The sequence below is a fragment of the Gallinula chloropus genome, assembly GCF_964237585.1.
Source record: "Gallinula chloropus genome assembly, chromosome: 17".
Classification (NCBI taxonomy): Eukaryota; Metazoa; Chordata; class Aves; order Gruiformes; family Rallidae; genus Gallinula; species Gallinula chloropus.
Genome location: NC_140102.1, coordinates 11,994,145 through 12,116,040, shown reverse-complemented (window position 1 = coordinate 12,116,040; position 121,896 = coordinate 11,994,145). Strand labels below are relative to the sequence as shown.

General features: G+C 42.6%; 3 protein-coding genes across 3 annotated transcripts; 2 read left to right on the top strand and 1 right to left on the bottom strand.

The window, feature by feature from the left end:
- Positions 1 to 12,624: 12,624 nt before the first annotated feature.
- Positions 12,625 to 27,601, top strand: TMEM233 (transmembrane protein 233; the record flags this gene model as incomplete). The annotated part of the gene is made up of 3 exons (XM_084272207.1): positions 12,625 to 12,813; positions 20,164 to 20,298; positions 27,321 to 27,601. The coding sequence occupies 3 exons, from the start codon at positions 12,625 to 12,627 to the stop codon at positions 27,330 to 27,332; spliced, it is 336 nt and encodes a 111-aa protein (XP_084128333.1). The 3' UTR covers positions 27,333 to 27,601.
- Positions 27,602 to 37,445: 9,844 nt separating this feature from the next.
- On the top strand, positions 37,446 to 42,912 carry PRKAB1 (protein kinase AMP-activated non-catalytic subunit beta 1; the record flags this gene model as incomplete). The annotated part of the gene is made up of 7 exons (XM_084272225.1): positions 37,446 to 37,610; positions 38,457 to 38,623; positions 40,394 to 40,487; positions 41,390 to 41,504; positions 41,800 to 41,933; positions 42,428 to 42,496; positions 42,578 to 42,912. 7 exons carry the CDS (start codon positions 37,446 to 37,448, stop codon positions 42,653 to 42,655), a joined length of 822 nt encoding a protein of 273 aa, XP_084128351.1. The 3' UTR covers positions 42,656 to 42,912.
- A 5,030-nt stretch (positions 42,913 to 47,942) lies between these two features.
- CIT (citron rho-interacting serine/threonine kinase) lies at positions 47,943 to 119,884 on the bottom strand (the record flags this gene model as incomplete). Its single annotated transcript, XM_084272064.1, has 47 exons — positions 47,943 to 48,005; positions 50,688 to 50,991; positions 51,867 to 52,049; positions 52,165 to 52,243; positions 52,852 to 52,932; positions 53,784 to 53,912; positions 54,038 to 54,146; positions 56,363 to 56,455; positions 57,318 to 57,457; positions 58,676 to 58,811; positions 59,003 to 59,083; positions 60,035 to 60,204; positions 61,061 to 61,165; positions 61,418 to 61,509; positions 61,721 to 61,901; positions 62,157 to 62,294; positions 63,058 to 63,222; positions 63,465 to 63,627; positions 64,309 to 64,416; positions 64,616 to 64,756; positions 66,115 to 66,219; positions 66,646 to 66,781; positions 67,278 to 67,471; positions 67,955 to 68,152; positions 75,739 to 75,792; positions 77,980 to 78,177; positions 79,588 to 79,762; positions 82,691 to 82,800; positions 83,250 to 83,366; positions 85,501 to 85,596; positions 88,557 to 88,682; positions 89,047 to 89,187; positions 90,231 to 90,284; positions 90,789 to 90,842; positions 91,098 to 91,268; positions 94,629 to 94,748; positions 96,053 to 96,196; positions 97,071 to 97,176; positions 104,467 to 104,647; positions 111,910 to 112,063; positions 113,296 to 113,499; positions 114,210 to 114,303; positions 115,760 to 115,902; positions 116,080 to 116,181; positions 117,515 to 117,690; positions 118,913 to 119,054; positions 119,789 to 119,884. The coding sequence occupies 47 exons, from the start codon at positions 119,882 to 119,884 to the stop codon at positions 47,943 to 47,945; spliced, it is 6,252 nt and encodes a 2,083-aa protein (XP_084128190.1).
- Positions 119,885 to 121,896: the final 2,012 nt, after the last annotated feature.

Here is a 121,896-nt window from a genome sequence, read left to right as displayed (position 1 = left end):
AGTGCTGGCAGGGGCTTGCTCCAACGTGGGTCACAGCATCTCCTGTATTTCTCCCCCTGCTCCAGTGTGGGGTCTCTCCAGGGGCTGCAGGTGGGGTCTGGGCCTTTTCATGGGCTGTGCGGGGGTACCCGCTCCACCATGGGTTTCTCCAGGGGCTGCTGGGGCATGTTTCTCTCTGGCACCTGGGGTTCCTCCTCCCCCTCCTTCCCTGGCCCTGGTGTCTGCACAGCTCATTCCATTTTCTGACTCCCTTCTCTGGGGCAAAAAGCAGCTACTTGCATTTTTTTACTTCTGAAATGTGATTCCCAGAGGCGCTGTGACCACGTTACTCGTTCTATATGTGGCTGTGGTAAGCTAGCATTTGTACAGGTAGTAAAGCTGTATTATCCCCTGTCCATGCTTTTCTTTCCCTTGATCTCAAAATCGAGTAGCACACTTCCCTCCAAAACTCTACAGGACTTGTGTAGTGCCCAATGAAAGGGGTAGCAGTGCTTCTGTCAGATGAGCGGGATGAGGTCTCGTTCTGACCCATGAGACCTCAACTCCTCTGTTCACTGTATTCTTCCATTTCTTTTAACTTCCTTACAGCCCTCCACAGGTTTTGAGATCATTTCACCATACTCTGAGTCACGTTTCACTGTCAGTGCTGTTGTGTTTACCCTGTGGCACACAAAACAAACTCTTGATTCAGCAGCTTGGGAGCTCCTGGCTAAACTGTGGTTACATGAGGAAAACCTTCATCTTGGTCCTTCCTCATTCTATGGAACTACAGGTATAAGCTGCAAGCAAAGAAATGGCCTTATTCTCTGTTGAAGTTTGTCAGCCTTGCTGCCAAAGTCAAAACTATACCAGCTGAGCACAGGACTGGATGTGTCTGCCTATAGGATAACAGGCATGAGTTGAAGTGTTGGAAGTTCCATGGGAATAGAAGGAGAAACTTTTTCACTGTAAGGGTGACTGAGCACTAGAACAGGCTGTCCAGGAAGTTGTGGAGTCCCCTCCTCTGGACACATTCAAAACCCACCTGGTGTGTTCTTGTGTTGGACTAGATGATCTTTGAAGAGCCCTTCTGACTCCTAACGTTCTGTGATTCTGTGTGATTCTGTGATAAGATGATTGTGCCACATGTAATTATCTAGTGTCTGAGCAGCTCTTGGAGTGCCCAGTGCAGGATACCAATGGTGAATGCTAGGAATCTCTGATTTTTTTGTGGGATTATGAAATATATAGATATGTTTGAATTTGACAATGGCTCTTATCTCTTATATTGCCTCTAGGTAACAAAAGGGACTCCTCTAAGAAGAAAATAGACTGTCTTTCCTCCTCCAGCACCAGTCTAACAAAGAACTTTCTGCTTCTTTGAGGTCAAGAGGGGCTCTGAAGCAAAACAGTAACTTCCCTGTTCCTGCTTCTTGATAAATTTACTTTCCTCAGGCAAGATCCTCAACCCTACTCAAGCCTTTGCTGATTTAAAGCACTGAAACAATACAAAGAGGTTGGAGGCACATTCCCAGATAAAAGAAGACTTTTTCAGCTTTTGGGCTGTTTTCCTGCAGGTATCTTCAATTGTCCAAAATACTTTTGTGAACAATCTCACAATCTGCTTCAGTAGATCCTTGCAAAGCAGGTTCAGAGTAACTCAGGTAACATGTTGGAGATGGATGCCCCAAGAGCCTAAGCAATTCGCTAAAGGGCAACAGAATGTGCAGTAGAGCTGCTTGTGCCAATGTTCTGACCACTCAATCTTCCTCCCAGTCTGTTCTGGCCCTTTATAATTTCAGCTAGTGGGCCAGTCATTCCAGTAGCCAAAACAAGCGAGCTTGGGTTGGCCACTTGCTTTGTGCAATGGGATGTTTGGAGGATTCAGACACTGAACTCACAGGGAATCTTGATCCTGGTTCCTGCTGCCAGATGTGTTCCCAGTGTCATCCAAACCCCACCCTCCTCAAATTATACCTCTGTGAAACTGAAGTAAGAACATTTTTCCTGGGTGTCACTAGCAGCATGGTGGAAAATTATTGTTGCATGAGACATTCATTAATGTCCATTGTTGCCTGAACATTTGGCTGACAAGTGTTACAGGAAAACTCCTCAATTAAAATAGTAAGGAACGTGTTTTTCACCATTCACCCCTATTTCATCTTAACAATGGTTCTGAAATTGTCATCTCTCCCCTCCTTTCATAGGAAAGATTTCACTATGACAGAAAAGAAACCAACTGTCCTATTATATCAACTAAGTTACCTTCCCTGTGTTTTTTATTGGGCATAAAAAGCAGCATGTAAAAATAGGTATTTGAAAATAAACATCTCTATCTTTCTTGGAGACAGACTTTTATTGTACATAAATATCATAATCATTGTGGGGGTATTCAGAAATCAAGGTAGGTCTTTCTAATTGGAGTTTCAGCTTTATGTATCACCACTCTATTCTGCTGTCTTGTAAATGAATGGTACCGTGCCAGCATGCTAAAGAGATGCAACTATATTTGGCCTCACACATTAATAACAGCATTTTTGCTAAGTTTTAATAAATATCACTGTTGTAGCATTGCAGATGCAAAAACCTCAGGCTAACAAATCCCAGGTTATTTGGATCCAGCTCCTGGTAAGGTGAATGGAAAAGTTCTTCCTGACCCTGTAAAGTGTTGATTGCTGTAAAATCAGAATCAGTTGTTATGACAAGTGTAACCTGCAGTTCAGTCTTTCATCCAAGGCACTAACTAGCCATAACTAGTAGCCATATTTTCACAATGCAGCAAGCCTACACAAAGTGAAATAAAAATCTACATCCTGGTAGGAAAGCTGACCAACCACCAAAAGAAAGTGGTCAAAGAGGAAGAAGGTAGGACAGAAGGAATGAAGCTGAGAAGAACTCTCAAATACCCCAACCTTCATTTCCTATTTCTGGTGAGATTTCTTCTCATGTACCTAAAAGCACCTTCCAAAGAAGGATGAGTGATAGACTAGTAGCAAAGACATTAGGTTATTGATCATCAGCAGCAAGGTTTCTGTACTGGCCTGAAACACCCAGAAATTGCCCTTTTTCTTGTACTCTCTTTAATCATCTATTATTGGCCAATGTCAAGGATGGGATGTAGCTGCATTTTGGTCGACTTGAGATTTGTGGTTTAGGACAAAATCGGAGAGGGAGACGAAAGTTGAGACTGTTGGGTACCATACCAGTGTCACTGTGGCATGTTTGAAGTTGTATTTATCTGTTCATCAGGGTAATAGGAAGCAGGAAGTTTATCCATTCAGGAGCCCTTTCAGCAATAAGACCCCCGGGGAGAATGCTCGTTTGCTGCTATGCAGAAGGCCAGGGAAGCAGCAGCATTCACCCTATTGACCCAGCCACTGAGTTCCACGTTTTGACAGATCCACCACAGCTGACTGTGCAACTCTTCCTCTTTGTAGTAGGTGGCTGTTTCCATACTGAAATATGGTCTTAAGGAATAAAAGGCAGATCCTAGATTATTCTGCAGTCAAGAAGGGAAATAAATGACATATTCCACTGGAAGAGAAAGAATTTGCTCTTGTACAAAGCAGAGTAAACTCAAAGCTAACTCTTTCCCACCAGAATATGCCTTCTAAAGGAGCTGGCCATGCTACACAAATCTGCAGGTTTAGACTGATTACTGCATCACCCTCAAATTATTACTGTATTTTCATTTGTATCAGTCCTGATTAACTATCAGTTTTCAAGATTCTGCAGTAGACTTCACAGGAGCAGGAGAGGGAAAGGCTGAAAAAGAATGCCTTTTTTCTTTGTTGTCTTTTTCTGGCAAATGGTTAATTGTTTTTTATGTGATTAATATAGCATTTTATTAGGGTGGCTGTATTTCAGTCCATTAGATTGTAAATAGCACCCAACTACATATGATGGATTTAGTCGTCGTGCTATAAATTAACAGTGGATTTTTAAAATAACCCATCGTGGTTGACAACTGGGGCATCTAATTTATTTCTAGTGCCAGGTTATTGTAGCAGTCATCAAAACGTTGTCTTGCACAGATAGTTTATTAAAACATTTCTCAGAATTTTCTAACAAATACTTGCCTTTAAGAGGCTGTCTCCTACCTATGGTTCTTCATGTTTACAAAGTAGGGCAGGATGCAGCTAAAGGACATACGTATGGTCTATAATGAAAGCTTCACAGAAAAAGTGTGGAGGGAAGAATATGATGTCTAACTGTTTCTATTGGTTGTAGGAAAAGAGGAAGGACTGTGACCCATATCATCTAAGAGGCTGAGAAGAAAATGACAGTAATGCTCTTGGGGGAAAAAAATAGACTGAAGGCTTGTGAAAAGAATCCAGGACATGAGCAAGGAGTGAATGTTTTTCATTTTTTAAAAAAGCTTTCTTCAAATTCCCCAACAGAATTACCAAATTTTCTCAGGCATGAAGTGGAAAAATAAAATACTGCAACTATTAAACAAAGCAGTCATTTAGTATGGAAACTGTGTGGGGATGAGACTTCTCAGTCATAGGCAAGGAACATTAGCCAGCTAGGCTTTCTCTACAGTTATGGCCCCCTCTGTAGCTAAAGGGGACAGATAAAGGGGAGCTGAAGCTCTTCACCCACACAGAAAATCCAGAATTCCAAAGTACCTATCTACATGCAAGTTAGTGTAGGTACTCGGGATTCTGGCCATTTCTGGAGGAGCAGTTCTCTTGCTGTTAGCTATAGAGGGAGCTAAGAGAAATCACTTATGCAGAGGTATATGGCTACAGTCTCTGTTTTCTGAGCAGCCCTCCAAGGAGCACTCTCTTCTGAGATAGTATTGCATCTGGATTTTCAACTGCCATGGAGTATAGCATAGAAATCCTGTCCCAAAATAGAATATATGTATATTTACCAGGGTGATGCACTGGTGTCTACCCAATCAGTATCTGTACTGCAGTCTGACTTGACATCACAGGACAAAAATGAGCACAGAATTTATAGATGTGAAAAGGTTTTTTGGAATAAACATAATAAATCAGGGAAAAGAATTGTGTCCTGTTATGTCTCCATCCAGGTTATTTCCTGGTGGGTTTCTTATCCAGAAACAGGGTTTTCTCCCACGCAGTGATCTTCCAGTGTTGTAGTGAAATGAGCTCAGGGCCACGTTCACCAGTGTGCTCTAGGCCACTGCAGCTGCACTGAAATACAGCTGGAGGGGCACTGGTCACTCAGATCCACATTTGATGACTCTTCTAATTACTGTATTTGGGAATCCTTAATGAAATAGAGTACATGTGTATATGTTTGAGAGGAGAGATGGTTCCTGTGGGAAGCTACACAATGGAAAACTGCTAAGTATATTAATTATTTATAGAAGAATTAGTATTCACCTTCTGCCACGAGTTCACATCTAAGTCCAGATCAGCACTTTCCCTAATGAATGCCTTTTGGTTCAAGCCCTCCCCTACTTGTAAGAAACAAAACTGACCTTTTCCAAGAGGCAGAGCCATGCCTGTGTTTTGCTCTTGTTTGTATTGTGTGAAGCTGGAGCTGATCCAGAGAAGTCTATGAAGAGATTCCAGACTGACTGTGGGGTGAGTGAGAACTAATTAAATGTATTGCTTTTATTAACAGAATGAGATTAAATCATATTAATCCTGAAATTTTTTCATAAACATTTGAGTTCATGAAAATTACCCAAGACTGCAATTTTCAGTTACTTGCTGCTAAGTAACTTCTAGTTTTGCTAGAAACTGCTAGTTTGCAATTTCTTTGATAATACAAATACTGTCAAGTTGGCAAAATTGTTCAAATTCTTAAACTAACAGGTCTGTTACAAATGTTTTCAGGAACTCCTAGAAAATTAATGTTCCTTAATACTTCCAAAAGGTTGAATTTACAGCACTGCATTGCCCAGCCTTGTCTGAAGTGAATTCTCATAGCAGGGAATCTGGAAAATCAGGTACTTACTTTAATAGACAGATAGGTACAATGGAGAAGGTGTCTGCTATTAAAACCCCTTGTAGATATGATCCCTGGAAGAAAAGAGGGAAAATTAGACTGAGTGTAGTGTAGGCAAGAAATATGTTTTCTTCATAATATCTTTTAAATAGGCGCATAGTAACCAGGGACAAGCCCACCTGTCCCAAGAAGAAAGGTAGTGAGGACATGTAGGACACATGCCGAACTCCTTTGTTAGAGGAGAGGCTTGAATGTTCTTTTTCAAGGGCTCTTAGCCTCTACAACTGCTTCTATTCAGCACAGCCTAAATTTTCTAGCTTTGCAGGCATGCTGCAGAAGGCAGCTGCTAAGAACGCTTCTTACCATGGTAATGGACTCAAAATGTGTTTTAGAAGTGACTCAAGCAAAATTTCTGCCTGGGATTCATGTCCCTTAACTTTAATCCTAAAGCATATAGGTTCACTTGGGGTGTTTTCTTCTCCACACATATTATAAAGGAAATATGACTTAGCTGAGCTTCAATGCTTTGTTTTCAGATGGTTAAAGTGAGGTAGGATAAATCCTGCCACTTCAGTGCTACAAAAGGTCTGCTACAACAGACTGTCTTGTCAGTCACAAAGAGAAAAGCTTCCAAGAACATGAACTCATTTTCAGAGAAATGGAACGCTGAGATAAAACAAGGGCTCCTCACAGCACAATAGAGGTCACCCACAGTGCTGAGCAGATGCCCATTGCTGGCTGCACTGGCATAACAGATCTTTAATGTTGATATGTGACTAAATCAGATGGGTCAGAAGCCAGGAGATAGGATGGAAAAGGAAAGATCATAGAAAAACATACAGACAACTTCATATGTGTTTAAGTGCTAGCAGGTTTGCACAGCCAAGTTATTTATTGGCTTCAAACTATAGTAGTACTTCAGAAAGTCAGACTGTGAAGGAGATTTCTGTGCTCTGCAGAGATATTCTTACTTATTTCTTAGGAAAAAGAAATAATTTTCAGGCAAGGTATCACTGTCTTTTTTTTGTAAATCCACCCACTCCTGTGCTCTCCATGAGAAATCACCATCAAAATTATTCTTCTAACTCCTTGAATACAGTACTTGGTTAAATAATACAGCAGCTCCCTGTCTTAGGAAAATATAACTATGTGAATATTTAATATGTATGAAAACCAGTAAACTACCTATGTGCTTCAATCTGATATATTAATGACACCTTTGCTAAGTTTCCCACTGTGTTGGGGTCAACACAATGAATTATGATAGAGTTCTTGAAACTGTAATATTCCTGATTCCTTAGTACTACTTGGTATTGCTATACCTGGTTTGGTTGTGAATATAATCTCAATTAATCCAAATTTTCTGTTGGTTAACAATAGTATATTCACTGCTATCACACTGAGACAGCTTCTTTATTTTTTATTCTGAGTGCAGGATGAAATGTCACACTCAAATAAGTGTTCTGTATTTGTAACAAGTTTCCAAGGGGCCAATCAAATAAGATTTTAATGGATTATGTGAAGATCAAAACCAACCAGGGTAGCCCTTCTCTTATATGTCAACCCTTTCAGTATTCTCTTAATTTCTCTTCAACTCTAACTGTAGCATTGAGAAACAATAAGCCCCAGGCCCAGAACTCTGGCCCAAAACTTTAAAACTACAAACTGTTGGGAGGTATTTGGCTTTAAAACCTAAAATAAACAAATAAATAAATTTAAAAATAGGCAATGAAATGTAGAAAATGTACAGAAGAAAGAAGTGATCTAGCAGTAAGGCTGCAAAGGAGAACAGCTGGAGACGCTGGTTCATTTGGCATTGCTGAGTAGGAACAGACAGGGGGTCATGTCCCTTCAATAGCTGTTTGGTTCACATAGATTTCTTTAGAACTTACTACCAACAAGAGCCAATCTGTCTCTGTTCCTTCATAGCCACAGTCTCTGAGTTTGTGAGCTGTTGCTAGATGGACTGACAACCATGAGGGTGAACAGTAAGCAAAGAAGGGATGTTCTCACACCAAGACCAGAATGACCAGGTACAGAACTGTCTTTAAAATCAAAAGGGTGGATTACTTTTCCCCTGTAGAAGACTACTTTTGCACAAGCAATTATTAAAACAAGCTGAAATACTACCTTTTGGAATATGGGATGCCTCCATCCGATCTCATGTGTTCCATCTCCTGGTGATCCCCATTTTAGAGGAGAGGGAGAGTCAGAGCAGTGAGGTACCTGACAGGAGTACCAGTCCTGCTGTGTATACAGACCTGTAATCCTCCTGAGCTTGCTTGTTCCATTTGTAAAACACAAATAGTTTTTTACTATTATTAATTTTAAATTACTGTGCAGTGGGTATAGAATAAGAATTTCAGACACTGAATTAATTTGCAGTTTATAGTTTTCTCTTCCCTTGGGATTACAAGATAATTAGGTTTACTTTTCTTTCAGGAAGGATAAAGTATGGCTAAATATTGAAAGACGATTGGGAGGATTTTTTTCTTCAGATAAGTAGAAGTCAGCTTGGAGCCACTGACTGTTCCTGTGACCTCCTTTCCTGAAAGTGATGTTTAAGTCTGGGGGGCAGAAAGGCTCCTGCAGACATCTTGTCTGCTGTGTTCAGAAAGGCTTGAGTCCATGATCTAGCCAGAGAACAATAGTTCCTTGGGAAAGTATAAAAGTGTTGCTCATAGGTCTCCTTTGTTATTTCTATGTTCCTTTTTTCTGCTTAATAACCCTGTTGGAAACAGAGGCAGTGATAGGCAGCTGTGAGACCATACTGAGAAATAAGATAGTTTTAGAAAGACACTGTTTGCATTACTGTCAGGTTACTGTTCCTTTGTTCAGGACACTGAGCAAAATTTTCAGTTGCTCTCTTTTTTCTTTTTCTAAAAGTCATTGTGAAAGAGCAGCTTCCTCATTTCTGCCCTAGGAGAGCAGAGAGCATGATCAGAAAATGGATTTGTTGAGTCTCAGCAGCCCTGCTGCCTGGGGATTGACTGTGCTAATCAAACGGGCTCATGTCAGGCAAGTTTGGTGACACATCACCACATTGTTCCAGCAAGAACTATGATCTGGAAATGCAGCCCTTGCCAAGCTAGGGAAGCATAGCCCATCTGACCAGTCTGTCAGGCCAGTGTCAGGTCCCACCAGCTCCCTGTGGCATGACTACCCTTGAGAAGAGTTCATAGTGCTCAGATCTTCAGATTCTTCTCTCACTGCTGTGGAAAGCCAGTGAGCAAGCTTCTTGTATCATGTTTTCTGGACATATATATTAGGCCCAAAACACCTCTGAGCATTAAAATACCATCTTTATGTGGACTTTGACTTGTGTGTGCAGACACTGGAGCTTCTTTCCAGAACCACTGTGAGCCATGAAACGTGCCTTTGAGGAGAGTCCTGCCAGCCAGCAACACAGCGACGTGCCCTGGAGAGACCATATTCTGCTTTACAACAGATCCTGCTGTCAAGCTGTAACACACTCTGAAATCAGGGGAAGATGACCTTTAAAAAAATACCTTGAAACTGTCATGTCTCTAGCCCATCTGCTTTGCCCATCATAATCAATTTATCCAGCATCTTGCCTTCCTTACATCACTGGGAAAATCTCTGCTCTCTGCAGAGTGATCAGTATCTTTCTCAAGACTCAGCCTGAAGTGTAAGGCTGTAAGGAAGAATATTGGGTTCTCTGACTCATTCTCTTGGAGGGTTATTTTTATGATTGTTCTCCATGGCACTACATCTTAAAACTCACAGTTAATGTTCTTAAATTATTTTCACAGCATTCTGCTGAGCCATCTCTGCACAGTGGTTATTCCCTCTGAGGTAAGAACCTTTTCCCAGGTTCTCAGGAATAGGACTACCCTCTATCACTGCAATCCATGAAACCAAACTATTGGCTGAATACCTCCTCCTTTTTCTTTGCCTCAGTAAGTGGCTACAAGTCAGTGCTATTTAAAATTTAATCAATCTTGTCCTAACAGGATATACTTCTTGGATTTTTAACCCATCTTCTACATAAAACAAATCACTAAATTCAGCTGCAATAACTGCCTCATGACAGAACCTTTGTCTCAAGTACCTCTTAATGAGCTCTCATTATCACAAATTGCCCCTGAATATCTATAATTTTCTCTGTAGCTCCACACATCTCACCACTTCCTGTCTCCTGCTTTCGTTACAATCCATTAGCATCCCTTAGCAGCCTCATTTGGAACAATTGAACTTCAGTGTTTCTAGAAATGCACAGGGAACCCCAAGAACTGTTAGGTCTGAATCTTTGAGAGACCTGGGAAGGGATTTACATGGTCCAGCTTAACAGAGCCCAGGTTCCCCCTCCAGTTCATGGTACTCAGAGAAAGATTTAGTGCAGGTTGGTGGCTGGATGTGACTGGTAGCTTCACCAGTCAGAGATCCCCATAAAGGTGCTTAAACTTATATGCCTGATGTTGGGCAGTGAGAATCTACATCCTTTCCTCATAGACTGGTTTCAAGCCTCCCTGACTAGTCACTTGCACACAACTTTGCCTTCTCTAGAGCTGATGTGCCAGCAGCCTTTTGTTGAGCTTATTTATGTTGAACATTAAGGGCTCAGTCTCCCTGTGTGAGCTGGATGTTCTCCTTCACATGCCCAGTAATAGGCTTTTTCTTACCTGTGAGCGTTTCAACAACAAGCTCAGACTCATTAAGCCATTACAATGTTTCCCCAAAGATTTCTCATGGATTAAAGGCAGGAATGACTCTGGAATATGCTCATCCCTCACAAAGGGTAAATCCATAGCCTCTGTCCCAGCTGTAATCAGTTTTAAAAGTATTTGCATGGTGTGATGTGAACTGTTTTCTGAGCTTGTCTGGTGACTCTGTTTAAAGTCCCCTGAGAACAACCGTATCGAAGAGTTTACAGCTACAAAGAGCTTGTGCCTGAGCACTAATGGGTGCCTTGGCAAGCAGATGTGACTCTGGTAATTCATACTCTTCCCAAAAGATAATCTTTTCTTGTGACATCTTGGTAGATCAGCAAATTCTCAATTCCATGTTATATATTCCAGTTGAGAGATGATTAATGCCTATGAAAGTAAAAACACTGCACCTGTATTTCTTACATCTTTGCTGTGTTGACTGCATTTTATCCTGCAGAATGACATCCAGAAATGGGAAACGTGGCTCCATTCCAGTGAATTGCAAAACTCCCAGTGACAAAATCAGCTTGTTCATAAAGCTCTATACACACCTTACAGTTTTGTGTAACTTTAATTAATGACATGGTCTCAGGAGGAGCCAGACAGGGTAAAACCTCAACTCCAACCTTCATCTGATCAGAAGTGTCTCCATTTTGCTGAAGCTCTGTGCAGGTATAATGTTCTATTTTCCTATCTATCGCATGGCAGAAACAGACCCTTGTTTCCCCTCTGGGTGCAGGTTGTCAGAATTGCCTCACCAGTTTAGAAACTGTTTTGTGATTTGTCTGTTTTAATTTTTCTCCCTATACAGTAGATATTGGAAATAATAATTTCCTTGCTCCCCTTCCTGCATCCCTCAAAGTGGGTTTCAGCTTAAAGGTGTTATCTTCAAAATGCTAAAAACTGGACAAAATACTCTGGGCCTGAGCATTAAGTTAGTTATTCTCTGCTAATCTTTCAGGGGTTTGCTAAATTTAACAAACCACTGGCATTAGGAGATGACATATTCAAGCCTGGAGCATCTCCCCTATGAGGAAAGGCTGAGTGAGCTGGGGCTGTTCAGCCTGGGGAAAAGAAGACTAAGGGGGGACCTTATGAATGTTTATAAATATCTTAAGTATGGGATGCAGGGGGAAATGGCCAGCCCCTTTTCAGTGTCTGTGGGGACAGGACAAGGGGCAATGGCTGCAAGTTGGAGCACAGGAAGTTCCACACCAACATGGGGAAGAACTTTTCCCCTGGGAGGGTGAGGGAGCCCTGGGACAGGCTGCCCAGGGGGTGTGGAGTCTCCATCTCTGGAGAGATTCCAGCCCCGTCTGGACGCTGCCCTGTGCAATATGAGCTGGGGAGCTGCTTTGGCAGGGGGGTTGGACCCGATGGGCTCTCGAGGTCCCTTCCAACCCCTGTGATTCCGTGATTCTATGATTCTATGACCAAAGGACATGTTTTAGTGGTGGTTTGGGCAGGTTAGGGCGATGGTTGGACGTGCTGATCTAAAGGGACTTGTCCAACTGCGGTGGTTCTCTGGAATGCCCCTGCAGCCTGTGCCCCTTGCTGACGGAGCTCAGGGACACGAGGAACTGAAGAGTTTCAGAGCCCAGTGACGTTCTCCCCAGGGATAATGCAAACTCAGTTGAAGTTGTTGAACTGCAAACAGTTAAAAACTTTTGGCAAAGAGCAGCCGAAGGCCAGCTGGCTCCGGACCCCGCGGTGACAGCGGTGACAGCAGCGGGTGGCCGCACGGGGATAGCCCGGGGAGCCCCCGCCCGTCTCCGGCCGGGCGCAGCCGTGTCCCGGTGCTGGAACCCCCCGACGGCATTCGTTCGGTTGCCGTTGTTCCGATTCCTCCCGTGGACTACTCGCGGGTTAAAAGATCCCGCGCTGTCGGCGGGCAGCCCCCGCCCCCGCCCCGCAGCGCTGCCGGGCGCCCGTCCCGGGGAGGCGCCGCGCCGGGCGGCTCCCTTGGCTCGGCGCCGCGGCGGGGTCCCGCCTGCCCGGTGCGCGGCGCTGGGCTGTCAGAGCCGCCCGCCCGCCGCACCGCAGCCCCATGTCCGCGCTCCCCGCCGGTGTCGACATCAAGAGGGCTCTGGAGAACAGCCCCGAGACCAACATCGAGGATGAGCTGCCCGACGGGCCGCCGCAGCCGCGGCCCAAGAACTACCTGCTCCTCAGCATCCTCGCCTGCTTCTGTCCCGCCTATCCCGTCAACATCGTCGCCTTCGTCTTCGCCGTCATGGTGAGTAGTACCCCGCCGGGTGCCCAAGCCACCTGCGCCTTGGGGCTGTTTGGCGGGGAGACCTCTCGCTCTCCGGAGCCGCCCGGGAGCGGCGGGAGCGAAGCCCCTTAGGGTAACGAGCCCCTGTTTATCCAGTGGTCAGTAGTGTGCGTGGACACAGTTCGGCGCGGCAGTGCGGCTGGGAGCATCAGCGGCTGTCCCAGCAGCAGATAGAGAACGTGGAGCAGCAGGCAGTTCAAACCAAGTTTTCAGTGTCGGGCTCTGTAAGGGAGGGAGGCTTAGCCCAGTGAACGGGACTGGGGACATGAACTAACTTCCAGGCTGAATTACCCGTAGTGTCTGTGTGTGCAACTGGCACCCGGGGGGCAGAAACCAGGTTGCCAAAGGAACAGATGTGGTTTCGACTTCAGCTAATAAAATAAAAGTGCTATTTCTCCTGTGAACAGGTTCTTTAGCCTTGGTGCTGTGTGCTAGAATAACGAACACAGCAATGACCATCGTAGGTTATTGGGAAAAACCCCTTAAAATTATCGAGTATATTGAGAGAACAGCCTTACTCCTGCAAGCCCTAATTGGTTTACATAGTCTTTAACAACCCAGCAATCCTATTAACTTCAAAGGGATTGTTAGAACAGGATCTTCTTTGAGTTAAAAGTTGCAGAGTCAGACCCAGATTTTTCTAATAGGATACCTGATCAGTGTAATCAGTAATACTGCAATGTATTTCTGTTGTTTAGGAGCTGAAAAGGGTTTAAAACATGTTATGTATTTTCATCCTTTTCTCTGACAGCCAAGCTGGGAAGGTAAGTGAAAATACAGTTGTTTCTTGTTTGCATTTAAGTATAATTATCTATGTTTAAAATATGCTAAAGCATACTCTTAAAATGAGGATTGATCAGAAATTACACCTAAATATTGGGATACATGCTTAAGCTTGAAAATTATTTGAAGGAGCTATTCTAAAGCCATCCTCACAACCTTTTTTTGTCCAGATAAGTATTAGCCATTGTTTTATTTTTTCTATATGGCTTTTTTTTTTGTTATTGTTAACTTCACTATACAATACCCTCCTTTCCTTGATATGAGATTTGTTTCTGCTAGTACCTAGCATCCTTTCTGTCTGTGGACAGTTAGGGTGCTATATAAAGTAATGGGAGCTGATGATCTGGGGCTGGGAGCATCTGTTCACTGTGACAGTACTTTCACCAAAGCACTAGGGCTGCACAGAAGTTAACTGTCAAGGACAGAATTTGGCCTCCAAAGATTTTTGCACCCCATATGGAGAAATCTCCACCCACACCCTAGTTGAAGTTCATGCAGGCTTTTGGAGTCAGGCTTAAGTAACTGTCACCAGGGGATATGTGGAAACCAGGGTGGGAAGAGCACTTCCTGAATGCTAAACAGTCTGTGCAGGTCTCAGCTGCCCACTCCCTTAAAGGGGAGAAACAAAAGTCAAGCCAGTAACCTCTACTGTATGTAAGTGTCTTCTGTTTCAGCATCACTCTTACTTAAAACCCATCTTTTTCCATGAGGAGAACATGTCCAACTTCTTTGTCACAGCCTGATTTCCCTGCCTTTTAGAGCTGCAACCTTGACTGCTCCATTAATCTCAATTCCCAAGTTCTGTGTTTGGATCTATACTGGGTTTATTTCCACTTCTGCTGGGATCTACATCCTCCCTCTCTTTCCCATCCTAGAGATGTTAAGGGTTAATCCTGAGATACCAGAGTGGGCTATTCTATTTTCTTACAGAAGTTACCTTTATAGTCTGCAGAGCCTGCCTGAGGTCTTGTATCAGAAGAGATAAAGACCCATGAAAGTAGAGTTCTTTATAAGTTTCTTCTTCTTAGAATGGGCCTGGAAGGAAAAGTCCTGTTGGCTTCTAGAGTGGCATGGTTCAGCACCCTGTTTGTCTCTTTCATGTCCTCCTTAAGTGTTCTCAATTCAGGCAATGTTTTCACTCTACTTTTAGAGTCTGGGCTCTAACAGCCCCCTGAATAAATGACAGCTTTGTCTTCAGTCTCTTCAGCTGCCCCATTTACAGCTCCAACACTGGTTTCCTCACTTTTTTCTCACCTTTGAGGGCACAAACCTTACCATTTCAGATCTTACCTCCTTGACTATATTTTTAGAATCAACCTCTCCCAAGTTCTCCCTTTTGTGATAATAACCTTTCCTTGTTCTTTACCTCCTTTCTGAAAGAAATCTGTTTCTTCTACCAGGGGTGAGAGGAGGGCCTGTAGAACAGACACTTGACATCATCAATGTGTTGATACATTGGCATTACAGCAACAACCCTCCTCAAACTGGTTGCTGGTCACTTGCAGGTGTGAGGGCTGCTTGGCAGCTTTAGCAAATGGACATCTGTTTTCCCCAGGGTCCTGGCCAGGACTCCTGGCTGTAGGATTCCTGTTCTCCTCAATACTCTTCTGCAGTCCCAGCTGGATGCCATCAGTTCTCCTGCTTCCCATGGCTTCCAGCAGCTACGTTGTGTTGCTCTACAGTTAGTTGGGTCACTCAACCCCAGACATGCCTCATTCAGGCTTTCCTTATTCTTTCTCATACAGGTGAGACCACTGGCATCAGGGCAGGAGTGTGGGGTGCAGGTACCAAGTCAGGAGGCTCATGTGACAGCAGAGGCTTCTCTGGCACAAGGCTGTAGCCAGGCAGTGTATCACTGAGCTCTTTGACTCCTCATCTGCAGTCATGTCTTCCCCCTGTTGTGACCCCAAAGAACACTTAGCTGGCAGTGAACTGGCAGTTGTATTTGAGAGATGGCTCAGGTGGTCTGATTTATCTGACTCATGGAGACAGGAGACAGGCTATGGGACAACACTGAAAAATTAATCAGTGAGATATTTCTAATACCAGCACTGAGGTCTGATAGTTGAACGAACTTTGTTGGCCTTTCTCAGTGCAGCACCTTCAGTTGTCTGTATGTCAGACTAGTCATCTAATTCCACAGGGCCAGAGATTTGTAACCATTTCAAAACTGTCTCTCAAAACCTATTTCTTCCCTGATTGTTTGCTCCTAACTCCTTCTTTATGTTGATACATTTCTGTTTAATCATTTGCATCTTTCAAACACCATATGTGGTCAAGCTGTGACAATCTTGTCTCATCTGTCTCTGGTAGTAACAAGTGTTTTGACTGCACCTCTTCTATGAAGAGAAGCTTGGAGAAGAGGAGGCTCTGGGGAGACCTTACAGAGCCTTACAGCACCTAAAGGGCCTGCAGGAAAGCTGGAGAGGGGCTAGTTACAAGGGAAGGGAGTGACAGGAGAAGGAGTGGTGTCTTTAAGATGAAGGAGGGAAGATTTAGATTGGATATTAAGGAGAAATCCAATAAATTGGATATTAAGAAGAAGAAGATTTAGATTGGATATTAAGAAGAACCTGACAGAACCTGGCCAGGTTGGATGGGGCTTTGGGCAGGTGGCAGGGCTGGCACTGGATGATCTTTAAGGTCCCTTCTGACCCAAGCCATTCTATGATTTGTTTCCCTTGGATTCAGATGCCTTGTGTGTGTATTAGTTTCCCTAAGCAGAGACAACAAGCAGGAGGGTGGTAAAAGTCATGGGACAGCAAAGGGTGGATCTTGCTTTCTGAGGGTCTGGCCTCTTCTAATTGGGATCCTAACAAGCCACATACAGTGTGTTGGCTTTGTTCAGGTCAATGACCAGTGTACTGACCAGTATTCCTGTAGAGCCATACTTCTCTTCACTTAGAAGGTTTATATTTATACAGTTGTTTTTTTTAAAGTGGCTTGTAGGTATCTGGACTTCTAATAGCATACAGGACAGCCTGTACCTACCTCAGGAATATTAATCAACAAGGCTCAGTAGCTGTTGTTCAGCATTTTTGCATGGCCCTTACCTTTGCAAGTAGGTACACGTTTCTTCTGCAACACCATTTTCAACCTGTCCCCAGAGACATGGAAGTCCAGCATTTGTTTGCATGCTGCTATACAGCCTGCAGAGCAGAATCCCCTTTCATTGTGTCCTGCTCATCATCTGCCCAAAATGCAGAGATCAAGCCTGGTTCTGAATAGTTCCCAAAGTCCCCCCCTCTTCTCTCTCCCTCCCTGTAAAGTTGTTCACAGAGAGGAGCTGTACTGGCTCGTTCTCCCTTTGCTCTGAACTAGAGAGTGTCTCATTTCCAGGCACAGCCAAATAAGGTTTGCTACAGCCTGGCTCCTGGAAAGCCTAGAAAATGTTGATCAGAGAACATTAGTTTGGTCTGCCCAGATCTGTAAGAGATGTAGAGGAAGATTTCTGAAGTAATTCAGTATTCTTTCTGCTGTTGCAGAGTGGTGCTCTGGGAATGTGGAACGTTACAAGTGATTCATAGTTTGTAACTAACTCAGCAAATTTCTGTTCATATGAGGTTAGGCTGCTTCATTGTTTAACTGAGAATATCTTTTATAAATAGATGTGTGTGAACCTGGTGAACTCACCAAGATTGCTCAAGTAAATAAGCAGCTGCAGGACGGTGGCTTTAATTTAGTTTATTACTTCATAGTGAGAGACACAGCAGAAACCTGAGAAATCATGTGATATTAGGTTGAAAAGGGCCGAAATTTGTGTATAAAGTTGGACAGACCACATGCCACAAGCAGATGCTGTATTCTGTATATATTGCCTAGTGCTTGGAAATAATCAGATGTAACATTTAAGGCTTTAAAGTTAATGTTCTCTGTGTCTAACATTGGAAACTGGAAGCTTGATCCAAGGGCCCTTTGAAACAGACAGAAGTAAATACATTTCAGAGAGCTTTGCACCAGACTCCCAAACACTCCACCAAACCTCTTACCTTTTTCTTGAATGCTAAATTATGCCATTTAATTAAGCCTCTTAATAAAAAAAAAACTTTTGTCTCCTCCCTGTCTCTCCCAAATCCGCCTCTTTACCATTAATGCTGCTTTCTTCCTCTTCATCGTGAATTTGCATTAAAATGACATTATTTATTGAAGTGCACAGGCTGAATTATTTATGCTGTATCTGCATAAATTACATGGATGTTCTCCAGGCTTCCTAAGTAAATAGTAAGAATACACAGAACTGCAAGCTGGTGCTTCCATGTCTCGCTTACAACCCTCTCAGACTTAAGACCACATGTAGGGGGAACTGAGTTTAGAGCATCTCTGGGTGTCATGGAAAGTGAATCCTTTGGGTGGAGAGAACAAAGTCAGGACTGGGGTGTCGGTGATGCCTCTCTCAGTTTCTCCATGTAGCCACAGCCCCATTCATTGTTGCTGATGGAGGCAGGAGAAGTCAGCCTGCTCAAGACCAAGCCAAACTATGTTTCTCCTGATACTCCTTTTATTGACCTTCCCAAGTGTATTTTGAGAAGAGCTAGGAAAGCTCTTCTGTAGACAGGACTGCTGAAAACAGTAGAGTAACTTAGGTGAGAGGAGCTGTGCCAGCCACCCTTTGTAACAGGACTATCAGAGGTGACATCATCCTATTTGACTGTGTGTTTGTGTCCGCCTTGCGTTTCCACCTCTTCCTTCTTTTCCCATTATATCCTTTCTGTCCACTAGCCAACCTCAATGAAATTTGACAGCAGAACAGAGGTATTAGCAATATTCTTTAGGGGAATAAAATAGAGAAATGTTTAGGCACGTAGGCTGCCAGGAAGAGAAGAAATGTATCAGTGCTCCCTTTAAGGGCAAGAGTGCATCAGCAGCTCAGCCTTTCTTAGACACCAGAGAATAAGCACTTGCACTTATCCTTGAGATGCAATTCTAGGAATACAGGCTTCATTGCTTTGGGACTGTCTTGGCACAACTGATTTTACTGCAGCACTAACACCAGGGATAGCTGTAGCCCATTAACTTCTCCGTGCTCACTAATCGACAGAACATGTGCAGGAAATGCCCCTCATTATTTCTCCGCTCGGGGAAAAGAGGCTCTGCAACAACGCTCAGCATCATCTGAAGTGGATTCCTTTCCTGCTCTCCACAGTCCCAGGTCTTTGTTGAATTAGCTGTTATTGGATCGTTGCTGCAAAGAGCAACTTACACCTAAGGCACTTTCCTGATAGCCCTTGGTGATACCTCATGCAGTCATTTTCAGAAGACAGACTCACTCATTTAGTCCACAGAACAGTTCATTTGATCAGGTCCCTGTATTTCTCCCCCTGCATCTCCCATTTCTGGGATACTTCCTGGAATACTAAAGATACTAAAGAACAGTTTATGACTAACCAGACTCCCTGAGGAAGTGTGCTGAGATAGTTCCATAGTGCACTCTGATAAAGAAATCTGGACTCAGTGTCACAGTTTAGGAACTCAAGGTCTCCCAATCTTTCAAAATAATTCCCAGTAACAACATTGTTTTTAAAAATTCTTTGATAGCATCTTATTTTTGGGGAAAAAAGTTACTAAAAACTATCTTAGACTCATGTACTAGAAATACTTCTTTGTCCTTCACTGAATCTTTTAAAACCATAGCAGTCTTAAACCAAAAATTAATTCAGAAAATCCTACAGTCTGTCTCACAAAAGACTAGAAGATCAGTGGTCCCAACACCTTGCAATCTCTGCATGCGTGAATATAAAGTATCTACTAAATCATGGATGGATGGAGATGAACTCAGGTCTGTTGAGATAATACCTATGGATCTGATGCATACCTCAGCATGTCTATGGTAATGCTTTCCAGGGCGTTCCAAAGATGCAAAGGGACAGAATTTCTGTACCCTGAAGATGGCACTCAGGTGTTTTGTTCAGTTGATCCACGCATTGCTTTGGTTTGTTTTGCTTCTTCCACCACCAGAAAACTCCCTATTAATTCTTCAAACTTGTTGAAAAGCAAAACATTGGAAAAAAATAGGAAATGAGTAAGCTTTTTTTAAAAAAATACGTTTTCCTGGGGCTTTCTGTAAAAAATGCAGCCTATTTGTGTTCCTTTTCATGCTTATGGTCTTAGAAAGCCTAAGAGTTTATTTTACTGCTAGTGAAGTGGCTAACTAACAGTTCATATGTACTGCAAAAATATTTCCAGATATAAAAGCCACTGATATATGCAAGTGGGTGGATTAGAGTTGATTTGACAGCTCCCATGCTGGTGTGTACAAGAAAACACATCACATGAATGTAGCCTCACCGCTGATGGTAAGAGCTGTAGTTGCAATGAAATATGCTGAAAACAAGTGGAACAGGGAACAGGGTTCCCTGCCTACCTTGGACTGTTGGCAATGGAGGTTTATTTTCCCCAAGCAAATCACCCTTTTCTGAAGCCCTTTCTACAGGACCCCATGTGCAGAGAACTTAGTTCGAAGCCGTCACGCTGGGTTGTGTATGGGTGTCTGTTCAAAAGAGTCACAAACTCTCTGTTTCTCTTCTACAGGCTCTAAACAGTTATAACCAAGGAGATATAGAAGGGTCAAAAAGGCTGGGTCGCAATGCGCTCTGGGTTGCTGTTGCATCGATTATCATTGGCCTTGTCATCATTGGGATCTATTGCGTAGTTCATTTCACAACGGTAAGCAACAAGCTACGGGTTCCAGTGCAAGCAGTTCTCCCTGCACATGCTCTAGAATAAGAAATTAAAGAAAGATTGCCAGAACTATCTAATAATGTTAAAATTGAGAGGCATGCATGGCTTCTGAAGAGCAATTTTTACCATTTCTTACTTTGCAATGTAGAAAATCCTGTTGTCTGTGGGTAAATCAAACAACTGTGCCCTAGCAGCAGTGGGTTTTCTAGGAACTCTTGCAGCTTCCATAGATTTTTCCACTTTAGGACAGCTGCTTTTATAACCTCTTTTCTGCCCCTCTGTTTCACCATCTGCATGGCAAATGCCTAGAGCTCCTTAGCTTTCAGGTAATAGAGTCCCCAGATGCTAATTCTCAGTCTCATAATCTGCCCAATGTGTCTTTTAACTTTGCAAGGAGATGACAGTTACTATTTTACTGTTTGATATTAAGGGGATCATAACTATATCAAAGGTGACCACAAATGTAGTTTTGCCTTGGCTTGCTGTGGGAGGAGATTGTTCACTCTCAGCACAGTGTAACAGACCTGCCTTTGTACACCAAGAATGATAGCAAAGAAGCTCCACAAATAAATCTCTATGTACACAGTGGTTACCCAGGTGGATTATAGGTTTATTTGGAAAAAAAGGACAAAAGTATTTAGGCTGTTTGTATCCTTTCTTCAGATTATGCAAGTTCTTTTCTCCATAGTATTGTGCCCTTGCCATTAAAATACCTAATTTAAGTCAATTTATTATTGGCTGTTTTGGCCGGAGACCCTTTCAGTGCACTAGAAAAACTGATGTATAAGCTATAAACAGAGATCACCTCATCCCCTACTGAAATGCAGATGTCTGTGGGGAAGTGGAATGGTTGGTTAAACATGTACAACATTTTTAGACAAAAACTTGAAGTAAGCTGTATTGAACTGCAGGGAAGTTGGTGGAGGTTGGGTCTCTTTCCACAGGCTGTTAGTGGGTGGTGCCACAGAATCAAAAGCTAACTGTATATTTATTAATTTCCCATGCATTTTGCAGGCTTGAATCTCTCTTTGCTTCAGCTTGTGTTCAGTTTGTTCAGCCCTCAGATTTAAAACCAAGTCAGTTCAGGCTGGGCGTGCCAAGTTTTGTAATTGACAGCAGCAGTACATTCGCTTCTACCACCTTACTCATCATTTCTCAGACCACCATAGCAGCTCAGTAGGTTTTTTTAAGGAGGAGGAGAGGAGGGCAGCATGAGGAGTGGCAGACAGCACTGACCTGAAGCATTGACATTAATCAGGGCACACGACCCCCTTGTATTCTCCTTCCATATCATAGCTCTCCCTAGAGCTTGTTGTTTTACCATCCTGTGATTTCAGATCTGTGGTAATACTTCATCTGTTCTCCCATGGCTGCTAGAGCTTCTCACAGACACAGTTACTGAGTATTCCTAAACTCTCTGATACAAATTTTGTAGCTCATTCTGATCTACCCATGGTTCTGCTGACAGTATCAAAGATGCAGGGTGTAGTGAGTCTGAGGGCTGGATGAGCCTCAGGAGTTCTTCCACAATATCCAGGTCTGCACTTCAGAAAGCAACAAACATGAGACATCCAAGTCAGGTTGGCAGGAAGGAATCTGTATCAATTGTTACACAACTTTTCCTCTTTATGCAGAAACTTGGTTCAGGCTCAGTTGGCTCTGAAGTCTCCTTTAAAACAACTCCTCACCTTCTCCCAGGGCTTGGCTACACACATCCTGGAAATACAGATCTGCAGGTCAAGAATCTTCTGTCAGAAATCACGAACTTCAGCCCTTCCCTATCATCTCCCTTCTGTTCTTGTTCAAGTGTAGCCTTTAGTTGTTCATTCTTTTCTTTGTAGAGCTCAGACATTTCCCTCTCCAAAGTCTCTGTGAAGATCCTGTGTGTCTCCTGTTTGTACACCCTGATGCTCTGCAGTCTGCTCACCTCCTTCTGACACCCTTTTCCCTGGAGACTAAGAATTTCAGTCAGAGTACAGCTCCCAGAGAATGGCCATGAGTACCCCAGCCCTGGGGTGAGCCAACTCCCTGCAGCTGCAACCTGGACAGCCAAACATCCTCCTTCTGAAGCTTCATCTGGGTCAAGGCATCTGGTACACCAGGCATCTGCACCAGCATTTTTGGGGATAGTGCCTTGTGGCTTATCCCCACCACTGTTGCACAGTCCCTTGCTGTCTTCAACAGTTTCTGGGTCTCCTTCTGTGAAAACTCACAACTTGATTGCTAAAAAGCTTTGGCACTCTGAAGTATCTGTCATTGAAACCACCGTGATTTGAACACTCCTGTCTGGACCTAGATTCCTTCAGCATCTATTGGAAAGTGATTTCATCTCTATAAGTGGTATTTCTAGAAGACCAGCTCAATGGAGTCAGTGTCTAACTTGCTGAATTTCCGTAGCCCCTGAGCATCCAAACCCATGTGGGTTATTAAAATTTCCATCCAAATTTATCCATTGGTTCCTACATGTCCTCTTCTGGCTTTTCAGTACTTAAACATACCATGTGTTCCTTCTTAGGAAGGAGGTTAAGTCCTGTGCTTTAAGCAGAGCTGAGGAGGGTTCCCTTGGTACTCCACATACCTCATCTAGGAGAAAACATCTAGTCGAGGGTATTGAGGGTAGAAATGGTAGAAGCAACAGAGAGAAGTGGTGCAAGAAATTCCTGCTTTGCACAGTAATGTTATATTCCAGTTATATCTCCCAAAATACTGGTAGACTCAGGAAGATGAAGACCCTTTCACTGTTCAGAAAAAGGGGGTCTGAAGCCTGGGCTTCCTTGCACACCTCCATTGGTTTATTCAGTTGCAGAGTAATGGTAGCACAGGAACAGCAGGAGCCAACACCTACATCTGCAAGGAAGAAACAGCTTTGACTTGTTATGTTGAAGATTTCCTTGGTGCTAAGCCAAGTGAGGGCTACAGCTGCCTTGGAGAGCATCATTTGTCTTTAACACTGGCGTGTTATCTTTAGGAAACATACATTAAGCTATACAGTGATATGTGTGTATATATGTATTTACACACAGAGCCCACCCAACACTTGGGATCTTCCTTCTGTAGTTGTGACCCTGAATGTAGGCAAGGGGAAGCCACCACTGCATTGCTGGAGTTACAGCCCAGCAATAAAACTAATTGGTCTTGATCAATGTAAACTGTTGTGGGCCTTGTTATGCTGGGGAATCACTGACTCTGAAGCTGTGGCATATGCTGAATCAGGGCTGTTGCCCATTCCACACTTGGCCAGAATGATCCTTACTCCAGTCTGTAGCTCTTACTGCCAGCTCCTGCCTTGCCAGTCCTGCATGCTGAATTACACTTCCACTGCTTGCTCAGATGTACCTTAAACCAGTATTAGTGTCACCACTGAGTCCAGCCCTGCATATGTGCTCTCAGGGGCATATTGTTCATCACAAACTGCAGTGAGAAAAGGGAAACACTTGTCTTCCATAAAGAGAGATCACAGAGAGACCACTATGAACTGAAACAGCGTGGAGCTGTGTGCCATAGCAGGCATGTGGCCTTAACCTGCTGTCATGTGCCTGGTTAGAGTCAGTGCAGATACCTAATGACAGGTGACACTATGCTGTGAGCCACATCCTGAATCCTGCCTCTACATCTGATGTCCTTGTCTTAAGAAAGATGTGGTACACACACAAACAAAACAAATAAACCAAAGAGAAGGGCTGTGAGGTATAAAAAGACTTGATATGTGGAAAGAGATAATAGGCACAGTCTCTTTGGCTTGGGAAAGAAAGATATAAGTAGTTAAAGACAGTGAAATAAAGAGTGATTATTTGTTGTCTCTTATGAATGAGATGAAGGGACATCAGATGAAAGCACCTTTCAACAAGGAGGTGATGATGCAGCTGTGGGAATTGCTCTTCCTGGTTGCTGTAGATACAAAAATACAAATTTGAAACAGCAACAAGTGAAGTTACAAAATAAAAACTTAAATGCAAAGGTGGAGGTATAATCTTGGGCTCAAAGTTTGTAGACTGCCAGAGATGGAAGGCAGTAAGGGTTGAAATACCACCATGGACCTAGCTTTATCTTGCACAGTCTCTTCAGGCATTTGTCATGTGTCACTGGCAGAGATGGGATGCTGCAAAGATGGCTGTTTGCTCTAGCCCACTACCACTATTCATATGCTCCATCCTGAAGTCTGTTAGGCTTTCCACTGGTGTGAATGGATGTGGAGTCAGCCTTCCTGTCTCATCCTAAGGATTTTGATTAGCAAATGCTAATACTGTGCCAGTGAAGGAGGGTTCTCCAGTGGTTCATGATCTGTGTTTTAAGAGCAGCCTCCAGATTTTTTGAGTAGATTCCAAATTCTGTTATATTTTGCTTTTTGATAACACAAGGTATTTGGTGTCTTCGGATTTCATTTGAGTCCCACTGGCAGATTCAGAGAGACACAATCCTGGGCTGGAAGGCCCTTTATTAAGTGGAGACCCCAGGTATCCCAAACCCTGTTCTTAACTGGGTTAACATCCCATATTCTACCATGGGAATGATGCATTCTTGTTCCATTTCTGGGTTTGCTGCATAGCCTGTTATTAGGCTGAACAATATGCAGCTTTGTACAGCACACACTGTATCTGTATCACTGTGTCTGAGTGACACTTGACAATGCTGCTTAGGGCAAGGCTAGAGCTCACAGGAGTTTTGCTTCCCAGTTGAACTACAAAGTATGTCATATAAAGCCTGTGTCTTTTGTGCACCTCTCTAGTAGCTCTCTGCAGTCTAGGCAGGCAGGAGCAAGTCAGGTAGAACTGTAGAGACCTAGTGAGAGGTGTTAGAAGGAAGTAAAGACACAAGCTTTTCTGTACAGCTCTGACTGAGCAGCAGTGTTGGTATGGCAGTAGCCAAAATACTGAAGGAGAGGAACACCAGAAACTCCTGCCAACTGACCAGTGTCCAAGACTGTTTTTCCATTCACATCAGAAGGTGGTTGTTTTTATCTTGAACCTCAGGGCCACAGGCAGGATAGGATTAACTTCTGGTAGTAACTGATGTGGGAAGGGTAGTCATGTTCAGTGACTCTGGAATTTCATGTAAACCATTACAACATTTTCATGCTTCCATAGAGGAGTGTGAACTTCTGACCCCTCTTTTAATCTCACTTGATCTAGAAATTCACCCCAAGGAAGTCACAAAAATACCACCTGTCAGCATGGCTTCAAAGGAAGACAAGAGGCACAGCCAGGCTGTGCAGAAAGTACTAGCTTATACTGTTTCATAATCAGCAGGGTCTTAAATCAAGCATATGTGCAGTAACACAACGTTGGTAACTGTGAGTAGAAGGAAAAGGAGTAAACATTTAGTCTGTGCACCAGGGATAGACAGATGCATACAGTTAATTTTTCTTTTTTTAATGGGGGAAAGGCATGCAAGATTATTCTTAATATCTCTGCTGTCTCCTTCCTGAGGCTCACAAATGCCTTTGCAGCCAATGATTTCCCCTTGATACCCTTCCCCTTTACTGGGTTTGTAAAAATGTTGAGAGTTTAAAGTCTATCAAACTAGTCTGAGTACTAGGCAGACCCATGCAGATGCACAGAGGCAGTGTGATTATGGATGAGAAACTTAACATGAGCCAGCAGTGTGCTCCTGCAGCTCAGAAGGGCAATGGTATCCTGGGCTCCATCAGGAGAGGGGTGGCAGCAGGGACAGGGAGGGAATTGTCCCTCTCTGCTCTGCCCTCGTGAGGCCCCATCTGGAGTCCTGTGTCCAGAGCTGGGCCCCAATAGAAGAAAGATGTGGAACAGTTGGAGAGGGTTCAGAGGAGTCAGGAGGATGATCAGAGGGCTGGAGCACCTCCCCTATGAAGAGAGGCTGAAGGAGCTGGGCTGGGTCAGCCTGGAGAAGAGAAGGCTGTGGGGGGATCTCATTACAGCCTTCCAGTCCCTGAAGACAGCAGAGAAACAGGAGGGGAATCGGCTTGTTAAAGGGCAGAGACTGGCAGGACAAGGGGGATGGAGTGAAGCTGAAGGAGGGAAGGGTTAGATTAGATATTAGGGGGAAGTTCTTTCCAGAGAGAGTGGTGAGGGGCTGGAACAGGCTGCCCAGAGAGGGGGTGGGTTCCCCATCCCTTGGCGTGTTCAAGGCCAGGTTGGAGGGGGCCCTGGGCAACCTTGTGTAGATCCAGCCCTGGAGGTTGGTGTCCCTGCCTGTGACAGGGGGGTTGGAGCTCTGTGATCCTTGGTGTCCCTTCCAACCCAGACCAGTTTGTGATTCTATGATTCTGTGATTATATCAGCCTCCTTTCCTTACCAAACCACATTAAAAGTTCTGGTCTAGTTGTTTAATCTGTGCATGGAGGAAATGTCCCCACAACAGATTCTGCCTATTGGAGTCCTGAGTAGCATCCAAGAGACAGTTAACAAAAGAGTTAATGCTGCCTGCAGGATATATTTATTTAGTGCCTCATGTCTTAGATCTCTCTGTAAGAAGACTCCAGCATCAAGCCACTGAGATCAGTAGATCCATGGGTAATGTCTGAGACTTACCCCCAGCACAAGAATTTGAGGGAACTTCCCAGGTGTTTCCTCTCCTAATGCAAATGCACAAGAGAGGTTACCCAGTCCTTTTAAAACATCTGTCATCCATTGCTGTCATCATATTTACCAAGTTGTCTGGCGCTGTGAGTGTTGTTCTTGCCTCACTGTTTTATGTACCACCTCAAGGAGAAGCAGTGGTGCTGTTGACCTCATGAAACTTTTTCAAATAAGAGCCCATTTCCCAGCAATGGAAGATCCTAACTTGCATTGATTCAGGTAACCCAGTTTAAAAATTCAATTCAGATTGACAGATGACCAGTGCCATTAGAAACTTAGCTCTTTGATTCCGAGCTCTATTGAACAGCTAATCTAGAGGGATGTCTAAGAGAACAAGTGCCACTAATGTGGCGTAATGTATCCATTAGATCTGTAGAATTAATAATTCAAACTCACAAGGCAAACTCTCTGTCTTTTCCTCCTTTAAAAATACATATTTCTGTGTCCTTGCAGCATGCTATCTGAAGACCCGGCCTGCACTTGGGAGGATATCATCATGTAAATCTCAGGAGGGGAAAAAGAAGAGGAGAAGGAGAAACCCTTCATTCCAGGCTGTTAGGTCTGACCCTACAGCCTGCAGAGGCATGCAGCTGGCGAATGAACTGATAGCCCAGTTAGTTAATCAGCATGGCGTGACCAGGTTTTCAACATTATTTATTTATAAGGAATCTCAGTGTAAAGCAGCATTTTCTCTTTTACCCTGATGTATAATAAGACCTTGCCCTAACAACTCCCTTTTCTTTCTCAATTACATGGAATGTATGCTGGATCCATGATGTTCCCTGGCTGACCCCAGCCAGGCAAAGCCAACATGTCTAGACTGTTTATAGTGCCCAATGTAAGATCTGAAGCTAGTAGAAGAACTCCTGTTGCCTCCAGTGGGGTTTGGATCAGGCCATTAAGGTTTTTGTATTACTTTATAATAGTCTCAACATAACTCAATGATGGGTTTGTGATTTTTATCCTGCTGTGTGATTTTGTAATGTCATGGGTACACTCTGACTCAGTAGCTGCTTGCTTCTGTCATCCTCAGCTCTTAGGTCTTTACCTTGGGTTTTTAACCACTGGGACCGATACCAATCACTTGATTATTTTTTTTTAAGAGACACTATTCTTCCATAGCATCCATATTTTTCTTAATGATTTGTTTTTCTTTTGTTATCCTTCATTGTTGAACTCTCTTGACTTAGCTTCAGCCCTGTGTTACAGTTGCACTGGTCATATTTTCCTCTTGAAACTTCACATGTGTAAAAAGCTCCTATTTTTTTAACTGACAAAAGATCTTCTTTAAAATTATGTTCTTCATCCCTTTGTTACTGTTCTCCTAGCAAGTCACAGAGTTTCATTGTGTTCTGCATTGTTTGTGTCTCTCTTTGTTTAGTTCATCTCCTCATCTTGCAATGAGTAGTCTATATATCAATGCAGTTACAGACTTTTGTACCCTTACAGACTTGCAGACACTCTTGCTGATCCTAAGATTTTACTCAGTGTAACAGCCATAGATTAGAGAATTCCTGGCTTCTAAATTACTGCAGTTTCTTGCTACCCCATGAAAATTTAGGGTGGGACAGCTGGTTTTTATTAGCTGAAAACTGCTTGAAAGAATATTTACGTTGTCACTCAACTATTCCATGTTAAAAGGAGGAAGCTCTGGTGAGCATTAAGACAGATGGCTGCAGCTTCAGTGATCGTTGCTCCATTTGCTTTAATTGTTCCTACATCTTCAAGCAAGTGATGCCAACTTAAACTTACTCTCCTTGCACCAACATCAGACTGGACCAACCACCCAGAAATGCATGGGAGTTTTGCAGGTGCAAGTGAGAAAGGAATCATGCCTGGCAGGAGTACAGCTACCTATTAAAAAGTAATAATCTCCCAGAAACCTTTACCTCTTACAACATATGCCTGGAAGTAGCATGTATTTTCTGTGCCTTCATATTATACTTTTAATGTGCTTTTTTGCTTTTCTTTCTGCCAAATTCTGGTTTTCATTGAAGTCAGTGATGTATCACCTATCCTTAATTACACCACTATAAAACTTCATGAACACTGGTGAAATCAGTTGGTTCCTTCAGTGTTTACACTGCTGAAATTTGTCCACGTGGGAATCTTGCCACTGATTTTGGTGATTCTAAGAATTGGCTGTTCTGTGAACTCCTCCTTGGTTTTTGAATACTATTTCAATGGTCTGATATGTCTTGTGGGACTTTTAGTAGCTTGCCTTATTATCAGGTATGATAGAACTGTCGTTGAGAAGTGGAATAAAATGACTTTTCATTCACGTCCATGCTGGTATATGGGAAGTGTCTTTCCTAAGCTTTGCTGCTTCTTCAGTTTTAAAGGATGAGCTCCCTTTTTCTAATTCCTTGGACAGTTTCAGAATAAAGTGGATCAAAGCAAAACCAGTATTTCTGACCTATACAACACTATACAGCCAGTCCATACTGTAGCTAGCACATTCAGAAGCTGCAAGAGATCAATGCTCAAAATATCAACAAAGTACAGGCTCTTTGCTTCATGTTCAAAATAGCATCCAGAAAGAGTGTTGAGACCTCTTCAAAATGGTCCCTTCACAGTCTCTTCAGGGCTTTCCTATCATGAGGGAGGGGACAACAGCCAAATGAGGTCCCCAGAACTCTCTCATCAGGTGTCAGAGGTCAGATTTCCACCACCTTGAACTGCTGGTGTCAAACCCCATTGCATTGCTGCAGTAATAGTTCTCTACACCAGCATACTGCAAAGCAAAGTGTGTACAGAAAGCTTCATCCTTCTGCAAACTAATAAACTCCAGCACTGTGAACTAAACCACAGCTAGGGCTGTGAGAGGGGAGGAAGATTTCCAGAGTCACCTGGGTACTAGAGGATGGGGATAGGCAACTGGAAGTATGTTTCTGAAAGTGCCTAACAAGAACTTGGATCGATAGGAGCTAGACACCTGCCTTGTTCAGATGCTTTTGAAAACCATACTGGAAATCTAACCTGCATCTGCCTCATAAATATCTTTGAAGTCTTGCTCTTAATATAATTGAGAATTGAGCCATTCTGTCTTCAGTGCTTCTGAAGATAAATGTTGCTACCTTACAGTGCTATTGATTGGTATAAAAATAAAGGCTTTATATTAAACCACTTAATGTGACAGAGGGAGGAAAATGCAGCAATTCTTCTAATGTCCTTTAGTGCTTCTATGTCATAGGTAATCTTATTTTTGCTTTACTAATGTACTGATATCAGTTCTCCTCATTTATTTATGTTTACATAAATTTTCAACTATGTTTGAGAAATGCAGTCAAACACAGCTTGTGCTGGGGATTAATATGGTCTTTGTACAACCAACTCATTTGTTGTAGGTGTGACAGACCCATATAAAGTGAGATGTCAAACACAGAGAAGTGAAATGACATTAGGAAGAGGCTCTTTACTGAGAGGAGGGTTGGGCACTGTGGCACAGGCTCCCTAGGGAAGTGTTCACAACACCAAGCTGGGCTGAGGTCAAGAAGCATCTGGACTCAGTCCCATGCTCTGCCTGGCTGGCCCAGTGTGGAGCTGGGAGTTGGACTTGCTGCTCTCTATGGGTCCCTTCTGACTCAGGACATTTGATGATTCTATGACATTTTACTGCCCGAATCAGAAAGGCTCCTGGTGACAGGAATGGGTGTGAAAGGCAGAATGCAGTTGTCTGACTGAGGAATTAGTGCCTGCTTTATATTTTGAGGGGCATATAAATAAATTTAATTATCTACTACAGTCTCCAGTTATTACCTGCTCTTCATTGTCATTCATCTAGATTTGGATTTGGCCCATTACTGTTCTGTGTATACAATTTCTTAGTGGAAAAAAAGAAGGCATTTGTATGCCCTGAATGATGTCACTGCATGAAAAGGAAAGCAGTGAAACATATTTCAACTCAACATCTGTGTCCTAGCCAGGTGACCAGAGCCTGCTTTCCTTTTCCTTCCACAAAGCTGCTCAAGACTTCTGTTTTTTGAGGCAGCCCTTCTGCATGCTGAAGGCACCAACTCCTGCCTGAAGTCCAGCTCTCTTTTCCTTCCTGCCTCTATTACAGGCAGAGACAGATGGAAACTTGAAATTGCTGGCCTCAGCTCCTAGATCATGTTAGCATCTTTCGCTTCTTCCAGGGCAGCTGCCTCCTGCAAAACAGCAGTGAGCATGTATCTTGATATGTAACCCTAGAAGGCAGCTTCTAAATATAAGAGGAGTTTTGTTGCTGCCATATGAAGGGGGTCAGCCAGACTCTTAAACATGTGGGGTGTGTTTCATCAGGTTGCACAGCAAAAAAACCTCAAGGGAACAATATGAAATGAAATTGTTAGGGTGCCTCCCTGCAGGCACAGCCAGGAGTTCGCAGCTTCTTAGCTTGAAGATCAGCCCTGGCTCTTCAGTTTATGTTGGCTGCAGCCACAATCCATGAACAGCACGTCTTGAGGCTCCAGAAACTGTTGCTTTTGTTCCTGTATCTTTGGGCATGTGCTCACAGTGTGAACTGTGTTCTGCCTTTCAGGCTGGACATAGGTTGTATCTGATTACTGCCACAGTATCCATCACTCTCAGAATCACTCTAGATGTACCTGCTGGCAGGGAGTGCAAGCATCTGGCTCTAGGCTCATTTCCTCACCTGGCCCCTAACTTTGTCTACAATTTTTTAAGATGGATTTTGGTGCTGATTGGCTTCAGCAGGGGAGAGACTGGGACAACTGGCCGGTTTTTGCTTTGTGTGCATTCTGTGTACACACATGCACAAGAGGATGCGTTTGAAGACCTGGATTCCCCAAGGCAAGTAAGATTTAAATAAAGTCAATGGGTTGATTCAGGGCCAAGCTGCATCCTGGTTACCTGACAGCTGTTCAGGAGCCATTGCAGAAGGTGTTGTTCATGGAGGAGGCAGTCCATACTGCCAAACCTTCACCCCTGGTAATCCAGTAAAATAAGAGGGAGTTGAAGAGATGTGGACCCTACCCTGACTTAGGAGGAGATAGTCCCAGGTGAAGTCAGAGATGTCACAAAGCCTGTGTAGGGTAGCTTACATGCCTGCTGCCTAACCTGCAGCTTTTCTCAGCCTGTGCCCTCAGTCTTTCACGGGCAGCACCTTCAGGTTGAAACACAACTTGAATGGTGGCTTCCTCTTCCTTTCCTCCTGTCTCCAACCTCGGTTTTCCTCAGTAGGTGTTTGAAGGTGTGCAGTGTTTTGTTGGGAGTGGAGGACTTGAGAAGGGGTGCAGTGGCCCAGCAGTGATGTTTATGTGTGCTCACAGTTTTCCATTCCCAAGCACAGCAGCGTGTTCTCCAGGCACAGCAAGGGCATGTGGCCCTGAAATGGGACTGAGCCTTGAAGGAGGCTGCCCAGCTTCCTCTGCATCACTCCCCTGGCAGCCTGGCAAAAAGTGCTAAATTCAGAAGTGACCTAAAAGGAGGAGGAGGGTTGGAAACAGATCACTTGGCCAGTGTCAAGAGGGAGGAACAAATCTGGGAGCCCAAGGTAGAAAGGTTATAGTAAGAAATTTAACTGAAACATTTCTACAGTTGAATTTATCCTGTCTTTAACTCTAGGATAAGTTCTGCTACTGAGACCTAATTCACTCTCCCCACAACACAGAAGCTAGAAGCAGAACTTGCTCATGTGTCCTCCACAATGTGATTTATGGCATGTCTGAATTTGATCTCCTAGCTCACGACTGAGGAGAGCGCTCCTGATTTTGTCAGATCTTGCTGTAAGGCTGAGTCAGCTTCCACTTTGCTTGCAGTGACTTCTCTTTGGGTGAATAAGCTTGCATTATGTCAAGGAAAAAGAGCTTTGCCAGATCCATCAGACTTTAAACTGCACAGTGTAAGATTTTAGGCCACTGCATTTCCTTTTCCACACATACCCCAGGGGAAGAGAAGGGGAAGCTTGTCTGAAATGAAGGGATGCACACCAGAGCAGGCTGTGTGGTAATGGGGAGTCACAGCAGCCTCCTGTACATGTATCTCAACCAGTGTTCAGTGGGGGCTGAGTTGCCTTTTGATTTTAACCAACTCCAGAAGATAATCCAGTGAAAATGACATTCTGGTCTAGAGCACAAGTGGTGGGTGCCACCCATCCCTTGGTGTTCGTGCAACAGTTCAGCTTTGAGGTTTTGTGTCTGAAAGGTTTGTGAGGCTGCTCTTCACTTGTTCAGTCAGACACACAGTCCCTGAACACGCTTCTCTCTGACCTCAGATCTCTTCAGTTTGGCCCCTGCTTTAAAAATGAGTCAGCTGATGGAGGAAGACGGACGGTAAGTGATACCCCCCCCTCCAGAGGGGCAGAATGACTCAGTAGGAAAGATGTCACTCTGACCCCTCAGCTTGTACAGCAACAAAAGTGCTCTGTCATGATTGTTAGAGCCTTGACAAAGTCTGCTCATTGTAGGAACAAAATGCTTTAAAATGAATTTCTGATGAAGATGCTCTGTGTCAGCTCTAATAGTCCAGCTCATATTTATCACAGGCAGGTGTGAGTAAGGAGGAAAGGAGCTGAGCTTTGCTTCTGGCTGGTAACCTGGTAACTAACAGGCTGTGTGGCTGCCCTGCAGGTGTTCCACAGACATCTCCTTTTAGAACTTCACATTGCACTGTGAGGTGGTGGAGCACAGTCACCACACCTGCTAACACACTGAATCCATTACTTTTGCTTTATGGGTTGTGGACAGTCTGCAAGTGGACTGTATAGGTTTAGCCCACCCCTCCACCCCCCAAAAGGGAATTTCATACCCAAGATTATTCAGTTACATTTTCCCCTGATCCATTTGCCCTCCAGCCTGCCATTTGCAATTCAAACTGTTGTTGTGACTCACCAACCAGCATTTCTATGATACCACTTTTTTTTCTTGAGCAGACAAGTGTTGTTGCTGCAATTGCTAATACCAAAGTTTCACATTTGTGATGTCTAAATGTAACATTTACTTAAGGTGAGTATCAGGCACTAGTCATGGGCATCCCCCAGAATTGTAGGGCAATGTACACAGCTAAACACCTATGGAATAAATTGTTCTGGTAGCAATGTCAGGAGTGTGTGGTGAGGGCTAAACCTGAAGGGGCTGTTGCTGTGCCCTTCTCTCAGAGATGCAGCACCTCTGGAATCTAGACAGAGTTGTGATAAATTATTTCAATGCAAAGTGACACCTCTGCCATTCTCACTAGGAAAGGTAACCAGGAACCTCATTTGTGATGTACATGGAAGTCTGGAAGGAAGAATGTGAACCAGCTCCCCATCTGTTACATCCTCATCTGGCAGTGAGAACAAGGTTAAGACAGGTATGTAAAGGGGCTGGAGTAGAAAGGTATTTTATAGTCTTCCTTTGGAATGTGGAGGCTGGTCCTGGATGGAGTAGAGGAGGAGGAGGAGTTTTTATGCCCTTCAGGTTGCAGAGCATGGACACAGAGGCAAAAGTCATGGATGCTGGTAAAGGAACATGACTCCAGAGTTCCAGAAAATTAGTGGGTGGATGAATTCTTCCAGGCCCTTGCAACATTTCTTCAGCTAATTTCTTCACTTCCCACGTCTCCTGCATTAACAGCTGTAAAGGAATTAGGCTCCCACTCAAGCTGATAGGAAAACAATACTTCAGTGCATGTGAGGACCATGCACACAGACGTGCCCATGAGGAGGCAGGGTGATGATTTATTAGGCAGCAGTGGTAAGACACTTCATGGTTTCATCCAGCCCTCATAATTCACCTCACAAGAAAGAGTTAGAAGCTCTAGGACCATGCTGCTTTCACCTGTCACCTTCCTGTGAGGGAAGGTGAGAATCAGGGTGGAAGAGGAAGCAGTCATGGGGAAAAGGGGGAGAAGGGCAAGCAACAGTGAACAGAGAACAGAGACTGAGACACATGTCCATTGCCTCTGTCCTGTCTGCAGGCCAAAGGTTTTGGAATGTAGCACACTGTGGAAGGATGATTCCTCACTCTGTAGGGAGGAACCACCACATTTTAATACCAGAACTTGGCGGTAGGTCCAGGCATCATTCAGACTGGTTCCCCCAGCCTTTTGAACTATTAGCAGTCCTCATCCTGCAGGTTATTGCCTATCTGTGGTCCTTAGAAATAACAAAAACCCTTGCAAAGACATGAGGATGGGCCCCTGAGTGAAGATACTGGTGCTTACAGCGAGTCTGTTGTGCAGCCCATCACCATGGTCCTATTGGGCAAGCGATGGACAAGACATGGTCGTGTGTGTCTCCAGCCTACACACAGGTGTAACCTGGACACGCAGAGGCACGTGCATGGGTGCTGGCTGAAGAAGAACTGGGAAGAACAAAGCAATCAGGTTTGGAGACAGAGAATATAGCAGCATTAAGCTGTGTGCAATCCCAAAATACCAACAGCTGCCTTTTATAGCAGGGTAACTGTTCTGCAGGGGCTGGGGAAGAGCTGCCCCCAGACATTCCCTTCACCCCCCTCTGGCAGGCTGTCCCATGCTGAGGTATCCTATCCATGAAAGACAAACTAGGAGCAGCTGTTCCTCAAAACACAGCGCAGGAGCCAGCCCTGCATTTGTCAGTGGGCACGGGGAATCTGTCGACCCTGGCAGAATCCTCCCCACCAGGAACCAGCGTGCCACGAGGACACACTGGGATTTGGTAGGCATTCCTCTGGCCGTTTGCAGGTTACTTCACCCAGTTAAGAAGAAAACAACACTTTGCTTGTGAAGTGCTGAGCCAGGAGTTTGCACAGCTTGGTGCCTGTTGGAGAAGGGGAAGAAAGGCAGCTGCAGCAAAGGGTGACATGAGGGAGAGTGGTTGGAGGTGCTTAGAGAAATCTACTGAAGAAAGACATGAGTGTGATTTCATTTGGGAGGCGTTTATCAGCTGAGGACTTGAAGTTTCTGCCTGTGCTGCCGGCTGTGCTCAGCTCCCCACGGTCAGCATCCCAGCAGCTGCCTCTGGCTCCCGTTCCCTCCGTGCCAAGAGGGGAAGCACTGCCCGGTGCCAGCGTCCTGTGCTCACCCATCCACCGCAACTCTCCCGGGCTCACCCAGAACCCGGTGGCTTGGAGGAAGCCACCCCTGAGGGGCAGCCAAAAGTCACCCCGCCACCCCTTCAGCATTCACGCTCGCACGGGATAACCGGCACGGGGCCTGGCGCCAGGGCCCTCTGAGAGGCTCCAGGCTCCTGCCTGCCGCGGGGCCGCCAGCCCGGGGCGGGGGCCGGCCGCGGAACCTGCGCGCCGGGCTCGGGTTCCCCCCCGAGCAGCAGCCCGGGCGCACGGCCGGACGGAAGCGGAAGCGGCTCGGCGGCGGGCTCGGGAGGCGGGAGGTGCGTTCGCTGGGCCGGGCGGTGCGGGAGCTGCGGGGCGGTTGGCCGGGCGCGGGGCCGGGGGCTGAGGCGGGGCCCTGGCGGCTGCCGTCGCTACGGGGATGGCCAGGCCGGGCGGGTTGCGGCGGGTGTGGCGCTCCGGGGCCCCTGTGCTGCGAGGCCCGGGCTCTGCCGCCCGTGCGAGGACCGAGCGGCCGGCGGGTGCAGCCCCGGTGCCTGTGTGACGCCCCCGGGGTACCTGAGGTGGGTGCGGGCGGGCGCCCGGCTGCCCGCGGCTGGGCTGGAACACCCGGGCGTGCGGCTGGCGGGAGCCTCGGCGGCCGCAGGGTGCCGCTCCGGCCTCCCACAGGCCCTGACTTGCCGGGCCCGCCAGTCGCTGTGGGCGGCAGGTGCTCAGCGCTGGTACCGCTCCCCCAGCCAGCCCCCGGCCTCTGCCGGGCCCGTTGCTTGAGCTGTGCCCGGTGCGACTGGTTGGAGGTTGTGAGGCAGCTGAGGGCTGCCCGGTGGAAGCTTGGGCACCGCCTGCAGTTTACAGCCGGGTGCTGTTGGGTTCCACGCTGCCCCCGGCCACCTCTGAGGTGCTGCTCGTCGCCTGTGAGGAGCCTTTCCATAGGGTGTGGCACACACACCCCGTCTCCTCCGCTTTGCCCATGGATGTGGCTGCACAGGCTGTGGGGCAGGAGGAAGGGGTGTGTTTCTAACACAGCGTGGCCCTGCCTCCCCCAGAGGAAAGCAGAGGCTGGAAGCCTCGGGTGGAAGGTCAGCAGGACTGTGCTGCCTGTGACTTTGAGTGGTGGCCAGCTCTGTATGGATCTTTAGCTGATTGCCACCTGAGTTAACTTTATTTTCTAGTGAAGCCACATTATACTAGGCTGGTTCTGAAGCTTTCTGACAGAATGTTCTGCTGATGTTTCAAGTGATAGAGTAGATATGTACGGATACATACACACTTGGCTTGGGAAGGCAGAGTACCAGTGTGCTGTAGATACAGCACAAGATACCCTCTTGGTCAGGTTCTAGAGTGGCTAAGTGCTAAGTCTGGCAGAGATGGTAGTGGATTGAACTGTAGCAGTGCAACAGAAGTAGCTAAAAATTGCCCTTTAGTGTCTTTGTGCTGAAGATGATGCAATTCTCAGGTGCTAGAGGTTTGGGTTAATGAATTTCTTAGATTCTTCAGCTCAGATACAGAGCCCAGGCCTACTGATGGACTTGCTTTCCCACCTGCTGTTGTTCTGGCTTCAAACCTGTACTAACCTGGCTTTTCTTCTTGTCTTAGGCTTGTAAAAATGGGTAACACAAGCAGTGAGCGAGCTGGGCTGGAGCGTCATGGGCACAAGGCATCCCGGGGTGACAGCTCAGGAGGGGCCATCAGTACCAAAGAGGGGGATAGACCAAAAATCTTAATGGACAGCCCTGAAGATGCAGACCTGTTCCATTCAGAGGAAATGAAGGTACTGGTGGTTTGTTCTTGCTTTCCAACGTGACTAGCTTTGGGAATGCTGTCCAGTTGTGGTGCAGCCTTCTGAATTTTGGGTGGAAACTCGAGGATTTAATTGTCTCCCTTGCTTCCTGTGCTAAGGAGAGAGATTGCACTGATGTTCAAGGAGGTGTAATGAGTATAATGTCATGGTTTCCAGCAAGAATTAATTGTAGAAAAACTTAAATGGAACTGGATCAAATCTCTTTGGGGCAGGGCCACAGCTTCCTTCACATCCTTAATGCAGTCACCAGTGACATTTCACCTGTTTATCATTTTCCATTTTAAAAGATCTGTTGATGGGGTTTTGTTCTCAGTGTTAGGTGGCTTGTTAGAAACATCTTGCTGTATATCATGTTCCATAAGAGTATCTAACAGAAAATTGCACGTAGATTTTGACTGTTGGAGAGAGCTGTTTCCTATAGATAACTCAACATGTTTCTGCTGACTACAAATCCCAAGCCTGCAGTATTTATATCATCTAACTGTTACTTCTTATTTTTCTACCTCTTCTTGTATCTGTGTGTTTTGAAAATTCTCCTGAGCTCAAATCATTTCTTTTTTAACCTAATTTAGGCTGGAGGGAGATTATTTTGCCTTCCACTCCTTCTGCAGATTTGGAAGGCTTTATCATCTCTGCAGAACTGGTGCAGATTCATTTGTGAACAGCATCTAGAAATGCAGTTTCTAATCTCCACCTGGGAAGTACTGCTGGTGGCCTTGTACCTCAGAGAATCGTGCTCAAGCACAGAAACACCCCCAGTAACACACAGGTTGCCTAAGTCTGTCTGGAAAGAATTCCCTCTCATTGTGCTCCTAGGCTCCCTTGGAGAAAGAAGAATTCCTGGCTTGGCAGCAGGATCTGGAGGTGAATGACAAAAGTCCCACCCAGGCTCGACCAACAGTCTTTCGCTGGACTGGAGGAGGGAAAGAAGTTTATTTGTCTGGGTCCTTCAACAACTGGAGTAAAATCCCTCTGACAAGGAGGTAACAAACTGCTGCTGCTCTGTCAGAGATCTTCCCCACGGCCTGGCAGTGGGTAGTGCAGGGAGAAGGGCACCAAGATTGGTGGTGTGCTGGGACTGACCACCTTCCTGCTTCTCTCCTGGAGCCCTTGATCATAGAATCACAGCCTGGTCTGGGTTGGAAGGGACCCCAAGGATCACAGAGCTCCAACCCCCTTGCCACAGGCATGTCACTTGCAGGATGAAAGCTGAGTGAGCTGTGTGCCAGTTTGGAAGGAGGGATTTGTTTGCTGGGCACACTGCACAAATGACCCAGAACAACCCTTGTTGTGCAGGCTGCTACCTGGGATAAAACTGGGGTATGTAGGGTGAAGCTGGGTTTAAGTGTAGTCTCTCTGATGGCAGATGTCCTTTCTTGCCATATCACTGGCTGGTTTTCCAGCTCAAAAGGTCCAAAATCTGCTTAGGAAACTGATCCCAGGAGCCCTGCTGGTAAACTGCATGAGCAAGCAAATAGATCTGTGTTAAGGTACCCAGTTTTTTTCCTGCCAGAGAGCTCTGGAGCTCTGCTTAATTCTGTGCCCAGAAAACACTTAAATCAGTGTTTTTTCAAACACTTAATACTTGGCAAAGAGTCAGAATTGAACTGTTGATCTGAGCCCTGCTGTCTCTCAACAATGCCATATCCATGAAAGATCAGTCTCCTGGCAGCTTCTGGTGTTTGTCAGCTCAGTGAGCAGCCACCTGAGTTGTCACTGCTGCAGAAGTGTCTTTATTTCTTCAGAAACTTGAGAGAGAGGTGTAGTGGCCTGATGAGAGGATATGGGAGGGTTGTGCTGTGCATGAACAATGGGAAATAGGTTATTGAGACAGGAGCTGGAAGAAAGGCCAGTGGAAGTTCAGTTTTACTGCCAGACTGTTAAGTAGAGAGCCTGGGAGCTGGTGAAATGAATCTGGAAGGACAAAAATGTGTCTCTACAAAAAAAAAAAGAAGGCACGTTTGTCTACCAGATGAGGTGTTCTGGGAAAGGAGATACTTGGACCTCCTTAGTGGCCAGATAAAACTGGGTTCCTGCATCAGGAACTCAAGGAGTTTGTTATTCCAAACTGAAACTTGCAGTCCTGCTCTGTGGTGATCTGCTTGTGTTCCTTACCTGAGAACAGGTCGAGAGAGATCCTGGCACTGTGTGGCCTGTTTGAACCATTCACACAGGACCAGCTGTTTTTCAGCTGCTTTGGGATGCTGGAAAAGACGTCTGAAGGATCAGGAGGTTCACAGCACAGGGATATCCAAATCACCAAGCAACAGCAGCTATTCAGACACAAAGTAACTCAGAAGCATTTGAGTTGCTGCTTTCTTCTTCTAGTCAGTCATTCGTTTCAGAGGTGTTTGTGAAACACAGTTTATGGTGGCAGGACCTGAAGGGAGAGGAAACAGGAGGAAGCTGATCCTGTTCCATCAGCTGGAGTCTGGCAGATAAAGTGGGGTCTCCTGTACTGACAAGTAATGTGAGGATGACTCTACAAAAGCTCAGTGCTGTGTCCTTGATGCCAGGAGTGTGAGACTAGGTGTGCTGGGAGCTCCTGTCACAGCAGAAATGAACATTAGCATCAACCTCAGTTGGATTCTTTACCTTTAGATCACATCAGGTTCCTCTAAACACCACGCTGCCTTCTGAGGTTCTTCCATGTCCAGGGAGGTTTGTGCTGTGTGTTCCAGTGACTGTCACAGTTTATAGAGTGAGGAACTTCTCAGCAAATCCCTGGTCTGATTGTTTGTTTTCAATTCCAGTCACAATAACTTTGTGGCCATCCTGGACCTGCCTGAGGGGGAGCACCAGTACAAGTTCTTTGTGGATGGGCAGTGGACACACGACCCTTCAGAGGTGATGTTTCCTTGGACCTGCTGAGTGCATCCTTTGTGAAGCTGAGAAGCTGGCTGGTTTCTCTGCTGACAGCCAGGCTTTGCAGAGAAAGGGCAGTGGTTAACAAGGAACTGATGTTTGAAGCTGGTGAAGGAGAAATTCCTGAGCCAAGCTGGCCTCCAAGTGTGGGGGCATCACACTTACAGCCTCAAAGGAGGAGATTTTGTAACAAATAAGTGACAATCTCTTGGGTATTGTTTTATAAGAGATGGTGATTTTCATCATCCAGTAATTGTGCCAAAATCAACCAGCCCTTTTCCTCATTCTCTTCTCTAAACTGAGCTTTAAGCCTGGCCTGCCCAGCAGTCCCTACCTGCCTCAGAGCCAATCATTTGCAGTTGGTAGTTCCAGTCTTCTCACTGTCTTGGCAAAACTCAGAGAAACTCACAGAAATTACCTTGCAGTAAATGTAGCTCTTGGAACCCTCTGCCCTGGATTCTAGCCTTAGGTTTAGCAGTAAACCAGCAATACCAACCACACTCTGTCCTACATCGGGCCCTGCAGATCTCAGCCTGGCTCTGGAAACCCTGTAGAAGCAAGAGTAAAGCCTTGTAAAGCTCCTTGTGTCCTCTCTGTTCCCTTTAGCCCAAACCTGAGTGTAGCCTTATCTACAGCCCAAGCATTTATTAGGTGCTGTGGACCTGGCAAGTTCAGCTGACCCCCATCACCCTCCCCCAGACCTAAATCCTGCCCTTGCCCCTAACCTAACGCTAGCTGAGCAAAGGTGACCTCTTCTCATACCTGGTACTAGAACATTTTAAATGCAGTTTACCTCATTCTTGGTAAAGCTGAGAATGTTTTGAGAATCTAAGGGTCCCATAAGCTTTTTTATTCTAACTTTTGTATCTTGTTTTTTTTCCCAGCCAGTAGTAACCAGCCAGCTTGGTACTGTCAACAACATCATACAGGTGAAGAAAACCGACTTCGAAGTGTTCGATGCTTTGATGGTGGACTCCCAGAACTGTTCAGACATGTCTGGTATGAGCAGACTGGTAACTTTATATCACACTTTTTAGAGATGTTAAAAATTCCATCTTCCTGGGGCCCTCAGAACTCTGTGTGTCCCCCCCCATCTTTACAGCCAGTCTCAAGCCAGACAGGCTTTGGACACCTTGAATCGCTTCTTGGGCAGTGGCTGATCCTCTGGCGCTGCATCAGCCACTGCAGCCCTTGGGAAAATCCATTTGGAACACCAGTAAAAACGTCCCTGTGAAGAGCAGGTATTCTTACAGGCTTCTTAGGAATAAATACTTAACATCTCTTTCTCTGGCAGAGCTGTCAAGTTCACCCCCAGGACCATACCACCAGGAGCCCTATGTTTGTAAGGCCGAAGAGCGCTTTAAATCGCCTCCTATTCTCCCCCCCCACCTCTTGCAGGTCATCCTGAATAAGGACACAGGCATTTCTGTGAGTGCTTTAGTTTGTTTTGCTGAGTAAGGGTGTGAACAGATGGGGGAAGATCTGGGTACAGACAGGGGACAGGCAAGGAAACACCTTGGGATAGTTGCCATGTTGCTGAGTTCTTTGTCCAGATGGATCCATCTAGAGTCAGTGATTTTTCTGCTTCACTCTCTTCAAAATTGAGAAGGAAACTAGATTGCTGTTTAGGGGTTCTGGGAGTAAATCTTCCTGCTGCCTCACTATTCAATGTCAAAGGCACATAAGAAATGACTGAGGTCTGTTTCACAGTCACAGTGAGGATGCAGAGGGTTTCACCCTGCAGGGATCTTAGATTGTTCTGAAGCTTTTGTCTACCTTTGCTGATGGACACAGCATAAGCAGCAGTGTGATGTATTTGAGGGTATGGCTAGTTACAGGTAGTGTTTGGCACCCACCTGCTGTAATGAGTAAACCATGAGCTCTGTTATTTTCCACACTATCTCACTCTCTCTTTTTTCCAGTGTGATCCTGCTCTGCTCCCTGAACCCAACCATGTCATGTTGAATCACCTCTACGCCCTTTCTATCAAGGTGAGAGGCCAGGGCACGTTCCTCAGGCGGGTGGCTTTTAGGTGACCTGTAATATGCTCACTGGTTTCCCCTCTCCTGCAGGATGGAGTGATGGTGCTTAGTGCCACTCACCGTTACAAGAAGAAATACGTGACTACTTTGCTGTACAAGCCAATATGAACATCCCAGTGGGGCATGACCAAGGGTTCTGGGCCAGTGCAGTCTCAGAAAAAATTTCTTCTCTTAACCAAATGTACTCCTGCTCTGTGCTGTAGCAAATGACCTCCCATTTCATATTGTTTCTGAGACTTCCAAGTTCTCCTATATTTGCCTTATTTTCCCAGTCCCACCTTGGAAGATCTTGGAGGTGGCAGCTTCATGGCAACCAGAGAGCTTAGTAAAGGTGTCCGTGCCCATCGTCAGCTCGGTTAAAAGCCAACCAGTTCAATCAGGCTGCAAAACATCAGGGCAGCATCAGATGAAAAACCTTCAGCAGTGAGGCAGACTGTTAGAAAGAAGCCAGCCCACAGTCTAGAAAGTTCAGGATTCTTGTGGAATCTTACTAGCCTTCATCACCCAGCAAAAGCAAGCCCATCCCTGCTTTCATAACCCATCAAACACCCAGTTATTTCAGTTGTGAGTTCCGAGCTTGTGTGGCTGAGTGGGAATGGATATTGCTGATCTTGCTGTAGCAGCCTTTCTAGGCAAAAAAATCAGTGACACAATCACCAACAAACTCACTTTTGTTTTACAGTAGGGGTGCACTGTTTCTACTGTGAATAGTTCTGTGATTTTTCTCTTCATGAGAACTGGAATACAACTTTTCCCCTGTGGAATTTCTGGTAAAGACAATTGTTTTTAATGGCTGGATTTCTCTGTAAATCATAAATGTGTCTTGCAGTGATCTGCTTTCAGAAACCAATTTCCCTTGCTGTCACTGATAAGGACTTCCTTAAGCTGGGATATGTAGCTGTAAGGAAACAAAGGTGTTCAGTTTAGGGATTAGTTCTTCAGTAACAGCCTGAAGGTGACGTGTGAGTCACCTTATTGCTGTGGCCAAACTTGCCCCTTGGTGTGAGCAGCTGCAGCCTGCTGAACACAGCTCTGCTGCACCCTCCTGTGCCCAGCTACAGCTGGGCCTCTGCTCCAAGTTGCAGTCTTGACCATGAGTGCTTCCCTGGTGCTTCCCCTGCCAGGCCTGTGGGGATCTCTGCAACTTTTTATTCTGTTTGTGTTGTCTGAGTGGTTACCCTAAGGCCAGGCTGCCTGTACCTGGTACTCACAGCCTGTTTTATCCCAAAACAAATGCAACATTAATGCAAACCTGCCTGCCAGCGTGCCTCAGGCCTGCCCTGGGGGAACCAGCTCAGGAGGGACCTGCTGGCTCCTTGTCTCTGTGGTGGTAGGTGCCTGAGAGTGCCAGTGCCTGTGCCAATGCTGACCAGCCCCCTCCCAGCGGTGGGGCAGAGCACCTTGCCCAAACCAGTGAGGAGCCTGAGTGGGGACCAAAGCCACATTAGCCAGCGTTGGGTGGAAGCAGCCCCAGGGAAGGGGTGGTTTGCCAGCCTCAGACCTGGTCACCAGCCTTGTTGCAATATCCTGAGCAGCTCAGTGCAGCTGGGTATAGTGCAATGGTTTTCTCTGAAAACTTCCTTCGTTCTGTGCAAGGGATAGTAGTCAGTATCCTGCAATATGGAATTGCTTTTGTTTTCAGCCTCTTTAGAAACAAATAAAACTCTTTCAAGACAAGTGGGTGACTGTTACTGTCTTTCCTGTCTCAAGCTTCCTTGAGTTACTTTTTTATAACCTGTGATTGCCTGATTGCAATTTTATGCCTTGGGGGATTGTGCAAGCTTGTCATTCATAGATGCAGTTTGAAACACTTTGTCCCCTTGCAGTTAATGAGTGGAGGAGAGAGGTATTTAGTGTCTGTGATATAAGGTTTACAGGAAGAACGAGAGGCCAATTACTTAGAAGCTCCAGCAATCGGTTCCTTAGGGCAGAAGAGCTGGGGATTGGCCTTCAGCCTTCCACCACTTCCCTTTGTTCCAGCCAGCATCTCTGGGAGCAGCACACCAGCCTTTCTCCTCAGCTGTACCTGGAGGTTGGATGTGGTTTGTGGTGTCACAGGTAGGTGTGTGGCACCGGATTGGGTGGGGTGGTGGGACAGGTTTATTAGTGCCAGAAAGTGCTGACTTGTGAGGAGGTGAGGGAAGAGGCTGGGGGGGGTTGTGTGACCAGCGCTTGATTGTGGGGCTCCTGTGGGCTTGAGCTGTGGTGATGTCAGAGCAGTGGGAAAGCAGCAGGTTGTTACCTGGCCTAACAAGCAGCACTGGCTGTTGTTGAGATGGAAACCTAGTTGAAAACACCTGGAAGTTTAAGTGCAGAGGGGGGGTGTGTGCTGGTAGCTGAGTGTGTGACCACAGCCAGCCCGATGATGTCATTGTTAGGTAATGGCAGTATCAGCAAAGGTGTGGTAGTGCCCGGTGTCTTGTAGCATCACAGAGGCCGTGGGGTGTGCTGGGGGGTGTCTCTGGGGCTGTGCTCTGCTGCCTGCACACTGTTCTGGGGGGGCGTGGTGTGCTGTTACCTGAGCTGCTCAGGGATGTCACAGCTGGGGGCTGCTCAGAGCCCTGAGACCTTGTGGGCAGGAGAACCCTGTGCTCACTCACCCTTTGCTTGGCACATGTAGCCATGGCTGGGCTGGCAGTGCTGGGCCAGGCACCAGCACCTCATGGGGCTGAGCTGGGTGCTGCAGGGTGCCTGATGCGGAAGGGCATCAGCATGATCAAATCTCAGCAGCAGAGAAGGAAGGGTTGCGGGGGGTGGTGGGGGGGGATTGTGCAACTGAGAGGGAAGTAGATGTGAGAATATTGGCAGACAGGTTGTGCTGTGATTTTTCTTATTTGAGTGGCCTAGAACTGTTTGCTGGAAGAGGCACTTCTTGGGTTGGTTTGGTTGGGGGTTGTTGGGATTTATTTGGGTTTTTTTTTTTTCCCAGCTGCAAACCAAAGTTTTGATGAGGCAAAGACTAAAAAAGCAGAGATTTGAGAAGTGTGGAACAGAAAGGAAGGTGAAGTTCCACACCAACATGGGGAAGAACATTTTTCACAGTGAGGGTGACAGAGCACTCAAACAGGCTGCCCAGGGTGGGTTGTGGCATCTTCTCTGGAGATAATCCAAGACCCATCTGGATGCTGACCTGTGGGTGCCAGTCTCACCAGCATGTATGGGCTCCATCCCATTCCTTCTTGCTAAACTTAATTGTTTTTCCCAATTACACCTCTGTGTGACTCTGGGCTTTCCAGTGGTGCAGGAATGGTGGAACCACAGGCCAGGCCAGTATTTTATTGAAAGCTTTTCTGACTTGCCAGCCTGTCACTGTGTCTCAGTGAGTCAGGGGCACTTGAAGCCGGGTGCAGCCGGCACACGTAGCACCCACAGCCCCAAAACCACCTTGGCTTTGTGGCCTCCTGTGGGCTTGCAAGAGTAATGCTTCTGTGACCAGCTCCCCCTTCCTCTGCTTGTCCCAAGTGAGCACAGGTTGCCCTCTCCCAGGGCAAGGTGACATCCCCCAGGAGCCCCAACCTTCCTCCAGGTAAGCCCATGCCTCCCCCACTCCCCTTCTCAGCAGGCACAGCTGGGGGAGGGCAGAGGGAGCCAGGCTGGTTGGGTTTGGTTGGGGTTGGGTGGTTGGTTTATTTTTCAGTAGGTTGTTTTCTGCTTGACAGGTGAATGAATTTGATTAATCACAGTGTATTCCCTTATTCCAAGGGAATGAATCAAACCCCTTCGAAGGCGAAAGCCGGATGAAGAGCTGGGTTTATTAGCTCGCTTACATCCCCCACCCACAGCTCCAGTCTGTGCTGTGATGTTTATTCCTGGCTGTTGCTAGGAGAGCACTTTTTTTTTTAAAGGTAGATGGAGAGACTTTTGTTACAGTCATTTTGGGGACTGTTGAGTAAGCCCTTCCCTTCTGTGTCCAGGGCAGAACCAACAGGAGCTGCCTGCCCTCCCCAACCCCTGAATTTCAGCACAGCGTGGGAGGGGGGGGTCACGCTGGCAGTGAGTGGTGCAGGGTTCTTGATAATCAAAAGGCTCAATAAATAACTTTTTTTTTTACTCCACCATTTCTGGATTATTTTAGTTTTGTTACAATTCTGATCATGCATCATAGGACTGCAACAATGAGCTTTAAATAAGTATTCTTTGTGCACAGTAAAATAGAAATAAAGGAACATTTAACAAGTTAGCATTTCATCAGATACATCAGATAGTAGGCACAATAGATAAATCGAGCAGCTTGGGTGTTGGGTTTTTTTTTTTTATGTAGAGCATTTTCATGAAGAATGTCATGTAGACCAAAATGTAAGGGGAGCTATTAGTAACCCGCCCACACAGCCTCCAACAAGCCCTTTATTGGGGGGAAGGGGGCGGGTATGTGCACAAAACCAAAAACACTGAACAGTAGGAGGACAAATTAAGTTACTGTAGGCAGCAGTGTGAATATTAAAAACCTCTTCCTGTGAAAGAATACTTCAGACCCTGTAAAAACTGGTTCAGTTAAAAATAGATGTATTTACATTTAAGTCTGATCTAGCAAGTTTTCCCAGCAGGTGTAAGTTAAGATGTACAGTAACTCTGCAGGTTATACTCAATCTGACTTGATTTGTGAATGTTGGTTTAGGTTTGGGGTTTTTTTTTTAAGCTGCAGCTATCAGGCCATAAAGCACCAGCATCTTACAGCGGTGGGATGAGTAGCTGTCTCCGTCTGCTTTGCTACCAGTACCCTGCCGGGATACATCCCAAACCTGTCCTTAGATCACACTGTTGGTAATTAAGGTGGTGGTTGATTATTTTTTTCCAGCTCAAGCCATGTGGGTCCTTTTCCAGGGTGAGATTGTTTCCCCAGACACTCAGAGGTGTGTGCCCTCTGCCCCTCTCCCCAGGTAGGCAGGTGAGGGCAGAGCGTAGCTGTAGGTGGTTGCAGCTGGCTGCTGCTATAGTAAAGTGTTTGGACAAATGCGCCTGGGTTGAGTTCTTATGAACATGCTTTGTTTTTGTGAAGCCACTGATGCTACTTGTTCAGGGTATAACAACTAGTAAAACGCTAAATACTGTCAAGGTTAGCTCTTTGGTAAGCTTTGACACCTATAGATTACACAGCCTCTACTGCTGGGTGCAATGGTAGGATGGCTCCGTGTTACTCTAGGTTGAAGGAAGCGTTCATTTCACCATGCCAGTCAAGATAGTTATTTGTTTTATTTGGTTATTGTTCAACAACAAAGTTCCATACTTTCCAGGTGGAGCCTTGAACTGTCCCTCTGGTTCCCTCCCTTGTCAATAATAAAAAGGTAATGAAGGAAAAAAAAGAACCTGTACTTTTAGAGACCTAAAACCTCATTTATGCTAACAAGCTTCAATTGCAATCGAATGTTACAATATTCTGTCATGGGAGCAAGGAGGACTAAGCTGAGGCCCCCTCTGCTGTCTGACGATGGCTGTCCACAACCACCATTAAAACAAAAAGCTAGTGTCCAAAAACACACAGTTTACAATAAAAAAGTAGAAACCAATTCAATTCCCTTTTGTTACGAATATAAATTTTCTTGTAAATATGTACAGTCCTTTGAGCTATTTCTATAGCAGGAAGCATGTCACGAACAAGACACAAGATATACACTTTCAGGACTCAACAAGCCCGTTTCTGAGGTCTTGAAGATCTTCCATGAGATGCAAAGATTTAAAGACTGATCTCAGTGACCTTTCAAAATGTTCAGACCAGGGGGACAAAAACTTTCAGCAAGTTTCCTGCCAACTCATCTGATCCAAAAAATCACCCAACAGACAAGAGAACGGAATACAATATTCATTAAACTCGCCAAAGGACACTGACAAGGCATTTGGATTGGTATGGGTTTCTAGAACAGGTTAGCACAGGCTTGCGAGGGACTAGCAGAAGTTTAAAAGAGTGTGGCCAAGGGAAGATTGGATGCAGTTTTAGTGTGGCCAAGGGAAGATTGGATGGGGTTTTAGTGTGGCCAAGGGAAGATTGGATGCAGTTTTGCTCTTTCCAGTTGTAGAGAACATGGTTGTTCACTTAGAATGTTGCTATTGCAGCTCGAGTGGTCGCAACCTGCTGTGAAAATCATTTGCTCTCTGCTTGGAGTTGGCAGCAGCAGAGCCTGGAAAGCAGCCGGTGGCTGGAGGCCGGGCACGCGGCAGCGGGGTGAAGGTGTGTTCAGCCCCCGCTCCGGCTGCTCGCTGGGAGCAGCGTCCTGGGCCCTGACCTGTGGCTCTTATTGTACGACAAGTTACAGAGCCCGGGAGGAGCCAGCCCTGGGCTGCGCCTCTCCGGGGCACCTCAGACTGTGGGGACCTGGAGGTCTTTCCTGGGGGCACCGTGTTCAATGCTGAGGGGAGAACACAGTGTGACTGTAAGTCTTGTCATAGAATAAGGCTCGTTAACTCTTCGTTGCCCAATTTCCAGAGTAATTAACGGTTATTTTGCAGCGTAATCTAAAGGTTTCAGTTAATTTACAAGTGAGGTACAATACACTACTCAGCAAAGCAACCTAAAAGGAGAGAGCAGCCAGTGATGGTGCAGCAGCATGCAGTGAACTGTCATGCAGAAGACCTGGATAAAGTCTTACACCCCAGTCGCTTATAGGTAATGCACTTTGTCTTGGGGCAGGGGGGGGGCACGGGGGATCCCTTAAAGCTGGATTCTTCCCTCCCCATCAGAGCTGCTCTAGAGCAGTGAGAACAACATAACTTTCACAAGTGGCACGTGAACAGACTGATCAGAAGTAATTTTTCTTGTGTTCTGTAGAGAAGATCCAACCACACCTTCTATTGACAGACTCACCTTGGCCCTTCTGTTTCCAGGCCATCAGGACTTCCCAGCATGTCTCAGAACTAGGACCAAATATCTGGTAAGGGGTGCTAACCACATTAAAGACCTGGGGTGGGACTCTAGTCCCCTTGAATTTCCTCGATGAACTACTAGGGACTAAGGTGAATACAAAAAGTTCATGAACTGCTTGAAAGAGTTAACAGTAGTACAAAGTGCAAAAACAGGAGTGCAGGAAAGTGCAGAGAAATTAACTGAGATGCCAACAATCTTCAAAAGCATCATGTCTCCCAGCGTGGAGCTAGCTTTGGCCCGGGAACGCTGTTTCGGTAACTGGGCAGCAGACATGGGGAGTGCAGATACTCAGTATATTTCCTTTTTTTTTCCTGCAGGTCAAGATGAGTAACTTTGTCTAGCTGAGACTTACACTGAAGACTGGTCCCAGACCTGGCAGGGAAACAGAATGATGGTTAGAGGTTGCACATGCTTTTCTCACGTAACCTCACCTAACTACTGCTGCTACTGCTGAGCAAGAGCTCTGTGCCCGCTCGCTTCTAGGTGGCATAAATCTGAAACCACTGACTCAGGGAAATCCTTGAAAGAGTCCAGCAGAGCGCTGCTAAGATGATGAAGGGAGTGGAACATCTTCCTTATGAGGACAGGCTGAGGGAGCTGGGCATCTTTAGCCTGGAGGAGACTGAGGGGTGACCTCATCAATGTCTATAAGTATGTAAAGGATGAGCGTGAGGACGAAGCCAGGCTCTTCTCAGGGATAGCCAGTGACAGGACAAGGGGCAATGGGTGCCAGCTGAAGCACAGGAGGTTCCATGTGAACATAAGGAAAAACTTTTTCACCATGAGTGTGCCAGAGCCCTGGGACAGACTTCCCAGAGAGGTTGTGGAGTCTCCTTCTCTGAAGACAGTCAAACCCTGCCTGGACATGTGTGACAATCTAGGTGATCCTGTTCTGGTGTGTGTGTGGGGGTGGGCTAGTTGATCTTTTGCAACCCCTAACATTCTGTGATTCTGTGACTACCAAGTATCATTTTGAACACAGCAGGCTCCCACCTTCCTTTCTCCAGACATTGTTTCTCTTCAAGTCCTCAGTAGCCAGATTTCTCTCAGTAAATGCCCCATTACTTTCAGATCTGGAAGACTTCACCCAGCTGCTTTTGCAGTTCCTGAACTAGCACAAGGGCAGGTGTTCACAGCCTCAGCGAATTACACCCTGTGTGCTCTGGCTTAATAGACACCAAGGCAGGAGTGAGATTTTATTTGCTCTTGTACAAGTGCCACCAAGCCCTGCTGCAGTCTGTGCCTTCTCCAAGAACAGACAAGCTCCCCAGGCTCCCAACTTACCTTATTGACTTGAGCGAGAGGAGTTCTGGCACCGCTCACAGGCATTCGTCCTCGGCTGCTCTCCTCAAACAGCCTCCCAGGGGACCTCTCTCTGCGGGTGCTCAGCAGCCGGCCTGGAGACTTCTCCCTCTCCAGCGGCCGCCCAGGGGACTTGTCCCTCCGCAGCTCGGTCCTGCCCTCGCGGTACCGGTGTGGTGTGCTTGGTTCGCGAGGGTGGCTGGGGCCTTCGGGCGGTCCTGGGCTTGACGCTACCCGCTTGGTGATGTGCTCGTTGTACGTGGGTGGGCCTCTCTTGTTGGGGCTGCTGTCATTCAAAAATAATGGATGGGAACAGCTGAGCCACCAAACCCCCAGGTTACATTTTCCTCTAGCAGAAATGGAACTGTGCCCAAACAGCCAGCGGTGGTTGGTTAGGTGGAAAAGCATCAGACCTCCCAGAGCCAAGGTGGGAAATCCAAAGACAGTCACTACACTAGCACCACTAGTGAAGGGCCTTCAAGGATTGCTAATGTGGGTCGTGTCTAGGTAGCAGGCCCCAGAACTCCTTAAGCAGTGCCCTTGTCCATACAGAGGTGCACTGAAATTGGATAGACACCATATCACATACAAAATTTGCAGTAGCTCCAGCACGTTCAGACCAGGTTAGGATAAACTATCAACCTCAGTTCCCACTGCACAGTGGCACTAGCAGCCCCAGATCTGCCACCTGTCAGAAGAATCCCTGTTCTGCTGAACAGAACAAGATCATGTCACAACTTCCCAGCACTGACTCCCTGAGGCACTCTCGTATATTTAAGAGGAAGGGGCTCTTGCCTTATGGATTGTAACATCAGATGATGTTTAGTGTCACATCAAAGGCATCTAAGCTCACCAAGCTTTCAAGTCTCAGCTGTATCACAACGTAAAAGTAACCCAGCTGAAGATCAAGAGCATTTGTTGGGATTACCCACATGTTCCCACAGAGTTCATGTTTCTTTGCCTTCTGGATTTTAAACCAACTCCCCTCCTTGTTCCATTCCAGCATCACAATAACTGGCTAATGCCAACCTCTCTTGCTAAGAATGGAACAAGGGCATCCATCATTTGGGGGGGTCAGTAGGAGGGGGGCAGGGAAACCTAGCTGGAGCAATGTTTGCTTACGAGGTGCCCAAGGACCGGAACATACGGCCTTCATCATACCTGCGTGTAGCAGAAGATCCTCTGTGGTGCTGCTCGTTGTTGGTCTCCTTCACTAGATTGCCCTTACAGCAAATCACCCTTAATTTGTCTTGGTAGGAGGAGGCCAAGTAGATCGCTCCAGAGGAAATTGCAGGCCCCAGGTACCGTGGATTTGGAATCTCCAAGTGGGCTCGTGCAGGAGTTCTGGGGAAAATTGCAGGAAGAGGCCTTTACAGTGACAGCACCGTGCCTTTCCCAGGGAGGTACAGGTACCCTTGCAGCACGTGCTGCTCGGAGTCGTGAGGTGATAACCACTTACCCTAGAGAAGCTCGTGCCTGAATCTCGATCACTTCCAGGGAGTTGAAGTGTGTCACAAACAGATAGGGCTCCCGGTAGGCTGAAGGAGCATCACAGAGGGAGGAACAACACAACATGTAAATTCTCTGTTCTAAAAGCATCAATGAACACAACAGAGCTGCACAGCCCCTCGGGAAAAGAGGGGAATATATTTTCTGTAATAAGACACAGATGCTGTCACTAAGCAGGGAGATTCAAGCTTAAAGAATTGTTGCTTTGAAACTATCTGCAGCTCAAGAATTTTACTAACCAAAGTATCATGAAACAGGCATTGAAAACAGACTATTAACTGAACAAAATCCCACTGGGTAGCATGGGAGGCCTGAGGGAACCACAGTGACATTATAAATTCTCAACTATTTTAGAAACTTTCAAACATCATAAAAAAGTCCACTAGCCAGCTCAATCCCTAGGGACAGTAAGGAAATAAAACTTTGGGTTAGTTTTCCTCAAATTTTTTATACTTCAGGAGGTTTGCCTTTTGGATTTGTAATGATCTTAAAATCATAGGAAAGCGTCCACAGCTTCTGGGAGAATCGGGAAGGGGAACAAGAAACAGAAGCACTGAGTGAAGAATACCCATCCCACAGGGATGCTTCCCAGTTTCCATACTTTCCAGAATCCAAGTGAATGTCTGGCAACACCTACCGAAAGCTAAGGGCAAGCGATTCCATTTCAGGTCGTCTGTCCTACTGCGTCTTCCATAGGAATCCACAAAGACACCAAACTCTGCCAAGAAAAGTCATGTCATGTCCTGAGCATGTGGATGCTGCTCATTCCCTTGTGAAGGGCAAAGGCAACTGACCTGGGCTTTTCAACAGGGACAGGGCACTCGCTGTCTTACAAACCTCAGAGGGCCATGAGTTACTCCAGCTGGCACTGAACTGGCTAGATGCTGGAGTACTTTCAGTACCAAAAGGTACTGCAGTTCTAGGTCTCTCTGAACCAGTTAAGGTAAGGTTGTTTTATTTACAGACTCCTACTAACCCAGAATGACTGCTGCTGGGCTTCTGAAGTTGCACAGAATGGTTTGGGCTAGAAGGGACCTCAAAACTGATTTAGTCCCACCCCCTGCCATGGGAAGGGACACCCTCCACTAGCCCAGGGTGCCCAAAGCCCCATCCAGCCTGGCCTTGAGCCCTGCCATGGGTCCAGGGACAGCCCCAGCTTCTCCGGGCACCCTCTATCCTGCAGGGCCAACAAAAGCAGCTTCACAAAAAGGTAACATCCTCTTTTCCTTCATCACAAGAAGATTAAAAAGTCTCACCTCAGTCTATCAGGGCAACCAAACACTCACACTTCACCTTGACTCCTACCCCTTCCCTCCAGGAACAGGCGACTGATCCACAGGCACAGAGAACGTTTAAGCCAGAAGTGAGCTGACCAAAAGCACCTCAGCAAGTGCTATTTTCATGCCCCTGCCCTGTGCATCTGACTGCTCAAACCACCACCCACAACCCTTCCAGAGCTTTTAGAGTCACAGTTTTTAACAAATACTCGTTACCAGGTACTAGAAAGTCATCTCTGTTCAGCACTGTGTTACTACAGTACTGGGTACTGCAGAGCCATACAACACCTACCATGGAAACAGAGCAGATACTCCTCCCTCTGCCCCGTTGGGTTCACTTGAATGATACTGACTGGAAAACTGTTGGTGGAAGCAGCAAACACAGCAGAGGCCAAAGTGTGGTCGTTTTTATCCAGAAACTCTGCAACGAGGAGAGAGGAAAACAGCTTGATCAGCACCAACTTTTTTTCCTAAACTGATGTAGAAAAGCTCCACCAACAGAATCCATGGAGCCACTCAGCCTGCTCTTTGGAAAACACCTCCTACCCTCCAGCGTGTACTGCTTCATCTCAATTTCATAGAACTTGTTGGTTCCAATGATGATGCTGTAAGTGGTCAAATGGATGCAGCTGCAAGGCTCAGAGGTTTCGATCTCCTGGAAGAGAGAATAGTGTGGACCAATATGAGGCCCCTGTAACAGCATACAGATCTTGCTTATTTGGGAAGATCATACACTGCCACGTTTATATAAGGAGACAGAGCAACCTAAGTGTCAGTGAAGTCTCTTGAAAGCATATGGAAAAGTACACTGGCTACAAGAAAAAGCTCTGTGGTGTTGGAAGTGATGATACTTGCTTCAATACAGACTTGCATATCAGCTCGAGTCCAGGAGCTACCCTTAACAAGAACCTCTTCCTTTTGGAAGAATAAGCTATTCTGGAAGGTACTCTTGTGCTCTGTAGCTCAGGTTCTTGGAGCAGCAGGGAGTGGTTGCCTACTTACAATAGGTCAGAGCCATGCCAATGACTACATGACTCCAAACAGTCTCTGGAGATGACATAAGACCAGGGCTGAGCAGTTCAGGCTGAATGACAAACTTGTCACTAGGAAATCTATCGGTCCAAACTGCCCCAGCTCCAGAATAGCTGTGCTAGAACAATCAGTTCCTAACCTGGAAGTCACCAGGACTAAGGGCAGCTGCCTCAAAGGCAGAGAGAAGATCCTAAGACAACCGCAGCAGGATTGACCCCACTTAAGTCCCAAACTCTTTATAGCCCACGTAGGAAAGCTCTTGTCAGTAGATAGGTCCATCACAGTGATTCTGCCAGTGGAATTGGCTCACTAAAGTATCTCTGCTGTTAACACTTTAAAAATTAAGCTTGAGGGTGGGTTATGCAAAAGGAAGACAGCACATACACAGTCTTCCTTCCTTCTTTGAACAACGTAACCCAGATACATTGTTCACCAAGACTTGTGTTATGACTGAACAGCTAGGACAGCCCTGCAGGGTAGCCTGACACAACACGCAGATCCCCAGGTCTTTTGAGGACAAGATTCCTTGCATAATTCCTAGTTTATCTGGAAATTTAGTTGGCAGAACAGAAGAGCATATTCTGGGCTTGCTGCCATCTTGTTGGGATCTAAATTCAGTTGTTGGGATTAGCGAAGTTGTCAGGAAACCCACCTTCTGAAGCAAGCCTTTGTGTGCTTTGCCTGTAAGCCCCTGTCAGCTTGGCACTGCAGGGGTGAATGCAGCACAAGCAGAGGACAGTGCCTGTACATCTGTTGTGTTTCCTGCCAGCTGCTGCTCCAGCATGAGCGAGAGTTGGTAGCGGCTACAGTGCTTGCAGATGCTCTGGGTTTCCCAGCATCCACCTTGTTTGTGCCAAGATCTCCATCAACCGTCTTTACTTTCAAGGAGACCAGCATCCAAAGTGCTGTGCCAACTCTGCTCCCTTACAGCAGTGCAAGTGCAGCACTCGGTAGGGATAAAAGCCTCAGTTGAGCTGTAAATTGAACTGGTGCCTTCAAAGCACAGCTCAAAACCCTGCAGAAGCTCGTGGGGATATGTAGTTTGATGTGAACATCCTTTAATTTGGGAACTGGAGAGGAGGGGAGTTTCTGGGTACCAGCCCATTTTAAGCCATGCTTTAGCTCTGTTCAGAGGAGAGATCCCTAACAGTTTGGATTTTTCTGGATGCATATGAACATATAAAATTTATTCATGGCAATTCACTGAACTTGTGTGCAAGAGGAATAGTGCTCAGAGTATTATCTGCCTGCCACAGTCTGAAGAACTACTGCAGCTATGTGCATACCAGCACCTGAGCTGCCAGGAGACAGGGTCACACACAGAGCAGGTGTGTCACACCCATACTGCCTTGTTTGCTGGCCAGGAGAAAGGGCACGTGTCAGGGTGAGGACAGGAAACAGCTGCCTATGACATAACACCAAATCCCTTTGGTTTTCACTGGGCAGTAACTGATTCAGACACCCATTGCTTCCTTAATTGCACGGATGGGAGAAGTCATTTGGTATGGATTTCTCCAGAGACAACAGAGGTGAGGGGACACTGCAGGATAATTAAGAAGAAAGCCTTTTTTTGGATAAATAAGCAAGAGTATGAGTCCAGTATCTCAAAAACAAAAAACCCCCAAACCCCCACAGTTCGTTCTGTATCTCTCCAAATGTGCCAGCTCTTATTAAAGGAAATTGCTGCCTACTCCAGCTTTAGTCAGAGCATGTTGCAATTTGTTATCATTTTAGCTGGCAAACAAACGTTCCCATTCGTGCAAAAAGGTTTAAGGCACTCTCTCCAAAGTGCAGTATGTGGAGTGTACCTCAACTAGCACAGGGAATTGCTCAGCTTACCTTTCTGATACAGAACTTGCTCAAGCTCTCATTGTATCGCAGCACCACCACTTTACTAGGCATGGCTGCACAGATACACAGACTGTTCTCGACCTGGAAGGAAGATGACAAGCACAGTTCAGGACAGCAGTACAGAGTGTGTTCTAATGCTGAGCATGTCAAATGGGTGTGAGTAAATGGATCTCCTTCTGCAGAGATAAACAAGTACATTTGTAATAGGGTGGTTGTTGTGAACTAGTGAAATAATGAAAAGCCTCCTCACATTTTCAAAAGGGCACACGGATTTAAACTGGTTCTATGAATTCTTTCATACTTGAAAGAGGTTGATATAAAATTTGTTGAAGGTTTTCCTCAGAAAAATGTTTCATTGAAATAGAGGAAAAATTCAAATAGGCTAGGCCCAAATTTTAACCCCTGAAACTATTCTTTTAGACACCACTTTGAAATGGATGATGTTCAGTTTGTTATCAAAGTAGCCTGTGGAAGTAACTGTTAACAAGAAATTTTGCTGTGGCAAAATGTTCTATACCAAAAGTGGGAATTAATGTAAATACCAAGTGTTATCCAGTGACATAAACACCCAAGTGAACTTTCTGGCCTTGGAAACTGTTTGATGACCTTCCAGAACAACCAGTGGATGGAAATTTACTCACTGTAAATCTCAGAACTGAAGTCAGCTGTGAGGTGGCAGTGATAGCCATGCTACGCTGTATTTCTTACTCTGTAACAGTTTAGGTGATACCATCATGTCATCCAGACTGAGTTTGTTAGCCCTCCATGCTGACTCCAGCTCAGCCTCTCTTCAACCCCCACACTCTTCTTAGTGGAAGAAAAGATTTAAAGCAAGACTATGGACCTTGGATTTGTTGCCAGTGAAATGAAGATGCTGATTTCATTAATATTAAACTCAGTGCAGTCTCAAGGGTGGCCTGGGGCAGAGGGAGCTGTATCCTACCTTGCCAGCAGCAAAGAGGTGACATCCTTTGACAGCCTCAAAGACATTGGGTGAGATATCGGGCTGGGCTGGGAGGTGAGACTGGGCTAGAGATTGCTTCACTTTCTTTACATCAACAAGACACAGAGCCCTTTCTTCTCCTGGAAGCAAAAACGGTTACATTTCATCAAGGGAAAACTCACTGTTCTCTACAAAAGTCTGTCGGGTTACCTAAGCAGCAGCTTGTCATCACAGGCTGTTACCATGGTAACAGTCACATGGTACCTTGTCAAATTCATTCCACATTATTCCTATTAAAAGTGAAACAGAAAACTTACAAAAAACCAGCCACATTCTCTCTGGGTTATTAGTGTTGCTGAGGTCTAGCAGATCATGGTAACAGTGGCCTCATTAGGACACTATTCAAGACTAGCCAGGAAGTTTTATTTTACCCTGCAGAACGTAGTACAAGGTGCTTTAACCTCTCTGTGACAGCAGAGCTGGCAATGGATTTCTGAGAAGTGCCCTAATAAATTGTGTGACAGACCAAGTCCAATTCCTCTCAGGAGTCAAGCGACACAGTAATGTAGCCACCTTCTAAATTTGTGAGAGATCTTGGTCTGATTGCTTTTGTGTTTACTATCCTGGAATAAATGAAACACAGAAGCATCTTTACCAGGGGATAAATGCAGAACAAACTGAAGAAGAGAGAGAATTTGTTTTTCATTCCCTACAAATGTCATATAGGCACTTGAGAACTTGGGTTTTCAGATGAGGATACACCCTAATGTTCAGCATGCCTACATCAGTGTAGGAAGGATTATCTCTGGAAAACCACAGATGGAGAGATTAAAGCTGGTGTTGCTTTCACAAGGGAATCTTAACCAAACCATGAAAGAACTCCCCCCTTTGTCATGTGGATTAGTGTTCAGAGTAAGAGATGTTAAGTGCTATTGGCCTTGGGCCACAGTGATCACATCGTGGTCCTCAAATGATTACCTACCTTAAAAAGAAAGGTTATGTGGTGATTAAGAAGAGATAAACTCAATGATTGGTTCCAGACTTTTTAATCTGAATTTAAAATGACAACCAACCCCCAGGATGGAAATATTTTGTCTCTGGCTCCTTCCTCAGCTTTGGAAACTGAGAAGTTGTTTTCAGTGAAGGTTCTGCTGAGCCTTCCTTCACATGGTCACTTACAAGAAAACCTCAGACAAGACTGCACTGACCACAGTAACAGCTTCCTGACAATCCAGGGATTAAAAAGAAAAGCCTGTAATGAGACTAAAGGAAGGTCTGGCCCTTGGCACTGCAGTACTCCCAGCAGGACAAAGCATCACCACACACTGCAGGACAAATGGAAACGTACAACTCCCTACCTGCTATCATGAGTAGCTTTTCCAGATCCTTGATGAGGTGAATTTGGAAGACAGCACCCATTCCTGGGATGTGGGTTAAGGAATTCTTCAGGACATTCAGGGCATAGAGACCTTCTTCTGCACCCACCAGCACTACCTGCAGTGACAAGAGAAAAATGAAACCAGCATTACATGAGGAGAACATGGAATGCTCCAGAGCAATCTTGGACAATAGTGTTTACCACTGAAGAGAAAGAACAAGCCAACCAACAAGTAATTACACATTGCCTTTAAGATTCCACTTCCATGAGGGAAATACCCAGAGGCCAAACTGAACGTTCTCATTACCTGGTCACTGAAGGGCATTGTGCAATTTATATCCAAACGGTCTTCACCCTCGAGCTTCAGCAGGGAGTTTCCTAGCAATTTCTGCAAATGACAAAGAAAATATTTGTGGCTGTTGAGTTAATTTTTATTTCTGTCTCTATGAGTGTTTTAACAATGTAAGGTCAGCATTTCAGACAGGCAAAAAGCTTGGCACAGATTTCTTTATCTCAGAAAGGGGAAAACTGCAGGGGTACTGCCCAGAACAGCATTAGCAAACATTTATCTGCATGAAACACTGTCAGGCAAGCCAATCAGAATTAACCTAAACTCCCACAGAACCTATGTTGACCCTATTCTTTCCATTTCTCCCAACCACCTGCAACGGAATTTTCCTGAGGGAAGGATTAGGAAAAGTCCAAATGTTGGTGAGAACATGTATTTGTCCTTGGAGACAAGAGGAATGCTGGCATGAGGAAAGGGGAGATTTCCTGCTCAGCAGATACTCCCCACCTCTGGAGCCAACATTCTAATGTGGAACGCCATAGAATCAAATCTCCCTTTATCAGAAAACAGAGTTATCAGTGCAACAATGATGGAATAAAGCTATCCAAAGTGATACCATTTAACCTCTTGATTCTTCTCAAATGAGCACACAGACACACACCTCCCCCCCCTAGAAACAAAACCCATGACTCTAAGAATGGGAGAGGTGTTTTTTGTTTCTTTCTTTTTTTTTTGCTTGTTCCACGTGGTAGGTTATGAGATTGAATTCAAACCATGTCCTAACCACTCCTTCTTCCTCTTCTGCTTGCTGGAACTAGAGATACAGTTTTGGGATCTTACTATACACCCCAGGTCTAAAGAAGGGCACTGTAATATAAAGCATCAGCCTCACAATGGGCTCATTTCCTGGTGCTCACAGTGTACATCATAAGGCAGAAGTAATAACTTACCTGCAGTTAAACCTCAGCATGGCAAATACCGAAAAATTATTTTTCAAAACTCTGCTCCCTCCCAGAATATTTTATGATTAAATGAAACTTTTATACTCACAGCATCAGCCTCAGCTTTTTCTCTGGAAACTCTCCCACCTGCCACTATTGATTCCAGTGCTGTGACCCAGCGCTGTTTGTCAGGGAAGCTGGGTGCTAACAGGTAGAGTGTTCTACCAGGCCAGCAAGTGGTGTGTGGATGAGACTCCAATTTTAGGATATATGGCACATCTGAGATGTTATATAGATAGAATAAGACTTAGATTAGTTTTTGGAATATTGTCAGTGGACTTAAAATCAACACCTTTCAGCCTCATTGGAGAGAAGTTGTATTTCTCATGATGTGTTACCATGGCAATTTATACATAGGTTTCTCTTTTACAGGTCCTGCACAGGCTAGCTACTTAAAGCTCAGGATTAGCTGCATGTATGCAATCCATACATGCAATGCTGTCTCTACTAAATAAAAGTATTTTCTCGCCTTTTATTCAAAGGAGAAAGAAATACCATTGTAAAAAAAGCACAGAACAGCCACTTGACTAAATTTTTCCCTGTACTGTTCAAGAAAAATCTGTAAAAACTGGTTATGGAAACCTTTGTTGTTAACAATCTGTATCCTTTAATGTCAAAGTCAAGACATACATCATCTCTTCATCAGTGCTATTCAATACATACAAATCAAAACATCAACATTTTTCATAATTAAGAGACTGTATACATCCCACAGTATTTCTAAGTGAATGACTTTCTGCACAATGGTGACATGAATGATGATACTTGACACTTGAGCATTGAGAGAAGAAATTTAAACCAACCAAGTGCTTTTCAGCATGTTACAAAACTTAAAATTTACTTCCAGTCGGCTTGATGATTATTCACAGTTCAACTACCATGACAGAAGGGACCATCCATGTGTAACCAAATCTGGATGACTGACCTATTCACCTAATTCAAATAGAGGTAACCTCAAAAGTACACAGTTACAGAATGAAAGTTAAAGGGAGTAAATTCTGTTCAGCTAAACAGAAGGCTGACTGGTGGCAAGCCAGATGAAATCCATTTGACCTCATCTACGTAAGATTCTCACCTGTCTTTGCTGTATTGGTAAGTTCAGTTGCTCCTACAGCTCCATGGACAGTTACATCACCATCAGGAAGGCAGAGCTCAAATTCCTCCAGAGGCCTCTGTCCAGCTGCAGAATGGGGAAACAGGTTAAGAAAGAACAAGTCAGTAGCAAAATTAGAAGGATACAGACTGGATTATTATGAGATACCAGCTAATAAAACTGTTAAGGGTCTAGAAAAATGACAATGTTGCCTTATTGCAGAAGATTTAGCTAAATTAGGGAGGGCCACAGCAAACAGTAACAACCTTTAAGCCTCTCAAGTCACCAAACAGTATGTGAAGATTAAAGGAAACGTTCTTCCTAGAAATGCTAAGTTACCTTCTCTTGCTTCTGCATCGTAAATGAGCACTTTCGTTCCTTCCAGGACAATATACTTCCTGTCCCAGCCCTGTTGCCCACGTTTATTATTCCTGAAAATAAGTAAGTGCAAAGCCATGTTGGATTTTCTGCTTGGATTCTGAATAAAAGTCATGCAACTCATAGAAAGGCAAATTTCAGTGGTAATAACTCACTGTAATTAATGGACATGCGCTAATTATCACATTGTAAGAGCCAGGATAACAGAAGGAATTGTTCCAAATGTTTCAGCACCTGACAGCACACTAAGATTCATGTTGATACCTTGGCACTTTCATCCATCCTTCAAGACGTAGACTGGTGCTTGGCTCCTTTAGCTGCAGACCAGGAGAGTTCATTTTATCCCGGCAGAAGGCTTCGGAGAAGTGCGTGGCATATTCTGCTGGCAGTCCACAAGTAGCTGGCAAGCAAGTTGAGCATTTTGGGTGACACATCACCTGGCATTCTGACAAAAGGATGGAGAAAAACTTCTGTTAAGTGACACAGCTGCCTCAAGTTCTAACACACAAACCCCAGCTTTTCCAAGAATCTCCTGCTCTGCTCTGCACCATCAGGAGTTTTCTAGTGGAGTGTTTGCACCAGCTAGTTTCAAAGTCTTCACGCTTGGTGGTTTCTTCAGCTTTTCACTGAAGAAAAACCTGTTCTAGAAGTCATTTTACCATCCAGTTGTGCTTTGTTTCTGCCCGTGCTCTGCTCTTACCCAGACACTTTGAGGCTTGCCGCCCGAAGTGCACAGTGTCCAGACACACGGCGCATTTCGTGGCTCTCATGTTCAGCCCCACGTTGAAGCGATGGGGGATGTTATGATGCATTCGCTCTTTCAGGCGTCGGCTGTACTCTGCAAGGGACAACATCTGTTATCAGGATGAAAACTGTGAGAGGGATGAAAATTAAGAGTAGGTTTTGGCATTTTTAGGCCCAGAGAATAAAAACTGACTATGTATCTCTACTAAAGCTCCACTGAGGCTCTTCTTTTTCATCTTTTACTGGTGAACATGATTCTCTTCCCTGCCCATGACCTGGCCAATGCTGGACCAGCTTGTGGGTTCTGGCTTTTTCCAGCTAAAGTCTGGAGGTTTTAATTCTCTATCCACTCTTTGGGATACCATTAACTAAGAGCAAATGAGCAGAGCCTTCAATCCTTTACTTTTTTCTAATGATCCTCCCCCCTCCATTCTCAAGGATATGGAAGGGTATCCCCCTTTTCTAGTTAATAGTATAGCAGTGTCATCTTTGACCCAGTATCTTTCTTTTATGCCTAACCAAAGTCTTTTCCCTCTACCAAAAGGTCTCAATAGAAACTTTCTGCTCAACAGAAGAAATCTGCAGTTTACACAAGTAAAAATGTTAACTGCTAAGGAAACAGCCATAAATCCTTTTGATCAATGCAGATAGTACAGAAAACAGAGTCCTTTGAAAAAACTTGCTCTTAAAACAATTCATACTAATAATGACTTTATTGCAGAGGTTTCCAGAAATAACTTATATAATCCAAACAGAATTTTAAAGCAGAACTTAGCATCTAGTATTTCTATCATGAGAAAAAAAAAAGGTAGTAGACAGAAAAATAGTAACAGGGAAGTTCACCAAGAAGAACCTACCCTCTGGTGTGGAAGCTTCCTTCCTGCGACTGGAGGGTGGAGCTAGCAAACTGATCGGAGTCGGCTGATGCTCCGGTGAGCGGACTATGGCAGACATGATGATCTGCTGCCTGGCTGTAGCTGGAGTAGATGGATGAGGGTGGTCTGATATTTTCCGATGAGCAGCTATAGATGAGATAAATGCCACTCATTACCACAACCAACACATAACACTGGCCCATAGCAGTGGCTCTGCGTAACCACTCAGTGGTTACAACCCGCAGAAAAACAGCCTTACTGTATCTTCACAGCAATAGATAAGAATTAAACAGCCTATGGTACTGCTACAGAGGCACACAATTAAAGGCAGGGTTTCAGACCAAAACCGTGCCTCTCCTTCCAGATTCACCTTTTCTGTTAACCCCTACCTTCTTCACGAGCAGATCTGAGTTCAATGCGTGTTTTCTGTAGAGCCTCCTCCAGCTCAGCAGAACGAGCCTTCTCCTTCTCCAGTGCCACTTTCAGCTCATTGTATTGCAGGGGAACCTGTGTGGGTAAAGAAGGGTCCTCTTTCCGCCGACTAAACAGGCCCTAGCAACAGAAACACACAGACAACTCCTAACTCCTAGTAAGAGATGGCTTAAACTAGGCAAAGTGAAACTAGCTAGTGGCAGTCCGGCCAGAGGGCCTAATGGTAAGTCTGATATGGGTAAGGATGGATTTTTAGTTCATACTGGCACTGGAGAGAAAATATTGAGATATAGATTAATTTAAAGAGGGACATACGTTACCTGTTAGTACTCTCACCTTGAGTTTCCAAAAGCATCTAAACAGAGGATCTCAAAATAGGTGGTTAAAATTAAATTACTTAATTCAAAATGACAGAACGGCTTATGACAAGGATGTGACACAAGCCACACTGCCTGACTAGCAGTCCTATGCTGTAGCTACAGGACAGTCACTCTAGGTACACAGTATGTTCATACACACAGACGTGTACTTACCATTAAAAAAAAAAACAATAGCATGGTTAAAATTCTGCATTGCTACAGCCTGACTGAGGTGTAGCTACTGGGCTGTAACCCAGAGCCACAGAGAACACATTTTGCCTAGTATAGCTGGCAAGTGTGTGTTCAGCCACTCAGAATGCTCTTAATTAAGAACACACTTGTGTTACACCAAGAAAGGAAATAGGGTATTATGAATACACAGCACAGAACTAATCACAAAACCACCACTGAATTCCATGCCTCTCAAAACTTTTTCACCCACCTTTTTCTTTTTTGCTGGTTGGTCCATCTTTGCCTGCAGGAAATCAATGAGTTTGGTTTGCTGGGAAATAGTGCCCTCCATTTTCACTTTTTCGTGGGAATAGAGAACCTGTGAACCACACACACACATACACACAAGAAATCTCAGCTTAACAGTAAAACCAGGTAACTCAAAAGCAGAACAGAGCTAAAAAATAGCATAAGGAAAGCGTCACACACAAACAGCGGATCGCGTCCTACAAGCCCCCAGGAAGTGGGCCTTTAGGACTGGGAGCACACAGCCCTGCCCAGTACCTCCTCACCCTCACCTGAATGTTTTCCAGCTGATACTCCAGGTCACTTCTTTCAGTCTTCAGAAGATCTGCTCGATCTAGAGCCTCTTGCAGACCTTGAGTTAGGCGGAAGATGTGATTCTTTTGCAGATCCATTTGCTGCTGCAGCTTTGCCTGCTGTTAACAGGAAAACCAAGGCCAGTGTTTTGGGTTGGTTGTTTGCTTGTTTTTAAATAAAAGCTATCAAATGTTATCATTCCTTGTAAAATAAGCATCATTGCAAAACTTAAAAGCAAACAGACAGCTCTTAAAGAGCTGGAGAATCGCAATATTCTAGAACTTTCCTTCCTTTTGGGACGCATTATGACTAAACAAGCATTGCTTTGTAGTATATGTATATATAACACCATTTCTTTGAACTGCATGGTCAAGTTATTTTCTTATTTAAGCATTTAAAATCTTGCAATTGTTAATAAGACTGCACAAACATGAATTTCTCAGCACTATTTTCTCAAGCTCTATATGATCACTAGAAACCAACTCAACACTTTGTAATAAAAAATCCAGTAAGTTTTTTCCTATAAGGCAGGATAAACTCTTGCTTCTATTACCATATGAGATAAGAAAAATTATGTCCAATTGTCTACATCTGTCTCCCAACTAACAACAGAAAAGGACACATAATAAACTACTAATTCTTTCCAGTTTTCTTGATGAGAAAGTCTCCAAGTATGAAAACTATTAACGCTCATGTTCTAAAGCAAGAGCCAGATATCCCTCACTGTGATGCATACTGGAGTTCTCAACTCTGGGATAACTTGCCAGTACTCCCAAGTACCCCAAAAGGCTCTAATTGCCTGTAATCACCCTTCCCCCAAAATCCTCTTCTGCAGCCCCCTCTCCCACGGCCCAGGTTAGGTGCCTGCATTCACTGCCTCACTGATACAGCACACGTGCATAATCCTGGATGAGCATTCTGTGAACCAAGCTAAATATGCAAAAAGAGCTGTGAGAAGCGTCACCTGTGGCCTCCCCCATGCACCCTCAGCACAGGCTCCAGCACTGGTTTTAAGCTATGGTCCTTGCATTTGGTTTAGTCAGAGCTATGCTGTAAGAACACTGTGCCTGGGTATGGACCTTGCCTTGCAGACCTGACCTCACCACTACAGGCTTCTGTAATAATCACCAGGCCACTGGCCGAGCTTGATTCCCTTCACTACACCCACTCTGCTCTCCTTGTTCAGGTAGGTACTGGGGAACAGTGCCCAGTGGCTGCAAGGTCCCAGTCCTTGCCTGACTTGCTGTCACCCTCAGCTCCCAGCTCACCTTTCCTTGAGGAGCAGTTTGCTGTAATTGCTCCCAGACACAGCCACACACTTTGCAAAGTTTTAAGTAAAAACAAAACCTCCAACTTTATTAATCTCCTCAATTACATCGAAGAGGATAGATGTGTAACATTGCTAGTTGCACAACTTCCCCCTGCCTCAAGAGATGGAACCTTCTTCTGAAGTCCTAACATGAATTTCCAAGGTTACCTCCTCCAGAAGTCTCTGTTTGAGCTCCCTTTCTGTCTCAAGCTTCTGTTGTAAACTGCGAGCATTCATCTCCAACATAGCGTGCTTCTTCTCCAGGTCATTGAGCTAGGCAGGGGGGATACGTGGTCAGAATAACATTGAACACTAATAAATACAGCATTCCATAACCTCAAAATCCAACTTCACCAAGCACACACTAAAGAAAAATGATACAATTATCCTTTACTTACTGTAAGGGGGAAAACCAACCAAGCAACATTTTGGTATGCCATAATGCTGAAATGCAGGTATCAAGGTAGTGGAAGAGTTCATTGTATACTCTAGGCACTGTAGGCTGCTTTCTGCTCTAGTCTTTTTCAAAAGGAAGTCCAAGATCTTTAGCTTGAAGACAGAATTCTATTCTATGACTTCCAGTCTTTTCAATTTGCTTTAACATTTTGAAAAAGCTGTTCAAGACCACATTTCTACAAGTATGATCTCTAGAAAAGTATCTCATCTAATTATGAAAGTCCAAGCTTGAATGTTACTTACCTTATCAGAAAGGCTCTCAGCTTTGAGCTTTTGTTCCTTTAGTGCTTGCTGGAGGGCTAGAATCTCTGCCTTGTGTTCTTTGACAGCTAGTTCTACCACCTGGCGAGATTCAGTAATACGCTGATCCGCTCTCACTCTGTATTAAAATGGAAAATAACATTACCTAACTCCTTTCCAGGCTTGACCTCTTCCTAGCATACAGTGGCATCAATAACTCTTTCAGGGGTTTGCCTCGAATTCAAGATGTTACTTTATAAAGCCAGACTGTTTGCGGCAACACTTGTATATTACATAACCCTGTTCCTGCCCCTGCTAGAACTACAGCCTGAAAACTTCAAGACCCCACAGGAACAGTCAGGAGCAAAGACTATTTTTCCATATAATAAAGTAGAATATAATAAATCAAGACATTTTATAAATACCACTCCCCATGAATCGCTCCCTTGCAAAGAAACAAAAGGAACAATATCCCTGGTGAATGACGATTAACTAATAAACCATTTTTAGAACTACCTCACAAGAATTTATATTTAGTTCCAACTCCCATATCCTATTCTAAATATAATTTTTGTACTAGCTTCTATAAAGCATTTTCATCAAAGTTAATAAAAGAGGGAGGAGGGGGGAGAGACCTGCTCTGTTTCTCCGTATCCAGCATCCTCTGCAACTCTCTAACTCGACATTCAAACTGGGACTTCTCATCCCCTAGAACACTTCTCCATGCTTCCCACTGACGCTCTTTCTCCAAGAGTTCATCGTTCAGGGCCTCCAAGTCCATTACTTGCTCTTCCAGCATTGTACATGTTGTCTTCAAGGCCTCCATAGTCTAAAAATAAATCCTCCTATCAATTCTCACATCCCACATCCAGTGTGCACTTTAAGCTTCAGCCTTTACCATTTAAATTACAGTACATGCAAATTGGCAGCAAACATAAGCTGGTAAATCACAACCCATTTATTTCAAGGCTTCCATACATTTGCTTGTGATTGCTGTTAATGTCAGTTCTATCTCATTATGAAAATTTAGAAATTTCTAGGGTCACAAAATTGAAATGAATAATTCTAAGTTACAACATCTTCAGAGTGCACCATTTCTAAATAAAATTGCATCAAAATACAATGGGAAATACCAGAAATTTCCATTCGCTCAACTGCTCTGAGAAGGAAGGTTTAAATGAGAAATGATTTAAGCCACTGCCTCTGGAAGCATATTCATTCCATAGAGGTACCCAGATTTAAAAGACTTCTTGCCTTTCAGATAAGTAGTTAGGTATCAAAGAGACTGTGAACCAGACTCATAGCACCTTACTTGTTTCTGACTGGTAAGCTGCATTTCTCTCTCAGTGATCTCCCGACGGAGATGGTCAACTTCACTTCGCAACTGGACAACCTCATCGTTGGCCCCTGAGGCCTCATCAAGTTGTTTGGACAGGAAGAAATTCTGATTGTTCAGTTCTGCATTGTCTTCACTGAGCTGGTTCAGCTGCTCTTCCAAATCTGTAATCACCTGGAAAGAAAAATAAATTGAATTTCATGTCAGTGAGAACAGTTTCCAAAGTAAGTGTTCTCCTCTCACAGAGCCATTTGTTGCCAAGCAAGGAGACAACCTGGCTTCTTTTTTTTGCCACCTCAAATTTCAACAAAAGCAATATTGTAATGGTAGATTTTATGCACAGGAGTGTAGTGTACTTCAATTAAGAATAGAGTTTTGTTTTGTACAGAAAATAGCTTTTTAAAAAAATGATTCTATTTAGAGTATAAATATGCTGTGATGCAACTTATTATTTGAGGACTATCACATCTAAAGCACTGGATTAGGAGTCAGGAATTCTGGTTGTATTCTCAGATCTGCTGCTGACTTAACACTGTGTCTCTGCCAAACTACTTCACCTTTTTTTGCCTCAATCTCCCCTTAAGTGAAATTAGGCTGCTACCTCTCCCCGAGGCCTGCAAGTGTGATATTTAAGAAAACTGACCCAGAGGTGCAATAGAGGCAGTACAGTCTGATTAATCTGTTTAGCAGGCATTGACATTATGTATGTAACACTGCATATAACCAGGACAAGCACAAAAATGTTAAGAAATCTATTCCATCAAAGTAACTGCATAACGGATGGCAGAACGGGATGTTGGAAGAAAGCAAAAAGTGTGGCAGCACAACAGACTAACAGAAAATCAGTGAAAAACAAAAATTCAACAAGGACAACACCCTTGCCTTTAATGAAGTGGAAATATCCATTTGTTTAGGCAGAATAGCATTATCCTATAGGCTTCAAACTACATTCCCCTTCAATTTAAAGAAAACTATGAACAATGGTGGGCCATTTTCACAGCCCTATTTGATTTTTATGAATGAAAGGCCATGAACACAGGATAGATTAATACCTCTACCTCCTCCTAACTCAAAGCCTATGTCATTACAACAGAAAAGAACCTCAGTATAACCTTGAAATCATAGAATCATAGCATAGTTTGGGTTGGAAGGGACCTTTAAAGGTCATCAAGCCCAACCCCTCCAGAAACTGGAAAGCTTTATACAATTCCTGTTCAACTCTTACAAATATGTTCCAGAAGCATTTTTGCCTAGATATCAAAGAAAAGTGGGTAATTCATTAAATGTGAAAAATTAAATTCCCAGAGCACAGTTGGCCACACAGTCAAATTTAAATGTCCCAATTTCCTATACAAGCCAAGGACTTAAATATCAGAAGCAGCAGAGCATACAGCTCTTCTCAGCTATCTGGAAAGATGACAACCATTTCTTTTTGAAGAATCTGTAACACATCTATTGGCAGCCTTTTACCATGCCTCTCCTAAATCTAAATTAACAGCATCTGATTTTTAAACTGTCAGCAGAAAAAGTCCAACTGATATTACTCCCTGATGGGTGAAGGGGAGTTCCTGCCACCCATGTTTCAGGTCAGATCATTCACACTCAAACACAAGAGTGTACTCTTACAGCCCTATTCAAAATACAATTTATTCTGTATTGTATGTGTCAAGTTTTCAAAGAACACAGACTGTATCATGAGGATGTGTTAGTGTCTATATTGCTGTAGGGATAAGAACTTAGAAATGTATTTGCATAAACAAAAAAGTACATTTGTTTTTACAGGTTTACCTGGCATTCTTACAAGTAACATCTCAGATTTCTACAAACTACCAGATAAAACAATCTCTACTTTTCTTCTGTTTTTATTTTTGTTTAACCACACCATGTATCTAGGCTGTTTCAAGATCTCTTTCATGTATCCATGGTTTCTTCCATATGTATTTTATATATTAATACAAATACTTTCTATAAAAATTATTAAACTAGTTTTGAAAGACAAGAAAGCAGAGATGGGGAAACATAAAATTGATATAGTGAGATGCAGAGTTAATATGTCGAACTACTTCATTCATTTTTCAAAGTGGCTGCTTTTCAAGTTGATTTTATCCCCTAAGGGCTGGAAGTTAAGCTCCCATTCACCCGTATTCTATGTTCTGAGATTTTGACTTTCCCTGAATGTAACTAAGATTAAACCAGACCATTTTGATTTCACTGTTACATTTTATGTAATTGGATATTTCTGGAAAACTTAGGACAAATAACAAAGTAGTTTTCCTGAAAGTATCTTTATTGGAAATTTAAAAATGGCTTGGCTTAAATTCCAAATATATTGTAACATATATAATGCAATCTATGTAGACTGATAGATTTTTATTTTGAGAATATTTGTTCTTCTTGGCACAATTTTCCTTTTTTTCACAGGGAAACGGGAAATCTGTTGACAAGTTCATTTTTTAAAAGCTTTCTGCAGCTACATATAACCCAAGAGGGTACAGAGCTTATAGATACTATAAAGCCTAAATAGTACTGGGTGACACTGTTACAGGTGTGATATGCCTGTCCTGGGATCCAAGAAGAAAGAAAACACAGATCAAAAGAAAACCACATCAGATAGGAAATGTTGTTAGGAATATGTACAGACATACAACTTATGCCAGAAGCCCGAACCTGAAAATAGTGAATAGCTTTAGTTACTTTTCATTACAGTTAAGGAAATCCCCTGGCAAAATAACCCAAATCAACCAACCCTGAGCTATTCTGCAGTTTAATTTTTAGGTACATTAAAGGAAGGCCTGTAAGAAGACACTATTTTATCCTTTAGCAACAGCTAATGTCATTATAAAAATTGTCACATTTAAAGTTTATAAACCAACCAAACACTTGAGAGCCTGGAAAAGTCATTCTAGGCAGCCTCATCTGTGCGACTCTGTCATCACTCACACAGCAACTGAAATTTTCTCTTCAATCTTTGCACTTCTTCATCACAACTAGTCCACAAAATAGAGATATAATCTAACTACAGCAAACTAGCCTTGGTGGATTGTTCACTACATGCCACATCTAAGCACACTTAGCTCTATCTTCATACTGATAGAGTAGACTGTATCTCATTTTTAAATATTACACAGCAACTCAAGCATAGCAGCTCTTTGGCAAAACTGACCATACTCAGCACAATTCCCTCCCCATTGCATAGTTTCAGAGGAGCAAAGTGTTTCTCTATTGTGAGATTGCACAGATTCACAGCTATTATACCTGGCCCTACAAACATCTCCAGGCATGGATCATAAATGGAGTATCATAGCAACAAGCAGTTCAGGGCCATGATGACTAGGTTTGCGTATCAGACACAACATACAAAATTTAATCCACATGTTCCATGAGCAAAAATAATGAGGGAAAGGAGAAAAGGAAGCAGCTTTACAATACTACAAACTGCACTCTGCAAAATTCTCTATAACCTCATTCCTTCATAAAGACTCCTCAGTTCTCAGATGCTACCAAGAAACGTGCAGGAACATGCTAGAACACAGCACAGCTAAATGTTTCAGAATGCTATGGGCAGTGTGTCATTTTCAGACAACTTCCAGGCTAATGCACAGTTTTACTCTATCTGTTTCCACTCCTCCCCACCCCACTAATCTTCACTGGAAAGCTAGCTGTCAGGAGCAAATAGGAAAAAATAAAAATATACATCTCAGACCCAAATTATTGTGAGAAAGCAAGAGCAAGCATCAGCTTAACCTACGCACATCTGGATCCAAGACACAAAGCTTTTCCAGTGGAGAAATACCAACTATTCCCATGAAGCAGAACACCAAGCCTCTTACTGAACACACCTGCAGATAGAGACCAGCCTTGTATTCTCTACCTCTTTGATCAATATATAACAAGAAGCTCCTCACTTTCTTCCCCTCTCCATAGTCAAACATCTGTGACTTGAAACATACCTTACACAGAGATCTCAGTCTCCAAACTTCATCACTGCTTAGCTCAGGTACCCTCTTCTTGTTAGTAGCTGCAGAATACTAGGGCATTGGAGAGGCTGCATTCCTCTCATTCCCACAGCAACCCATCATTAAAACAGTCTCCTGTACTCCTCTATCCTAGTTCCCAGAAGATGAGCTGCCCCTAACAACTATGAGCCTCATCCTCCAATGAGGATGTCATCGTCCATGGTGAAGGCCCCATTAGCCTCTTTCACTGCAACATCTCATCCACACTGTAGGAAGCTGACTTCTTGTCAGGCTACAAAACCTAGAAAGCTCTACTGTTGCATATAACTGGCATCCACCACCCCATTTCATGTGAAATGAGGCTCAGGGATAACCCCTCCCACTCAACAACCAATTTTTTCCCCCATTTTTATGAATTTACCAAAGCCACAGAAAAGTTTTTGCCTGGCTATTAGCCTTGTTACAGTGGGCAAGATGCCTTGATGCTAAATTATCTTTCAGATTAAAAGTATAAAATATCTTTAGACATATTTCTGAAAGGTCTCAAGAACACAGATTATTCTTGTATGTCAACACAGAGTATTCTTGAGCCAACGTGGAATCAGGATCTTAAACCAAAGTCAGCAGGACTTTATGGACGACTGAAGTTCTACATGTACCTAACAGGCTTGCAAATCTAATCCCTCAATATCCAGTCTCATAGACAATGCAGAATCAGGCCTGATAATGCTTGAGACAGGAATATAGGATGGTGCAAAAAGAACCTGAAGGGAGGGAGATAAACCTTGTTTCATTGGAGGAATCTTGAATAAATGGAAATGCAAAATCCAATTAGATTAAGAATTGTCACTCAGCTTGCCAGACTAAAGGCAACAGCCTGTACCTGAAAGAAACTAGAAGATTCAGGTGGTGGTGCCCTAGAATAGCAGAAGTATGTTACTAAGCTGAGTGTAATTACTTTATAGGATTCTTTTTTTTTCCTAAATATTTATAGACTTTACCATCTGCTTACAGAATGTTTTCTTTTTGGAACAATCCTACTATTATTTAGATAACTTAGCTGCATTTTTAACTTAAAAATATGCCAGTGAACCGACAAGGCACAATTAAGTGTCAAGTGGAAACCACTGGCAAATACATAAACTTTCCTATGTAAGAAAATGCCTTTTGCTTTTAGATCTTCTTCTGATTGCCTAGAAAACATTCAAGTGGATTTTATTTCTGAGAGAATACTTCTTTAACTGTAGGGAACTAGTCTTTCTCCCTCAACAGATTTGCAGGATGAGCCATCACTGTGAGGAGATTTTGATAAAATATTGTTCTTGGAGTGTGCCCACATGCAGCTGTGTGTGTGTACAGCAGGGACCACAATTTACTGTTTTTACTGTAATTATGTATCCTATTATTTCTTGCACAATTGAGAGACAGAAGGCAAAAGCTGACGTTTTCTTTTTGACTCCAACAGTAAGAGTGATGTCACAATACGAAACAGTGCAGAGCTACCAGAGCAACTGAATATAAATTTGCAAACAAGGCAGAGGTTCTGACCAACAACACAGCAATGGCCTCTACATATACCCCTAAACACAGCAGGTTTAAAACGAACACAGAGGAGAACCTAAAAAAGGTCTGCTTTATCAGAGACCTCAGCAGAAGGAATAATGAGTGTACAAGGAAAGCAGACACACATTTAACACATAAGCCTACTCTACGATTAGAAGCTGTGAGCTTTGTGAAGCAAGGGAAACATAAGAAATACCAAAGGAAGTAGATTAAGTATTTTTATTTAGCTTTTGAATACTATGAAAGTACTGAAGTAATTCAATCTGTCTTTCTTTCCCCCTTCTGTCTAATCGTATTTTCATAATTTTATGCTGGTTTGGGCTTCTCAGTAAGATTAAATGAAAATAATTCCATCCCAAAATTTGTCAGACTAGCTCAAGGAGTTTGTTTGTTAGAAAGGGTATCTTTTGAAAACTTGCTAATAGAATAAACCCATTCATTATCATGCTGCATAAGTAACAGAATATTACAATTACCCCCTTGAAGTGTTACCTTCTTTTAAAAGGAGTATGAATTCTAATCACCTTCAAGTAGAATCATGTAGTCACCCAAAAAAAAACCCCCAACCAACCAAATCCTGCATCAACCTGGTCACAAACAGATAAAAGTGAGGCTGAAACATCCAGTGAAGGCACCATAATAAACACTCCCTGATCCCTCAGTGTCAGTAGAAGATTGTCCTATATTTTCCTCTCAGTGCTCCTCAGCAGACAGGATGGACAGCTTGAACTACTCATAACACAGAACAAGAAAGTTTCTACCCGTGGGCAATTAAATTATACATGTGTTCTCCTGGGCTGGAAAGAGAATGTATGATGAGCATGTATTATTCATTTAGAAACTATTTAATTAATTTCTTATTGATGAGGATGTCTGATCCCACTTATCCCACTGAAGGGCCTTACAATGCACAATACTAGAAATCCTTTTATCCAGAACCTCTGAAGCTGTCAACAGTCTTGAAATGTTATGGGTCAACCTTCACTGCTGGAGATTGTTCACCACACTTAAGAGCCAAAGTGTTACCAGGTAATGAGTTGCAACCTCAGAAAGTCAGCCTACCAAGCAGTGGAAAGCAGCTATGGATGTTCTACAACTGTTTTTTGCCTACATGGAGATAACAAGGATTTTCATAGAAACCTGTCCTGTTTAAAGGGCAAGACAGAACAAAAGAAGATACCTATGGATGTAAGATACATGACAGCACAGATGGGGCTAGAGGATCAAGCTAAGTAAACAATGAAGGGAACAAAGTTTCTCGTGCATCATTTTCTTGTTTCTTTCTTCATGTCAGTATTTTATATGAACAAGAGAAGAATCTCCTTGCTTAGTGCTAAAGAGCAACGGAGGAAAACAGAGTAACTCTCATCCTGAAAAGATATTTTCAAAAGAAGAAAAATTACACAGTGTGAAAAATTAAGTTTGAGGAAATCACTGGAAGTAGAGAAACAATCAAGGTTATAAAACAGCACTTAAGCCCAGCTTACAGAAAAAGCCTAGAAAGGTTGTGAATCAGTGCTGACCCAAAAGACCTTTGGTCCAGTGGTCCTTTTATAATTCACATTGCTGGAAGACAGATGCTCTCCATCAAGCATTGTAAGTCTGAAGACAGTGTTAATCTGCAAGAATCCCTATTGACTGACAAGCGCTCAGACATCCATCCCAGACTGATGCAATGAAGCTAAAAACATGTCAAAAGTTCTCAAGCAATAGAAGGTGCAGATTAAGATCCTCGAGCCCTCTCTGCTCTCTGAGCAGATGACTTCATGTCAATGTATTATTTGGAACCACAACTTTCCTTGCCTCTACAAACAGTGGTGAAGTCCTCCTTAAAAGCCAGAGTAGCATGAAGGCTTTTCCACTCTGGCCTAGACCTACAATGCAGCTCAGGATTTGGACAGGTAGATCTTTTCTTCTTGTGAGTGGAAAAGATCTTCACCTACAATCAGTTTTTGCAGCTGCTACACCATTCTTATTAGCTGCACTGCAATGAGATATTTTAATTTACTTTCTTCTCCAAAAAGAAGAGTAGTGTCAATTTCATGATTGGACTAATACCTCAAAATTGAGGTTCACCTGAAACCCTAAAAGAAATCAAATCCAATCCGTCCAGCTCCTACTAACACCTTGAAGCCAGAAGTCCTTATTAGGAACTAGTGTCGTCAAGGATTAAGTAAGTAAATTGTTTGTTTCCTTATCCTTAATTTCAAAATAATTCAATGATCTGTATTTAATACTCACTGTGCAGCTATTACGAAGGGCTTCAAATTTACGCTGGATTTCATCTCTATGTGCCTAAAGGAGGTAAGAAGTTAATCATCAATTTTTCATACAATAGAATTCGAATCCAACAGCTGTTGCTAAACAAACTGCAGAACAATCCACCAGCAAGCAACGTTTGGAAAGCAGATGCTGCAGGCTATGAAAGCACTCTGTAGTGGCAAAGAACTGATTAGCAAGAGTCACATCCTACTTCACCAAAATACACTGGCACTCCCAATTCCACATTACTTTAGAAAAATGTACAAACTTGAGAATAGAATTATGAAAATGGTTCCATCTGAAATGGGCACCAGAAAACAGATCAATTCTGTGTTAAGTTTGTACATTCTTGACATTTAAATTTGACTTGGTTTTACTTCCATATCCAAATTGGTTTATCACATAAAATAAATGCTGTATACAGTTTAACACTCACAAAGGAAAACTGTAATGAAGTAACCCAAACAGCTCTGCCAATCTACCTGAATCCTACCATAAAGTAGCATTTAATCCTGAGCCTCTTTAAAAGGCAGTGATGGAACATAACAATCAATTCTTTGGAAAACAGCATCCAAAGTATGAAAAAGTACAAATACTTATTTAAAAGAAGGCAGTATTGCATGCACTGCTTCACATCCTGATTCACAAGCAAAGCATGGCAAAGCAAAAGTTCTTGTTTCAGCCTCATGGCCTCTCTCAACATTCAAACTGATTTAACATGTCTAGTGTCATACACTATCTGAAAACTTAACAAATGAAAGGTTAGCAGTGCACTGGCACGTCCAGCCACCTTTCTTCATTCAGAACATTTTCCTTAAAGCCAAGAGACTAAACAGGAAAACAAAAAGAACTGTTCAGCAGAAGTCAAATATGAGAGCTCAAAAGCTACCTTACCACAACAGGCAATGTGAAAATAAAAAAAAATGCATATTAAAAAAAAAATCCATAGCAGAAACACTCCCAAGCCCACCAAACTGGACTATGTTACAAAGGCTGCTCCAAAAGCACTACCAGTTTGCCAAAATAACTGAAACTGAGTGAACACAAGTCATAAACAGTCATCTGGTGGTGTAGGGTAAAGATACCAAGCATATCACCATCCCATTAGCAGTGATATTTGTTATTATGCAAAGCTTTCAGATGGGAGAGGACCCCAGTTTTGAGCAAAAAAGAAACTGATGCATGTTCTATTCAATAATTCTTCAGCCTTGATGTTGCTGCTGTACTTTCCCAGCACGTACCCGCTTTAGACCAACTCTGAGTGAATGGTTCTCCCATTCATCTCCTCAAAGCATCAACATAATACAAGCACCTATCTCAGCTGAGCCCACCATCCCTTCTGAAAAATAGCAATGGCAGAAAGACTCAGAACAGCTCTTTGATCAAATGCCACTGAACAAGAGAACATACATTTTCAGCACTTAAAAATAACTGTGTTTGAAGGTCATTAAAGACTGCTGCTCAATGGGGGCTAGCTGGTAGCAGGTCATATACTCCCTCATTCTCCCCCCTCCCCGCCCCAGCTCTGGGAATCTTTTATAAGGAAATATTTAGAAGCCAACTGTCTGAAAACATCTTTTTGCCCTCAAGGGACAGCAGCCAGCAGCATCTAATTTAGAACTCCATTTATTGGAAATGGGGGACAAAAAAAATAGGGGGGGGAAGGGTGTTTGAACTTTTTTCCTTTCTATCATTCACAGACCTCATCAAAGACTGCAAGACACACATAACAGTTTTTAATGGAATAAAATTATGTGCTAATGCCACTATTTTCCTAGGAATCTGGGTGGTTTTATCCTGAATAAGAATCCTCAAAGCAGGAAAAACAATAGAAGAAAAAAAAAATCATAAAACTTTTATGATCATCAAGTATTTTCAGACTCATGAGATATCATTTTAATAAGTAAAAATCACAGAGTAAACTCCTAACTAATAAATCCATATGTAACATTCCCCTCATCACAAAAGTAATAATGCTGTTACAAACATCACTATTTTGGCAGCAATGAACCACTTGTAGGAAGCATTCATAAAGGTGAGGATCATAAGGCAGACAAAGTGTGACATTTTAGCCATTCCTGCCTCTACCAACACTGGGCACAAATCTGTTTGAACAAGAAAACTTAAAGAGCAGAAAATCATTTTAGTCTCTTCATGAAACATGCACCTAGATAATTCTAACTTGCACCCAGAGGTCACAGTAGGAATTTTAGGGCTCACCGTGAGAGCCTGGATCTCTTCTTCTGCCTCAGCTGTAGTCTCCTCGAGCTCAGTTTTGGCTTCCCGGAGCTGATTCTCCAGGGCTGTCCGTGCAGCCTGCAGCCCAGTAATTTGGGATTCCCGCTCCTGGAGTGTCAGCTGCAGTTCTGTCAACTGCCTTTTGAGTTCCAGCTTTTGTTCTTCATGCTCTAGGCTAACCTGAAGAAAGAAAAAGTAGCATCCAATAGTTAGTAAGAGAGAAAATACAGGCAATGTAATCTCATTTCACTTTAGTTGCCACACCTATCCCAAAAAATCACAGCTTGAAAGACTGCCTAAGTCCCGGACAAGTCAAGGATACAGCTTGTCTGCTACCTAAAATCAACAGGTTAAAAGCAGCCTAGCATTTTGAAATGAGGATACAAGAATAGTTGAAGCTGGGGCTCCAGTATCACCTATCAGGCACTGATATAAAAAGTTGAAGAAGTTTGTGATGAACTTTCTTCACTGAAATTAAGAATCTTCAAGAATCTTTATTGGAGAACATTTAGGCATAAACATCATTGCTAACCTTTATGTGTATGCAAACATTACATATATTTTGCAATTGACTATCCTATTTCCTTGCCCCTTCAGATTCTTTACAAAGAAACCAACCTGCCCATCTGGATCTAGATTTATTTGAATGGCTCCTGTTAAAGGTTTTCTTGGGGCATATTCAGGGTTAAACACGTCATTTCCAAAAATGGGTAAGAAATGAATAAGCATCAGAACAGATCTCAGTGTTCAAAATCAATTCCAAACCTTCACACCTTCTTCACTAGCCCAAGTCAATCTGTCTGTTGTGCTGCAGATGCCCAACAAGCCTGCCAGAAATCTTACACTGGTCCCAACCTCCAGTCAAACAAGGACAGGTGTTGATTGTCCAACTCTCTTAGCTAAAGGCAAGATTTCAGCCTTAGCTGAAAATTAGTGCATTGAGACTAGAGAGGGTAAAAGAAGATCTGAAGTGGACCTGAACAGTTGATACAAAATTGATATGGAGCACAGCTCACAAGTCTTTAAAAAAAATGTCTATTTTCATATTACTATTAGGTTTCCTTTCCAAAAAAGTTCTGGAAAATGTGCATTAAGCAGCAGGTCTCCTGTTTTCTTAGAGCAATTCTGTTGTTTCCTTTGCTTCCTATTCAGTTGTCCCCAAGGTTAAGTTGACGCCAAGGTTAAGCTGGTCATTGTAGAAAGCCAAGCTTTTATTCTCTACCCCATAACCATTCTGGCAGGTCAACACTGTAAGCATATTGTACAAAAAAAAACCTCTTAATATGATTCTGAGAAAGCAAGATGATCTAAAACCAGATTCTGTTAGGTCTAAGAACAAGAAATCCTTAATGCTTTTATCTCCTTTTTTATCTCCATCTAATAAGCAATTTTTATTTTTTATTTATTGTTTTTTAATTTTACTCCCAGGGAAAACAAGTACTGCTACACCAAGCTACATTAATACACCTTAAAATACCATTTTTAATGGCACACAGAACTAAACCAACTTAATTCTACTTCTCACTACAATACTCAAGAAGGGGTTCATTCAAGGAAGGTTGTTTGGAGGGATTATACCCAAGTTTTCACCTCTCGCAGCCTAGTCTCTAACTCCAGCAGGCGGTTCTTGTCAGTGTGATCTTGGTGACTCATCTTTTCCAATTGTTCTTCTAATTTTCGATTCTGGGCCTCTAATTTTCCAGCTTGGGTTTCCAAGTAGAATTTCTGTTGCCTGAGTTCTGAAATCATCTCCTCTTGGGCTTTCCTGACAGGAGAAAAGCACAAGTGACAAACCCAAAGTATTCTTAACATAGGTCCTTCCACTGAGATGAAGTAAGAAGAATATGCTACAAGTTTCCTGGTAAGCAAAACAATTACGTTCATAACTTTGGTTTTTTATTTTTATTTGGCATGTAGAATTTAAGATATATCTCTGATCCTGTCTGCAAAACAGCCATGTACTAGTGTCTTCATCAATGAATGTACAGAGCGCTCAAATTCCATGTTTGCCTGCGGCACAGAAAAACTAATCTCACACATGATATTCTACAACAACATTTAAGCTGGAGTTCATTCTTCTCATTTCACCAATTCCTTGTTACCTGTTCTATAAAGGAAAATCTAAGAATAGTTGCTTTCACACAATACATTTCCATGAGATAAGAGAAGCCCTGTGGTTTAGGGTTTGGGGGGTAGTGTGATGTGAGTTGGTTTGTTGGGGTTTTTGGATCTAGAAGTTGACCTACGCTGAAGCAAAGCTTTGTTGTCTATGATCAAAGTCTCAATCTACAAAGTGAACAAAAATAATTACTTGTGTTCTTAAGAATTTTGAGGGCTGGCAACAATTAACTACTATCATAAGAATTTGAAATGGATACCCTCATTTAAAAAAAAAAAGAAGGAAGGAAAAAAGGTCTTTCTACATTATTTACAATTCCTGGTATCATTTTATCATGCACTGGAAAATTCTGCCTCAGTGTGCTTTCTACTTAGAAGGCTCACAAGCTCTACATATATTAATGAATTAATATTTTAAGAAGTTCATTGTGAGATAAGCTGTTATTAATCCTATCCCAGAGAAATTATGTGGGTTTCCAAGATCAAATAGGAAGACTTAACAAAACTAAAAATAGAATTGAAGTCTTCTGACTCACATTTCTGTGCATTGCACACAATCCCACCCTTTCACCCTTTCTCTTTTTATTTTAAAATTTACCTCTACAGATTATTGCCAGCCAGAACTGCCAAATGGTGTTACTTTACCTCCTGCTGTTTACTGGGCTATCTTCTCAGGAACCTGATTCACATTAGTTTCCTCAGCTACTGCTGGAACAAAAGCTAGCAGAGTTCCCCTCTCCTCTGAAGGGTTTAATCACTAGTTCTCCTCTTCAAACATGCTTAGATTAGGTGTAGCTTCAGTGGATTCAAAGTACAGTCCAACAACAGATTTATACAACTTCACCACCACAATCCACCAAATAAGCACAAATTCATTAGCTAAGTGCATCCATAATAACTTTTCTCTTAAAATGTTGATTCCATAGAATCTTCTAGCAATCCTGCAAAATCACATTACTTGACAATATGTCTCTCAATCTATTCTAAGTTGTATGTTAAACATCATTATATTTTTCTCCTGGTTTCTATGGATCTCCAGTCAAGTGTCCTGCTCTCAGAGGAGGCATCCAACTCAGGTGATTTCTTACAAGCTCAGCACCAAAGACGGTGACACTCGACCTTGCATGTGCTTCCCAGGTACGTGGTGAGACACTACTGACATTTTATTTTGGGACTGAAGGTAAATGATGACTTTTGCTGCCTCAACAAACTTCCTGACTGATTAACTGGAGGTCATCTGGAGCATAAAGCAATGCAATTAAATTTCTCAGTTATTTCTGTCAATATTTTTGGCTGCTCAGTCTAAAATACCTTGCCAGATACTTGAAATACAACAAAAATTGGAGCCATTACATATCTGGAGGCAGAATCACCACTGAAAAGGAAAAAAAAACAAAGCAACTCTTTGCCAAAATTTATCTTTGCTTGATGCTACTCAATATTATAGACGAATCTATCCAAGTGCTTCCCACAGAGACCCTACCTGACTATTGCATCCAGCAGTTGACAGACACTGAGAACCTCTCTGCAGACAGCCAAAGTTGATGAAAACCTTTTAACTCATTAAGAGCACATACCGCTTTAGCCCTACGTTGCAGGACACATCAAGCAATCTGTGCTTTTCCCTATACTTGAAGTAGAATGCCTTTAAGTCATTTCTGAAGGAAAATCGTTGTTACAAGCACAGAGAATCTCAGCTAAAATCGAAAACTATTAATAAAGTTCAGGCAGACTGAAATATCTGACACCGAATATTTCCTCTGTGTTTAATAAATAAGAATTCATCCCAAGAGCAAATGCTGATTACACAGTGATTCAAGATGACAATTTATCTTGACCAGTAATATACCCCAAATCCACTGAACTATTACACCAGTCACTGATGTGAACTAAAGAGAGGCTGAAGCTGAGAAGGCCACAGAGATACACCCAAGTGCTACCTGGACTAGGATGAAATCAAAGTGAACTGAAACATCATTGTGAAGCTGAACCTGGGGCATCTCCTACTTCACATTACTTCTGCCAGGTTCAGTATCATAATATCTCAGTCTTGCAATCAGCAATTCAAAAAAATGCAGAAAAGCTCTTGGCTTAAAAATCTAGTTTTCTTACTTGTCTTCTTACCCATCAGGGCAGGATGGCATGTTTGTGAAGGAAAGGTGTTTAGTGTTCTTGTCTTCAATATCATGTAGCTGTCACAGGAACCAAGGAAAATATAAACCTACTAGCACTATGTGTGTTCAAAAAAGGAATATATGCTTTGCAAGAGGTATTTTTGACATTAGAACTGTAAGTATTCATTTAACACGTTTGGTAAACCTGCACAGAACACCAGCCTTAGGAAAGACTCCAAAGTAAACATTGCAACACAAACCAATGTTCCTAGTCATGTTTGAGGAAACACAAAATCCACAGTGGACCCCAACTATTTGAAGAACAAGCATATTTTTGCATCACTGAAAAACAAGCAGGGAGCACAGCAAGCCTGCAAAAAAAGATCCTCTTTTACAATAAGAGCACAACTCACTGGGAACTGTTCAGTGGTGCCCAGTATGATAGGAGTTGCTATACTTACATGTTCCTCTGGGTAAAAAGACTGCTATTTGCTGCCAGCTTATTGGCCTCAGACAATTCCACTATTCTCTGCTCCAGTGACCTAATCTTCGAATCCATCGCATTGATCATCTGAAACAGAGCAATGGGCCTCTGAGACTGCACAACGGAAGGGATTATACAAACAGTGTTCAAAAAAAAGCCTGAACGTTCTCCAGAAGCAAAAAGTAGTAAAAGTAAACCAATCTCTTGGTCAAAAGAGCATCACAGATGCAATTAGTGGAGCTACTTACAACAGCTTTCTACTGCTTTAATATTAGGAGAAAGTAACCATTCTATTGTCAATGCATAAAGCAATGGGTGCACAGCAAGCTGTGTGGCTACTTTTAGGGAAACATTCTTGAAGACACAACTAATTTTTTTAAAAAAACCCCCATCTGTCTTAAAAGTAGTTTCAGCCAGGGATTTCCTTCCAAAGAACTCATCAGCACTACAAAACCTCAAACAAGATTATTTTGCTTGAAATCAGTCTCATAAAGCTACTCTTAAAATGTTTTGATTTCCAATTCAATTATACATACTGCCTTCTGTTCAGCCAGGACTTTACATTTCTCACGTGCTTCTTCTTCATGTCTTCTTAGCATATTCTCAAGTGCTTCCTTATCTGCAAGATCTTTCTTCATCTGATTTTCCAACACCTAAATGAAGACATTTCCTTTGTCTAAATTATCTCTGTTTCACTGGGCAAAGGGCAAGCAGAAAGAAAATCATCAAGAAAGATAATTTTTTTTAAAGCAATTGATCATATCTCAAGCAAAATTAAACCCAAAACGCAGCTGCATGAAATCCATGGAAAAGCAAACTCCAGAAAAGAGCACTCCCTCAGTTCTCTCTCAAAACTGAATTTAGTGATGGAATTTTGGAGATACTGTAGACTTTTATAATATTTTAAGTCATATAAATTGTGCTCAGGAAATACTCCAGACAAATACAAGATAAAACAGAACTCTGTACCCCAACATGTCCAGTAGAGCAAGTAAGCAAGTGCACAGTATCTGCCCAGGTGGCCAAGAAGGCAGATGACACCCAGGCTCATATCAGAAATAATGTGACCAGCAGGACCATGGCATTGTCCCCCTGTACTTGGCACTGGTGAGGCCATACCTCAAGTGTTGTGTTCAGTTTTGGACCCTTCACTACAAGAAAGATGTTGAGGTGCTGGAGTGGATCCAGAGAAGGGCAACATAGTGGTGAAGGGTCTGGAGCACAAGTCTGATGAGGAGCGTCTGAGGAAGCTGGGGTTGTTTACCCTGGAGAAAAGGAGGCTGAGGGGAGACCTCACCACTCTCTACAACTACCTGAAAGAAGGTGAGCTGGGGTTGAGCCTCCCAAGTAACAAGTGATAGGGTGAGAGGAAGTGGTGTCAGGTTGCACCAGGGGAGGTTTAGGTTGGATGTTTGGAAAAATTTCTTCACCTAAAAGGTTACCAAGCATTGGAACAGGCTGCCCAGGGAAGTGATGGAGTCACCATCCCTGGAGGTATTTAAAACACATGTAGATGTGGTGCTTAGGGACATGGCTTAGTGGCAGGCTTGGGAGTGGTAGGTTAATGGTTGAACTTTCCCAACCCAAATTATTCTATCCTTTGGTTGCCCTACCAGTATAGCTCAGAAGTAATTTGTGAGTTCCATAAGTATGCATAAGAAGGCAACTGAGACCCCATGAATTCTTCAAGTCAGAGACACCAAATTAAACAGCTAATTAGAAGACTTCTTTTTGTGGCATACAGGAATACCTGTCAGCAGGAAAAAGACTAAGGTAACTTATATATGTATGTATGTCCAGAGCTTTAAATCACTAGTTAAATTGAAGGTCATTTCCTTTAAAGACATGTTTTCAAAAGCATAACAGTCTGGACAACACAGGATGTTTTATTGTTCCAGTTACAATCATCCCATGCCCTCTTCTATCCCTTTCAATTTCTTTCACATGTTTTCTTGATTCCTCTTAGTAAACCTCATATCATATGTCCCTGCAATACACTGGCACTCTTTTTCTTTTAATTCTTTTTTCGGTCTCTGTCCTCTTTTTCAGTTTTTATGTCACCAATTCTCTCATTTAAGCTGAAATGTAAAAGTCCTAAGTAAATGCACCACAGCTAGATTGCTCTGAAAAGAGATTATGCTTAGCAGAAGAAACAAAGATTCTTGCAAAATGCATTTACTGGCTGATGTACTGCAGGCTCTTTAGAAAAATCCTTAGCCAGTGCACATACTCCTATTTCCCAACTTGTTTTTTCTAATTTTAGATAGTGTCTATGATTCTATTTCTAACTGTTTGTTAAAGTCTTATGCTACCCTGGAAAAGACAAAAACAAAGTGGGTGGTTTCTGTGGCTTCTTGGCAGATGTTACAGCTCCAAGATGGAATTGCAGAAATGCTCTAGTATTTGCTGAATTTAAAACTTGCAGGTAGGCTGGGTGAATACTCTTAGAAAATCATCAGTAGGAGCTAAAAGCTTTTTCAGAATGTGTGATCCAACAGGATTAAGCAAGAATTCTTTAGCCAGCAACAGTCAAAGTACAATCAACAACTGTGTTCTTCTAGTTCTGACTTCACATGCCACCTATTCTAATGCAGTGTCAAAGACAGATGAGGTACAATGCCATGGACTAGAAGAAAAACTGAGATTTCACTACACCCCCTGAACATTTCAGCAGTGGTTAAGCAGGAGGGCAACTCATAAGAAAAAGCAATCAGAACCTGAAGGCAACTGATTTTCTCTGAGCCCATTCTACCCACTAACGCTTGTAGAAAGAGAAGAGATTTTTACTTTGAGTTTTTCCTCATAAAATTGTTCCTTCTGTTTCAGCTGCAACTCCAGATGTTGTGCTGCAATCTGAGCCTCACGATGCTTTTCTTCCAGCTCCTGAAAGCAGCAGAGATTCGTATTCAGACACCAAGAAATAGTAGGTGCTGTGTGCATGTGTTACACAGGTATCAAACACTCATTCACTCTTTTTAAGGGTATAGAAATCCCAAGACCAAGGCTGTCTGAGTAAAAAAGAAACATTAAGAGACCTGCACATTATCAGTTTCAAGCTCTGCATATGCTGACCCACCTACAGCAGAGCAGATATACTGCTGAGGACAAAGACTTCTCTACTTCCACACTAAGAATCTCCATTTCCCAGTAAAATATTCCCAAAGATGGGCCAAGGACGTTTAGTGAAAACAAGCAGTTATAAACACTTTATAGCTGCAGTGGCATGACAGGAAGTTCAGATCTATTTTTAACAAGGTCTCTCACTTGTTTTCTCACAGAAGACCTCAATAATGGGCACTGCTGTCTGTGCTTTTCATTCTACATTCATAGAGTGGGAATAGGATTTACTTTGCTATATTCCTCAGACAAACGCTGTCACAATAACTACTTATAAATTGCTTTGAAAATGAGAAGTGCAGAATGCAATATATATGGTAGAACATACCATAATATTTCTAACCTCTTTACTTCACACCAGATAGTTTGAGCCATGCACAATAAGGACTTAAATAATTTTGAAACTCAGAAGTTAGCCACTTCTGCTGTCTGACCATATTATTCAGGATGTACCTATAATCACCTTTCCACGGGACACCTCGCAAGAGTTGAGCTCCAAATTTCATGTTCATTCATTGTCATATTTGCCATTCCAACAATTTCCTTAGAACAAGAGGCAGATACAAGCCTGTCATACACTAGCACTGGGTCGACTCTTGGATTGAAGAAGTTCAGTTTTTGGGATGCATCCCAACTACTGTCTACCTTCATTACTGCATAGCATGGGAAAATTTCCTGATATTTCTTCTTTAGCTCTTTTCATAATTCTCTTTCCTGATCTTCCTCATCTTCCAAAACATACAAAGACTTTTTTTTTTGCTCAAGTAATTGCAACAGACCTCTTTTTCCAGAAGTGAGAATCAAAAAGGAGGCTCACCAAAAGTAGGTCATCTACAGTGCTTAGTACCCGACACTTCTGCAAGGAACGAAGATTGGTGCTTTTTGCAATTGAAATATGTCTCCCAGCAACAAGAGGGACAACTAACCTCCCCCAGAAACCCACACATTTCAGGTCCTGGCAGAGAATCAGACAGCCAGATCAGCAGCAGCTTCAAAGTTACCAGCATCAGACTGCTCATATTGTAGCAGAAGCTTCACCAGTTCCTGCAGTGGCACTTAACAGCCAGTGTGGGCTTCAAAAGGTAATCTCTTACCATTCCAGCCCTCACTTACTATTCTCTATGGAGTGCTAACTTCAGTAATAACTTTAGTTATTAGTATCATAGCAATGATTTACACTTTTAAGCAGTAATAATTATCTTCTCTAACTTGTTTCTTACTTCTTATTCAACAGGCAGATCAGCAGGTACTTCTCAGGTACAGGCAGATGAGTGTACATGAAATCAATGTCTTTATTCAACACTTTCCACCTTATTCTCTGCAATTCTGTATCTTCAGCTCCCTTTCTAGCTTTCCACACTTTCTATACCAGGAAATGTTAAAAGTGTTTGAAGAGATCAGCTTGAGGGAACAGGGTAGACATGGAGGAAAATAAAAACAAGCCCAAAACTATTACCCTGCGCTCCCAGATCAGAGCTCCAAGGGACTAGGGAAGACTCAGTAGGATTATTTCTTCAATGCCTGTGACTTTTTTATAACATACTTTTGTGTCTCTCCAACATTCTGTCAGAACTCCATGGAAACTATCTATAAGAAGAGCTAAACATATCCCATGGTTTAAAACAATTAGTGGATATTTCTGCATTCCCTTCCAGTTCTTCCTCTCCACAGAGAACGTAATCAAAACCAAGGAACAATCCCCAAATATACACAAGAGGCTTATGAAACAATCTGAAGTTTTACACTATTTCTAAACACAAAGTTGGCTCTGTGCCCAGCAAAACCATAGTCTCCCACTTACCATGCACTCATGTTATCAAAACAAATTTGAAAGAAACAGCAGTACTGAAGAACTGATTCTACCTTTTCTTGAGAGCACTCAGGGGTTCTGATGCTGAAGTCTACATATGCATCTATGAGCCAGCACAAGCATGGGTCATCTGCTGACTCCAAATGCTCTACACTTACATTTGGCCTTCATCAGCTGTGTCTGTGCTCAGGATTGCTACCAATAAAAAGTAATATTTTTTTTTCCTTATCAGATAGATAAGACCAAAAGAGAACTCATGAGAAACACAAAATTAATTTAATTATTCCAGTATAAAATTATGGCTCCTGTGCCAGGAAAGTAGAAGTATTAGAAACACCCTCTGCTTGGTTCACTGTAGACTGACATACCAACTCGCTATAAAGATTTAATAAGTTTAACAAGGAGAGAAACAAGAAATTGCCAGCAGAGAAGGCATGTGGGTGAAAATGGATTCCTGACAAATATTATCTTTGGAGACGAATAGTTTAGATGACTAATTTCTCTCTGCTTCAAAATTTAAGCATTTCAAGTAGATCTGACCTGTATATATATTCTTTTGCAATTTAGTTTAAAAGGTAGACATCAATATTTTTATTACTGCAGAACCCTGTACTGAGAATGTTTTACTCCCAAAACCATCATCAGGTAATGAATTTAAATCTTACTAAGCTGACCTAAAAGTGCTCCCACTGACACAACTGGAAATTTAAGTAGTATTAAGTCTAAAGGTACAGGAGTGAGTTTGTAACTAAAGGCACAAATAGAATTTGAGCACTTAAGCCTTCTCCAGCATGACTGGAACAAGAAACAAATCCCTTTATTTATCGACTTCCACCTTATTCAATGTCTTCCTTTCCTTTCCTACCCCCTCCATACAAACTCTTACCCTTTATATTTCATTTTCACCTCTGCTCACCAGAATTTTTTCTGCCATCTGTTGAATCTGTTGAGATTTAGTTTGAATATCTTCCTTCAGACGGTTTTCTCTTCGTTCTACAGTCTCTAATCTCTTCACTTGATTCTCCAGAGAATGGCGCCGTTCCTGCAGAGTAATTATTAACCACCATTTAGGATAACCAACTCTGCATTACCACAAAGCATTGAGTAGTTTCTAGAAAAAGTCAGCTGAAGCAGTCAATACACCTTTTACATTCAAGATCCTCATCATGTCTCAAATCCTTTATGCTAACCACATGGCCTTTGTGCCTCCTCACTAAAAATAAAAAGCCTCTCTGTTTTCTTTAAAGAAATACATGCTTTTAATGGAAAATGGACTGATGTCTCACATCACTTTCCTAGGAATAGTTACTACAGGAATACAAGCTGTTCAGTCATTCAGATGAGGGTTCCTAAACTGAGCCACATCACAATAAGATATTTACTCCAGATAGACATTCTCTGCTCACCTCCGCTTCGAGCAATTTCTTCTTCATGCTTTCATTAGAATCTTCCCGGTTCTGCAGTTTCTCCAGCTCCTTCTCAGCTCTCTCCTTTGCTTGACGAATATTCTGAAGAAGTTCAGTTGCCTCTGAGCTAGCTTTCACAGCCTAAAGGTCCAAAGGGGTGGTGTGGGGTGAAGGTATTACAAGAAAAACACACACAAACTTGGTATGTGAAAAGTTCATAACCTCAAGATGGTCAAAATTCTGTGTAAAATCGCTACAGAACTTTGGCCTAGCAGCCTAAAATTAGGAAAACCTACAAACATGTGCAGGAATCCAAATTTTAACTTTGGTAAAGTAGTTATTTTCTGTTTCCAAAATAATCCAGGAAATTTACATGTTTGTCTTGCTGTACTGCAAGTTTCTATTCATCTCTGTATACTGAAAGTAAAGTCTACCCTCAAATTCAGCTCAAGTTCTTGGAAAGAGCTCACAAAATACTCTATTTCTATATAGTTTTGGCCTCCTACTCGTATTCCAGATCACTAACCCTTGAAAAAGCCCTCTCAGCAGGTGTCAATTCAAAAAGCTCTCTCTGTGAATTATGCTAACTCCTTTTCAGCTGAAAGAGCCCAATAAGTGAAGTTTCTTGTACCGTTCTTACAGTCATCTTAAGCAACGGACTGACCACAACTGCAAACATTAAACACTATGTAATTCCTTCAGCTTACATTGCTGAGATACTCATTCTGTTGTGAATCCTTATCATTCAACGTTTTAAACATGAATAACTGATCTGGAAAGTGATTTTGCAATTAAAACAAGAACATACTGGGAGACTAAACCAAGTCCAACAGGTATTATACTAGTGGGCCATAAACATCTGAACCCTGCCTTCAGCAGCAAGGGACCAGTACATTGCACACAGCATACCCAAACTGGCCTTTTAAATTAGAATTTCTCTACACTACTCCACTTCTGACTCAGCTTCATTTGTAAAAATAAACACTGTTGACATGTCTCAAGAGCCAAAAGCATATTGAGAACACCAATGATTTCAGAAACCAGTTCCCACCCTCTTTTCCTTATCATCCCCCATGCTATGACTAATTCTATTTTTGAGGATAAAACAAAGTGCATCCCTCCTCTGCATTAAGGTTACACTGGAAAATCTCGTGGAAAATTCACTTTCACCACCCAGACATTACCTTTGTCAGCTTTTCTTGCAGCTCCTGGATTTTGGCCTGCTGCTCTGTATTGATCTACAGTTAAATAAAAAGGTGGGGAAAGGAGTGTCAAGAAACCAAAAAGGAAAAATTGTTCTCTAGTTATGATACTGTATTTATTTTAATTCTCTTCCCAAATATCTTTGTTTCTCCCTGTAAATCTCAAGGTACTGAAATACTCCTTGGCCAATCTATTCCCATCGTACTCATTTCTGCTTGATTTCATTTTTTGGTCACCAAGTGGATTGTTCAGTGGGAAAATACTCAGAATCAGTTCATTTGCCATTTGCTACTTTTTATTCATACAAAAAACCTGTTATGTATCCCTAACCTAACTCCAAACCCAGATTATATATAATGGTCTGTCTTTGTCCAGCTTCTGAACACAGTGCGTTAAGAACAGAGTCTGAAAACACAGCTTTAGATCAAATCAGAAAGAACAGTGAATTGCACCAAGATTTTTAAAAGAAATTATATAAAGTAAAATGAAATAGGAACACTGACTTGCTAAAGACACTCTTGTGGAGACAAGTAACATACCTTCTCCAATTTGCAATACAACTCTCCTGCTTCATTTTTTCCTTGATCTTTAACCTGCAACTTAAATATAAAATATATAAAAGTCTCAGGAAGAGTTGTAGTACTTTTATCTTCCCTCCAGTCATCACCTCACACAATTTAAACACAAACATTTACACAACGTGTAAATTACATGATTTGAGCAGACAATGGAAAGACCTTTTGTACTGGTTTTACAAACCACACTGATCTTCAGAGGACACACAATCACAACCTGTGTGTGCAAACTCAAGCAAGCATCAGCCCCCTCTCCCATGAAACCTAAACTACCTTTTGCAATTTGTTGTGACATTCAGTAGCTTTACGTTTGAATTCTTCAGCTGCCAGTCGGGACTCTCTCAACTCCGATTCATAAAGATCGCTACGCCTGCGAGCTGAAATAAGATCCTCTTCTAATTGATTCATCATCAACCTCATTTCTTCTACTTGGGCTTGATATTCCTGGAGTTGTGGTGGAAGGAAAAGGTATGATGTTTTAGAGGAAACAGGGGAAATAACAGGAGCAGCAGAACCCAGAATACTGACTGCAGGCAAGAGAAGCATTCAAGACAATGTGGAAAAGTAAAGTATGAAATAAAACAATAAGAGCTAAATAAAATAATATATCCACGGTGTTGTGTTTTGAGTCTTGCCATTTTCAAGTCAATACCTCAAAAAGTCAAAACACTGACTTTTTGAGAGTGGCTCCTCTGCAGAAGCACATACACACATCTACATACAAATAATAAGTTACTTACTTTTCTAATTTCTCAAACAGAAATGTGCCTTTGAGTTGATGTCTCTACTAAATGCCCAGATGCTCTCTCAAGATATACTTTTCTCAGGCTGATAACATGACAAATACCACACATCTGCACAGCTTGGGTAAAAGGAAAGAAGGAGAAGCATAGGGGTAGCATACTGTGGCTTCAAGCCATAAGTTATTTTCTCCTGACAGTTAAAAAGGATCATATCGCTCTGTATGGGAGAAAACCTAAAAACTTAGATAAACTGTCTAAAAATCACATTGCCCATAGAAGAAATATATAGGCAGAAATAATGATTCCCCATACACTGCAAGATCAGGCATTTAGATGAGGAAGTTGAAAGAAAATAACATTTGTATTGACTACCACAGTGAGACTGGGTACTCAGACTGAGACAAGCTCATTAAATTGTTTCTTGTATCTTCACTAGAAAAAAAAGAATTTTATTCAGTTTATTTACCACTTACTAAGTCCTGTATGTAAACATTTTAGAAAGTTACCCTAAACAAAACTAACAAAGAAAGAAATATGTTTTATGAAGCTGCAAACAAGTAGAAAGCACATACACAAGAACTAGGCAAAAAGATTATTAAGAACTGACAGTGGGGGTGTCCATCTTTCTTTCCATTTTAATATCTTCCAATATGCCTGACTACCCCCATATTCAAAAGACTAACTGTCTCATGACAAAATCAGGTTTGTCATCACTCCTTCCAGACAGCCAGCTGTCTTTAGTTAGACAAGTGATTACATGAACACTGACCCTAATGTCAGCCTGTGATTCTCTAGCAACACAGAAAGCTTATGCTGATATTTAAAGAACCTGGGCCCTCAACAGATTGCTTTACTACTCCGTTATGTGGAGCATGGCAGAATGGCTCTGGGTTAGTAATCCCCAAATTGGTTCTCCAGGTTGTAAGGCAAAGAGGCGACCAACAGTTCCAAGTTGGTCACTCTACAGATGATCTTATTTCCTTGCCAGAAAGAATTAGAGCCTTATTATTATAAGTGAGCATACACTAACTCAAATATTCATTTCATACAAATATATTTGTGAATAAAAAAGGCAGAATGGTTTGAAGGAATACATGTTCTGCTCAGGAATCTCAATTCATTAAAACTTCCTAAAATATTTGGCTTTTCTATCAGCAAACAGTTGACCAAAGAACTAAAGGTATGACTATAGTTGCCACTGAAAACAAGTGTTTGGGAAGGGAGGAAAATGGGGAGGGAGAAAAGAAAGAAGAGGAGATAATCAGTAATATTTCAGCTTTTTCCTGTTTCTTGAATTTGTAAGACTATCTTTGAATAAATCTCATGGTCAGGTCAGAGCAACGGGCTGCATAACTCAAGGTGACACAGAATAATACCTCTTGTATATGCATTGGTCATAGTTTAAAAACTATCAAGATGTACTTAAGCCCATATTAACAGACAAAACTCAGGGCATATACCTGATGGCATATACCCATCATGGTAGCTGCATACAAATCAGCAGGTCTTAAAAAAAGATAGGTTCTTATTTGTTACAAGTTCATGCATTCAAATGAGTCTTCATTGAGTAATGACCAGATCACAGGTTCAGTTAAAAAGCAAACCAAAAACCCCCTCAAGCCCATCACACTCATTTACTCAAGTACCTGGGGTTAAGCTGAGCCTACAGTCTTGCCCTGAAAATACTAAATGCCTAATTATTTGGGTTGATATTTTTAATTTTTTTATTTCACCAGTTCTCTCTCACCCCCCAGTTCCCTCTTAATGATCCAAGTGTCTAGTGGCTAAGATCCACCTGCTGCTAAGAGTCAGCAAAAGCACCTCTGCACATTTTGTTGGAGTGTTCTTGCACATGGGTTTCAGGTATCTCAGAAGATCCCCCAGATATGAAAGTCTGCAGGATATTACAGATCCATTTGTAGACCTAAACTGCCTTTTATGTCATCATGAATCTTCGTAACACAAATTAAAATATTCTGGGACAAAAATATTTGATTAAAAATTCCTTGCATTATTTTTCCTTTGGTCCATATGTCTGTACTGTCCAAGAAACTATAGATACTTTTCATCACCAAAAAAAGCTCTGCATTTCAGTATTTAAAGCAACTTTGCTAACGAAACACCAGAACAGAGAGTACTGAGCTTTAGATCCCTTGTATTACATAAAACAAGCACCCAGAAGAATGCTGTGGAGAGGTCTATGGAGGCCTGCTACATCCAGAGGGTTGTTTTTGCATTGCATTACTTTTACATAAGAACTGCTCATGTCTGGAGAATTATTACCAAGGTTTCTGGGCTTCCTTCTCTGAAACACTGTGGAATTAGTCAGTTAATGTTTGCAAAGTGCTTTGAAGATGAAGAACAACAGATAATTGCAAAGAATTGTTTTAACACCATAGCAAATTTAGATTTCTTTTTCTCAATACATTACTATTCATTCTTAAAACTGAATGGGTTCTGTCTTGTAGGCCATTTTAAATCCTAAAAATGTCCACATTTGTCACCATAGTTTCATTTCATTTTGACATTTTTTTCCTTATGAACAATTGTATGGATTAATGAATTTTCAACATTCTTCTGGTGGAAAAAAAATTATGAACATCTACTTTGCAAACAGATTAAATTAGGAAAAGAAGTTAGGCAACACAGATTCTATTTTGAAAGACTATTAAGCATTTGAAATGGTCAGATAAGAAGGAATAAAAACCCACACGAAATTATGATTAGCTCAGTTCTCTCTCAGGTGAAGATTCATGAACTTCTTGTGGGCTTGACCATTTAAAATGGACAGTTCATTTCTAATGCAGCATATTACTAAAGCATTGCAACTTTCTCCTAATCTGGTTTTACAGAAAAAGTACCTTCAGGACTTGTGCTTGCAATAGATACAAAAAAGTAATTTTTTTGCTTCCTATTTTGTTTAAGAAACCATGTGAAAACACACAGATTGGGAGTCATCACAGCCTACCAACATAAAAGGTACTCCTGGCAACAGGGCTGGAATATGCCAAGAATGCCTAGTTGTCAATAGCCACTCTGCTCCCTGAAGAATCAGGTATACCTGTTCTTTGATCTCTTGCAGTTTTCGGCTTTGCTCTCTGATATCATGAAGTAGTTGTAGTGCCTTATCATCTTCCTGAGACACCTCCATCCGGGCCTGCTCCAGGCTTCGCTTTAAGCTCTGCAGAAAGCAAAATGTTCAATACGTAGTCTTTGGGTTTTCAGATGGCTGTATAATACAGATCTTCAGCTACAGAAATGCCTAACTGACTGTCATGAGGCGTTTACAAAATAAACCAAGAACCTGAGGCACCAGCGATGGAACCCTAAAGGCATTCATGGCCAGTGCTGCTCCTATGTGGGCAGCAGCAGCCTATTTTACAAACACTGTTTACTACACTGAAATCTTAGTTCAAATCTCCACTTCCTCACATCAGGTTTAGAATCAAAAACCAATCAGAGACCACTAAAGGCATCTATTATTGACAGCACATATATACTTTATCTAGTGCTATTAATTCACAACCTAGATACAATCCTTCAATTGCACGTTACTAACAAGCCCATGCATTTTTCTCATTGCTGTTAAGCAAGTTAAATCCATCATTAAACTTCTTACAGAAGCAGGTCTTCTGTTCTTTGTATCTCACCACATACCTTACCTGCAAATTCTGACAGATCAGTGGTCCTCCTAGCAAATGTATACTTTTCTTCAGTAAAAAGATGCAAACTTTATTTACATACTAGCATTTGGTATAGGAATCAGCGCTGATTTAATACATACTTCCCACTAAACAAACCATTCAGAAATGCTTTTAAATTCTCAGAAACAGAGTATTATCTGGATTTTTGTTCTTGGTACCAGAGAGGAAATAGAATATTACATCCAACTGAAAACGCAGAGAACATTAACTCGAATGAAAATATCCTCACTGGAACCTTGCCAGGACAACTGGGCAGACACTCCAGCTCCCCTGAAAAATGCCAAGTGATCTTTGAAGACAGAGTTTTAAGTCTCATTTTTATCTTCTATCTGAAAAATAGCACCTGTCCTAGCATCATCCCTGACATTATGCTGGGGAACTGGATCAATCCTGACCTCAGAATGCCACAGATGGAGGCAACACCATCATTTTCTAAGCTTTTTATTTGTCCCTGAAGATTTCTGCCTAGGCATTGATTAGGCCTCATCCTCTTCTGGCTAAGAAACCTGCAAGTCATCAAATCCAAGTATGTTCTAGCACACCCACATCACAAATAGCTTCAGCAAGACCAGGACAGTAGTTATTCCTGTACGTTCTAAGCACATGACCACAAAACAGTGTTTGAATAAAACTATCAAGCACGCCTCTGCTCCATATTCAACAGATCCTCTCACATATTTTCTCTCCATCAAGTACCCCACTGAAACCATGATGGCAGAGAAAGGCAAAGACCACCAGACTTCAAGCCTTCAGAGCTGAAAGGGCTGGTGTAAGGGCTCACACTGCATTCTGTGATATAGGTGGCCAGGTCCTGCTCCAGGAGGGATCGCTGGGTCTCAGAGGCTTTCAGTTCCACCTCCTTTTGGCTAAGTACAGCCTCCACCTCTGACACTCTCCGGTGCAACCGCGTCATTTCCTGCTCCATCTGCAATAAATATCAAGAGGTTATAAAAGGGGCCTTTAAAAGCTTTGTTAACTGCTACTTTCAGAGCTCTGTTTGCAAGGAATTTGTCTCCAAGAGACTTCTAGCTATATTTCTCCAAATGTTGTTTAAATTCCGATACCATTGTCTCTGCTCCAGGAATGCACAGTTCTTCTTAAGGACAAGTAGTAAGTCTAAGTCACCCCATTCATTCAAGCTGCTTGTTCATATTCAGTCATTCTTCGAACCCCAGTTAGCAAAGAAGACACAACCATTTTTCACCTGACTTGCAGAGATGTGTCACTTTAACCTTATCCCAAATCCATGCTGGACCAGAAGATGGTTTTCCCCCATCTCCTTGACAGGAGAGCAAATGGTCAAATCCAGAACAGAGCAGGGAGTAAAGTGATCGAACTCTCATAAAAGTCTCAAGAAAGCAGTAAGTTTTAAACAACTCCACCGGGTTCCCTTTATTGGAGCACAGCAACTGCTACAAGACGATCACCATAACCAGTGACGTGACAACAGTTATGTAAGTAGAAGCTGATGAGTTAGGAAGAAAACCTCAGAACAGTACTGCTGCAATTGTGCATATGATGAAGAGGCACGGCCTGCAGGAAGAAGCAGTCGTCTGTGTCACGCTGAGAAAAGGACTGTTTAAAATCCAGAGCCACTTCTTGTTAAGATAAAAGTATCTAGAGCAACAGCGTGGCCTAAATTCATCTCCCTTTGTACTGGACAGGATGCTTCCTCACTGAAGGTAAAGCACTTTGCCCACCATGAGTCTGGATGATCAGCAGCATCTGACAGATCCCTGGACATACAGTGGTTGCAGATTCCTGGACCAATGGAGATGGCCAATCGCATAAATAAATACCTTGTGACACTTGTCCTGGGCGTCTTGGAGTTCTTTGCTCTTGAGAAGAAGTTTCTTTTCCATGGAGCTGACCTTGACTGGAGAATCCACACTTGAAAAAACAGATCTACAAGAGCAAAGCCAAACAGCACATGAATACAAGCAAAAGGCCCAGAAATCTGCATTTATGCAGCCTTGGTAAAAGTCACTGGGTACCTACTTATACCAGGATAAAAGAAAGGTGCAGCAATGACAGTCTAACAGCCATCATTTCAGATCAAACATATCGTATAACCTGATGACAGTCCATCATTATTAAATAATCCATGTGTACTTCTAGTTACAATATTAATATTTTCCAACAGTGACTTATGTCAGAGTGCAAAGCAATAAATCACAGCAACGTTTCTGCACAACTTGTATAGATTTAGGCAACATAACCACTTGGAAAGATGACAAGTTTTCAGATAATTGCTTTCTCCCCCCTTACCCCTTATTTTTAAACAGGTTTCAAAATTATCAAAGTACAAAAGCCCTAAAAACTTTAACATGTCATAATCTGCACCACAGGAAGAAGAATTTAATATCCTTAGTTACCTTCTGTGAATCAAAATTGAACTGAAACCTTCATAACCCAATTCATATGATCCCTACGAACTCAATCAATATCAATATGATTAGTCACACTGCAGAACTTCAGAATTCCACTTGTAAGTAATTCCTTTCGTGAGACACAACTTAACTATACTATTCAAAACAATTTCATTCTAGAAACCTGGGGAAAATATTTACATGTTCTTAAGCTTTCTGTCTAATTAGAACTCAACATTTAAGAAGTTTACCGTTTCTGCTCGTCTAAATTCACTCTAGAACAGCATAGGAAGCCACTCAATGTTTTGGAGCATATTTTTAGTGCTTTGCAGTCTTAAATCTGTAATTTGCAACCAAAAAATTAGGTACACACATCAAAACATAATTTTAAAAATCACATTCTCCCTTGCATAAAATGATTCAAACTAGATATTTAAGCAGTTAATGATGGAACCGGTGTTAACTGATAGATGAAAACACAGAAGTACAATGAAGGTGCTAATAAAAGATCAGTCTGCCCACACATTGCTTTCTGCTTCTTCTGGCCACAGTTTGGTATGCAGCCAGTTATCCCCATGGAGAGAAATGAGCTTTGAGCAGCTCTCTGCATATAGCCATACACCCACACACAGCAGCAGAGTCTCTTCTTAACACCAAGGAAAGTTTCCTTCCATCACCACCATTTTCTGAGAAAAATCTACTCCTTAATCCATACAGACATGCAGGAGAGTCACCAAGAGAAACATGGATTTTTGTGAAAATGCTGCAGCAACATATACATATCCGAACAGACCTTCAGTACCACCACCCTAAGCAGTTATTAGGAAACACTGTTTTGATACAAGTCAACAAAGACTGCAAAATCCACTGATTCTGCCTTGGAAGGACAAATGTTAATATTTCTTCAGATTTCTTATGTGGAAAAACTTAGACAAAAGAATCCCACATGTCAACAGTACAGATATGATCAGGACTTGATAAAAAACAAATGTTAAAAGTGAATGTTTTTATAAAGCATTCCTTTAGTCCAGGTCCAATCCATCACATTATCTTATTTAAAAATCAATTTATAAAGCATGTCTGTACTCCTACAGAGAAAAGGCAACCATCTGAGAAAGATGCATATTAAACCCCTTAACAGCTGGGTGTACAAACAAGGCTAAAAATTAATAGTTGAGAAAAGCAGTCTAAAAATACAAATTAAAGCTCATATTAACTAAAAAAGACACGAAGGAATCTGCTTTAAAATGTTAATCAAACATACATAAATAGCTGCAAATGGGTACTGAGACAAGTTTGAAAACCTTTTCATAATAAAAAATTTAGCTTTACAAGTTTGAACTATACTGACTAAAACATGTCTTTTTTTAATTGTAGTTTCAACATTAGCCATCACCTTTTCACTTTTATTCTTTTAAAATCTGAAGCATTACCAAAGAAAGCTCCAGCCAGCTCTTTACAGAGCTGCTTTTATTTGCTGCTTCTATTTTACCTCCCCAAAGAGGCTCATTTTATCTGTTATTTTTGGTTATTCATTTTATTTGCTATTAAAAGTATCAGGGACACCATTTTGCATTTCCAAATTCTCTCCCAGCCAGCCAGCTTAAAGCATCCACATGCACTGCAACACAGGACATAAGAGGCCAGATTCAGGCAAGAAGCTCTGCAAAGACACCTTGTTCAGCCAGGAGGGATGCGATGGGACAGAGCAAGGGAGAGACTCTCGCACCGACCGAAGTTTGAATTTCATTCGGTGACTGTAGAGGGAGCTGCTCCTCAGGGTTGGTGTCAGTTTTGTGAGGAAGGAGAAGGCTACAAACTAGAACTACAATCTTTCTCCCTCATCCCTGTCCAAAGGGAGAAAGAAATTCCTTTGAAATATATGGCCTGGTGACAGGACAACTTTCTTGCCATGGAAACAGTACATCTGATCCCCAGGTGAAGTGGATTGTGGTTAGGACTGGGGACACAGTTTGAGACGTCCTTCCCCTGTGTACAAATTACATTAGAACAACTTCAAGAACATCCATACAACCTTCAAGGTACCAGAAAGAGGGCAAAACAGAGGGAATCAAGAGAAATGGAATACTGACTAATAAGTCTTGTCATGGTGATATAAGCTCTCAATGCAGCACGACAAGGTGGAAAGTACCCACATTGCTGGGGCACTTCCATTCTTCCTCAGTCAGCATCATCTCAGAAATTAAACACACACAATCTAACATCAAAAGCCATGATGTAAAGCCTTCATTCAGGCTGGTACCATCTCCGTGTGCTTCATTTAATTAACTGCTACATCTGGATCAATTCTCTTAGCACAACAAAACAGTTTCTGCTGTTTCCTCTGAAGTGTGAAAAAAGGATTAACAAAAGGTAACCAGAATACATCAAGCAAATTGCAATGAAAGATTAAAAAAAAAAAACCAAAGTCAAGTCCATAGTACCAAGCCCTGGTAGCACTAGCTGTGCCAATTTACTTTCAAAACAAGCACCTCCTGCATGACTAAAAACAAATTAACTTACAGCTGTCTAGTGATTTCACAGCTAGATCAGCAACAGCCTCAACCAGCAGAGCTACCAGAAATGGTGCTGGTTGCATAAAGCTCCCCAGCCTTAACGGGGCTGAGATGAAGAAGAAGAAAGTGTAAGTATAGGAAAAGCTGTAAGAGGAATCTGAGAGCTCAAACATGTACCTTAACCTCTCTTATGCATCATACCTTCCTTTATCCTTTTATGCCACTCTCATAAACCCCCAACTCACCTGTGCTTCTTCCTTCTCACAACGATTGACACCATCTGTCCTAATCCTGGCCCCCACACAACATGCCTATAATCTCATCCCCCGTCCCTCATGCTCTATTCTTTTTAGCATTATACTCATCTGTACCTTCCGCCCCCTCCTAAATGCTTGCTCAGGCCTAAAAAAAACCCAACCAAAACCAAACAGTGATACCATCAATCTGTGAATAGAGCTAGCTGAAGCAAAGCGTATTTTTGGTATGCTCACCCTCTGCTTCCTCTTTCATCTATCTTTGGGGAAAGAGTTTACCAGAATCCAACAAACTGTTGGTAGAAATCTGTGGTCCTTCTTTTTGGAAGGATGGTCTGGTTTAACTCTCAGTGTTTTATCGTGACAATCAGAAATCCCTACCAAATTTGAAAATTCAAACAAACAAATCTTGAGAAATACCACTTCTTAGGAATAGAATCATAGAATCATAGAATGGTCTGGGTTGGAAGGGACCCCAAGGATCACAGAGCTCCAACCCCCTGCCACAGGCAGGGACACCAACCTCCAGGCCTGGAGCTACACAAGGCTGCCCAGGGCCCCATCCAACCTGGCCTTGAACATGTGCCAAAGCCTCTCAGACCAGAATTCAAGCCTTACCAGGGTCATGTTTATGATATCACAATAGATAATTTAAAAAAAATAATAAACCCCTGTATCAGCAACTGAGATTAGGTCCCACTGTTGGCCTTTAGGGTGACTGTATTAGCAAGTATTGTGTATTAAGTTTTGTATGAGAAGTCAGGCCCTTTGAGCTCCTTACTCCAGCCTAAGAGAGGCCAGAGGCAAGCAAAATTTTACATCCATTAATATTTTTTTAATTAGGTAGTTATTTTCTATTAAGTATTTTCTTATATTTTATTAGATTTTTATTAGGTATTATGGTATACTTGATTGCCCCTGGATTTATAATGTATTTACTTTATGCCTTAGGGCATCTGCTAGTCACCTGCAAAGGACAAGAACAATTTTCTTTCACCACTTGATGCATATTTCTGGCACCTGAGGGTTTTTCTCATTTGTTCTAAGCACTGGAGATCAGCCACAGTTAGGGACAGGAAGTAAGGTGGGGCTGGCTTTTAATGGAATTAAACTCTCAGTTGCCTGTTATCTTGTCACAGTCACACACTCACAGCCAAACCAGTGGCCAGATTTCAGCCAAACAGGCATTTCTCCCCCAAATCAAGAATTCAGAGGCCATAATGGGAGGAGGAGTTAGCTGATCCTTCTCTGCAGCCTGATTCCTGTTCATAGAATCATACAGGAGATTTATTTAATGAACACTTTGCTAGTACAGGAACCTATGACATAAGCAATGTCCTTGATTTCTCCTGATTGCATCCTACCACACATTATTGCCACACCTTTTGGTCTTTTGCTAGATCTCACATTTGTTATAGGGTCACAAATTAATCCCAAAACTCATGACATGGGACAAGATACAGAACATTTTCATTCAATGGACCCTTCTAAACTACACACCAACTAGATCATTTCTGACAACAGGTCTAAGTGACTTAGGTGAACCTTTCTAAACCTAAATGATTGAGAGAAAGAGGAGAATGGAAGGGAGAACTATCCTTCTTCTGTGCAATTTTTTTGAACTGTCCTTTCTCTGAAGTATTCATAATTCCTACCTCTGTGATGGCTGCCCACTGTCCAGTGACCAAGGGCAAGAGCATAAACCTAGATGTCATAGCTTGACAGTCTTCAAATTAAAAGCAATTAAAGTTTCAAGGACCTTGTTAATGGCATGCTGCAGTTGCCTGGCCTAACTATGAGCAGCACTAGAGGCATTAGAGCTATCATGCTGCAGACACAGGAAAACAGATCTGCATCACTTAGCAACCATAAAGATTAGACTTTCAGAGGAAAGATTTTAAGAAGAAAAATTCTGGACTGATAAACTTGATGTCTTAGGACCTTCCAGAGAAGATATCCCAGGATTCACAACAGATAAGCCTATACCCCATCTACTCTTCTCTTCCCCATCTAAAATTTGATATTCAAGCTAGCATGGACAGAAACTACTTTATTTCCTGAAGCAAAGCATTCACCACACAGCATTTTATAAGTAAAAAGCTACCTTAATGACCCTTTTTTGCAGTGATATTGAGAATAAACTAGTCACTGCACCATTAAAATCCAGGTATTTTCAAGCTTCCATACTCTCTTTGCCATATCACCTTCACAGAACAAAATGTAAGGATTTACTGCTACAAACATCCAAGTGCATTTATCGAGATCTCATTCAAACACAAAAATCACTAAGATCTACTTGCATTAAAATTATTTCAGGGAAAAAAATAGTATATGATGTCTTTCTGTTCCAGTTCAGGAAAAAAAACAGGCCACACCAAGCAGAAATTTTACTTCCATCAGAATTCCTCCAGAGCACATTGATCTCTGTATTCTTTTTGATGTACCCCTTCTCATCTATTACTAAAATTCAAATATAACTTCAACACGCATCTTTGGAACTAGCTCCACAAAGAAAGCATAGCAGTCAGCCTGCTGTATCTTTATGACTTTTCAGCCTTCAACCTCCAGCACAGTTACACCACTGCTCCTGAGACTTTACCTCACGCTCCTCCTCAGTTCTAGTGCTGGACCCCCAGTTACATACACATTTTTACCATACATCTGTAGTCACTGTTGAGCCTCTTCTGACTGTTACATGAATGGTCATGTAGCCTTGATAGATGGATTGCAGTTCCCCAGGCAGAAAAGATAACACCATAAGTTATTTCACTTTCAAATCAAGATAGATTTTAACCCCAGCTTAGACAGATGTAACGTTCCATTTTCTAATTCTGCAGATGATATTAGACCATTTTACCACAAGAATACTTTTTAGTTGTTATGTCCTCTCCTCTCCTTTCTCTTTTGTCATAAAAGCAACTCTGCTGAGGAGGGACAGCCAAAGATTCCTTTTTTATTACTGACATAACCATCATATAACCTTGATTCACAGCGTAGGCAAGATCAAAGACGTCAACAGTATCACCAGATTTGGTTACACACTTATCACAGACCAAGTATCACAACCAATATGACAAAAAACCCAAAAACTTGATTAAGGCAGATTGACAATAAAGTCCCTTAAGGGAACTTACTAGCAGCAATGAACAATGGTTGACACAAAACCACAGTGCCTTAGTGCATTGAGTCAGTAACCCAGCTAAAGCCATTGTATTCCTGAGAGGCCTCATGATACTAAGGTAAGGACTTCTCAACTTAATGGACTGCACTAATACTTTTTCAAAGCCCTGTCATCAGAAACTAACCACCCACCACACCAAATGGTTTATACCATATATTTATATTCTTCTTTTTCTCTGACTCCTTTCTCCCAGAAAGCATGCTTTCTTCCAACTGAAAACCATTTCTTCTAGATCTTTACCTCCCTACACAGACACAAACCCTGCATGCTTCATTTGAGTCTCCAGTCTCTTAACACACAATACAGCAGTCTTCATATTTAACTTGACACAACAGCACCGTCAGCTGCCGTGAAGCTCCATCTCTCATTCACTGACCCACCACTGCACATTCCCAGCTTCGTGGAGCTCCATTTCTGTGGATCACTGATTCAGCCTTACACATCCCCAGCACTTGGTGCCCACTCTCTAACCCAATAAAATAGCAAACCCCCTTTTCCATCTTTGAACTCCTCAGTATTCTCCTTTTTTCAAGGATCTGCAATATCAGAAATGAAATCACCTACTGCTCCCTGGTTAACAGCAACAACTAATTCAAAGTATTCAAAAAACAATGTTGACAATAACTGACAATAACTGTTACAGAATCAATCTTTTCCTCTCCCTCACCTCAGAAATAATCATAGAATGGTAGGACACACGCAAGCCACAGCAGCAACAGATAAAGCCAGAATCTATCTGCTTTCCTAAAGCAGAGTACAGGCCAGTCAAAACAGCTTCTACACACAAACACACACACACACACACCATCCTCACTGTAACAGACCTTTGCATTTCCCCAACACTCCGATCCACCTAAGCAATAATTCCTACTTACTCTGGTCTGAGGATCCCTAACGCCTTGATGAACGAGAACCCCACAAACGGCAAATCTTCCCCCGAGAAGCCAGCTGGGCTCAGCTGCCGCGCAGAGGATAAAACCCGCGAATTCTTCTCTGGTTCATCAAAATTTGAGGTGTCATCATCAGACTTGAGAGTAGGAACGAAGGGGGGAGGAGCTGGTGGAAAAAAAAATGCAAGAAGAAAAGATAAAATTCAGCTACAGTTCACTCTGCAACAGTCCCACTCATTCAGTGCTTGCAATGGCACTGCAGCTCCTGCTTTTAATCTTGCTAACACAAGCAGACTGAGCTGCTGCTCTCAAATCGTATTACAGCAACAAGAGATTAACCCTTAAGCTACCAACATGGCTACCACTCTGCAGGCAGAATGTCTCCCACACTGATTGGACTGGGGTTTCGGTTGGGGCTTTGAGATTGTTGGGCTTTGGTTATTGGGGTTTCTTTTTTCAGGTTAGGGTTTTTTTTTAAACACAGGCACTGAATCAAATCAAAGCACCAGGCTAATAAAAATCTTTACTGTAATATGGCTAAAAGTAATCCAACTCTGATTCAGCTAGAAAATGTCTCCAACCTATCCAATTAGTGATATTACATGAGAATATAGCCTAATCCTTTGCTAGTCAGCTAAGGGATATATCTACCCCTTAATACCACCGAGAATCTTCACAGCATGGGCTTCTAGTGAACAGCAAACTAGTCTTTCTCTGAGCAGATTCTAAAAAATTACAGCTACTAAAAGCTAATTGATCCTTAGGAAGGGAAGAAATATCAGTAAGATTTAATTTTTCTAAAAGAGGTTGCTAAAGATCTGGAACTCTTGTCGGGACACCACTGCAGTCTGGCTCTGGTACAATCAGCTCTGAAGAGAGGTATAAATAGCAGGAATTACAATGTATTTCTTACTATAATTTCTAAATTAGTACCACTTAACTTGTTAAGCAGTTGTTTAATTTCAGCTGATTTTCTGGTGTTTGCTTGGGTTTAATTAACCAACAGAACAAAAGGAGGAGTTCTTCTCAATGATGTGCAGCACCCGAGCTACCTGCTGGCTTAGCTACGTGTATGAAAGGCATGAATGCACAAGCCTGCCCTGCACCTCCTGCCTCATCACATCACGTTTCCTAAGATATATTTAATGTATTTCATCACTGAGGTCCTCACTCACTGCAAATCAACTAATCTCTTTTTTGCTCTATAAAGGAGACAGCTCTTCAGTCAGCAACTAGAACACAGCCCATTGTCACAAGCTGATGGAAGTGTAGTGTGCTAAAACCGTTACCATGGATCCAGTATAGATCTCCTGTAGCTGAAGGGCTGATGAGAACTGAAGAACCGGGAACAAACATTACAACCCCTGCAGTGCAGGCTCCCTGCTCCTCACTCTCTGCATGCTCGGAGTTTAACCCTACCTGCCTGCATTCGTGACAGATGCTGATGCTTATCTGACTGACACGGGCAGAATGAGTCACGGCTGGAGCTTGCTAGCTCCCTCTAGGATGCCAAAGCCTTTCACAGCCTGCTTTTTAACTCTTCATTCTCTAGACAAATGTACAGTTAAACTACCCACCAGACCTGCATTAACAGCCCGCACCCCTCCCCCCCCAAAAAATCATTAAAAATAACCCGACTGTGTAAACTAGGGAATCACAAGCACACGGGCTTTGTTAGCAGCTCCCCCAGGAGCTGTTCTGACGCTGCTCCCAGGCAGGGAAGTGAGAAGAAATTCCATGAAGCAGATAGGATGCTGCTCACGTACAGTAGTTCCAAGTACATTAGAATGAGATAAATGGGGAAAATATACAAATTAAATAGGTTCTGCAGTAAGCAGCTTTACTTACTGCCTCTAGAGCATTTATATTTTCTGTCAATAACATGAATTTATTAATACCTGCTATTTTATTGGTTATAATATAAATTTAGATCCAATATAATGCTGACGTTTATGTACTGTAAACATGATGTTGGAATGCAGACTGTTGATTAGGAACCGTATTTTTTTTTTAATTCATTTAAGATCAGGATAATGTCCAGCTACTCTTTCATATGCTCTTAATGATTAAACACAGAGAAGCAACAGAAAACAGTTTGTAAGTATGTCATCTCTAGTGCAAATATAAGCCCAAAGTTAAAGTTAATTCACAGCAGAGAAGGAGAAGTTCAGGAATTCTTCTTTTTTTTTTTTTTCCATTTAGAACCTCTGCTGGAAGAGCTCTGCACATCCTCTTGCAGCAAGGGGTTGCTACGGGGCTTTTAACGTTGTCTTTGAAGACAGATATTGTCTATGAGGTAAAGTAATAGAGAAAACAGCAAACTATTCACTTTGTCTGGGGAAGTCTAGAATCTTTCTTAAAGAGAGAGCAAAACGCAACGTAGCAGCCCTTTTGAAATGCTGTAACAACCCTGTTACACATTCCTCAGAGCCTGACAGATAATTTCATCTTTGATAGTGATCTAGTGCCTTACTTCTCACCAGAAATTCACTAAGAAAATCTTAAGAGTCATCTTCAAGCCCTTGCAATTAAAAGTCTTTCCTCTTACCAACAATAAGAACTCCTAGTCAAACCACATGCATAAAAGGAAATATAATTTAAATATGCCTAAGATCAGCATGCACATAAAAAGATGAAAAGCACTCAGCAGGGGAACAATGGATGCAAAAAAAGATAAAACTGAATGCAAGACACAGCAAACCTTTGGGGCTGGTGGGAAACTAGTTTAAAGAACAGTGTCTCACACTATGGTTTCCTCTAATGTTTTATAAAAGATGCGAATGAAGAAGAGAAATTATGAACACTACATTAAAAATTAATGAGAAGATCATTTGCCCTCTAATTTGCGTTCCCTAAAAATCTATGACTAACAGTCCACTCTGCAACTTTGCAGTACAACTTTGTTACAACATTTGTATCAAGAAATACTAGCAACTATTAAGTTAGAAAGAACAGTCACTCAACTAAACCATCTCTAGATGTTCAGCAGCTCTGAATGGTCAGTAGTGATTGACAATGAGCAGCAGAACCTCTTCAGAAGTTTCAGCTAGAAGCTGAAAAAAAAGAAGCTAGAAGCTAGATCCACCATGTCTGATTTTGTTAATTATTAGATAGCTTCTTCACAGTCCTTTATTCCTAAAACAAGGATGTCCTTTGATGTCAAAAATACCTATGGAATAAACATAGTCTTGTAGAACAAGCTAAAACAGATGAGCAACTCTGTTCTCAAGCGTGGGTCACACATGATAAAAATCTCTAGGTAAATTATTATTTCTTGCTTTAAATTCAGAGGACTGTCACACAAACACCGTATTTTCAGAACAAGATGAAGGCTGGTAAATGCAAATACGCTGACATGCTTATCAATTGCTTTTTTAAAGGGAAGGATCCTTTCATAAAGGTCAAGATAAACCCCTAAGAACTGAACATTAAAACCATGCCACCACATCTAACAAGGTGAAAAACTTGCCCTTTTTTTCGGGCTCACCCAGAGGAGAGGTAAAACTATTCCTCAAGAAGACAGTAAATCCGATGCCTCCGCTCATACAAACTGGTTGGATGTAAAGACCTCTTTTTGCCTGATTATGCTACAAGGAACGTACGTGTTCTGTTTACCATTTAAAGGATCTTGTAGAGAACTGCATGTTTTAAAAAAGCCAATTGCTTGCCTAGATACCTCCCCACTTGTGGAAGGATGTAACCCTCTTCCATCTGTTCCAAAGAATGACTTTCAGAGGAAAAGGGGGTGTTGTAGGTTGCTAAGTTTAAAAAAAAAAAAAGAAAAAAAAAAAGAAAAAAAAAGAAAAAAAGGAAAAAGAAGAAGAAAAAGCCAATTCCACCCCAGAAACACTGCAGTACTTGAACCAGTTTATCAGTAAGATCAGATAAAATGTCTGTTACGGAAAGTGGCGCTTTTTTTTAACAAAAAAAATCTCTGCACTAGCATGTGAATTTATGACTAGTTCAAGGAACATTGCCTTAATCAGGTCTTTCCATCCTTTCAAAATATTTTCATGCAAATTCAGAGAAGAGATACCACATTTCCCCTGGGACAGTGAAAGACTTAACTGAAATAGAAAACTTAAAGGACATACAGAACATTTCTTAAGAATAAAAATGTGCCTCTTCTTGATCTACAAGGTGAACTATATGTGCTTTCTGAGGAAAAGCATCCACACAGCTTTTTTAAGTAGGTTAGGCCTCTTCCTCAGGCTTTAAGAGGCCTATTTGAGCAATGTGTTATGGAAGAAAAACAGAAAATAGAAAGTCCAAGTGATGTAATTTAAGGAAGATTTCACTAAGACAACGTGAAATAAAAGTTCTAACCCATATATACATTATCTTAGCATCTTTTCTGTCAAGACAATGACACAACACACACATTTCTGTTAATAAAAGTGATCTTTAAGCTGACATGAAAGTCATTTCCACTTCTAGAAACAAGTCAACACATTTTTTCAGCAGGCAAGCCTTTAAATGAAACATCACAATGTTTAACTGTTAACATACTGAATGTCAACTTCAGGGTCATAAATATAAGGGAAGAGTCTTGGATGTGCAATCAGTGAGATTTGGGATCCTGCCTGGGGAATCTCCTGGACTGCAGTTACAAACCAGGTCTTAAAATTAAAAATTCATTGTCCTATACATATGTATCACTTAGATGACCATAAAAGTCTTCTGGACATCTCCCAGCTAGCCTTTTGCAGGCAGATTTTTTGGTTCCAAATTAAACAGTTGATGTAATTTCTGGATTTGAAATAACAAAAGGTGATTAACAAAATGGCCAAATTATACCGACTGCACCCTTGTCGCTGATAACTCAAGGATGTCATTCCTCCATCCCCTACTTCAGATTTCAGGTACTTAACTACTCAAATAGTTCTGTCATCAACTTTCCAGTTTTAACTTCTCCAGTGAAAATTCTGATCATTTCGCTGAAACCTAGATAGAAATATGTTTGTTCTAGGTAAATAAAATCAAAAATGTTTTCAGAAAATTCTGTCAAGTAAATCAACACAATCATTCAAGAGTTGTGTTATCTTTTAGTTTTGGGAGGGTGGTGTATGGTTTTGGGGTGTTTTTTTAGAAGCTTTAGCAGTTATTAAATAGCAGAAATAAACAAATACAGAGGGCAGATTCTATAACTATTCTTCAGTATGATACTCCAAGGAGAGTACAGATTCAATTAAACCTGACCTTAGGTTTAATGGTTGAATTCCGTATCTGTAACTTAAGAGCTGCTTCTACAGCTACATGCTACTTGAACCCAAGGAATTTGGGAGCTTTTTGAGGCAACTATCTTTTGGGAAGGGGTTTACTGAAAAGTGTTTCATAGGTTACCATAACAACAAAATGTAACATTGAAAAACCCCTTAATGACACATGCTTAACCAAAATGGGTTCATTAACAATGGTAATCCTGGAGCTCCCAGCATGAGAATTTAAATACCTGAAAGGCAAGGGGACAGATGTTTTTTTTCTTTCTCAGTCTGAAACAGAAATAACATCATTGCTCTTACAGACTAGCAGAAAGTCTGACTGCTGACACTTAATTTAACAATCCTAGAATCAGAAAACCATTTAGGTTGGAAAGCCCTTTCAGATCACCAAGTCCAATATTCCATACCCACAAAATCCTTGACCAGATTGACTTGAAGAAGTGAGATTCTTTAATCTAAATCTAAATTCTGCGACCTCTTCTAGCACTTGCTAGTTTCCTAGTTTTCTCAGGCTGACATTGCTCCAGTTAAACCCCACTATCAGCAGAGGTCAAGATAAGAAAGAAACCTTTAGCTTTCAGATAGCCCAGGTCAAACCTGACAAGGGTTTGGAGCAGAATGACAGTGACACTGCCCTGAATAAACCAGCAAATGGAGAACCACTGCAGAGAGCAAAGCAATAGGTGATACATTGAATCTTCTACTAAAAGCAAGAAGACTGCTGTGTTTTGTGCTAGTTACAGTGGGGTTTTATGAAGTATGAGGCATAGCAACAAAGTCAGGGGTCAAAGCTGCGTGAATCTTCACAGTAGGTAGGTCTGGATATTACAGGGAATGATGCAATGCACTGGCCAGCTGCAGGCAGAAATGGGATTTTTAAAATCACAAACCACTGCTTCAACACCATAACGACATCAGGGCTGCCTACCAGCTTGCTCATCAGTATCACCACTGTCACATGAAATGGCAAAACACTCAATTAACTTATGCTGTTGTGTGACTGCTGGACAGACAATTGCCTAGGAAACACCAGAACATATGCTCACATGCCATCTTTTTTACCAGATCTCAGACAATGTGATAGGAATGCGATACAAAAATATCAGAAATGGAATCTGGTGGCTTAGGCAGGGCTCTGGGGAAAGAGGGCAGAGTGAGCCGAAGTCTGGGAAATGTATGGTAAAATAATGAAAAAGATTCCAAGCTCAGTGGTTCCTAAAGGGCAGGAACAATGGAATTTAACAGAATAGCAGCTCCACAAGTTCAAAATTAATGAATCAACAGAAATGTGAGTAAATATTCTGTGGAGCTGACAGCTGAAGTGCTGAGATAGTCATCAAAAGTAGAAGCACTAGCTTAGCAATTTATCATTGGAAAATGGAGCACAATCATCGCTCTTACAGCGCATTTGATAAAGAATATAAAGCAGACGTGTCACCCAGATAATCTCACAGTCCAAATAATTTAAAATACTACCCAACACAAGTCAGGCACTCATACACAGATTGGTGATGTTCTGTGAAATATTTGCTTTTACCATGGAGCTGGTGCCTCAGCACTCCCAAATACTATATTCCATAGCTTCCATAGGATAATTTTCTATGCAGAAAACTGTTTATTATCTGCTTCACTGGTTTTGTTCTATACCTAGTGGAGTGAATAGATGACAGTTAGTCATATACCAGTTACATTCTCTTTGAGGAAAAACTCCAATGGCCCCTATGACTGCTGATATTTTATCACCAACTGGAGCTAGAAGAAACACAAAACCAACCTCAAATGAAGTTGGATCACAAGCTATGAAAGGGAGAATGCTGAAGATACACCAAAAAGCAATGAGATGAAGCTAAAATTAAGCAAATTGAGGTGGAAAAGGTCTGAAAAAAACTATACTGATGCATTTTAATCTAAGAAGGAATATGGAAAAGATCATTTGTTTTTCCAGCCTAGTGCCTGCAATAATACAGTAATTGCATCAGAAATTCATACCAAAGTGTGTTAAACTTCATCTTAACTTACAGTTTTCACCTAGGAGATGTTGACATATCCTATCCACAAACCAAAATCAATCTTTTTGGTAGAAACAGTCCTGTTTCATCATGAATATTTATTCATATCACGAACACTTAAATACTCATATTGCACAAATTTTCACTTTACCCAAAGAAACAGGAATTGTTTATAAATACAATATGACTCTACTTACAGCTACGGATATTATTCCAGTCAACTTTAGAAAAAAATGGATGGCAGCAGAGTCCCTCATAATCCAGCCTTTCCTTCTGCCCACAAAGCAGGCTCTGGATCAGATCAAGAAATTCACTACTAACTTTCACATCCTCTGGGAACTTCAGAAATCTCTGCATTAGAAAGAAAAGGATTTCTGCTCAGTCAGGAAACAATCCTAGAACAGTAAGATTAAGTTTCATTATTCTGAGATATGTGAGGCACAGAGGATAAATATTTATACCACAGGAAAAAAAAGTATTGTGCTTTTTTTTTCAAAATAAGCTTTTCTATACATTTACCACAGTAAAAATAAGAATATAGGAACAGTCACTAACAAGCACACAAATGGTAGTCCCAGATCACCAGTTTAGGATGAACAATAGCCAAGTGGCATACACAAACCAAGAGTAAAACAAGGCACTTCCCTAGAAAATTCTCCAAATTTCTAAGGATTTGTAGCTTACAATCTTCTGAACCACAGATGTCTTTGTATGTGCCAGATCTCAATGGGTTCTTGTATGGATTTTTCTAGGCACTCCTTGAACACATACAAACATTCAGTAGCTGCCAACCTACAGCAAAGAGCTCCTGAGCATGAGAATCTTCTACATGAAATATCCTTTTTGTTTGGAATGTAGTTACTGCTGGCTACTTACATTTCATGCCCCTAATTCCCATATGAGAAGAGATGATAGGCCACATTCTTTGTTCACTTCCTCCCAGCTACCCATTGTATTTTTAGGGGTTTTTTTAATTTTTCTTTCCTACTAACACCTACCATTCCATGTGCTGCTTTGTGGGCTGCTACTAAATAGTAAACCAACACCTGCATACATTATAACATCAAGATACTGTTCTTGAGCCCACAACTCATAAAGTTGGGATACTCTTCCTTTCATATGCATTGCTTTACATTTATTTACACTAAATTTTACATGATGTTTTAATCATGCAGATACTCAGATGTCCTCAAGTTTTCCTGCAGCTCTTCACAGCTAGCCCTTGCCTTTACTATGCACAAATGCTTAGTGATATTCAGAAAGTTTATGAATGCAAAATTCATCCTTTCAATCCCCCTTCTAGATTATTTTGGAGATGCTGCAATTATAGTTGACAAAGATGGACAGCTAAATCTTTTTTTAATTCATGCACTGCAAATGGTTATTTTTAGACATGTTACAAAAAGTAACTTGATATCTACAACACAGAGACATATAAAAACAATATAAAGCATATATTCCAATTCTTTTATGAACATGACAATATAAAGGACACCCAAAAGCTTCTTTTCTCCACTGTAAGAAAGCAGTCTTTAGTTAACAGGGGGTATTTTATGCAAGAACAAAGAAGGAGTTCTCTCTACCTGGAAGTTCATGATGTTATTGAAAGTTTTTGCTGAAGTTCCTTCAGCAAACGGAGATCTTCCATAAATCATTTCATAGGCAATGACTCCCAGGGACCACCAGTCACATTCTGGGCCATAAGAAGCTTTGCCATCCCCATTCAGCCCTGTTAGCATTTCTGGTGCCATGTAGTCAGGTGTGCCAACAGGTAGCTTGGCATTTACCTAGAAACAATGATATACCAAGTGAAATTACAGCACAAAAAAAACCCCAGAAAGTTTATCATGATCTTGGTAATAAACCAAATCTTTTTTTCTTTAAAATACACTTGAAGGGCTGAAAATGAATTCAGCCATTTAAGCAAGGCTGCTAAGCAGAAAAGTGCAAATTATTGCTTGTATGCCATTACCAAAATTTACATGCAACTTAAGAAAACCTCAACCACTTCAGAGCTTGGAACACAGAGCTTTCTGGTGACTAAACCCCAGGCCAGTGGAATGTGACTCATTTCAATCAAGAGCTCCTTGGTCTTCAAAATTATGTCACTTTGGTTACAACAAACACAATTTTCAGTCCAATTATGAACAATTATAAATCCATGTCCTTCTTTCAACACAACACTGAACAGACATAAGAATCTCTAGAAGTATGATTTTGTATTGAGATGCAGCACCATGACAAAGTAGTCTTGCCTGTAACTTACTTGTGCATTAAAATTTTAATAAGCAAATATATCTACTGAGAGCTGTGAAAGATACTTGAGCTCATGTTTGAAAAGCCATTCTTAAGTGGAAAAATACGGTTGTGAATAGTTTCCATATTGGACAGTAAAGGCAGAACAAGGTGTTATCAAGGAACAGATATAAAGTTAAGTTTTCCCTTTGCCCAGACTATCCAAACAAGCCATACACAAAGATGAAACCCACATTATTACCGTTTTGTTTACTGTCATCTTGGCAGCTGATCCAAAGTCTACCAGCTTAATGTGTCCTGTTCGATCAATAAGAACATTCTCTGGTTTGATATCTCTGTAAGCAAGAAGCAAGCAATCAGTACTGTACCATTTCCCACGCTCACAGAATCACAAGGTTGGAAAAGACCTTTGAAAACCACCAAGTCCAACCATTCCCATCCTGTGCTAACCCATATCCCTAAGTACCTCATCTACCCGTTTTTTGAACACATCCAGGGAAGGTGACTCAGCCCCTCCCTGGGCAGCCTGTTCCAGGCCCTGGCAACTCTTTCAGTAAATTTATTTTTTCTAATATGCAATCTAAACCTGCCCTGGCCCAGCTTCATGCCATTTCCCCTTGTTCTATCTTCTGTCCCCTGGCTGAAGAGACCATCGCCCACCTCTCTACAACCTCCCTTCAGGTAGTTGTAGGTGGTGATAAGGTCTCCCCTCAGCCTCCTCTTCTCCAAGCTAAACCGCCCCAATTCCCTCAGCCACTCCTCATATGATTTGCCCTCCAGCCCCTTCCCAGCCTGGTTGCCCTTCTCTGGGCTCACTCCAGGACCTCAATGTCCTTCTTATGGTGAGGAGCCCAGAACTGCACACAGCACGTGAGGTGCAGCCTCACCAGTGCCGAATCACATCCAAACAATGGGGTATCCCTACTCAGCTGCACCCAACTGTGTGCTCAGTTGCATAAAACCTTAACAAGTGGGAGTTGTTCCGTCTCTAAGCAAATATGAAAGTAGTAAAGCTCATTCTGTGCCATGGGAAGTTAATAATTATTGACAGAAGGTGGAAAGAGAAGGTGGTTTCACACTTTGACTGCATTGTAACCGAGTTATAGTGAAGTATTATGTAGCCTTCTTCCCAAATTTCCTCCCAACTTACTCTGTACATCTTTCCAGTGCAGGAAGCTAGCTACCTAGCATTGAAAAGCCACAGCCTATGCTGTGTGCAGTCACAGCCGCTGCTTGGAACACAGAATAGTTCATAACATTTCCAAAGCCACAGGCTTGAAAATGCATACAATATCAGCCTTCAAGTCTCAATATGAGCTTTAGAAAACTCACTGTGACGTTTCACACCCCATCATCCTATCCTGCCTGCCAATCGGCACACAGCAACTTTTAACAATTACACTAATTTCCAGTGCTACTTGTGGCTAAAAGCAACAATCTCTGGAAAAGATTTTAATTTTTCATAGCATGACATTAAGGCTTCTTTTTACAAAGCCTCCAGAAAATATATGTAACAATCCTTTCTTGATATGAGCTTGAACTGACATCAAAGTTAATGCCTTTAGCTACAATTATAGTTGGGGTCTGATTAATTTTCTAATTTTCTTTTCCAATACAGCATGTGAAATACTTTCCTGAAACAGGACAGAATATTTAAAATAAAACCCAAAACCACCACACAAAAACCCTCTCAAAGAACAAAACCATGAATGCATCATTCCAGAACACTTTTTCTGGAATGATACTATACTGATCAAATGCTACATGCAGTGCAAAGTAAGCTTTACCTACCGGTGTACGTAACCCATCTGATGGACACTGTGAATGGCTAAAACCAGCTCTGCAAGATAAAACTGCACCATGCTCTCATCTAGTTGGTCCTCATATCGGTTTAAGAGTGACAGCAAGTCCCCTCCAGGCTGGTACTCCATAACCTACATAAAATTTTAAAGGAACAGCTATAGTTCATATATAAAAAAGATACTGCATTCAGCACCTCTATATTACACTGGACATGTATTAAACAGTGGCATGTAATGCAGGAAAAATTCCAGGAAAGGAGCTCATTTCAACCATCGTATTGTATTTCATATTGTACTTCAAGACATTACCAAGTAGAGATTTTTCTTGTCTTGAAATGCATATTGTAGCTGTGGAATCCATGGACTGGTGCTCTGAGATAATATGCTCCGTTCTTCCTCAAAAAATGACACCTACAAAAAAGGAAGTGCTCAGTTAGATCTTCATGAAAAGGAGTTAGAATACATTAGAACCCCCCCCTAGTTTTTGAAAGGTTTGAGTCTGCCACAGACACACATCACACAAAAAATTACACAGAAAATATTAAACGCTTTTCCTTGTGATGTGCACCTTTAACAAAGCTATTTTACTCCTTTGTGTTTTCCATTCCCCTCCCACCTTCTGTTGTCTAACTTGCTTTTGACCAAATAGTCCCTGCAGCAAGGGCCAGCTCTCCTTTCAAACCAGTGAAGCACCTACTAGTCTGGAGTGCAATTGTGGTTGACCTCATCTGGGCTGGCCTTAATAAAATAAAACTAATCTCAAAAGAATCAGACAAACAGAAAAAAAGCTAGAGCAACGATGGTGTAGCATCCTACAGCTAATTCAGTAATAAATTCACTGTAAGGCTTTTTTCAAATCATCCTTTATCAACTATTTAATTATTCAGATGTGCAGCCAGACAACAATAAATTAATTTTATTACAGAGATACTTCATGTTTGTTTAGATCAACATTCCCTACATTCACTGACCCACAATCAACAAGACTGAGCAAGTACCATATTCAGAGTAGTATCATACTTTGCTTTCTTGTCAACCTATGCCATAGCAAGAGTAATGTTCATTTATCTTCATTTCTGATAGTCACAAACAATGCCAAGGGATCTCAGGAGCAGCTTAACTGCACCATATAGTCAGAACAACCGATGTGGATATTGCTATATAAATTCACAACGTCCTTCATGGAGTATCTTTGTCCTACTTGTCATCTCGTGTCAATGAAGGATTAACTTCTGTTTCTCACCAAACTATGATAACAACCTCCATTATCCCTTTTTTAAGTTTTCAAGTAACACATTTCTCAAGCTAGTGAGAGGCTCTCCATAAAAATCCAGTCACCACAGTTTGCCTTCACACCCACTCCTGACATTCTACGTCGCTATTTAAAATAAGAAAAAAAAAAAAGCTTAATGAAAAGATGCCTGAAAATTCAAGCCATCATCAAGCTGATCAACACTGATCTACAATTTTCTTCATCTGCTTTTTCTTGTCTTATCATGAAGATGGCAAGCTCTTTACAAGTGCCATATTTTGATTTGGATGGCACCTCACCCAACAGAATCAGTCTCTGACAGTGGCTGTTAAACCACAGCAGAACTGCACACAAATGTATTACTTCACTGAAACACAGGGTGATCATTCTCAGTACACACTTTTAGCTTAACTATAACAGCAGTGACAAAAAAGAAACATTCAACAAATTGCAATTTATCATTCTACTATGATAATAGAAAAATATACATACGTGCTCCTGTGCCAACAAGGACTCCTTGCTCATCACTTTCATAGCATATACATCACCAGTCACTTTCTCTCTTACTACTTTTACATCTGCAAAGTGACCACAGCCAACCACACTCTTCACTTCAAAATCCTTCACACTGGGTTGCAGCTCCCTTAACTCAGCTATAGTATCTGCATCTATAAAAAAAAACCCAACCCTTATTTTTTTACATTGACCAACTGGCATTTCATAACAAACACAACATCAAAAATGGGGATTAAAACAACAAAAAATTAGTTCCAAACTCTCAAGAAATGTTAAATCATTCCAAACCATGCTTCTTTAAAAAAAATATATAAATCATCATGCATAAGAACTAGAAAAAGACTGTATTAATGCATAGTTAACCCTGAAATATGGTACATACAAAAGAGGAAACGTTAAGACAGTTCCCATAGCAACTATAATTCTGTCCCATTCACAACATTATAGGCTGATAGCCTCTTTTGTTTCTAATTTCTTTCCAACCATCCCTTACCAATACAAAGTATGGTCTCTAAATATGAGTGCTTTACCCAGCCAAGTGGCAGGGTTTTCTCCTCTGCCTGTGGGAGGCACTAGGCTATTGTCTAACAAATAACCGTAGACATTTAATTCAGATATTCAGTTCAAGTTTTCCATTGCCCAGTTTGAACCAGCAAGCACTGTGATAATCAACTGCTCACTGGAGATTCTTCTAAAAATTCCTCAGAAAATTCCTCTCTGCTAATCATATCTAGAAACTGTTGAATGGAACTATTCCAGAGGGCAGGATAAGTAACTTTGAGCCAAATGGCTTTTTTTTTCCTTTTAGTTAGAAAAGAAAAACTTTTTTTTTATTTTCCCCAAAAAGGAATTGAGCATATTGCCAGCAAAATATTTACTCCATCAGAAATCATATTTCTGAAGCACACAATTACAAGTTACACATGCAAAATTCAGGTAACACGTGGAATCCAGAAGATTACTTCAAGCTGAAAGAGCCATGGATGACCAAATTCTTTTCTAGAACGTTTCTCCTCATAGCTCTAGTCACTGTCCTGCTCTCTACTTCTGACATCCTTCTATTCTGTGTACTTGGAGCTTTGCTGTATGCAGTACTCAGCCACTTTTAAAGGCAGTACCTCCTCAGTTATAAATATAGTGCAGACTAAGGAGGATGCACATTCAAAAGCCACTTGCATTTCACCTTTTTGGACCTGGAATTGCCCAGATCCCCTTTGCAATGTTGAGTCTGCCCACGAGGAGTCCCACAAGATGCTCAAAGCTCTGGGTTACAGTCATTAATGAATCAAAGCAACTACAGCCTTATTTAAACATTCAGATTCTTAAGAGCTGTCTTTTAAAATTACACCTGAAAATGAGTCTAAACAAACTCACACTTCTTGACAAAGTTGCCAACATGTTTAATTTTCATTAAGGCAGGGTTTCTGCATTCTTCAAAAAGAACCAATAAAGAATCAAGGATGCCTTCCCGGGAGAGAGGAGACATCTGCTGTTGAGTCACAAAGAGTGGCTTCCCCTGCAAAAAAAAAAAAGAGAAGCAACAGCAGATGGAGTCTCAGACAACAATGGAAAGCCTCAAATCAATAACATATGTATAGAACAGATTCTATATTATCCATTTTAAAAATCACTACTTCAGAAATTGGACAAATGATACAGAAACGTGAGTAAACACATCAACTCACCTGTGACACGTGCCACAGGTATCTGACTTTTAGACAAAGCAATCCTTTGAGGACTAATAAGGTTCAAATCACAGCTCTCTTGAAGCTATCTACATCCTGCTGAAGCCTCTGATCTGACTGTTTTACTGACATGGATTGTACAGCGTGGGTTGTGTCCCGTACAAACAGTTTAAGTGATCGGTATCAATATTGGCTCTAAAGGAAAAGCTACTGAAACTCAAAAGATCCCATAGCCACTGGTTAGGCAAATCCACCTCATCACGAACCCTCAGGTGCATCACCCGGAGAAAAAAAGCAGATTATATTCCATCTTTACGTGGGAAGATCCACCGAGGCTGAACCACGAACAGCCGCAAAGGTCAGACAGCTGCTGCTCAAGGAACTTTGTGCAGCCATTCAACACCTTGAGCATCGAGAAAGCAGCCGGCTGTTTCACCCCTTCCCCTGAGGGAGCACAGAGGCACAGCTTCAGCGCCCACACGAGCAACCAAAGCCGTGTTTTGACACCCCGGGCAAGGCACTGAGGAGGCTGCGATCGGCAAACCCCAGGCCAGGCGCTCTTTACCTGAAAGAGCAGGTTTAGCCGAGAAACTCGGCTGGCGAGGGGCTCCGCGGGTCCTGCCTCTGCCTGATATCGGGCGCCGCACTTAAACTTCAACATCCTGACGGATTATCCCGTGCGGAGGAGCACCTGGAAGAGAGAGACGGGGCTTTCAAGCCGAGGCGTTCGAGCGCGGGACTTTACAGAAGAGGAACGAGGAGGGGCACGGTTTCAGCACCGCTTATCGAGCCCAGCGCGCCGGAACGCGCCCGGAGCCCGGCAGGAACCCGCGCTCTCGGGAAAGGCTGCTCGCTGCGCCACCTCGAACCGACGTTCCCGGGCCGCGGGGCTGCTGCCCGCGTCGAGGTCCGCGCCGAAGCCCGCGCCCCGGTTCCCCCGCCGCCCCGCTTTACCGCCACCCAGGTTTGAACGCGGCGAAGGGCGTGTCCCGGCCACCATCACTTCCCGTGACGCGCGCCAAGGGCCGCGCACCTCAGCCATTCCCGAGGCCCGTCTGGCGGAAGCGCCGCCGTCACGAGCCGCGGGCCCTCCGGAGGGAGGGCCGAGGTCCCAGGGGACGTCAGGGACGCGTCACGCCCCGCGGGGCGGGTGCGGGAGGGCGGCCAACGGTTTTAACCGTCACGTTGGTGGCGCGTCCGCCCCGCCTGGCGCTGAGGGGCCGGTGCCGCCGGGGGAAAGCGGGGAGGGGACGCGGCAGGGCCCGCACCCCGCCGCCGGGCAGGAGCTCCGCCAGACCACGGCGGTCGATTGCCGCCGCGCTCCTGCCCTGCGCTCAGGGCTCCGTTCGGGGCAGCGACGCCGCCCCGCCTGGGCGCTCCCGCCACCGGTTTGGGGTTGGTTTTTAACACTCATTTGCCAGGTCTTGAAAGGCAAAAGGACTCGTGCTGCTCAGCGGCAGCGGGGCCGCCTCAGCCGTCGGCTAGACGTCATAGCTGGCAGCAGCCAGCCGCCAGGTCGGGCAGCCAGAGGGGAAGTACAGCTGTTCTCAGAAGCTTTAGATGCTGCTCTGTAAAACGCTTATATGACCTTTCTATTATTTTGTCCCATTTTTATTATATTTTTTTCCCAGCTATGCATGGCCATGTTATTCACAAACAGGGCAATTTAGCTTCCAAGTGGTGAAAACGCTCCAGGGTGGTGTCCCCTCCAAAGAGCCTACGTGCCATCCATCAGAATGCTGAGTGGAATGCAGCATGACCTTGTTCAACAATGGATCGGTGCGGTGATGTCAGGGGAGAGCATGGGCATGAGGCACCGATGCTGTCTGCACACAGCACGGCTCTGCAAAACGAGGGATGCTGTTCAAAGTACAGTTCCTTGTTAGCTGCCTCCTGGCAGGATTTAAGCTGGTAACAAATTTAGGCGACGGGGTTCCCTAAAACTAATCTCATGTTGCTGTGTAGTGACATGAAGCAAGATGTTTTGGTATCCAGCATTCGTTTTAACTATGCTAATACTGACTGGGCTTCTACCTGATGAAGTAATGAACTGATGGAGTGGTATCACGACTTTATACAAATCATTTTACAGACTGTGCTTCCTTTCACCTTCCAGGCCACCCCTGGAACACTGACATATTTTGGGTGTATTTCTTGTGTCAAATTTACATTTGTGCTAACCCATATCCCTAAGTACCTCATCTACCCTTTTTTTTTATCACACCCAGGGTCAGTGACTCAGCCCCTCCCTGAGCAGCCTGTGCCAGGCCCTGACAACTCTTTCAGTGAAAAATTTTTTCCTAATATTTAATCTGAACCTGCCCTAGCGCAGCCTGATGCCATTTCCCCTTGTCCCATCTCCTGTCCCCTGGCTGAAGAGACCATCGCCCACCTCTCTACAACCTCCCTTCAGGTAGTTGTAGGTGGGGAGAAGGTCTCCCCTCAGCCTCCTCTTCTCAAGACTAAACAGCCCCAGCTCCCTCAGCTGCTCCTCATAGGCTTTGCCTTCCAGCCCCTTCCACAGCCTGGTTGCCCTTCTCTGCACTCATTCAAGGACCTCAATGCCAATATGGTGAGGAGCCCAGAACTGGACACAGTACTCGAGGTGGTAGACGCAACGACCTATTGGGGTTTCTTTCTGTGTTGTTGTGTAAAAGACCCAAATAAACAAGA